Source organism: Phaseolus vulgaris, chromosome 1, assembly GCF_000499845.2.
Source record: "Phaseolus vulgaris cultivar G19833 chromosome 1, P. vulgaris v2.0, whole genome shotgun sequence".
NCBI classification, from domain to species: Eukaryota; Viridiplantae; Streptophyta; class Magnoliopsida; order Fabales; family Fabaceae; genus Phaseolus; species Phaseolus vulgaris.
In genome coordinates, this window is record NC_023759.2 from 47,782,591 (window position 1) to 47,896,967 (window position 114,377).

The 114,377-nt window shown below is 31.8% G+C and overlaps 15 protein-coding genes and 2 non-coding genes across 29 annotated transcripts; 9 read left to right on the forward strand and 8 right to left on the reverse strand.

Annotated features, from left to right (window-relative positions):
- Positions 1 to 5,077: 5,077 nt before the first annotated feature.
- LOC137814885 (probable receptor-like protein kinase At5g18500) lies at positions 5,078 to 9,474 on the forward strand. 2 transcript variants are annotated; one of them, XM_068617812.1, is made up of 8 exons: positions 5,078 to 5,650; positions 5,745 to 6,438; positions 6,548 to 6,652; positions 7,226 to 7,348; positions 7,418 to 7,588; positions 7,694 to 7,823; positions 8,379 to 8,591; positions 8,965 to 9,474. In XM_068617812.1, the coding sequence occupies exons 2-8, from the start codon at positions 5,765 to 5,767 to the stop codon at positions 9,079 to 9,081; spliced, it is 1,533 nt and encodes a 510-aa protein (XP_068473913.1). In that variant the 5' UTR covers positions 5,078 to 5,650; positions 5,745 to 5,764; the 3' UTR covers positions 9,082 to 9,474. The 2 variants fall into 2 exon arrangements, with proteins under 2 accessions (XP_068473913.1, XP_068473912.1); XM_068617811.1 differs by having other exon boundaries at positions 5,173 to 5,650; positions 6,545 to 6,652.
- Positions 9,475 to 16,590: 7,116 nt separating this feature from the next.
- Positions 16,591 to 18,749, reverse strand: LOC137814886 (S-adenosylmethionine synthase 1-like). 6 transcript variants are annotated; one of them, XM_068617817.1, is made up of 2 exons: positions 18,614 to 18,749; positions 16,591 to 18,020 (listed from the first exon to the last, which is right to left on the reverse strand). In XM_068617817.1, exon 2 carries the CDS (start codon positions 18,007 to 18,009, stop codon positions 16,828 to 16,830), a length of 1,182 nt encoding a protein of 393 aa, XP_068473918.1. In that variant the 5' UTR covers positions 18,010 to 18,020; positions 18,614 to 18,749; the 3' UTR covers positions 16,591 to 16,827. The 6 variants fall into 6 exon arrangements, with proteins under 6 accessions (XP_068473918.1, XP_068473917.1, XP_068473920.1 ...); XM_068617816.1 differs by having other exon boundaries at positions 16,591 to 18,025; positions 18,614 to 18,747; XM_068617819.1 differs by having other exon boundaries at positions 18,585 to 18,713.
- Positions 18,750 to 19,149: 400 nt separating this feature from the next.
- On the reverse strand, positions 19,150 to 19,222 carry TRNAF-GAA (transfer RNA phenylalanine (anticodon GAA)). The gene has a single exon. It is a non-coding gene; the product is annotated as a tRNA-Phe (tRNA).
- Positions 19,223 to 20,253: 1,031 nt separating this feature from the next.
- On the forward strand, positions 20,254 to 20,327 carry TRNAI-UAU (transfer RNA isoleucine (anticodon UAU)). Its single transcript has one exon. It is a non-coding gene; the product is annotated as a tRNA-Ile (tRNA).
- A 641-nt stretch (positions 20,328 to 20,968) lies between these two features.
- LOC137814888 (ATP-citrate synthase alpha chain protein 3) lies at positions 20,969 to 25,749 on the reverse strand. Of its 2 annotated transcripts, XM_068617821.1 has the most exons (12): positions 25,261 to 25,749; positions 24,997 to 25,173; positions 24,444 to 24,605; positions 24,226 to 24,306; positions 23,816 to 23,867; positions 23,358 to 23,472; positions 23,161 to 23,242; positions 22,326 to 22,421; positions 22,081 to 22,182; positions 21,830 to 21,946; positions 21,622 to 21,738; positions 20,969 to 21,286 (listed from the first exon to the last, which is right to left on the reverse strand). In XM_068617821.1, the coding sequence occupies exons 1-12, from the start codon at positions 25,357 to 25,359 to the stop codon at positions 21,215 to 21,217; spliced, it is 1,272 nt and encodes a 423-aa protein (XP_068473922.1). In that variant the 5' UTR covers positions 25,360 to 25,749; the 3' UTR covers positions 20,969 to 21,214. The 2 variants fall into 2 exon arrangements, with proteins under 2 accessions (XP_068473922.1, XP_068473921.1); XM_068617820.1 differs by having other exon boundaries at positions 24,997 to 25,488.
- A 1,152-nt stretch (positions 25,750 to 26,901) lies between these two features.
- LOC137814889 (protein transport protein SEC24 A-like) lies at positions 26,902 to 37,000 on the forward strand. Of its 3 annotated transcripts, XR_011081692.1 has the most exons (15): positions 26,902 to 27,126; positions 27,487 to 28,587; positions 28,669 to 28,807; positions 29,295 to 29,485; positions 30,286 to 30,393; positions 30,487 to 30,690; positions 31,666 to 31,897; positions 32,554 to 32,703; positions 32,834 to 32,990; positions 33,885 to 34,012; positions 34,104 to 34,426; positions 34,505 to 34,693; positions 36,027 to 36,264; positions 36,509 to 36,713; positions 36,873 to 37,000. XR_011081692.1 is itself a non-coding variant. In XM_068617822.1 (14 exons), exons 2-13 carry the CDS (start codon positions 27,562 to 27,564, stop codon positions 36,255 to 36,257), a joined length of 3,078 nt encoding a protein of 1,025 aa, XP_068473923.1. In that variant the 5' UTR covers positions 26,902 to 27,126; positions 27,487 to 27,561; the 3' UTR covers positions 36,258 to 36,264; positions 36,509 to 37,000. The 3 variants fall into 3 exon arrangements, 2 of the variants coding, with proteins under 2 accessions (XP_068473923.1, XP_068473924.1); XM_068617822.1 differs by having other exon boundaries at positions 36,509 to 37,000; XM_068617823.1 differs by lacking the exon at positions 36,509 to 36,713 and having other exon boundaries at positions 26,935 to 27,126.
- Positions 37,001 to 40,694: 3,694 nt separating this feature from the next.
- LOC137816249 (mannan endo-1,4-beta-mannosidase 4-like) lies at positions 40,695 to 42,571 on the forward strand. The gene is made up of 5 exons (XM_068619327.1): positions 40,695 to 41,141; positions 41,246 to 41,440; positions 41,525 to 41,644; positions 41,720 to 41,919; positions 42,177 to 42,571. The coding sequence occupies exons 1-5, from the start codon at positions 40,782 to 40,784 to the stop codon at positions 42,529 to 42,531; spliced, it is 1,230 nt and encodes a 409-aa protein (XP_068475428.1). The 5' UTR covers positions 40,695 to 40,781; the 3' UTR covers positions 42,532 to 42,571.
- Positions 42,572 to 51,035: 8,464 nt separating this feature from the next.
- On the reverse strand, positions 51,036 to 54,446 carry LOC137814890 (uncharacterized). 4 transcript variants are annotated; one of them, XM_068617825.1, is made up of 6 exons: positions 54,216 to 54,446; positions 54,069 to 54,129; positions 53,090 to 53,423; positions 52,133 to 52,237; positions 51,982 to 52,029; positions 51,036 to 51,498 (listed from the first exon to the last, which is right to left on the reverse strand). In XM_068617825.1, the coding sequence occupies exons 3-6, from the start codon at positions 53,360 to 53,362 to the stop codon at positions 51,259 to 51,261; spliced, it is 666 nt and encodes a 221-aa protein (XP_068473926.1). In that variant the 5' UTR covers positions 53,363 to 53,423; positions 54,069 to 54,129; positions 54,216 to 54,446; the 3' UTR covers positions 51,036 to 51,258. The 4 variants fall into 4 exon arrangements, with proteins under 4 accessions (XP_068473926.1, XP_068473927.1, XP_068473928.1 ...); XM_068617826.1 differs by having other exon boundaries at positions 54,208 to 54,429; XM_068617827.1 differs by having other exon boundaries at positions 54,227 to 54,427.
- Positions 54,447 to 57,153: 2,707 nt separating this feature from the next.
- LOC137814891 (inactive glucose-6-phosphate 1-dehydrogenase 4, chloroplastic) lies at positions 57,154 to 62,697 on the forward strand. The gene is made up of 12 exons (XM_068617828.1): positions 57,154 to 57,416; positions 57,506 to 57,752; positions 57,848 to 58,026; positions 58,667 to 58,761; positions 59,137 to 59,251; positions 59,381 to 59,586; positions 59,707 to 59,815; positions 59,936 to 59,973; positions 60,113 to 60,233; positions 61,317 to 61,519; positions 61,944 to 62,144; positions 62,247 to 62,697. The coding sequence occupies exons 1-12, from the start codon at positions 57,333 to 57,335 to the stop codon at positions 62,482 to 62,484; spliced, it is 1,836 nt and encodes a 611-aa protein (XP_068473929.1). The 5' UTR covers positions 57,154 to 57,332; the 3' UTR covers positions 62,485 to 62,697.
- Positions 62,698 to 66,652: 3,955 nt separating this feature from the next.
- Positions 66,653 to 67,611, forward strand: LOC137814892 (protein NIM1-INTERACTING 3). Its single transcript, XM_068617829.1, has one exon. The coding sequence runs from the start codon at positions 66,946 to 66,948 to the stop codon at positions 67,342 to 67,344; it is 399 nt and encodes a 132-aa protein (XP_068473930.1). The 5' UTR covers positions 66,653 to 66,945; the 3' UTR covers positions 67,345 to 67,611.
- A 3,214-nt stretch (positions 67,612 to 70,825) lies between these two features.
- LOC137814893 (GDSL esterase/lipase At1g09390) lies at positions 70,826 to 74,472 on the reverse strand. The gene is made up of 5 exons (XM_068617830.1): positions 74,067 to 74,472; positions 73,077 to 73,265; positions 72,457 to 72,617; positions 71,755 to 72,019; positions 70,826 to 71,325 (listed from the first exon to the last, which is right to left on the reverse strand). The coding sequence occupies exons 1-5, from the start codon at positions 74,302 to 74,304 to the stop codon at positions 71,093 to 71,095; spliced, it is 1,086 nt and encodes a 361-aa protein (XP_068473931.1). The 5' UTR covers positions 74,305 to 74,472; the 3' UTR covers positions 70,826 to 71,092.
- Positions 74,473 to 81,611: 7,139 nt separating this feature from the next.
- Positions 81,612 to 84,737, forward strand: LOC137814894 (WAT1-related protein At1g09380). The gene is made up of 7 exons (XM_068617831.1): positions 81,612 to 82,041; positions 83,023 to 83,085; positions 83,245 to 83,361; positions 83,454 to 83,703; positions 83,779 to 83,937; positions 84,060 to 84,211; positions 84,330 to 84,737. Exons 1-7 carry the CDS (start codon positions 81,866 to 81,868, stop codon positions 84,496 to 84,498), a joined length of 1,086 nt encoding a protein of 361 aa, XP_068473932.1. The 5' UTR covers positions 81,612 to 81,865; the 3' UTR covers positions 84,499 to 84,737.
- A 2,588-nt stretch (positions 84,738 to 87,325) lies between these two features.
- Positions 87,326 to 90,112, reverse strand: LOC137814895 (galactinol synthase 2-like). Its single transcript, XM_068617832.1, has 4 exons — positions 89,661 to 90,112; positions 88,117 to 88,437; positions 87,895 to 88,029; positions 87,326 to 87,806 (listed from the first exon to the last, which is right to left on the reverse strand). Exons 1-4 carry the CDS (start codon positions 89,985 to 89,987, stop codon positions 87,606 to 87,608), a joined length of 984 nt encoding a protein of 327 aa, XP_068473933.1. The 5' UTR covers positions 89,988 to 90,112; the 3' UTR covers positions 87,326 to 87,605.
- A 5,725-nt stretch (positions 90,113 to 95,837) lies between these two features.
- On the reverse strand, positions 95,838 to 100,088 carry LOC137814896 (chloroplast stem-loop binding protein of 41 kDa b, chloroplastic). Its single transcript, XM_068617833.1, has 10 exons — positions 99,267 to 100,088; positions 98,787 to 98,921; positions 98,521 to 98,607; positions 98,325 to 98,415; positions 98,139 to 98,193; positions 97,470 to 97,530; positions 96,907 to 97,128; positions 96,485 to 96,601; positions 96,256 to 96,345; positions 95,838 to 96,126 (listed from the first exon to the last, which is right to left on the reverse strand). The coding sequence occupies exons 1-10, from the start codon at positions 99,366 to 99,368 to the stop codon at positions 95,950 to 95,952; spliced, it is 1,137 nt and encodes a 378-aa protein (XP_068473934.1). The 5' UTR covers positions 99,369 to 100,088; the 3' UTR covers positions 95,838 to 95,949.
- Positions 100,089 to 100,533: 445 nt separating this feature from the next.
- LOC137814897 (Golgi apparatus membrane protein-like protein ECHIDNA) lies at positions 100,534 to 106,446 on the forward strand. The gene is made up of 6 exons (XM_068617834.1): positions 100,534 to 100,644; positions 100,965 to 101,021; positions 101,125 to 101,328; positions 101,498 to 101,557; positions 101,822 to 101,948; positions 106,013 to 106,446. The coding sequence occupies exons 1-6, from the start codon at positions 100,630 to 100,632 to the stop codon at positions 106,099 to 106,101; spliced, it is 552 nt and encodes a 183-aa protein (XP_068473935.1). The 5' UTR covers positions 100,534 to 100,629; the 3' UTR covers positions 106,102 to 106,446.
- Positions 106,447 to 107,457: 1,011 nt separating this feature from the next.
- On the forward strand, positions 107,458 to 110,920 carry LOC137814898 (AP-3 complex subunit mu-like). The gene is made up of 8 exons (XM_068617835.1): positions 107,458 to 107,763; positions 107,892 to 107,991; positions 108,071 to 108,181; positions 108,267 to 108,356; positions 108,440 to 108,687; positions 109,750 to 109,959; positions 110,122 to 110,329; positions 110,433 to 110,920. Exons 1-8 carry the CDS (start codon positions 107,729 to 107,731, stop codon positions 110,676 to 110,678), a joined length of 1,248 nt encoding a protein of 415 aa, XP_068473936.1. The 5' UTR covers positions 107,458 to 107,728; the 3' UTR covers positions 110,679 to 110,920.
- Positions 110,921 to 111,469: 549 nt separating this feature from the next.
- LOC137814899 (psbP domain-containing protein 1, chloroplastic) lies at positions 111,470 to 113,751 on the reverse strand. The gene is made up of 3 exons (XM_068617836.1): positions 113,525 to 113,751; positions 112,133 to 112,558; positions 111,470 to 111,880 (listed from the first exon to the last, which is right to left on the reverse strand). The coding sequence occupies exons 1-3, from the start codon at positions 113,651 to 113,653 to the stop codon at positions 111,659 to 111,661; spliced, it is 777 nt and encodes a 258-aa protein (XP_068473937.1). The 5' UTR covers positions 113,654 to 113,751; the 3' UTR covers positions 111,470 to 111,658.
- Positions 113,752 to 114,377: the final 626 nt, after the last annotated feature.

The window sequence follows — 114,377 nt, forward strand, 5'->3', positions numbered from 1 at the left end:
AAGAATTAAAAAAAAAACATTTGTGGTGTTGTGTTCAGTGATTATGATAGTAATGAATGAATAATGCATATGAAACGCAACAATGATGGTAACATCTGTGTCGCTATCACGCCCACCGTCAATAAATAGCGCGTTGAGTAAAGAGTTGCATCATGAATCATGACAAACATGCATAATTTCAGTGTCTCAATTAATTAGATACTATCACCTACCATATATATATTGCAGCTACTTTAAATAAAGTAGCATTAATCCCATAATAATGTGCTTATTTGGAGAGCCTTATGTTAAGCATTCGTGTGTACATTGACACGTTTGGTCTGGTTGTTTACGCAATAAACATTGAATAATTTGACAACACACATGTCAAAATTCCTAAGTGGACCAATTCAGACCACTCAAGACCACTGAAGCGACAACCCACACAACAACAAATGTAAACAAAAATATGTTATCCCAATCTAAATCAGTTGCTAGTGTTGCTCATAACAACCACAACATATGATTTTGGCCAAGACTAATTCAATGCACAATTTGCTTCAGATACAGCATTCATACATTTCAAATCAAATTTGTTAGCCCATCTTTTCAATTCCATTCAAACTACTATCTATACCACCCAACCTACTTTTCTTCATCATCTGGTTTTGCTATCATTATTCTCTTTTTTTCGTAACTTTCTTGCTATAATTTATGACGTAGCTAACACAGGTTTTGCTAATATTGGTATAACATCGTAAATTAGTGTTGATTATCAAGTACAACAATAATTAGTTCCGGGTCAACTCGGAATTATCGATTTAATCAATTGAGTTGTAGTACCAGAAAACTATTTAACAAAAAAACGTTTTAATTTTGCTTTAATTATTCGATATCAATATTTATTAGTAATTATGAATGTGGGAAAAAGATATACCCAAAGTTAAGTACACAGTATTTGGTTGTATGAAATATTAACAGTCTGATATTTTAGAAAAAACTGACGTAACTGATAACACCCAATGTATAATGAGCAAAAAAAATGTAAACGAAGGGATTTAGTTCAAAAGTTCCTTCTATATGTATTACCATTATTATTTAGATCAAAAGAATCTATGAAAAGAACATCTAATTACTATAACAAGAGAATTTGGTTAATTATTATTAATGATTAATATTTATTATTATTATTTGTTATTATATAATATTTTATTATTATTATTAAAGTTAATATTAACATTTTGTTATATGAGAAATTCAAACCGAAATCCACTGAATACATGGAAGAAGTCATAATTCTTTTCAGTTGTGAATCAAGATATTTAGTGATGTTTCTTTTGTTTTTGTTTTTATTTAAGATTTTTTTTTAAATTTATGTGCGGTAGAAATTGTCAATATTATCTTACATGAATTGTATCATTTGTTTGCAACTTATATACACAACTGAAATTTGAAATTTATTAACATTCATAATCATCTCAAATTTAAAAATTACAAAATAGTGAAAGAAAATTTGATAAATAAATTAACAAAAATTGAATATGTATCAAACAATTTCTATAGTTAAACTACTTTAAAAAAGAAAATAACATAGTTTTTTAATTTATTTATTCATATATGATTGATGTTTTTTTTTTTAAATTCTACTTTGGATTACATATTTAATGCATTCTATTTTAACTTCTTTGTTATTCATACTATACATCATAATTAGATTTATAAACACATCCACACGTCCTATAAATTATTTGAAGTTCAAACTAATTATCTTAATTTAAATAAATTAATAAATATGGTGGTTTGTGAACAAACGCAAGGAGCAGAGGTAGGACTATAATTCAACATGAATTAATTGTGAGTATAACATTTTCATCAAAATTAAACATAATTTATCTTTAATTTTTTAATTAATCATATTTAACTCTAACAAACTATTATTTATTTATTAATATTAATATTATCAGTAATATTTTTTAAAAATCCACATCAATAATAATAATAATAATATTAAATAAGTAATTCAATTTGGCATAAAAATTCAGAAAATAAGATCATACTTGAAAATAATATATAATGAAATCCGAGTGAAAAGTTAAGTTTGGTGGCATGACTAAGATGTTTAGGTCCACAATTGTTTGGTCCTTTGACCATACAGAAGTATAAGTGATCCACATTTGGGTGCCAACTTCAAAATTTGAGTACCTTCAATTCCATATATTTTCTTCATTCTCCCTGTAACTACTTTCTTTCTCTACACTCACATAACAAATGTTCCTTCTCTTCTCTTTCATCTGCTCCAATGGAACCATTTTCTACTAATAACATCATTATAATTATAAATATAAATCAAATCAACCCACTGCAAGTCATGGTCTAAGTTTTCTACCGCAAAAAGAATCATGAAGGTTTTTAGGAAAGTACTGTATATATAGGTTTTTTTATTTAAATTTATGAAATTAGACAAATCGTGTTTTAGAACACGATTCACTGTACAAAAATCATGCTTGAAAGTAAGATTCTGGAAGTGCACACTTTCAATAAGATTGAAATTATATTATAATATAAAGCGAAATTATATTACTTTTGTTTCAATCATAAGTTTCTTGAGATAATATCACATTAGTAAAATCAATTACTGTATTTAAAATATTATTCGTTTTAATACTCAAAACTCTGTTATAAAACAAATCTCCCAGACAAGCACTAACAGAATGAATTTTTGATCGTCGCAAAATTAAATAATATATATATATATATATATATATTTAATTAACATTATTTTTAAATTATATAAGATTATTATTAGTTGATAAGAAAAGTTTCTTAGTGTATCATATATGATCTGTGGCCCGTGTGTTTAATAGCAATGACTAGAAAAGTTATCTGATTTGGCTTAATTAATTTGGAACGTATTGATATGATTTAAATCAGAAGTTTAACAAAATGATTATTGAATATTGTTGTATTATTCTTAATAAATTTGAAGGTTAGAATTAGAGAGGTTAACCTCGAAAGGAGTAGCCCAGATTATTTTATCATCTAATAACTATATTGAATATATTACCAGCAGTTAAAACAAAAAGAATTGCATACCTTAAAAAGGAACATATCGAAATACTGCATTTAAATGTCTCACAGAAAAAGAATTGCACAAAAAGCAACCATAAAAACCCTTCTCAGTTCTTCAAATTCAAATTGTCAAATTTTTCATAAAGTTTTGTACCATTCATGAGTAGTTGTCGACAAGAGCTTCTTCTGACATATTTATCATGTTTAACTATGGTAGGGTCGTAGGATGTGCAGAAGTACCACATATAAAGATATTTCCATTTCGATAGCAGAATATTTCAACTAAGTGCTAGAATTTAAGGTAAAATAATGTATGTGTCAACTCAAAGTGAATTTTCTTATTTATAGATTTTGATTACGTGCGAATAAATCTCAATGTCTGGTGACGCGTACAAAAATCTATGTCAGACAATTCAGACCCGAGTCAAGTTAAATAGTGTGTTGGGCTTGGACACCTATGTTTTGGATAAAGGAAAAAATATAATTTAAAAAAAGATTGTTCGATAAAAAAAGAAAAAAATAACTACCAAAAATTAATTTTTTTATTTTATTTTCTCTTTAATTTAAATTAAGAACAAATATGTTTAAAGTAGAATCAATTATTGAATTTATGCTTAGAAACATGGGAATTTGGGTGTTTCCTTTTTTAGCCCATCCTGTGGTTCACAAACATAATCAATCCTTGAGAAGTGATGTGCATTCATTTGGTGTTTGCTTCATTAAGTAGAATTGTACTATTTATAGATATTAATAGAGACATGCATATTTATTTCACAATCTTTTAATTGAATTTAATATCTTTAGTTATATTAAATTAACATTCAAGGTTATTAAAATCATGAATTGAGGGAATGTATTATCTTCTTTTTTTATGACTACCTATTTTTTAAACTGTATATTTTTTTAATCTTCAAGAAAATACTGAAACCCCCGAAGTAAAATAGTTATTTTCTTACATAAAGTAATATATCTATAATTATATTCAATCCGTAATTAATGTAAATAATTGTATTATATGAATAAATTAACATTTTTATCAAATTTCATAGCAGCTGTGGATGTATATTTAATGTTTGTCAATGTTTAATTTATCTAAAAAATATTTAGAGACTTGGACAACATTCTATCTTATAAAACTTTGTTCATACAAACTTACCAACTTTTAAATTTATGCAAATAAGACTTAATTAAAGTATTATTTTTATAATTAAACTCTATACTATATAATATTGATTTTTATAATTACATTTTTCTTTGCAATTGATAGTATAGTATTCTCCAACTTTGAGCGAAAAATAATTTAATCACATGAAAATAATAAAAAAAAATACTAGCATGTAGCTGCTTAGCGTTTAATATAGCCATGTTAAATTTCATTTAATAATTTAATTATTGTTTTCGTTCTTTCTTTTTTTATTCATATTTTTTCCCACATTCCGACTGTTAAATAGCACTTAAAGGTGTTAATAAATACTTATTTTATTGTAATCACAGAAAAGGCATTACTATTATTCTTATAAAAATGGTTCATGATTTTTAATAATAAGGAATAAACTCCATGTTCTCTTAACAAAAACACTAATAGGCATTAATAATTTTGTTCTGTCTGAATAATAACAAAATGTTAGTGTATATTTTTTTATTTTCTTGCTCTGTATTGGTTTGCTCAAAGATGGATTAAAAATATGATCTAGGTTAGGTTTAGTTAAAGGGATTTGATTCCACATAAACTGAAATTTGAATACTTTTTTATGTTTAATGTCTGACAATATAGGAATGTGTAATAAATGGAGTAGGGGGAAAGGGAAAGTAGGAAAAGAAAATGTTGGAGATTTACATTGTGTTGAGAATATATTATGGGTGGTATGATAACGGTCCGATAGCGGGTGACATGATAGGTCTGATAGTAGATTATATGATAAATTCAATAAACACTCCTTAAGATAAGTTTTAAATGACTCTACTATCATATTTATGAATTGTGTGCTACATAGTTAATAAATGGAGTTGGAGTTGGGAAAGGGAAAGTAGGAAAAGAAAAGATAAAAATTGGAGAGATGCAGGTGTTGATGGATAATAGTAAATTTAGAGCATGAATAAGCATGAGATGAAATGAAAGAAAAAGGAATGAAACATAGTTTTGTTTTGTGTTGCCGTAGTTTGATTACATAAGAGAATTTTGATGTTGGAAAAAAAAAAGGATGTTTGTTTATATGTATGCGTTGGAAGGCATCTATTCCAAAACTCATCACCTACCACTGATAACTCCACCCCTTCCTCTTTATCATCACTCACATTTCCCTTCATCTCCCACCTTTCTCTCTGTTCTTCAGATAGCTCCACTACAACTTAGATTCACTCTCACATTTTCCACTTATATATGGGAATAGGATTCTCGCTTACATAGACAAACTTGCTTTTGCTGACACCCCAAGATTCGGAGGCCTCAAAGATCTGCCCTTTTTAGTTTGTTCCATTCTTTCAACCTCTTAATTTGTGTCGGGGCTGTTTCCAAGATCTGGGCTTTGAGCCTTCTCACTTGTTCTTCTTAATGAGTACTGGTTAGAGTGAGACTGTTATATGAATGGTTTATAGGTTGTAGGTGTGTTATCTCATGTTTCTGTTTCTTGGTTCCTTTTCCTTCCAGTTTTTGTTGTGTTGATTGATTGATATTGTCTTTGTGTTGGATATTGTAGGTATCGAGGCTTTCTGAAGGATGGGGTCTAGTCTTAGTGCTGAATTATCCAAGGAAACTCCTATTTTTGGTCTCAAAGTTTGGGAAATAATTGGAATTGTAGTTGGTTTGTCAATAATAGTTATTCTTTCTGTGGTCTCACTTTGCCTCACGTCAAGGAAGAAATCTGGAAAAGAGAAAGACAGGATTCCCCTAAGTCAAATACCAATTGTCTCGAAGGAAATCAAGGAAGTGCGGGTTGAACAAGTGCCAACTAATGCATTTGCTCCTCGTGATGGAATACTTCTCACAATTCGGGACAAGTCCAGTGGCAAGGAATCAGACAATGTCATGGTTCATTTAGGTCTGGGGAAGATGAAGAATGGAAATAGCAACACTCACTCAGATTCATTTCGTTACACAGAGAAAGATGGAAGCGGTTCACACTCACAGTCCGGAGAAGAAGGTAGCTCTGGCACGTTTACAGTGTACAAGCAATCTTCTTCACACCCTATAACAGCTCCCTCACCTCTATCTGGCCTTCCAGAATTCTCTCACTTGGGTTGGGGTCACTGGTTTACCTTGAGGGATCTTGAGCTTGCCACTAACCGTTTTTCCAAAGAAAATGTCCTCGGTGAAGGTGGGTATGGAGTAGTTTATAGGGGGCAGTTGGTCAATGGAACTCCAGTGGCAGTTAAAAAGATACTCAATAACATGTGAGTTTCAGTACAATGTCCAATTGTCCATTGTAGCTACCTTAGTTGCTTTGTATTTATTCCTTCTCTGTTCAGCTGAATTCAACTCCTAAGGTTTTTGGTTTAGCAGTGGCCAAGCAGAGAAAGAATTTAGAGTGGAAGTTGAAGCTATTGGCCATGTCCGACATAAAAACTTGGTTCGCCTTTTGGGGTTCTGCGTTGAGGGAACCCACAGGTATCACAATTATCAACTACAGTATTATCACCTCAATGCACATGATTTCATATAACCTTGTCTCAAGTTAACTCTTAGACTCTTACAATTGTACGATTATAAGTAACCAAAACGAGTTAGCTCCAAGACTCAAATGATTTGAAGAAATCAACTTCTTTTTAAATGTTTTCACTTTGGTATGTATTCATGTATGATTAGGTCATTTATGTAGTTTGTTCTTAATAGTACTAATGTATAATCACACTTCTTTTGGTGGTTTGCTACTTTTCTCTATTATCAAATTGACATGTGGAATTATTGTTGTGTTAAGAGTATTATATTATGCATTTATGTCATTGATAGGTTTTTAATATTGAGTAAAGTCTTACTAGTTTATGGAAACTCTTCAATTTTATGTGAACTTTTGTGAGTTTGACAACCTTGCATATAACATTATAACCTGCTTAGCTAAATTAGATAATTTTTGCCAGAATAATATGAATTGTGTGTTTATTAATCTGCTACTTGGTGATTGGTGTGAGGCTGATCTCATGTTCACTGAAACATAGTTGTCCTGTTATGATATATTCGCAGGATGTTGGTTTATGAGTATGTTAATAATGGAAACTTAGAGCAATGGCTTCATGGAGCTATGCGCCACCATGGATACCTTACCTGGGAAGCACGTATCAAGATTCTGCTTGGCACAGCCAAAGCGTAAGCGTCTGCATCTATGTTACTTCTATCTTTCCTTAGTCCTCAAATAAAGCAATTTACTTGTTTCAGGCTAGCATATTTGCATGAAGCAATTGAGCCGAAGGTGGTACACCGTGATATCAAGTCAAGCAACATATTAATTGATGATGATTTCAATGCCAAGGTTTCAGATTTTGGCCTGGCCAAGTTATTGGGTGCTGGGAAGAGTTATATCACCACAAGAGTTATGGGAACTTTTGGGTCAGTAACTTTGTGCTTTGCTGAAGTTTTTCCATACTCAGTATTGATATTTTTGTAAGAAAAAAAAACTATTCTTATTTCTTTATTGCTATAAATATTTCACAGATACGTGGCTCCTGAATATGCAAATACTGGGCTTCTAAATGAGAAGAGTGATGTCTATAGCTTTGGTGTTTTGCTATTGGAAGGAATTACTGGAAGAGATCCAGTTGACTATGGTCGACCAGCAAATGAAGTGAGTAAACATTTTTTTGATAGTTAAATTAAAACAACGATATGAGTTAAGCTTTGGTTTTGAAACATATAGTGCTAACATTCTCAACAATGCTTTGCATGTTCATTATTTTCACTACTACCTTAGGATAAATTCTTAGTTGTTTCTGTATAAATATTTTTTTTTCATGTTCATTACTTGTTATCTTTGATTATTACTACGAGGGAACCCCCTCCTTCAAAGCAAAATTCTTTATCCTATCCTTTTGAAGTTTAATCCCAAGCTTGCACTAACACCTTACATTGTGGACCTCCCTAAAAGTTGGGATGTACTTTGAAGAGTTCATGATCGATCACATCACATCACATACAATTTAACTACATGTGTGAACTCTGGCTTGACACCTGCAATGATTATCACAGGGTTAGTTTGGGTGAATGGTTATAAATATTCACATCAGGACCTTTTGCTCGATTATTAACAAAAATCCTGTGTTCTTTATAACTTATTTCTACATGACAGGTTCTGATAAAGTGCTTTTAACTTGCCTGTACCAATTATCTGCATTGCTTTCAGGTGAACCTGGTTGATTGGCTGAAGATGATGGTTGGAAATAGGAGATCAGAAGAAGTGGCGGACCCCAACATTGAGGTGAAGCCATCCACTAGAGCCTTAAAACGGGCTCTCTTAACGGCTTTAAGATGTGTAGATCCAGATTCTGAGAAAAGGCCCAAGATGGGCCAAGTCGTTCGTATGCTGGAGTCAGAGGAATATCCTTTACTAAGAGAGGTTTGTTTTTCCCAGTTGCCAAACTCTGTTAATATCTATTAAAAAATAACTTTAAGCCTAACTCAATCTTATAAAACCAGTTTATAAGATGAAGTTTGTACCACTTATTTAAAAAAATTACTAATTGTTTTTTAAGTTCAAGTTTGATGAATGTTTACATGTTTCACCTTGAACATTTGAAACTAGTTCTATAATTGATGAGTTAAAGCAACTATAGGCAGCTTTTATGTTGGATGAAAACTTTTTATACAGGGTATTAACTTGCTTTTAAGAGTGAAAACTTAGAAGCATAAATCACATCATTTGAAAATATTCGATCTCTGAGATGGATTTTAGGCTGACATATGATTTGATTGGTTGTGTGAATGTTCAGGACCGAAGACACCGAAGAAGAAATAGAGGGGGTAGTGGAGAAATGGAGTCTCAGAAGGAGTATTCTGACACAGACAGGAGTGAGATTCAGGATTCCAGAGAAGAAAGAAGAGGGTGACATTGACAACAGAAATGAGCCTAAGATGGATTCTTATTCAGAATTTGGAGGGATGTACAAAGTGGAAGTGGTAGCTTCTTTTTAATTTTGTTCCATAGCTTTTTAGATTCTTCATGTTTGGGCATTGAAGAGGGGCTGGTACAGCTGGAGATATTTTCATTTTTAATCTTTGTTTTGCCATGCATTGCTCAGTTCTTGGATAAGGTGTGGATGCTATTTCTAAGATAATAACCCGTCACATTGGGGTCTGTACAGAGTTTTATATGTTTCTTCCTCTTCTGCAAACTACGTTGCTAGAATGTGTGGTTTAGGGAATGACAACAAAAACATTCTTGTATGTGAATATTTATGGTAAAATTTATGATACATCCAAAACTAGTTCATATTCTTGTACGAGGATGTGTGACACTCTTATATGCTGTCTTTATCCAATTAGTATTTATGTCCATTTTGAGTGATTTGTAGGTAAGTTTACAGTTTGAGACATTTCATGATAATTCTAAATACATTTAACTTTTTATTTGATATTTTTATAAAGTAGTTGGAAAATGTATAAGAGGATTCATTGGAGAATATCATATTACTCTAAATAAATGTCTTTAAATATATAAATTAAATTTTGATTTTACAATGAGTAATTTAAATAATGAAGTTATTTTTATTATTAACAAATTCAATACAAATAAATATAAAAGAATCAAAGTTTGATACGTGAAAGAAAATAATTTCAATTTATTACAGTGCTAAAACATCTAATAGAGAGAATAGAAAGAGAGAGAGAAATAGTTAGCTATTATAAATTGTCACATGAAAATATACATGAAGAACTATGAAGTGAAAAAAAGTGACAATGGTGAATAATGCTCTTCCACTTTATTTGCATCCTTGTATGTAGGAGAAAGTAAGTCAGCTGTCTGCAAAGACAAAAATTCCCTTATTTTTGAACTATGAAAAAAGAGATTCTCAAAATAAATTTATAAAATAATAATAATAAAAGTAATAATACTAAAGTTAAAAAAATAATCAAAACTATAATAATTATAAAATAATAAAGAATAATAACAAAAAAAATATAAAAATAATAGTAATCAAAAATAAATTTATAAAATAATAATAAAATATAAAAAATAATAATAAAATCATAAATAGTAATTATGATAATAGAAAATAATGATAATAATAATAATTATAATAATCAAAATACATTTATAAATTAATGATGGTAATAATTAGAAAATCATAAATAATAATAATAATAAAATCTTAAAATAATAATAATCAAAATAAAATTGTAAAATAATAATAATAATATATAAAAATAAAAATTATAATAATAAAAATTTAAAATAATAATAATAAAATTAAAAAATAATAATAATCAAAATACATAAAAATAATAGTATTAACAAGAATAATTTTTTTTTAATTTTATTTTATGAATGTACTGACAGTGATAAATAAGTCAGTAGTTTTTTTTTTCCATCACGAATTATACCAAAATATCACTTTAATAAAAAGTAACTAGTAGGTATAAATAACTTATCATCATTTATTCTATGTTAATATTTATTTGATACTGAAATTTTATACCATTTATTTTAAGTTTTAAAAAATTTAAAATTTAGTTAAATGTTTTTTATAATTGTTGTTATTCAAATTTAATTTTATCAAAATCATTTTCAATAATTTTACATATATTCATAATGTTAAATAATTTATATATTTTATACTAAATCACAAATGTTAGTAGGAGAAATGTTTAATTCATACGTAAATTTAGTAATCAAATAACTAATTATATTTTATTTTATATTAATTTTAATTACAAAAAAAAATTCTAATTTATAATTTTATTAATTAAAAAAATTAACAATCAAACCTATTACAAGGAAAAAAAATTCTTTCATTTTCTTTTACTTTTCACTCTCTTTTACTTAATTTAAACAATCTCAATCATTTTCTTTTACTTTTTACTTTTTACTTAATTCAAACAATCTCAATTTCAAGTCTTTTCTCTCAAATTCATCGTCACGTAGGAGTAGAGGCCAATGAAAATTTAGGAGCAGGTGATAGGTTCCGGAAACTACTACCTGTAACCTGCCACCTATTACTTGCAACCTGCTACCTACTACCTACTACTTGTTACTTGTTACCTTTTAGCTGCTACTTGCAACCTGCTACCTGTTACCTACAACTTGCTACCTGCTATCTGTTACCTACAACTTGTTACATGCAACCTGCTACATGTTACTTGTAACTTGCTACCTGCAACCTACAACCTACAACATGCTACCTGCTACATGTTACCTACTACTTGCAACATGCTATCTTATAGTTGTTACTTGCAACCTGCTACCTGCTACTTGCAACATGTTATCTGCAACCTACTACCTGCAACCTGCTACCTGCTACTTGCAACATGTTACTTGCAACATGTTACCTGCAACCTACTACCTACAATCTATTACCTGCAACCTGCTACCTGCTACTTGTAACCTGCTTGCAACCTGCTCCCTGCAACCTACTACATGCTACCTACTAAATACAACCTGCTACCTACAACCTGCTACCTGCAACCTACAACCTGCTACCTGCAACCTGCTACCTGCTACCTGCTACCTGCAACCTCCTACCTGCTACCTGCAACCTGCAACCTGCTACCTGTAACCTGCAACCTACTACCTGCAACCTGCTACCTGTAACCTACAACCTGCTACCTACAACCTGCTATTTGCAACCTGCTACCAGCAACCTGCTACCTGCAACCTATTACCTGCAACCTGCTACCTGCAACCTACTACCTGTAACCTACAACCTGTTACCTACAACCTGCTACCTACAACCTGCTATTTGCAACCTGCTACCTGCTACCTGCAACCTGCAACCTGCTACCTCCAACCTGTCACATGCAACCTGCTATTTGCAACCTGCTACCTGCAACCTGCAACTTGCTACCTCCAACCTGTCACATGCAACCTGCTACCTCCAACCTGCAACCTGCAACCTGCAACCTGCTACCTCCAACCTGCTACCTGCTACCTGCTACTTGCAACCTGCTACCTCCAACTTGTTACCTGCAACCTCCAACCTGCTACCTACAACCTGCTACCTGCTACCTGCTACTGCAACTTGCTATCTGTAACCTGCAACCTGTTACATACAACCTGCTACCTGCTACCTGCAACTTGCAACCTGGTACCTACAACTTGCAACCTGCTACCTGCAACCTGCATCCTGCTACCTGCTACCTGCTACCGACAACCTGTTACTTGCAACCTGCTACCTGCTACCGACAACCTGTTACTTGCAACCTGCTACCTCCAACTTGTTACCTGCAACCTGGTACCTGCAACCTGGTACCTGCAACCTGCTACCTGCTACTTGCAACCTGCAACCTGCTACCTGCAACCTGGTACCTGATACCTGCTACCTGCTACCTGCTACCTGCTACCTGTTACCTGCAACCTGCTACCTGCAACCTTCTACCTGCTACCTGCAACCTGCTACCCACTACTTGTTACCTGGTACCTGCAACCTGGTACCTGCAACCTGCTACCTGCAACCTGGTACCTGCAACCTGCTACCTGCTACTTGCAACCTACTACCTGCAACCTGCAACCTACAACCTATAACCTACAACTTGTTATCTACTACCTATAACCTTTTATCTTTAACCTGTTACATGCTACCCTCTAGCTGCTACCTACAACATGCTACCTTCTAGTTGCTACCTGCAACATTCTATCTTCTAACTGCTACATGCTACTGCAACTTGCTATCTGCAACCTGCTACCAGCAACCTGCTATCTGCAACCTGGTACCTGCAATCTGCTACCTGCAACCTGCAACCTGCTACCTGCAACCTGCTACCTGCTACCTGCAACCTGCTACCTGCAACCTGCTACCTGCAACCTGCTACCTTCTACCTGCTACCTGCAACCTGGTACCTGCTACCTGCTACTGCAACCTGGTACCTGCAACCTGCAACCTGCAACCTGCAACCTGCTACCTGCAACCTGCTACATGCTACCTGCTACCTGCTACCTGCTACCTGCAACCTGCTACCTGCAACCTTCTACCTGCTACCTGCTACCTGCTACCTGTTACCTGCTACCTGCAACCTGCTACCTGCTACCTGCTACCTGCAACCTGCTACCTGCAACCTGGTTCCTGCAACCTGCTACTTGCAACCTACTACCTGCAACCTGCAACTTGCAACCTACAACCTATAACCTACAACTTGTTATCTACTACCTATAACCTTTTATCTTTAACCTGTTACTTGCTACCTACAACATGCTACCTTCTAGTTGCTACCTGCAACATTCTATCTTCTAACTGTTACCTGTTATCTGCTACCTGTAGCCTTCTAGCTGCTACCTGCAACTTGTTACCTGCTACCTGTAACCTGTTACATACTACTGTAACCTGGTACCTGCAACATGCAACATGCTACCTGGTACCTGCTATCTTATAGTTGTTACCTTTAACCTGCTATCTGAAACTTGCTACCTACTACCTGCAACTTGCAACATGCAACCTATTACCTACAACTTGCAACCTGTTAACTACAACCTGCTACCTGCTACCTACAACCCTCTACCCTAAACCTGCAACTTGCTTACTGCCACCTGCTACCTTCTAGTTGCTACCTACAACATGTTACCTTCTAGTTGCTACCTACAACATGTTACCTGTTACCTACTACCTGTTACCTTTTAGTTGCTACCTGCAACCTGTTACATGCTACAAGCAACTTCTACTTGCTATCTGTAACCTGTAACCTGCTACCTGCAACCTGCTATTTTCTAATTGCTACCTTCAAGTTGCAACCTGCTACTTACTACCTGCAACATGCAACCTATTACCTGTTACCTGTTACTTGCTACTTACAACTTGCAACCTGTTACCTGCAACTTGCTACCTACTACCTGCAACTTGCTACCTGCAACCTGCTACCTGGTATTTGTTACCTGCTACCTTTTAGCTGCTACCTACAACATGTTATCTTCTAGTTGCAACCTGCAATCTGCTACCTACAATCTGCTACCTGCTAACTGTTACCTGCTAACTGTTATCTATTACCTGCTACTTGTTACCTTCTAGTTGCTACCTGCAACCTGTTACCTGCTACCTTTAACCTGTTACATACTATTGTAACCTGCTACCTGATACCTGCTATCTTCTAGCTGCTACCTTCAACCCGATACCTACTACCTACAACATGTAACATGCAACCTATTACATGCTACCTGTTACTTACTACCTATAACTTGCAACCTGTAACCTGCTGATGAACATATATTGATTCACACTTAATAGTTCTAATCATAAATTATTGGACTATAATAATAAATAAATTCGTTGTTTTAATTAATATTCATATAATTGGATTTATTTGGGCATTAACTATTATTTTTGGTAATTTTGTGTTTTTAGGGTAAATGATATGAAGTTGTCTACCTTTGTGAATTGGTCAAATATGCAAAAGTCCAAGTTGCTTCTTTGAATCAAAACAAAAAAAAAATTCTGAGGAGAAGAAAGAGAAAATAAAAGCTACAAGATCCCAGAAACAGAATTGGAAGCAAAATCTTCTGCAAAATAAAAAGAATTATGGAAAGTGGAAATTGTTTACAAAATCTAAACTGCAATATTTTCCCAAGATCCTTGGAGCAGAAAAGCCTATAAAAGGACACAAGCATCGAGGAGAAAAAGGAGGAGCTTCATAGGGTTTTCTTAGTTTCTTTTCTTATTTGTAATTCTTTTGCCTCCGCATGGAAAACTAAACATTTTAGTTGATTCCTTTGTGATTCCCCGTTGAGTTCTGAGGTTTTGATCAATAAAAGTTTCTATTTTTAATTCTCTATAACAGTTGTTTTTATTGTCTAATCTCCTACAAAACTAGTTTTTGTGAGAGGTTGTACTTGAACGCATGATTGAGAGTCTTCCTTATCTTAAACTTTGGTTTCTTAGTTAGTTCGTATTGTACTAATTAATTTCTTGGACACATGATTCAAGAGAGAGGAGATAAGCATTTCCATGGAGTATAGGCATGGAACAAAGTGGGTATTGATTAAATCGGTAGACGCATGCTTTACTGTGAGCTTCAGTTGAATTAGGTTTGGCGCATGTTCAATCTAGTTTAGCCCTGTTGAGGATTGAGAAAGGAATAATCTTTAAAGAGCCTGTGAAGAATTCATTGGTGGAAGAACTTGGGAGTCAATCTGCATTCTTTACTGATTTAAATCATCATTTATATTTTCCTACTTAACGATCACAATCCTTTTTACTTTACCATTATTGCTAATTTTCATTGTTTGCAGATAGGTTTTGAACTTTATTCAGTAAAATCACTATTGGATTCGTTGGGAAACAACTTGGGGTTATCTGACCACAATTATACTATCATCTCTCTAGTATTAGACAAATTTACGCTAAAATCATATTAATTTGACAGTAAAACGACATCTATCACCTGCTATCTGCTACCTTTTAATTGCAACTTGCTACCTGTTACCTTCTAATTGCTACCTGCAACCAAATGACTCTCCCTCCTAAAGTTGCCGAGTCCTTGGAATGGGTCTCCAATGGAACTTGTTGTAGAGGATGACGGAATTCGTGGCAGCAATGAGAATCATTTCCTTTCATTTATATTTGTTGTTACTGATTATTTTTATATATTTATAAAAAATCAAGTTTACTAATTAATGTATTAGCTAAGTAAAAAAATTGCATAAATGATTTTATTAGTCTATGGAATTAAAAAAATTAAATTTATTAAACTTTTAAAATTTATTGAAGTTTTTCCTAATAAACTTTTAATTATATAAACATATAATTAATGTGTATGTCCTATCTCCGATATATTTTTAATTTATATTATATGAATATATAATTTATGTAAAGGTCCTATCTCAATGTCCTCTGTATTTTTAATTTAGCCGTATTGTGGTATTTAGTTATATTTGTGTTTGTATACGTGTATGCATTTTATTTTATAACAAACTGAGAGAGTATGTGTAGGATCTGACATGAGCAGACACACCTTAACAGAACATCAGATTTGTTGTGGTTGAGCATCAACATCAATCCATAGAAACACAAAATATTTGATGGTCCCTATTTGCTCGAATTGAATTATTCTGCCATGTGTGTGAACATATTATGACATACAAAGTATGATATATATATTCGATTCATTCTTTTCAACTTAATATGTCTCTTAAACTACATGATTGTCTGATTTATTTTGCATGTAAAAAGCTGCTAAACAAAAAATTACAGGGAGGGTAAGAGATTATGTTAAGCTCTGCAAAATATTTTTGAATAAAGATAATCATGCTTCTCCTTAATTTCATTCATATTACAGGGTTTGCATGTCAAAAAACTAAGAATGCTATTTCCTTTTACTTCAGTTACTACTGCTTTGAAGTTTTGTTTTTTAACAATGATTTGTACAAGCAATACTCGAAACAAACATTTTTGTCCTCTTTTTATTGGATTCCATAATTTTGAGGAACGACAGAACAGCAGAGAAGAGTGTTATAATAATAAATAGAAAGTAATTATACAGATAGTTGATTTTCAAACATAATATTTAACAGTCCCTTAAACAAGTAAGGGAGTGAAGACAGAGAAGGCAAAAAAGACCCAAAATGAAAAAGCAGAAACACATAGTAACTCTAGCAAGAAAGTAGCTAAAGAACGGAACCAACACACCATGACCCTTATGGGAAACAAACAAGCTTACTCCTGGGGCTTCTCCCATTTGAGAGACTTCACCACCTCCCAGGTGAAGTCAGTGTCCTCTCTTCCAAAGTGACCATAAGCAGCAGTTTTCAAGAACCTTCCATTTCCACCCCTTTTGAGGTCCAAACTAATGGAAATCATTCCAGGCCTGAAATCAAAATTTTCCTTCACAATCTTCAGAATCTCCTTGTCTGGAATCTTTCCAGTCCCGTAAGTGTCAACAAACACTGATAAGGGGTCAGGAACACCAATTGCATATGAAATTTGCACAACACACCTTCTAGCAAGAGCACTAGCAACAATGCTCTTTGCAGCCTGTCTAGCAATATAGGCTCCACTTCTGTCTACCTTGGTGGGATCCTTCCCAGAGAAGGCACCCCCACCATGAGCTCCCCAACCACCGTATGTGTCAATGATGATTTTGCGCCCTGTGAGACCGGCATCTCCATGAGGACCACCAATGACAAACCGGCCTGATGGATTGAGATGGAAAATGGTCTTCTCATCTAAGTACTTCTCTGGTATAACAGGCTTGATAACATGTTCTTTGAGATCAGCAGCAATCTCATCATTGGTAACAGTTTCATCGTGCTGGGTTGAAATTAGGACAGTGTGGACGCGAACTGGGACCATAACACCATTGTCATTGTAATACTCCACAGTAACTTGGGTTTTTCCATCAGGTCTTAACCATGTGCATGTACCATTCTTGCGCACTTCGGTGAGGCGAGCACCGAGCTTGGTTGCAAGGACATGGCTGAGAGGCATAAGCTCAGGTGTTTCATCTGTGGCATAGCCAAACATGTGGCCCTGATCACCAGCACCTATCTCCTCGGGTTGCTTGGTGAGGTGGCCATGGACTCCCTGAGCAATATCAGGGCTTTGTTGTTCCAGGTAGACCAGCACCTTGCAATTGTCAGCATCAAGACCAACATCATCGGACACAAAGCCTATAGAACGACAAGTGTCGCGTACAATCTTCTCATAGTCTACATTGGCCTTAGTTGTGATCTCTCCGAACACCATGACCAAGTTGGTCTTGGTGCATGTTTCACAGGCAACCTTGCTCTCTGGATCTTGCTCCAGACAGGCATCAAGCACTGCATCAGAAATTTGGTCACAAAGCTTGTCAGGGTGACCCTCGTTCACCGACTCAGAAGTGAACAAGAAGGTATCCATTCTCCCAAGTTCTGAGCTACAAGAAACCAAATAAGGGTTAAATATATAACCACAATTGCCTCTAAGACACAAAGGGATGATTTAAAAACCATGCTAAAATTTACCCTAGTCGAAAAAAAAACAAGACATATAAAACAAAATATTCTCTAAATTGGTAGAGAGCACCAAGTATAGTGGATCACCAATTGGTTTACTTTGCTTAATACAAATCAACTTTACCAATTCACAGAATGCCCAATTATGCATGGAATCAGAAAGATCCCTCAATCCTCAGCTTCAATCGTAGCAATAACTCAGTATAATACACAACTAAAGAAAAATCACGCAAAACCTCAGGAAAAATTGAATCTTTTTCAATTCCTTCCATAATAAAAAAAAACCGCATACTGTAACAAAATTAGGCCACTGCAATTAGAATTTCATAACAAAGAATTCAATCATGCATGAATAGAATAGAATAATATTGTGACATAGATTAAGCAGACATGCAAATAATCAAAGTGCAAAAAATGATACGAGTAAAAGGTAAGGACAAGAAGAAAATACAGAAATCGAAGTGAAAACTTTTCACACACTGTAGAATATAGAGAGTGAAAAAGGGCACCAATTCTCAACTCCTAGCAGGTTTAGTTAAACTTCTTGCCACTCTTATGTCGTGGATTTAGGTTGACATTTATAGAGTGACCGAATGGATCAGGATCCCCGACAAATGTCACACCTTGTATGTTTTTAAGTTTTGCTGTCTTCAACAAGGTATTGACACTTGTCCACAAAGCCCATTTACATTTTCTTATATGACAGTTATAAAATATTCATTTTTAAAAAAAAAAATATAAACTTGTTTTCTTGTAATATAATTTTCCTAATTTCTAGTTTCTTTTATAAAAGATAGAAATAGCCTGAAATCTAATTGTGGTCCTCTAAATTTTCGATTTTAATCCAAAATTTGAAAACCAAAATATATTCGAGCAGCTTCATATATATTAAGAATTGATGGTTTATATCCATTAGTTTGAGTGAAGTAAAGTGCTTAAATCGAATAAATTATTTTTACAGTTAAAAGTATATAAAATAAAACGTTAATTAACCTTTTAAAAGAAAAAGGAAAGAAAACCATATTAAAGGCCAAAAAATAAAAAATGCGGTGAGCGTGGATCGAACACGCGACTTTCAGATCTTCAGTCTGACGCTCTCCCAACTGAACTATCCCCGCAATTTGAAAATAATAGTTTGATTAATTTAGAAATAGTAATTAATTTAACAAGATTTAATAAAATTAAAATGTTTTATGTTAATAGGAACCTTAAAATACGATAAAAAATGAAGGATATTAATAAATATAAAAACAAAATTCATACATTCTTAACAGTGTTAGTGAAGTATATTTATTTATGAAAAATATGTTTACTTAAATTTATATTTATAATCGGATAAAAAATTATTGAAGTAAAGGTGTATAAATATAATTAGGAAGTTGTTGTTATTCGAAATATATTTAAAAGTTTTATTGCTATTAGTCATGTAAAGATGACTCGCGGATTACAAACCTTAAAATTTAAACTTTGTATGTTATATTCATTCTATGTATAATATTTATTCAATACTTTAAAAAAAAAAAAAATTACACCATAAGTGACTCAATCCAACCTATTTTATACTGGATTGTATTTAAATTTTAGACTAGATTTATTAAATGATGAATTAATAAAATAAAATACTGGATTGTATTTAAATTTTAGACTAGATTTATTAAATGATGAATTAATAAAATAAAAGGGATGTGTTTTTTCCAAGATTGATGCAACCCAATTTATAAATTTTATTAGAGCAACTATATCACATACATCTTTTTAACTTGTATTTTATAATTTAATTTGTACTTGAAAAACTACGTTTTATATTTCGTTAATAGGTTAAATATATTAAATAGTTTTAAATTATTTTTTATCAATATAAAATTTAAACATATTTTTAATTTTTTGTTAGAAAGATGAAAATCTATCGTAACTATTTTAACACGTAAAATTTTCCATTTAATAATAATAATAAAGATCTATAAAAATATGTTTAGATTTCTTAAGGATTAAAATAATATATATATTTTTTATCTATTTAGTCTTTTTCTATTATCAAAGAGAAACTGAAAAAGAGAATCAACTAAAAGAATTATATATCTAATAAACTAGGGCTGGTAACGTTATTATATTATGTTGAATAATGAAATCTGAAATATAATAAACAAATGGTTTCATAGCTCAGTTGGTTAGAGCGTTGGTCTTATGAGCCGAAGGTCGCGGGTTCGAGCCCCGCCGGAACCATTGGCAGAATTTGATTTTTTTTATTAAATTTATTTTTCCATTTACTTAAGATCGTACAAGGATGTATTTGATCTTCTTTGTTTGTCAACGTTATTACATGTTTTTTCTTCTTCTGTGGTGGATGGATGTGCAAAGATTAAAATTCAGTTATAAAATTTTTTAACATTTGTTTTATTAACTAAGAGGAGTACCGAATTTTTATCTTTGTACACTAATATGCTCTATCCTTGAAGTTAAAAACACATTGTGCTTTAAGGTAAATTTTTATTTACATGTTTGCCGTTTGAAAAAAAATCAAGATTTAGATATTAAACATTGAATATGATAGAAAATATGAGAAGGAGAGAAAAGAGTGAACACACACCACAACCAGATAACATGAATAAAAAAACAATGAAAACAAAAAAAGACATATTAATCTGTTTTAATAACATATTGAATGTGATATTCCATCTAATCTGATATTTACTATGCATAATGCATATCACGAAAAGAATAAGACTGATAACGCAAAACTGTGAAACTTAAGTTAGATTGAGAAGAGGACGAAAGACACATACTTTTGCATACATGTCACTTCTTATATGTAAAGGAAGTATAGAACACATATAAATAAAACCAATAAAAAAAACGCAGAAAAGGGAAAAAACAACAAAACATTGGTTATAATAATCTCTTTAAAGAGAATGACGTCAACTAAAATTACATTTTGGCGAGGAATTTTATTGACCATTTTTTAGTACAAATTTAACAATAACAAAAGATAAGAACAGCTTCCTTGCAACATCTATCCTCTTCACATCGATCTTATTCCTCCTTGCTTGGTATACACTACGGACTTATCCATCAAAACGCCACCAAATTGGTTACCGAAAAATTGCTCTGCGTTAAGCTTCGGACATGATGCAATCAATAGCTTGTTTGCATATACCCGTCATTGTGGCCTCCGGTCCATAAACCTGGAAACACAGCATCACCACAATCGCACAACAAAATACAGAAAAAGAATTTTGTAATTCAAGACTCCAATGGAGACAGTCCACCTGTTTAGTTTAGGTTTAAAATCCTCTGGCTTACTGCCAAGAGCCTCAAGGTGAAGAACTAAGTTACAAGATTTCAAAATTTAAATAATTTACTATTATAGTTTGATAAATGAAGCATGTAGATTTAGTAACTACTCATTGGTCCCGGATTCTGATAACTAAAAGTAGTTTCTCAGTGATGAGCATGTGAGCAAATTTATGGCACATTTTAAAGCGTGATCCCTACAAAGATTGTCATACTCATTACTTACCTGAATTGGTACTCCCAATTCCTCCCCCAATGAACGCATCTTTGCCAAACCAGTCTGATAGTTTGGACCACCTCTTCTGACATAGATGTGGACTCGCGCTGCTTTAAGCTTTGATTCCTGTTCGAGTGATGGGGAAACCAACTCATAACTTTCAAAGTAACAAGTTGAAGCGAACAAAGGATACAACTTACAACTAACATTAACATACCTTCTCTTTCAGCGCTCGAATAATCCCACTGAATGTGGCAGCAACGTCAGTGAAATTTGCTATGCCACCTCCAATAAGAAGGGCTCTCTTACGGCCATCAGGGTCTGCAGTAGCACACTGCAACACAGTCATGGCTCATGAGCACAATCTTCACAAATGATATAGTCATAAAGCCACTAGCTATGACGAATTAGCAAAGTTTAAGCCACAAGAAAGAAAAAGAACATATCAATTGGATATGTGAGCTTTACATCAATTACGACTCTCGCATACTGCAACACTTCTTCCTCATTTGGTGCTCCACTATACTCAGCATAGTTACCAAGCTCTGATGCATAGCCTAAATCTCCAACCTAGTAAACAAAGTGTATATTATTAACTCACTAGATGACATACTAAAATAGAACTTCCTGAATAATCAATCACTGTTGGAGAGGGTCCTTTATTCACAACTTTTGACAGAATGGAAATTAATCCATAAAACATGGAAGCTTACAGTATCAGCATAAATTACGCTTGCACCACCTCCAGCTACCATTGTCCAGATGCGTCCTTTTGGGTTCAATACAGTAAATTTCAACGACGCACTTGTCTGTAGTATGAAAAAGAAAAAAAAATTAAGAATCCATCACACAGCAAAGTTCCACTTGCAATTATTATAACATGGAAGTATGAGTTTTACAAAACGGAAGTACTGTAAGAACATGATAACTGTAAGGTAAATATATGGGCCACCACTTATTGAGGCGAGATTTATCATGAGATCAGAAACTATTTTCTCAACTTTATCAGAATGACGACAGAAAAATGCTGAGAATTCTGATAACATTTTTCTATTACTTTTATTGATTTTCCTATTTCTTTTATTGATTTCTCACTGTGCAAAAGTGCTCTATGTCATACATAATTATGGAAGTGGTCCAAAATCCTTAAGGCAACTAAACAACACGTAAAAAACTGGAAAAAAAATAAGTTTTATGCTTAGATATATAACTAAGTTTTAATTAGAGCACCTAATACTATTTTTTTTTTAAATTGATACCTTATAAATAATTAAAATTGTTTAAATTTTTGATGTTATATGCTTTTACTGTCACTGTTTTCATTAAATCAGAGTATTAAAAAGTAATCAAAATTTTTAAATATTTCAGTTAAAAGAGATAATATAATAGTATTAACAATAAAATACAAATCTGTTTTTCAGAAACTTATATTAAATTTTTATAATGCATTAAATACTCAATTTAAAAAAATAATCTATTGATTGGTCAAAACAAAAATAAGTAAGCATGGAAGATACGACACTTGTTTAAATCTAAAATAAAAAATACCTTATCATCCAATGAATGGATGAAGCTTTCTGTAGGGCTCAGAACTCTTCCAAAAGGCAATGGAAATTCTATATTGCCCCACCTGAAAACATTAAGGTTATAGATTAGAAACAAATAGTCATATGCACTAGATACTTAATTTTCATGGCTTTAAAAATTCAATGTTTAATTCTTAACAAAATATCAAAGGATTATACTTGTTGAAGTTCTTGAATGCAGCAGTGTCATCCAATTCCCCTCTCATATCCAGCGGATATGGCTTTTCATTCACTATTGTAAATGGATTCATCTCAAGGAAACTGAAGTCCAGATCTATGGACAAGATGGGAGTTAAAAAAAGGTTACACTAGTGCATATATGAATATCCATGACAGTTAGCATTTTTTGAGAGAAGTAATACACAAATGATTCTTGTCTTGAACAAATTGAGTCTTTAGAATTTCCCCGTATTTTATATAAGTGAAATAGAGCAAACAATATTCATTTTTCTCTTTGACTACTCATGCACAAGTTAGCGAGTTAAGATGAAAGAGTTAAAAAGCACACGTTAAAGTTCTAAAGCATTTTCTAATTCTACATTCCGGAGTTCATATTAAGCTTTAGGTTCCAAAACAATAAGATGATCCAGTAGTTTTCAAGCTTGTTCATTGCATACCTTGGAAGACAGCAAACACACCCAGTATGAAATCACCTATTGTCTCCCGAATCTGTAAATTAGAGTTAGAATAAGCATTTGTTAGATGCACAAGGAATAAGAAAAAAGCTACTAGAAATAAAGAAATAGTGAATATAGACAAGCATTAACCTAAAGAAATAGAAGTTCAAACCCTCAAAATCTTAATAAAGACAGTGCGAAGGTTAGAACCAAACGACACTAAACACATCACATCCAAATCATGCAGTCTCGTCTGTATCAGTTTTTCACCAAATGCAAAATCTAAACTATAGTTAGCGAGAGATAAATTCTGGAGACTATACTAGTTCTTTGAATTCTGAACATGATACAAGCTCCCAAGCAAACACACAAGAAACTGATAGACATAAGGGAAGTGCCAAAATACACACCTCCAAAGGAAGTGTAGCAATCAACGGTGCACATGCCTTCGGAGTCAACTGTTTCTCCGTTGGAAGGAATATAGTTTTAACCTGACAATTAGCAGTGAACCTTCCCATCTTATCAGGGTTGCCTTTGCAGAGAAAGGAAGCACAAACACTGAATCATACGAGACACAGCAAATAAAACAGTTACACTAATTCAATTTAATATAACAAGTCAATAACACCTTATCCCAATTCTCTTCAATATCAATGCCCCCGCATTCAGAAAAGCTGATGGTGGAGCCAAGCCTTTCAGAAACAATGGACAAATAATACTCTTGGTCGTGAGGAACAAACGGTTCAACAATGAAAGTAGTTATAGGCGCCTTGCAACCTCCCATCTCAACCTACCAAACGTTCAATACAATAAAAGGTTCAGGAAAAGGAAGATGAAATGTTGAAACTTAATAGCACATTTTTGCTTCCTGTATTCGTCATTTCGCAAATTTCAATTCCTACAAATTCATCTATTAACTTGAAGACCAATATTTAACAGAAATTCAGACTTGCAGAGTATGAGCTTAGCATTTCCATTAAATATGTCAAGCTGATATGATAAGCGAAATTGTACATCTAAAATAGCAGGAGAATGAAAACGGTGAAAAAATGGAGGCAACAAAACCAAATCAGTGAAACGAATGTAACAGGGGAGAAAAGTACAATTAAACGAAACCAACGTTGATATGAAAAAGAAAAAAAAAAAAGCAAGCATGCAGAGTTTTCATTTGGAGGAATGACCTCAACGCCGAGGCGTGCTTTGACAAACTCAGCGACTTCAGCTATGTCCAAATTGAGAGCCACTAAGCCACTCTTTCCGCGCTTCCCGAAGAGCATGTCCGGTTTGACGACCACCTTTGTTGACGACAACCAGGGATGGTGGTCTGTAAATTCAGCGAAGTCCGTTGACTGTGTGACCTGCGAAGAATCGAAGTCCGGAACAGAGCTTTCAAATAAGTGATGGATTGAATTGAAATGAGGAGACAGCATGCAAATTATGGAAACCTGAGCAGAAAGGATGTCGAGGTCGATAGAGGCAAGCCGTTTGAGGTGTTCCTTGAGAAGCCTCTTGGAATGGTACTCCCTGATCTTCTTCCTCGCCATTTTACGATCTCAAACTCAGATGAGAAATACAGAGTACGTGCTCTGTGCTCTGCTCTCTTATCATGCACTGTGAGAACAGGGAAGAAGGACTGCGTAATTGCTTCCTAATGACACCAAAATGATATAATAAAGGATTAAGTTGTTTTTCGTTCTTAACATTAACGTAGTTTTATTACTAATCAAAGTAATGAAATTTGAAAAATATAGTAATAAAATATGTAAAAAGAGTGTGCAAAAAATAAAATATTCCATGAAGTACGAAGGTTTTTTTTTTTTAAAAAGGAATAAAATAATAGAGTTGGAAGTTTGGTATAAGATGAAGATGAGGATGAGCATGAGTTTGAGCATGAGCATGATGGTGGATTCTGTTTTGTCATCTTCGATTATTCCACCTTGGCGCCCATTCAACACATTATTTATCATTTGTGGGTCGGTGGGCGGCGCAATTATTTTCTTAAGTAAAATTAGGTTAAGGTTTAATTTATATTTGTTGTCATATCACTATGATTAAGCGTTTAATTTTTATCATACTTAATACACTTTCTTTTATTCAGGCTACCCACTTTCTAATTCTTTATCTGTTAGTTACCTAAAAACTTATTTGAAATGTGATATTCAAAACTAAGTAAAGTTTTTGTCATTTAAATCATAACCTAAATTTATTTTATTCCCTATATTTTAAAAAAATGATAGTTCATATTATTGTATTTTTAAAACAATACACATAATCCATCTTTAATTCCTACTACCTTATTCTTATTTAGTGATTTAATAACAGCTAACACGTGATATTCATGTGTTAATTAAGCAGATATCACTTGTAAACTCGGGTAATATGATTTACTCGTGACATTACAAACTAATTTTTCACCATATTTTTAAAAGGAAATGACCAAAATTAATATTTTAAAATACATAAATAACCATTTTCGATCAAATATTTAAGGACTCAAACACGTATATCTTTCAAAGCAAGAGTTTGATTTATGTACATTTTTAGTGTACAGTATATTACACAGACGTTTAATAAAGCTTTATTTTATCGTCGTATCATATTAAAATAAATAAGATGATATGGTAAATTATTAAGGCAATATTATGATAAATAATTTATTAATTTTTATTATATGAGTAACTAGTATAAATTGTTTACACACACCACATACACACACACATATATATATATATATATATATATATATATATATAATTAAAAGGAAAAAACATGGCTAAGTTATTTCTTTTATAAGTTGTAAGTTAATTCTTATACAGTCATTACTGAGTTTTTACGGTTTATGAAACAAGTCAAAAAAATTAAGGAGGGTGCGGATATGGTTAGATGATTTTATATTTATTTTATATATGTAATTACAGGGGTATATTGGTCTTTTAAGAACCTCATGGAGGTGCTGGAAGAAGTTATGAGGTGAAAAGAGAAATTTATTGAGTTCCGTCTAGTCCAGTTCCAATCTAGTCCAAAAATGAAATGGGCCTCCAATCTAGTCCAGTTCAAAAGTTGGGTCACGAGCCCAAATGATAGCCACACTTGTTTCGGTACCGAAGAGCGGTGCCGATCAACCAAAAAAAAAAAACAGGGAAAGAACGGTGAAATTCCATCGTAGTCCAGTGCTTGCAGGGAAGGTGGTCTCATCACGCTTCTTCTCGTTGTATGAGAACACAAGAGAGGGTTCTCACCTCAGTTTAGTTCAATTCTTAATCGTGCGGTGCGCATCAGCCTCTGCGTCTCCGATCCGAATCGGCAACTCGGTGAGTCACTCGTTCGATCTTGTTTTCAACTGCTTCTTCTTCTTCCCTCTTTTTCTCGATCTGTCACAATCGAGAAAGCTCCAACACTCAAATTCAAATCACCAAACTATTCCTCTCACAACCCTAACACTTCTATTTGCGTATCCCTCAATTCTTAGTTAAACTAATCGTATGTAATGCTTAATTCTCATCCACGTTACTACTCGTGCTATTTTCAACGTATTCAGCACTGGCTGCCTGTGCCAAAGTCAACCTAACTGCTTCGATTCTCTTATAATTACTGTTGATTTGAACTGTGTTGTATTTGGTCTCTTTTTATGTATTAAACGATGCGTGCATCGCATTGCTTTCTTCTCACAGGCTTGGTGATGGAACAGAGGTTTTGAGTTTTAATTGAATTAGAGCCAAGTGATTTGGATTGTTTTGTAATAACCTATGGGGACTGAAAATCCTGGTCGTCCAACCTTCCCTTCAAGGCCTTCTCCACCGCCTTTTCCTGCTGCACAGACAGTGACACCTTTTTCATCAACCGGTTCCGTGGTTGGATCAGAGCCTCCTTCTTTTCGGTCCGCTCCTCCGGCTCCTCCGCCGCAAGCTGCCACGCCATTTTCCTCAGCCGGACCTGCTGCAGTTAGACCAGGGGCACCCAGTTTTAGGCCTGCACCGCCAGGGAGGTTCAATGATCCGTCAGTGCCTCCTCCTCCTCCTCAATCATCCAATGCCCCGCCGGCTGCTGGACCCTTTCAGCAGTTTCCGGCAGCGCCCTTCGCCCCGACAACGCAGCCACGTGCTCCTCCTTTGTCTATGGGACAACCATCATTTCAATCTCCACCTAGTCTAGCACCGCCATTTGCCACGTCTCTTCCAGCTCAGCCACAGATGCCTTTTGTTCCAATGGGTTCTCCCTCACCTCAAAGTGCTGCTCCTGCGCATATGGGTTCAAATGTTCCTCCACCTACATTTCAGCCAGCTTTTCCTGGGTACCCGAGTAAGCAGACTGGTCCTGAAATGCAAGGTCCACCTTTGCATTCCTCATTCCCTGCTAATCAAGGAAATTTTGGGCCTGTTCCACCTGCTGGAGCTTCTCCTTTTTTGTCTCATCAAGGAGGTTATGTTTCATCTCCCCCAGTGGCTCCTCCGCTTGGTATCCAGCCAATGCAGCAGCAACCTGGATCTCTGCCCCCTATGAGTAATGTTCACGGGTTGGCAGAAGACTTCAATGCCCTCACAATGCAAACTCGTCCTGGAACAATGGATCCATTATTTGACCCCAAGGAACTTCCAAGGCCATTGGAAGGTGATGTTGAGCCAAAGAATTTGCTTGACATGTATCCCATGAACTGCAATCCCCGGTTTCTACGACTCACGACCAGTGCCGTACCAAGCTCCCAGTCCTTGGCTTCTAGGTGGCACCTTCCACTTGGAGCAGTTGTATCTCCGCTTGCTGAACCTCCTGATGGGGTTAGTGCTTCTGTACCCTATTTGACGAGAGAAACATACTGGTCATGTAATTTGCAAGTATTCACTATTTGTTGTTTTCAGGAAGAGGTGCCTATAGTTAATTTTGCTCCAGCTAGTGTTGTTCGCTGCAGAAGATGTCGCACATATGTGAATCCTTATATGACATTTACAGAAGCAGGAAGAAAGTTCCGTTGCAACGTCTGTACCTTGCTTAACGATGGTACTATTTACGTTCATAACCTCATCCTTTACATTTGAAAAATAAAATGTCATAAAATAGTTGGAATTTGGTCTTAACTCAAGTACTTTTGGTCTGCACACTTTTATCCTGAGAAAAGGTTTTCTCGGAGGCTCTGAAAATTCATTAATTTCTGCCAGTATCACTTGTGTTATATTGGATGTGCCCACTGGTGCATTTCATAATAGAATGCACATACTTCACCTGCTTACCTTTGCAAGGTAAGGTTTCAGGGCCATAGGGGGACTAAACTTGCTCTCTGGTTTTTGCTACTCTACATATTCATGTCAGTTGTGCTGTTGTGTGTTTATTACTATCATGATAAATGGACCGTAGTATTTATGCTACATGATTAAAAATTTCTGTGAAGAAAATTACTTGTTTTTGACAAATAAATAATATCATGCATATTGTAATTGGTTGAATAGTATATTTCTTATGATGTTAATAAATTGAGTGTTATGTACAGTTCCTAGTGAATATTATTCACAATTAGATGCCACTGGAAAAAGGGCTGACATAAATCAACGGCCTGAGCTTACAAAGGGGACTGTAGAATTTGTTGCCCCTGCTGAGTATATGGTGCGGCCTCCTATGCCACCAGTGTATTTCTTCCTCATCGATGTTTCCATATCTGCAGTTAGAAGTGGCATGATTGAGGTAAGTACTTTACTTCTGACACAATGTGCAACTTGTACTGCACTTTGATAGAGTTCTTTTTATGGAAAAATAATAAATCATAGTATTGGGTAATATATTGCCTTATTTTTGTGTGTTAAATGAGTCATAGTACTTGATTCATATAATATTGATTCCAGTTACGAAGAAGAAAATAGTTATCCTATAATGTACTTTGCATTAGATTAGTTTATTTAGATGAGAAGGTTATCTGCTCACTAGCAAACTTATGTGGTTTAGGTTTTCATTTTCACTAAAATTTATACGTCATATCTTTTAGATGATTGTTCAATTCTGTTTCCTTTTAGTGACTATTGACTGCTGAAACACACAATAGTTGTTTGAGTTTATTTCTTATGTATATTCGAGGGTTGCATGTTTGCCTTCACATATTATGCTTTATGAGCATGCATGAGTCATTTGGGCATGATTACTTTTTGTGTAGAATGAATTTTCAAAGAATTTCTTTTAGAAGAGTGAGAGCTTTTAGGATATTTACCAAAGTGAGTTTTGTAGAAATGAGTTTCTTTTAGATATTGTGTCCACCAATTGTCATATATTGCACATAAAGTGGAGGTGTTGACAATGAAATTTGTCTAGAAGTAACATTTAGTCATTTACTTATTCACTAACATTTTCCCGTGCAACTTTGGGTTGTAAGATGCATTTTTGCATTTGAGGTTACTTAATAACCAATTCGTCCCAAGTTCCAACTTCTAACTATTTTTCGGGTGCTTTGGTTCACTTTGTTTTGACTGCTGGTGTTACTGTTCTAACTGCAGGTTGTGGCCAATACAATCAAGTCATGCTTGGATGAGCTGCCTGGCTTTCCACGTACACAAATAGGGTTTGCAACTTTTGACAGCACAATACATTTTTATAACATGAAGGTTTGCAATATTGTTTGTATTGCTATAGTTTATAATATATGTCTGCCCCCTTCCCACTTTATACTAATTATTTTGTGTTTCATGCTTTTGCAGTCTTCCCTGACTCAACCACAGATGTTGGTAGTGTCAGATCTGGATGATATATTTATTCCGCTGCCAGATGATCTTCTTGTTAACTTGTCTGAATCAAGAAGTGTGGTAGACACCTTCTTAGATAGTTTGCCAACCATGTTCCAGGACAATGTTAACTTGGAATCAGCTTTTGGTCCTGCTCTTAAGGCTGCATTCATGGTTATGGTATGTTTGTCTGTTTTCAACCTTTGAGGGTGGTTTTCTTACCATAATAGCTTTTGCTAGTTTTTTTAAACAGGTAGTGAACTTAGTACATTGGATAAAAATTTGGTATTAATTGACACCAAGTTACATATAGCTACATGAAGTTTAAGACATCAAATTTTAGTGTAGAAAATGAGAGGATAGGCAACATTGAATGTTTTCAATGTGCAAACCTATTTTTCTTGAAAAAAAAGCTTCAATAGTAACCAGGAGAAGTATTGGCTGTGCTTTAATATTTTTGAACTAATATTAATGTATATATGTGGCTTCTATACTTTAATATCTATGAAGAATTGTGGTATGAATTGGGTAAGACCAGTGCTAGGTATTTCACATTTGTTTGGGCTTCTGTATGGAGTTCTTAATCTAATTTCAGGGACAAAAATACAAAATAGTCATGAATATTTAGAATTAGAATTTGGAAGTTCTAATTTATGGAATTGTGATAATTGTTTGAGTGTTTTTAGTGTCAATTATGAAGTTTGATTTTTTGTATGCATTAAGTTTCTCTGATTCAAGTTAATAATTTATTTATGTTGTATTTAATACACACTTGAGGCTAATGATGCTGTGTGATTCATCTAAAAAAAACTTTCCTAGTCTGATAAAGCGTCTTTTGTTTAATACACACTTTATAATTGATCAGTTATGTTAAAACAACCAAGTGCAGACCACCCAAATGTGGCATATCTCAAGATTTAATTCCCCAAACATTGCTGGGCACACTAAACTATGAGAAGGTTGCTTAATAAATCAAATGAAACATAGAGAAATAATTTACATTCCTTGCAAAATGGCGGCCCTATTGTTAGCTAAATTTAAGAGAACGCAGTCCATTGAGAATTTATTGAATTTTGTGTACATTTTTCCTACGCATTTAACAATGGTTGTCTTATACATTGCTTTGTTGTGCTTTTTTCGCACTTCTCTATGCAGAGTCAACTTGGAGGGAAATTGTTAATATTTCAAAACTCACTCCCATCACTTGGTGTTGGCCGTTTGAAGTTACGGGGAGATGATTCTCGTGTTTACGGGACTGACAAAGAACATGGACTGAGGCTGCCTGAAGATCCATTTTATAAACAAATGGCTGCTGAGTTTTCCAAGTACCAAATCTCAGCAAATGTTTATGCATTCAGTGATAAGTACACAGACGTAGCATCCTTGGGTAATTTTTTACATTTTTTTCTGAATTGTGCAATATTCTAATTCTCTTAGAAAGTGCCTCGCCTTTCTATTTGGATTGGAAGACTTCTGATTGATAAATCTGATGGATGATTCTTTATTGTTAAAAAATTGTTTTATGGTGTCTTGATCCCTTGATTTTATGGGCTTTTACAAAGTATGTTAAAATTTTCTTTGGTCTATAACAATCTTGCCAATAAATATCTTTGATTACCTGTACTGTACATAAATAGTCTGCACTTGATACATGAGATCATGGCTCTGGTATCCAGTTAAGAGTTCTATAGAGTTACTTCATCACTTTATTTTGAACACTGAATAATCTTAAATGAATGACTACCATATTTTCCCTTGATGGTGGTGCTATTGAAGACGCACAGGATTGAATGATTGTCGTATTTTGCCTTGATGTGTTGTGATTATAGATGTGTGGAATATGGAGATGTACTGTCTTCTATGGATGTAGTTTCAAAAAAACACTGACCTGTTAGTGCTTAAAAGAAATTAGCTGTAAATAGTAAACCCCCCACAAAAAAAAAAGTTATAATAGATTTTGTTTAAGCACTTATTTTCTTGGCATGCTAATGATCCTATACTTGAGAAGGTGAATTATATATTTATAATTTGCTGGCTATTTAGGAACTCTGGCAAAATATACTGCTGGTCAAGTGTATTTCTATCCAGCTTTCCAAGCAGCTATTCATGGGGATAAATTGAGACATGAATTACGGAGAGACCTTACCAGAGAAACTGCATGGGAAGCTGTAATGCGTATTAGATGTGCAAAAGGTCTGTGCATCCATTGTGTCTTGAAAATATTTTCCATCATTGCCTCCTTTTGTTTATTTTCTGTTTCACGCAACTTAGATAGAGTATGATATGATGTACATTGCTGATAATTACGTGTGTTTGTTTATAGGTGTTCGCTTCACAACTTATCATGGAAACTTTATGCTAAGGTCCACTGATTTGTTGGCACTTCCTGCTGTAGATTGTGATAAAGCCTTTGCTATGCAGTTATCACTTGAAGAGACATTGTTGACAACTCAGACAATGTATTTCCAAGTTGCATTGCTGTATCCTTTCTTTGATAATTCTTGAGATGAGTTCTAGGGCCAGTTTGTTTAAATATTACAAGAAGTGATTCTATTATAAAATAATCTGGTGATGATTTTTTTAGAGATTTGAAAGAAAAAAAGACAGAATCTAATTTATGCTTGTTTACAATCATAGGAATATATTTTTAGAAGCAGTTGATTTTATGAGAAGCTTCAAACTGCTTCTGATTTTAATCCGATTTTAAATTCTCTTCAGCTTGTTATTTTAAAAACTGGAATAAACACCTGACAAACTAAAAAAGTGATTATATTGAGAAAATAAAAATTGTAACAAATTGATCCCAAATTTGTACACTAGTTTTATTATTAATCATAATTTTTAATCTCATGTTTATGATTCTAGATCACTATATTGTAATGTAAGAATATTTATTATTTGAACAGTATTATAAAGAAGCAGAAATTGAGATTTGAGTTTTATCTTGGCGATTGACTGACTACCTAATGCTATCCTCTTATTCATTCTTTTACGCCGGCCATTTATGTTACTTGTTGGAATTGTTATTTTCGTGGTACATTCAACATTTATCCTTGTTTTGCATTGAAATATTGTTAAGTTATTCTTTCTTTCAAGAAATTACTCTTCATTTGAGATGCTGTCCTTAGACATTCAGTTATATTTTTGAAGAGTTTGTTTCCTTCCGAAGTACAAAGAAACTTATTTGATGTTATTTCTATCCTTTTCACTTTTGGTAGTTCATTCAGCTCATGGTGTCATGCTTTGTTTTACTAGTTCTTCTTCACTGTTTAACATTTTTTGGGATGTCTGTTATGCTTGGTATTCTTTTTTTGTCAGGATGTTTATGATGTGAAATGTTTTCTAAGCAAGTTGCATCCCTAACTACAAAATAGATATACTGCATCTTGTGGTGAAAGGCGAATAAGAGTACACACAATGGCAGTTCCAGTAGTTACAGAGTTGGCAGATCTTTATCGTCTGGCTGATACTGGTGCTATTGTATTGCTGTTAAGCAGGCTAGGTAGATTAATTGGACTTCTGGTCTAGTGACATTGTACATTATGGATGATAGCTGCTTGTTATCTTCTAAAACAGTTCCTTCATAATTGCAGCAATTGAGAAAACATTATCCCAAAAACTGGAAGACGCTCGGACTGCTGTTCAACTAAGAATTGTGAAAGCCCTCAGGGAATATCGGAATCTTTATTCTGTGCAACATCGTTTGTCCAACAGAATGATATATCCTGAGTCTCTAAAGTTCCTAATTTTGTATGGATTAGCGCTGTGTAGATCAACAACTCTACGTGGAGGATTTGGTGATGTTCCACTGGATGAAAGATGTGCGGCAGGACACATAATGATGACTGTATCAATAAAAGGACTGTTGAAACTTCTCTATCCAAGTTTGATTCGACTTGATGAATATCTTCTGAAGGTATAGATTGCTTCCTTGAAAAGTTACAAATAATATGGTTCAACTGTAAAATTCATAAATTATTTCTTCGTGTTCCAGGCATCTGTACAGGCTGATGACTTAAAAAGTGTTGAGAGAAGGTTACCTTTGACAGGGGAGAGCTTAGATTCTAGGGGCCTTTATTTATATGATGATGGTTTCCGTTTCATTATATGGTTTGGTAGGGTGATTTCACCGGATATAGCCAAGAATTTACTTGGGCCAGACTTTGCAGCAGAATTATCGAAGGTATTGTGTATTCCTGCCTTACAAAAATAGGTTCATAGTAGGTATTTTTCAAGGCAAACTAGAGTTTATCATCGGTTGTCACCTTGAGCAGCTAGTTATCACTTCGATCTCTAGTTCAAATTCATGTTGGTTGTCTTTTGGTTCTTATTTAAGTAAAATCATTATATGCTCTTTCTCTTGTCCCACCTGGTGTGTGTACAATGTTGACTCATGTTCATCTTGCATGCATGTAGTAAAAAATGACGTTTATCTTATATGCCAACTTTTTCTTTGATATTTTTGTGTTACAATAGAAAAGACATATTGTACATTAGCCATGAGATTTCAATTAAGTATAAAAGAAGTACGAAATACTATAATACGAGCATCATCTTTGTGATAAAATACTTAATTCCATGGTCAAATTGTGTGAGAAATTCATTGACAGTAGCAACCTAGCTGTCAAGCGGAGCAGTTTTTTATAAGTGTCAGCAGTCGCAATCATGGTGATAATTGCAGTCGTTTGTGGCACTACAGGGAGGCATTTTGAAATCCCATTTTACCCTCAACGTTGTTACATTTTGGGGGTTTCTTGGGGACAACATTTTCAAAACGGAAAAAAATAGATTAAACCTAATTGGAAGTAGTTTGCCGTGCTTCTTTCACCTATCTTACCCTTCTATGGGTTCTGCACTTCAGTCTTATCTGAACAGTACACTGAACCACCTCTGTCTTTTACTCCTTGCAACGGCCATGTCATCATCTCTAGGACTGGTATGAACAAGTCCTTTTTCCTCAACCTCCTCTTGTGCACTGGTGAAACCCACAGATGAAAACATAGACCACATTGGGAAGGAAAGTTTGAAAAATGTTAACGGGTGTTAGAAGTAGTGTGACTTGTGACTTTCTTTTTCCTTTTTTCGTCTCTAGTCTGACATTTGTTTTCTTATTATCATCCCTTGACCAAATCAATTTCTAGTCTATTTTATTACTTTTTACTTGTATGTTTGCTTTGCTTGAGAATGTGATCTATGACTTTTTATTGTTATACATACAAATATGTCATCAGTTGACTTTTTTGCTTTGTATTTTTTTAACATGTACATGGTATGGATTATTTTATTTAATTTGGTTAAAAAAATTTAAAATGGAAGCCATTCTGCCATAACATTTGTGCGGTTGTAATATTACCTTTTTGTTGCATCGATATTGACGGATATTATTCTTAACTTTTTGTATGGCCAATTCATAGCATCAAATCATGGTGAGTTTTACAATTGTATTTTGTCTTCCTCTTCTATTTATCTAATAAAAAACATCTGGTGCCGTGTGTATGCCTTGTTTGTTTTGACAGACTACACTCAGTGAGCATGACAATGAAATGTCAAGGAGATTGATGAAGTTACTTGAGAAGTTGAGAAATGCAGATCGTGCATATTACCAGTTATGCCACCTTGTGAGGCAAGGTGAACAGCCCAAAGAAGGGTTCCTCTTTCTTGCAAACCTTGTTGAGGACCAGATGGGTGGTAACAGTGGGTATGCTGAATGGATGTTACAGATATCCCGGCAAGTGCAGCAATCATAATATATAGGTATGGCTTGTATTCCATTTTAGAAAAAAAATAATTAAATCTTGTGGTTTTTCAAGGTATGTTATGAATGGAGGACACTGAATTTTACAATATGAATATCCAGTATCTTTGACTGACTATTATAGTATTATTCTTGAAAAACTGTTTTAGTGCCTTGAAGGCAGAGCTTATGTTTTAAATTTCTATAGAATGATCTGAATATAATCACTTATCAACTTTATATACTGATTCATTCTTTTGGCAGCTTCCCTGGCTAAATAAGCAGTGTTTGAAGTCGGGTTTTATTATTTGTCTCGCAAGTGAGGAGCATTTCTTTCTACATTGGAAATATATTGAATCTATCCTTTCTGGTGGTGGGACAAGCATCCTTGACCTGGCTAAATTGATCGTGACTTGTGAGTAGGGTGCTTTTGGGAGATTGTTGATTCATCCGGAGATGTATCGATTAGGTTAACTACCACAGATTGAATTTAAACATGTTTTCATGTCTCTGATAGAGGAAAAAGGGGAACTTTTTGTTTTTGTTGTTTTACCTAGTGAGATAAATTGTCATTTTCTGTCTTATATTTCCTTTTGTCGTCATCTTATGGTTGATTCTTTCATTGTAGAAAAAGAAAGTAGATAGAGAACTGAGAAGAGATGGCATGTCAAATCAGTCTTGCGAAATCGTAAATTTTGATTGTTGACAATTGTTATTTATTCTGATATGTAATGCTGAATCATTTTTTCTTTCAAATTTCAATTTTTTTTGGTACATAAAATTTTAGGGAAAGAGATGGTGCCTCTGGGCACCTGCAGACAAATTTCATTAACTACACCCTAAGACGAGTGGACACTTGATTTTGCAATATGTAGGTAAAAGTATTTTATTTTAAATATTTTTAAATTTTCATATTTTTTACACTGTTGTAATTTATGCAAAAATAATTGTATATTTTCACTATCTTTATAATTCATTTTTATATTTCTATTAATATTAATAATCTTTAATATATAAATATTATTTATTTTATGTTAATATTAATAACACATACTCTGATAAAAGTACTGATCATTCTTTCGTCCATTATTGTTTTAACATGATAATAATAATTTGATTGTGGAATGATGATTTTGTGTTGAATAAACTAGAATCAAAATGACTTCATTTTTCCACTTAAAAATAAACTAGAACAACAATTTATTATTTAATTAATATATTTTAATAAAATCCTTATTATTATTATTATTATTAAAAGGAGAGAATAGTATATATATATATATATATATATATATATATATACTATTTTAGTCGTGTGGTCTCCTATGGAAGTTACCTTAATGAAAAACATACAATTGATTAAAAAAAACATAAGATTTTTTATTGATAGGGTCCGTACAACATACTTCCCACAAGCGAGATTAATCAGCAATCAAACATTATATAATGCATTTCTAAGCATAATCAGCAATCAAACATCATATAATGTATTTATAAGTATGATCCAACTTTCTAATTTGATCCAATAACAAAGAGTTCATAAAAATAATATAAATAGTACAAATTTCAATATTTAGGATACCAAGTACCAAATACTAAATTTTGATTTGAGCGTCGTCCTTTTACAAGGACCATCAACTTGGACTAATGGAGACTGAGAGGTAGAACAACGAGAAAGGAGAAAACAACCCGCTTTGAGAGAAAGGAAGAAAGGCTTGACCGACCAACCGATGAGCAATCATTCTCTTAATTTCAACTCCTTTCGAGAATAATTTTAAACTTTAAAAGAATACAAGTCCTCCTAAAAAGCATAAATAATAAGCATATTTATTAGATTATATGTTGTATTGGACTAAATTTGGTACAAAAACCTTGTTAGCTAATTAGATACTAATTTAGAAACTATTTAACAATAATAGAAACTAATTTAGAAACCATTTTTTTTGTCTCAAATGGTTTCTAATTTAGTTACTATAGCAACTAATTATTTTTAGTCTCTAAATTTGGTTTTTATTCAGTGTAAAAATATATATAAAAGTATGAGTTTTTTAAAAAAATTTAAAATTCTTTATTATGGCACATGTGATATTAGGTCTTGTAACGGAATTGAACATGTTTTTAGAGCAAAACCCACTATTTCTAAAAATGATGCATTGAGAATCACAAAAATACTGTGGTATAAAAAAAAATGTAGTCTAAGAAAAGTAAAAAAAAAAAGTTTTACCACAATTTTATCCACAAATTTGAATCCATAAGTAAATTCAACAATATCTACATATATTACTCACAAATTTAAATCTATTGGTAAATTTTACATTATTCACAAAATATTATTCACAGATCTAATTTTGTAGATAAATTCAGCTTTACATACAAAGTATTATTCATATCTATAGGTAAATTTTACATTATACACAAATTTTATTCACGAATCTATATCCAAAAGTAAATTCAATATTATTATTAATTATTAATATAAATATTTTATTAACAATATTAATAGTATTAATAATATAAATAATCTTAATAGTTTTAAAATTTTTAATTATATAAATAATATTAATTATAATAATTATATAAATAATTATATAAATATTATTATAATATGAATAAATATAAAATCATAATTAATATTAAAAAATAATAATTATAAATAATGATCCTATGCATACTATTACTATTATAAAATTAATAATATTAACATAATAATATTAATAATATTTAATAATAATTAATAATATTAATAATATTAATAATATTATTCATATTGATATTATAAATATTATGAATATTAATAATATTAACAATATTATTATTAATAATAATAATAGTATTATGGTTAATATTATTATAACAATTAAAAATAATTTTTTTTATTAATTTAAATAATAATAATAGTAATGAAATTAATTAAAATAAATGATATTAAATATAGAAATAGTATTAATAACTTTTATATTATTGATTGTATTAATATTAACTTAACTTCAAGCCTTTAACATTAATAATATTTATAATAACATTAAAAATATTATTATAATATAAATATCTATGAAATTATACCTAACATTCATAAATAATAATAATAATAATAAATAATAATTATAAATAATAATCATAACTAATAAATATATACTATTACCATTATAAAATTAATAATGTTAATATAATAATATTAATAATAATATTTAATAATATTAATGATATTATTAATGTTAATATTATAAATATTATAAATAATATTAATCATAATATCATTAATAATAATAATAATTAGTATTATGATTAACATTATTATAATAATTAATAATATAAATGATGTTAAATATATGAATAATAATAATAATAAGACTGAGCCACACGCTGACGTGACTCAGTCTCCCTGTCCCTGACCGAGCTGGCCAAAACACACGCGAACAACCTGAACGACCGATACATATAGCCATTAACGATCAAACTAAGTTCAGTGAAGCTAAACTACCATTAAGAATTAGGTAATGCAACCATAAATGTGATTCATTTCATTAATCAAATCCAATGAGGTAAGCCCATTAAAATAATATAAATAGCACACATTCCAATGAGCAAAGTACGTCATTATTACTGTACACTTACTTGAGTTCCGAACACCCTTTACTGACTTGAGCGTCGAAGTGCCTTCTGAAGGTACTTCCCCCGTTTGGCATTCACCCGAGATCGAGAATCGAAGGAGTAGCACGAATGCGAGAAGGATCACAATGAAGCCCTAACAACCTGCCCGAAGGAAGGAGGAAGACGAAGACTTCAATAGTTTTCTAGATCTCATCTTCCTAGTAGGAACAATATATAATAATTGTTAATAATAATTCTAAAAATAGACATAAATACTATTTATAAATAATAATTGAAAATAAAATAAAAATTCAAATAAGAATTAAAAATAAAATATGTTGAGTTACCTATGGATTTATACCCGGATTGAAGTTAGTAAGTAACTACTATTTCCGTTATTCACGGACCCACTATCCTTAGGTAAATTACCTACGCCCCCATTATATACTAATTTTGTTTCGTAGGCAGTGCAGATTTACTTACGGATTTTAAAGGTTACTTACGAAATTCTTTCGATAAATTAATTTTTTCTTGTAGTGAAAATTATTGTAAAATATATTTATTGAAAATATTAAAGTGAATATGTGTTTTTAAAAAATATATGACATTGTGGGGATCACACAAAATAATTCAAGAAGCTCTTTCATAAATATTTATTAAAAAACGTCTGAAGTTAAATTTATTAGAATGCAGAAACAAAAATGAATTAAAGTTTTTTAAAAATTTATTGACATGTCATAATAAAAACAACGTGGGAACCACAAAAATGATTTAAGAAACTTCTGCCTTGTATGAATTTTCACATCTATTTAAACTCCATCCTAATGGTCTAGTTTTATCAAAATCCATTATCTTTTAAAACAATTGCTTTGTTTTCTCTCTATCTCTAATTTTCATTGGTTGTGTAAAAGTTTAACTCTTGGGTTTTGGGGTTTGAGAGTGAGTCATGGGGTTTCAAAACTTGACCCTAACTTGTATGATGATATTGTGCATTAGTGTATATGTGAATTGCATCGATAATGTTGAACCTCATAATGAAACAGTTTCCCAAAGACCTAATGGTTTCATTCAACGAAATGGCAACCGTTTTTTTCTTAATGGGAAGCCACACTACTTCAATGGATTCAATGCCTATTGGCTAATGTCTTTTGCAGCCGATCCATCTACAAGTTCTAAGGTCACCACAGCTTTTCAAGAAGCTTCCAAATATGGTTTAAACTTAGCAAGAGCCTTTGCATTCAACGATGGAGGAGGTTACAAAGCCCTTCAAACTTCACCTGGCATTTATGACGAGAGTGTTTTCAGGGTATACTACATCTTATCTTTCTTGCCCTTATGCTTTTCTCATGCACACATGCTTCTACATTTGACTTGATTATTTAAATTTATGTTTGTGAAATGGTATTGCAGGCATTGGATGCTGTGATATCAGAAGCAGGAAAATATGGGTGTCGATTGATTCTAAGCCTGGTAAATAATTGGAAAGATGCTGGTGGAAAGCATCAGTATGTTGAATGGGCAAATCAACGTGGACAGAAACTAAGGAGTGAAGATGACTTCTTCTCTAACTCCCTCACTAGGCAATTCTACAAAAATCATGTCAAGGTATAAGGATCATAAATATGCTGATCATGCATTCACAATATTTCAGTTACTGTGATTTTTAATTAATTACTGTAACTCATGCAGACTGTGTTGACAAGAAAAAATACAGTGAGTGGAATATTATACAAGGATGACCCAACCATTTTTTCATGGGAGCTCATGAATGAGCCTCGTTCTTTGGACTTATCTGGGAAACTAGTTCAGGTAATTTGATTTTGTGTGTGATTGTGTAAAAATAAAGTGATATGATGTATGAAAAGAAAGTTTATTAACTTGCAGGATTGGGTGAGCGAGATGGCTGCTTATGTGAAGTCCATTGACAACGTTCACTTACTGCAAGTAGGGCTGGAAGGATTTTATGGTAGATCAATGGCAGGAAGACTAGAGTACAATCCTGGATACGAAGGAGGAACTGATTTCATTTCTAACAACCTTGTTCCTGAAATCGATTATGCCACCATTCATATCTACCCTACATGGTATCCTACATCCCTCTTAATTAACATTATACACGTATTCCTAAATTGTCCAATCTTATATATTTGTGTCTCGTGCCTTACATTATTAAGAATACATCTGGAAAGTGTCAGTGTCCATGTCTAGTCTTCGTGTCGGTTTTAATGTGATATTTAATCTTCGTATCTTTGTGTCACTACATAGAATATGTAACATTTCTATCCATATATTTTCATTTTTTCTTCACATGTCTGAATTGATGGTTGCTTTTGGGATGCAGGATGTGGAGGTCTAACCAAACAGCCCAAAATGCGTTCATTGAAAGATGGATTAACATTCATAATGAAGATTCAGATAAGGTTTTACGAAAACCCATTCTTATTACGGAATTTGGGTTGTCTTCAAAAGTTCCAGGATACACAGTTGCGAAAAGGGACAAATTCTATGCAGAAGTATTCAATAGGATATATTTTAGCGCTAGTCACAGGGGAGCATGCGCAGGTGGAGCTTTTTGGCAACTTTTTGTCGAAGGAATGAATAACATGCGTGATGGTTATGAAGTCATCTTTCAAGAGACTCCTTCCACTACCCATCTCATATCTCAACAATCTTTTAGGATGTCACATATTCGATAGTCATATGTCGTAGAACCATTCTGTTAATCAAATAATAGAAACATGGCTCTCTTCAAGTTTTCTAGTATTTGGTTCCCATAAATTACTCTCTACTCTGTCTTAATCTTATTTTCTTATTTTCTATTTCAACAAATCAAAGTTTGGGTAAAATAAACTAAGTGTACACACCAAATTAAGGTAAGCTGAGGGATAATATAACTAAGAAAAAGAGAAGATGAAGGTGAAAATTAAAGTGTGAAAATTTCAGATAATTTTATTTCCATAAAGCAATTGGTTCTTATTGGTGGACCTTCTTTCACTAATGATCTTCTCTACGAGTGATGATATGTTGATCATCTTGTACTATATTACAACTCCAAACATAAATAATTACTATATTACAATTTTCAAAATAACATTTTTCCTTCTTCTGTTGAGTTTATCACTTCTCAATCATAGTGAATGAGTGTAATTAAATACTGATCCAATAATATATGACATCATAGATAGTTATAAAATGAAAATTGTTTCTACAAATTAACCCCATATATCTAGTTATGTGGATCTCCAAGAACAATTTAATAACTAACTAAAATTACATTTATCATCACTAATCACAGTTTAACAAGTAATTCAAATTAGTTTTATCATTACTAATCATGATTTAATAACTAATTAAAATAAAAAGTTATTAAAGCATTAATCACAATTCAATAAGTAATTAAAATTATTTTTATCATTACTAATCATAATTTAATAAGTAATTAAAAATTTATTAAAACATTAATCAAAATTTAATAAGTAATTAAATTATTTTTATCATTCCTAACCATAATTTAAAACTAATTAAAATAAAAAATTATTAAATCATTAATCACAATTTAATAAGTAGTTAAAATTATTTTTATCATTACTAATCATAATTTAATAACTAATTAAAATAAAAATTTGTTAAAGAACTAATCACAATTTAATAAGTAATTAAAGTTATTTTTATCCTTGCTAATCATAATGTAATAACTAATTAAAATAAAAATTTATTAAAGCATTAGTCACAATTCAGTAAGTAATTAAAATTATTTTTATCATTACCAAACATAATGTAATAACTAATTAAAATAAAAATTTATTAAAACATTAATCACAATTCAATAAGTAATTAAAATTATGTTTATCATTACTAATCATAATTTAATAACTAGTTAAAATAAATTTTTATTAAAACAATCGTAATTTTCATCACGTTTCAACGAAATATGTCTTAAGTCTATGCTTATATCTTTTCACTATTCTTTTTATAAAATTTTTCTTATTAGGTATCATTATTCAACTTGACATCTCAGCTAAGCAAACAGTAAACACCTCAAATAACAACAATCATCTATCATCTGTAATTAGATGAAAAATATGGAGGACTAGACCAAAACTCATATACTAACAAAAACGATATGTATATAGACTATACCTATTCATAAAGAATTCTAAGAACAGACTAGATGGAAGTCTATTATACCAATGAAATGGTTCTCTATGAATAAATCCTAAATTAGCTAATTTATCAGCACATGCATTTCCTTCACGAAAAATATGAGTAATCCTAAACCTGATTTTCCCACAGTAAACATAACACAAACCAATGCAGAATCACATTCAAGCCAGACATTAGTAAGCCTCATCTTTTGAGCTTCCTCCATAGCATGTATAACTCCATAAAACTCAGCAACCATAGCAATTTGAACTTCAAAAAACGCAGAGAAAGCACTAATACCTCTACAAGTAGCAAAACCAAGATACCCTTAGCAGCCCCATCAATATTAATTTTAACCTAGTATGGTGAAGGAAACTTTCATCTAACTGGAAGAGGACGAAGAACTTTACCACAACGAGTACTAATACCCAAAAACTTAATCACGTTGAAATCCAACCAATCATTCTTCATTGAACCTTTAGATGAATTTCCCACCAGACAAATTAAGTCTTTAATTACCGAAATAGCCCTAGAAACCTCAATCTTATCCTAAAATATAGCATAATTTTTCATACGCCATATCATCCAAATAGAAAAAATTATCACAACAAGCTTAATCAATTTAACCAAAAGACTACCATCACTCTTAATAAAAGAAATAAGAGCATTCTTATTAGAGAAATGAGAAATAAGAAAAATTTGTCAAACCCAACTCCAAATATGCAAAACATTAGAAAAGTCGTCAATGAAAAACTTTTGAGAGTACTATGAGTTTTGGAAGACAGAATAGATGAATACCAAATGAATCTACCCCAACCACATGTAACTCCGGGTTCCAAGAAAAAATATATATTTTCAGTATTTAACTGAAAAGTTAATTTAAAATAGAATTTTAGTTATAAATAATTATTTCAAAGTTTAACTGAAAATAATTATTTAAAATTTTCAGTTATAATTAATTATTTAAAAATTATTAATAACATCAATAAATAAATCATTAGTTTTGTTTAAAAGTTTCAGTTTTTTCAAAATATAACTGAAGAGTCAATGTATATAATACATAAATAATTTCAATTTTTTTGCAATTAATTTTCTCAAAAAAAATTATTTCTACAAATAGAAAACATTTTCTGTTTTATTATTTAAAGGAAAAAATAAACTTTTATTAGCCAAAACATTCTATTTTGTTTACTTTGATTTCCATGAAAATAGCTACTAAGCATCACACACACAAATATTCTTATTAGATATAAGAATTGAATGGAGGATTTAACTCCCATATTGAGGGTGGCATTCCTATTAGAGCATATAAAAAATTGGTATATGAAAAATGCTATTATGGTCAGAGATTTCACTATAGTTAAGTAATAATTAAAATAGTAGAAATTAATCATCCACAAGTCAAAAGAAACTTTACATTGATAAAATGGTGATAAAAGGACGTATATATAGTGGTTAGGCCGACATCGAGAGGTCATCGACATAATAAAAATTAAAATAAAATAAATTGATAATAGAATAAGAAAACATTATATTAAAATTTCATAAATAGGTCCAAAAATATTTACATTATATTTAATAATGGTAAGGTGCAAAGAGTAAAAGTTCAATTAAGTCAAAAGTCCAATAAATGAGTACTATAAATACAGTGTTTTATATTTTAATAGGTAAGTAAATTGATTTTATCTGATAATTAAACAAACTAATTCTGACTTTATTATCGGAGCCCTTGCAGGGGATACACACACTCACTCCACCCAAGAGTTGATTATGAGCCTAGAAGCAGAGAGTTGAACTTGACCAAACAAGACGAGTGAGAGCTCATATCCCACAATCGATAATCAACCCAAAATACCTTGTAGCCGAAAACCCAAAATACAGTGAAAGTCTAAGATACTGAAAAGAGGATAAACAAGACAAGTGAGAGTCCATATCCCGCAACTGAGAACTAGTCTAAGCCCAACCCAATAGACCTTGTAGCCGAAAATCCAAAATAATAATGAAAGTCCAAAATACTAAGAAAAGAAGAAGAATACTAATTATTTGTAAGAACGACAATTACAATATCTATAATTGTTATACAATACATACTAATTTCTTATTAGAAGTAAAAATAATTTTGAAAATAAATATGTGTGGCTACCTGTGAACCAACCTTTGGATTAATTGGCCAAAGTGTCAACTCTTGTACCAGAACACAAGAGTTTGTCTAACTCTACTAATGCATTTTATAATGCTTCAATTGACCATCTACCTACCATTTTGGACTAATATCGCAAGATAACTTCATTTTGAAGCTGAAAATTAATGTCCTAGATTGTTTTTTCCAGATTATAATGGGAAATGTCGAGAAACATCGCATGATTCTGTTTGTCTCTAAATTTTACGTATTTGTCAAATAATGTTCTTTAAGTGCCCCGGTAATAGGATCTTCTTCTACTTTACCAATGATTTCAAACATTAAATAAAAGATAATATACGTTTATTTATTTATTTATATATACACCAACATTTTCACATACGATATCCAAATTATACGAACAAATTCGAGTACTAAAATGTGTAATATAATATTATACAAAATTTACCCAACATGTTATTCTTAGTTCTTACACCTGTTTACCCATTATGAGCAAAAGTGAAGTCTAAAAGAGTGAGAACAAAATCTTGCCGTAAAAGTTTGTAAAGGGACAATAAAGAAGAGTGAATATAAAAGTTTAGAGAACAGGTGTGAAAAAGAAGAAAAAAAATATAATATCTAAAATATATCTCATTACATAATAAATTGGTTTTATTGTAGTGAGAAATCGAATTTGTACAATTTTTTAAGATGAAAAGAGAGAATCAAGAAAATAAACAAAAATGGGATAAAATAATTAATAAACTGAAAAAGAATAAAAAAATAGTGAATAAACATTGCAAATGAATTGTTATAATTCAGTGTCCTCACATGTTTGTAATCTATCTATTATAATAATAAAAAATGGTAAAACGAGTTAATTTTTTTTCGTATAAACTCTTTTAGCTTACTTTTATAAATAGGTTAAAATTTTCATTCCACCAAACAATTTTAACCTGTCTCACCTGGAAAATAGGTTGTAGTTGAGTTTGAAAGGAAAATTCATCAATTTTTTTTCTTCAACTATAAACTAATAGTATTTTATACTTTTACTATTATATCTATATTTTATTAAAAAATATTTTAGATGATGATGATTTTTGCATGGACGAATGATTTTCTTAAAATAAAAATATTTTGTAGTGGTTTGACCCACTCAGTCACTAACCAACCAGTTTATAAAAATAAATAGCATGTTTAAATATTCAACCAGTTTTAAAAAAGCGATTAACTCATTAACTCATCTTCTTGTTTCGATTTTGGCAAATCGATGTTGGCGAGGTAGGAGGAGTTGGTGGATTTTGATATTTATAATTTTTGGACATTTTTCTTTCTTTAATTGTCTCAATCTGTCTTTGCTTTTCGTTTCATTTCCTATTTTAATGAGAAATTCAATTTACTAAGAATTTTTGTACCACAGACTCTCTTTTTTTCTGTAAAATACAAACTTAACCTTTGAAGAATGTAATACTTTTAATGATTGTACGTACTAAAATTTAAGTAAGTTTATTACACGTTAATACGTAATATTATATTCCACATCATGGTAAATTGTTAACTAAATTGACTTACATAAAATTTCATAGACTAAATAATATACAAAAAAGTATTTAAGTATAGCAAAACTCTTCTAACCAAGTATTGAAGGTTATGGTTAACTATGTTGCATCATGGTGATTAGTTTGCGAACCATGATACATTGAGAATTTTTTTTTCTTTCTAGGACATCAACTACAATTTCTAATTATTACTTTAATTATTTTCTATATTATTTAATTACAAATTTATTTTAATATTATATTTTTCTTTTAAAATTATTACGTTAAAATTGTTTATAACTCTCTCAATTGCCAAAGTATAATTTTTCTTAGTTTGCATAAGCTCAGCACATTGCACATTGCGATGTGTTTTTTTTTTCTTTAACCAATGGAATCGCTTTTAAAAAAATTATAAATTTGGGTAAGTTTACGACTTTTTTTTTCATGTTATAATTTTTTTTTTACTTTTTTAAAATTTTATTATTTTTAAATAAATATATATATTATAATTTTTTAATTATAATTAAAATTGGTGAGTAAGTTATGTAATATTTAAAATTAATTTGATAAAAAAAATTATGGAAAAATACTTGTTGTTGGTTAATTTAGGTTGTTAGTTGAATAAAATAAATAAAGGCATAAATACATAGGTAAAGAAAATGAGAAAATTAATGATCAAAGTTGAAATTGAATTTTATTATCAAGCTTTGCGAACAATTACTTCTATTGTGTGACCTTCTATTCATTACCAATTTTTTTATTATTTTTACTATAACTGTACTTGGTATAATATAATGAATTAATTTTTTAATTGCAATAATTATTCTGAGAGATACTTGCATATTAACTTAGCATGAAGTTGGTGAACATTACTTCATTTTCTTCGTAAATATCTTATGGGAACATAATATTAGATAATTATATATATAATGTAAATTTGGTCAAATTTTTTTTATTGTAATGTATTTGTTATGGCAAAAACTTATTCATTCCTTTTTATTTATAAATAATTTGTATACTACTAATCTATATAGCACAGACACTAACACGGGGACATAGGGACACAAATCTATATATTATATAATTATGAATTATATAAATTGACAGTAAAGATTTATGTGCACAAGTATTAATTTATATCCCAAAATGTGACTTCATAATTTGATATGATTTTCACCTACAATATGTTTATGAAAGAAACACACATTTTTTATTACTTTTACTATAACTGTATTTGGTATAATATAATGAATTAATTTTTTAACTGCAATAAAGATTTTTGCATATTAATGTAGCATGAAGTTGGTGAACAATACTTCATTTTCTTCATAAATATCTTATAGGAACATAATATTAGATAATTATTTATATAATGTAAATTTGTTCAAATTATTTTTTTCTATTGTAATGTATTTGTTATGGGAAAAATTTATTCATTCCTTTTTATTTATAATTAATTTTTGGACTACTAATCTATGTAGCATAAATACTGACACGGGGACACGGGGACACGGGGACACAGATATATATATTATATAATTATGAATTATATAAATCGAAAATAAAAATTTATGTGCACAAATATTAATTTATATGACAAAATGTGACTTCATAATTTAATATGATTTTCGCCTACAATATGTTTCTGAAAGAAACACACATTTTTTATTACTTTTACTATAACTGTAATTGGTATAATATAATGATATTAATTTTTTAATTGCAATAATTATTCTGAGAGATTTTTGCATATTAACTTAGCATGAAGTTGATGAACCGTACTTCATTTTCTTCGTAAATATCTTATGGGAACATAATATTAGATAATTATTTATATAATGTAAATTTGTTCAAATTATTTTTTTCTATTGTAATGTGTTTGTTATGGAAAAAATTTATTCATTCCTTTTTATTTATAATTAATTTGTGGACTACTAATTTATGTAGCATAGACACTAACACGGGGACACATATCTATATATTATATAATTATGAATTATATAAATTGACAATAAAGATTTATGTGCACAAGTATTAATTTATATGACAAAATGTGACTTCATAATTTAATATGATTTTCGCCTACAATATGTTTTTGGAAAAACACACTTTTTTTTATTACTTTTATTATAACTGTACTTGGTATAATATAATGAATTAATTTTTTAATTGCAATAATTATTCTGAGAGATTTTTGCATATTAACTTAGCATGAAGTTGGTGAACAATACTTCATTTTCTTCGTAAATATATTATGGGATCATAATATTATATAATTATTTATATAATGTAAATTTGTTCAAATTATTTATAATTGTTGCTTTTTTTTATCTAGAAACCTGATAATGTATATATGTTTATTATTGTTGTATGGTTTTTAAGATCTTTAGTTATTTATATAATAGTATTTCATTGTATTTATATTTCATTATGTTTTATTTCATTGTATTTATATTTCATTATGTTTTATTTGTATTATATTACATTACATTTTAATTTAATTTATATCATAAAAGGAAAATTCATAATTTAATATGATTTTGCCTACAATCTGTTACTGGAAGAAACATACATTTACTAATCGTTTTTTGTAATAATTGTACTTGGTATAATCTACTGAATTCTATTTTTTAATTGCAAAGATTAAATTACAGTATTAAGATAACATGAGGTTGGTGATGAGGACTTCACCATAAATACGTAATAAATACATAGTATTAGATAATTTTTTTATATAATAATGTATTTGATCAAATTATTTTATTGTAATGTATTTATTATGACAAAAATATATTCATGAATTTTTAATTATTTATGTTATATTATATTAAATTCATTAATATACTAAAAGTATGTAAACTTATACTATTACAATATATTTCATTTCATTTCATCAACTTAATAATTTATATATATCTAAATAAATTTATTATTTTTAATATTAATATTTAAATATAAAGTATTAGAAAAATTCACGTGCGTTGCACGGGTCAACATACTAATTTTAAATATTTCATAACTTACTACTCAATGTATAAACAAGAAAATTTTAAAAAAGAGTTAAAAAATTATGACGTGAACAAAATTGTGTCAAGTTGACGACACAACTTTAGGTTGAGTTCACAAAGTCGTGCCAAATTGATTCGACTTACTCAAATTTATAATTTTTTTAAAAACGATCCATTTTGATAAAAAAGAAAAAAAATAGCCTCACTGTGGTAACAAAAAAACCGCACATTGCACATTGTTGAGGAGATCATGCCCAAGAACTTGCATAGAGGGGAAGATAGATTGAGAAGAATGATAAAAGTAATAGTCAAGCATATGAATAGGTTCAACCTTCAGCAATATAGAAGGGCACGTTATGCAATATTATTTTCAGGTTTGCTGGGGGGAGAAGTAAGAAAATGAAGATTTATTCACAAGGTAAACATTGAAGATGTCAATCAAACTGTCTGCACAAAGTGCAGGAACCTTTAATCCCTTTACTACATATAAGTTTCCATTTAAATACAATATTTTTATCATAAATATCTCATCCATTCAAGATACATTCATCCACTTTCACAGCAGAACAAATATAGGAGCTCCCATTTTTTAGGGTCCCCAATGTAATCATACTTCTAAGATATAGAGGCAAGCACCTCTAACAAGGAAGCAGCGAAATTCATTTGAGTCTCTTCATTTATTGCGAGGAAGAGTGGCACATGCACGAAAAGGGATTTGATTCCATTCTGCTCCGCAAAACGAAGGGAGTGATAGTAAACGTAATTGCACACGAACCTGCCTGCATCATCTGATGGCATTACTTCATACCCCTTTTCTGCCAAGACTTTGGTGATCTCCATTATAGGAAGTGAAGTCTGCAAAAAGTTGGGCAGAATTCTCATTAGTAAGCAGAACCAACTATGTTTTCTGAATTGGTTTTCTTCATGTTGTCTATGAATACTAACTATTTCTTTATGAGGGAAACAATAACATTTAATTATGGCTCGAATCATATAATAATTTCTCCCCATCAAGGAAATGGAACAAACCCACAAAACTAAATTCCTCTATACCTCCTTACTCTTTTTATTTTTGACAAAATGAGGAGCTAAAAACTGTATTTGCTGATGATTTTCAGAACAGTATAAGAAAATTGGCTACCGTCTAAGGAGTAAGCAGCTGCTTCTGTGCCATCAAAACTAATAACACCTTAAAGAGTACTAGAAATGGTACCCAATAAAATGCTCTTCTATGTTAGTGGTAATCAATATTTTACACTGTTAACACTAAACACCGAGCCCAAGAGTGTAACTAGTTTAGGAATTAGGTGTATGTGCAGCATAAGGGGTCCATTTTACCTCCCTTGTTCGTGAAATTCCACCATCCGAAGGAACAATGGGGACATTCTGCAATATAAAATTATGCAAATTTTAGTTAGGATGCTCTTTGGACTTCTAAAGGTTTGTTGATGAAAGAAAATTTGAAATGAATCCACTAATCCAATCTCACCTGAGGCTTCCAACCCATTTCATCAGGACATCGAAAATTAGCCTCATTGACTGCCTGGTTCTCTATGGCAAACCATGATGCTCCACTGTTAACCCCAAAATGCAGCTGAATAAACAAAAATCAGAAACAGCCAGAACTTACAGGGATGGAGAAATGAAAATATATTCAAATTGATAATGATGTATCCGAGTCTAGGAAAAGGCAAACCCCAGTCAACAATTTATTCAGATGCTCAACCTTTATTCATGATCTTTATAGTTCAGCTTTTGAATTAACATGTAGAAGTGCTAAAAATGAAAGTCCATTACAAGTTTCATTCTAGCTTGGTGCTAAAATTTATGAAGACAGGTTCAAATTCCATTGAGATTTAATCGCAAAAAGTCATTAACAATACATCTGAACATGGTTTGAGTCAACTTAAGACACTAATATTTTTGTCAATCAGTTAATATATCATACTCTAGGAATTGCTACTCCACATAATAAAGTATATAATGAGCAAATTTGGCTGAGTACTATAGTAGTGACGAAGAATCTGTCCACGTTACCCTCTGCCAATGTTGCTTATTTTAAGTTATTAGAGCAGTCTTAGGTTGTTCCTCTGCAGTTACTGCAGACTTTTATTGCTGCATACAGATATTCACAAGGAATGTCTTTTATTGCTGCATACAGATATTCACAAGGAATGTCACTGAATATTCTTCGATTGAGCTATCTACCATGTAGGATAATACGATAATCTCCTTTTTGGTCATATTCAATTTCATATGTTACGTTTATTTCTTTATCCAATATAATTAAGCTAGAATAACATAAATTATCCAGGTTCAGTGGGTGAATTAATTGAGACGTACAAATTAGAATTTGATTACATACATGAACACCATTGAAAAGAATGAATGCACAAAACTATGAGAACAAACAATGGAGCTATATGTCAAGTACAGGGGAACTCACCCAAATAGTTCTATTGGAATTTGAAGATTCAGAGTCCTTGGAAATAACGGCGGATTGTAATCTCTGGTACAGTGGGACAAGTGCTCCTTGACCAGCAGTATCAAGAATGCTGCAGCTCCCAATAACTAAACCCTTTGGCAAACCCTTCTTATTCATGTACTCTATCAAATTATTGACAATTGTTTCGGTCGGATTCTCAGCAACTCCATGGAATTTCTTAAATCCTGTCACATGAATTGTTGTTATGGGTGTTGTAGGACCTTCAGAACCCATTTGCCAAATACAGTAAAGTTGGTAATGATTAGAGCCTCAAATCAAACTATTTTCCAAATACCTGCATCAATAGATTTGAACTTTTATGGGACTGAAAAATTGAAATGTGTTCTACATGGTGGATCATATCCAACGAAATATATCACAGTTCTTAATCTCCATCTTCTGAAAATATTAAAACCATCCAAACCTTTGAGGAAAACACCAGCCAAACTTTGATTCAACATAGAGTTCAGATACTAATATTAATGTTGATGGATTGCATAAACTACCAGAAAAGAAGTACACTTTGAAGAAAGTGCAGCCATTTGACCAGAAATGACAAAAAAAACATAGCAGAAGGGAAGCGAGAATCCGAAGAAATGGGTCTTAACATAATCTCAGAATTCACAAATCTAAGATATCAGTAACCAACAACAACACAAAAATCAGTTTCAAGAGTGGTGAAAAGAAGGGTGATAGCATATGGGACCAAAGTTTTTCACTTTCCAGATAAATATCAGTCTCCGAAGAAAGAAAAGCACTTTGTTCATCGCTGAATGGTAGTAGAACCCGAAAATAACCATAAACCCAAGACCCCATGAAACAAAATTAAGGAAAAGATTATTACCAGCACCCAAATGATAAAAAAACCATGGATTACAAAACAAAAACAAAATTAAAGGAGAAAACGCAACAGAACTTTGATTGAGAGAGAGGGTCTTACAGTAATCTTCAATCCAAGAGATGCGGCATCCACCAGTCTTTATCTACTCAAAGTTTATTAACTGGCGAAGATTCGAATTAGATTTAGAAGAAAAATTAACAGATAGGAAAACACACATAACACATATATATACCCACACACGAATACCAAAACAATACAAGTACAGGTGGGCGCGTGTGTCACTGTGTCACCTTCAAACAACAAACAACAAACGTAGCTGTGGCAAATTATTTCTTTATCTGTTTTTGTTACAATTTCTTCACTTGCTGAGTTTTAGCAATTTTTTTGGAGACTGTAAAAAAGATTGGATTCACCCTTTCAACAATTATTTTGGGTACAAGAATGTGAATAAGAATAACATAAAAAAAAAAAGGAAACAGCGAAGCCAACCAAGGTGTCGAACATGTTTTTCATAATTTCTATAGTAAGTTCTTGAAAACTATTTAAAAATGTTAAAATTAAATATGATTTGAGTAAAGTTTTACTTTATTTGTACGGCTAAAAGTTTTATACAAATAAATAAATGCATTGCTTTGCACTGTCATTTATGCAGCATTGATTTGATATTTTTGTCCTGAATGGAACAAACCAATATTAATTTAATATTAATTCAAATTTTTGATTTTGAGTTTTGGCCCATTTGTCTTTGGAGACTACTTCTCTGTTTTAAATTGATTTTTTTCTATATTTTTTAATAAAACATATTTGTAAATTTATTATATATAACTATTATGTTGCACTTAATAATTTAGGTGCGTATATTTATATTTATTAAAATATATTATAAATTTACATTATTAATATAAGTGTATAAATAATAATATTATTTATTTAAATTTTAATATTAAATATAAATATATATAAATAATAAATATAAAAAATAGAGATACATTGAACGTAACGTGATCACACTTGTATTTACGTTAGTATATATAAATAACTTCATCTTAAAGTCTTACACATTTAAAAGTGCATCAATCTAAATTCAAACAAAAATAATAATTCAATTATAAAATAGACTAAATTACAAAAAAAAAATATAAAATAATTTAAAAATAAAATAAAATATCATCAAATTTCGTTATTCAATATTTAATTAAATTATAATTGAATGAGAATTATGAGGATCTTCTATAATTTTTTACCCAAATATCCTAGTCTTATTCATAACTCAGATCACATACACAATATAGTTAATCATTTAGCACACTACAATAAAGAGGCTAATCACATGTTTTATTACTTAAAATCACGTGGTTAATTAAAAGGAAAAAGAACAATTTTTTTAGATAAGCAATATCTTCTATACTCTTATTCCATGTAGTAAATGTAATGTCTGAACATTAAAAAAAAAGGAAAAATTAATTGTGAATTATAAATTCGACATGACTAAGATACATTATTTTAATTGAGTATTTGAATTTTATTAGAGTATATTTTATTTTATTATATTATGTATCTTTAAAAAAAACTATAAAAGCATTTTTAATATATATAAATAAATAATTATCTTACAAATTAATTTATAAAATTAAATTAAACTTAAATTCAACACTTTCCTCGTTATACAGGGATTCCTCACCCATAAATATTTATTACAATGAAGTGTAAAAGGTTGAAACTTATATAAAAATATTTTACCCTAAGTTCACCTAAACATTAATCTTAACTGTGCCGTTAAGGTTTGGTAGGTGGCTAAAGTAATATTTTATTGAAAAAAGTAGTTGACAATGGTGTTCTACGGCAGGGGCTTCCACCTACGCCATCTTTGTGAAAACTCACTCGGATAATTATTGTTTTCACTTTAATGACTAACTATAAAATTAAGTTCAATTATTTTAATTCATAGTAGAATATCATTTTCTGGAAGAAAAAAAAATCCAGAAAATTCTTGCTAAATAAACAATCTCCCTGGACTCTTAAAATTCAGTGTAAACTAAAAAATTTGATAAATTTTATTTATGATGTGTGACTTGGTGTGATCAAAGTTGATCTTACCTACTGAATGAGAGTGTTTTTTTTTTCTCTATTTTTGTATTTTGAAAGTGGTGTGAATTATTTCTTAGCTGAATTAGTGAAATGAGAGTATGAGGTCCAGAAGTCTATGTCTAGATATTAGGTTTGACTTTGAAGTAAATGCTGTATTATTACGTTGTTGCTACATTTATTATCTTTTGATAATGTGTTGTTTAAGTTGCAGTGTTTGCATTATAATTTTATCTTTAAAAATGTTTTGATGGGTTAAGAAAGAATAATATATATATATATATTATCTTTTAATTTTATTTTTAACAAATACAAAACTTTTGAACTTAAAATCCTCTTTTTTTTGTTTTTAGAATAAATATTTGGACTTGTTGAATATAATTGATATTTAAAATATCGTTCTTGAATTGATATCACGGGCTTAGGTCGCGTAAATAATACATATAACAGAAAAAAAAAAATCAAATTTAATTTTTACTATATTAAAGAAACATGTAATTATATCTTATTATATTAAAATAGAAATTTTATTTATAGAAATAATGTTCATTGTATTTTTATAGACTAACTTGTTATTTCATTAGTTTAATTATTTTGCTCACTTTAATTATTTATACTATTTCTAAAACTTTCTTATATTTTGAACTATTCTATAAAATAATTGAACAATATTTCTATCTATATGAATATTTCGAACTTAAATTCTTTTAAAAAAGTATTATACTAAAGTCAATAATCATCATCATATATTTAAAAAATATTTTTCACTTTTGAAGTTTAAAACTATTATTAAAGAATAATCTCAATAAGTTAAAAGTTAAAGAAGAAAAGTGAATATAAACTGGTATTAAACTCGATTTCTAAATAATTTTAAACTATAGTACCCAAATAATAAACTTAAAATATATTAATATTTTTATATATCATTCTTAAAGTTTGTCACTGAATTTCTTCAATATGTTAAATTTTAATTTTTTTTAAATATCATACGTGATTTTCAAGATTTGAATTTATAATTTTTTTTTTGTTTTTTTTATCTAAATTCGTAAAATATCATATAATTTATATATTTATGTAATTTACAATCCAACTAATACATGCTATACGAAAAGTCACAGTGGTTCAAGCAGAGTGTCTCTACTCCACTGCATCCGAAACCAGGAAGACTGATTGCATCCGTTCTCTCTCTTTGATCACTCTCTAACGAAGCATTTCCTCTGACACGTTGATGTGTGTCGGAATACCAGGAAGGAAGCAAGACACAAACTCCCACGAACAATGTCAGTGTCTTTCTCGTCAACCTCGCTTCCGTTCTCCGAATCTTCATTCGCATTCCAAAGACCACCACATCTTTGCTCTAAAGTATGTTTCTTTTTCTCTTTTATCATCTAAACTTGATGCTCCAAATGCACTCACTTATCTGTGAGTGGTTAAATTAAATATTGTTGCAGGTTGCATCAAATAACTTTCCCTCAGTAACCTGTGGTGGTCGTCTTGCACTGAATGTTGGAGGCACAAGCTTGTGTCGAAGGTTTCGTGGCTTCAAACTGTGGGTACTTGAGAGACTCAACTCTCAATTTCAGTCACCAAAGCAACCTAAGAATAGAATTCGCTTCGAAAATAATTTGGAAAATTCCGGTTCATCAAATGAAAAGGGACCACTTTCTGATTCATCCTCGATTCTCCGTGTTCCTGATGGTGTGCTGACTTCTAATTTACCATTATTCACTTCTCTTCTTGTTTTACTATCTTAAAATTTGCAACATGTTTTCTCGTGATATTCGTTCCCACAGATAAGCTCACTTCCATGGAGTCTCCATCTTTGCTGCAGACAGGTTTGTCTGCTACTCCCATGGATGTTAGCAGAAAACCCTCACTTTGCATTTCTGTCATAGGAGCTACCGGTGAGCTGGCAAAGAGTAAGATTTTCCCTGCTTTATTTGCCCTCTACTACAGTGGCTTTCTTCCTGAGGTACAACACCTTTTATTGCCTCCTTTTTAATTTTTAAGATTGTTGTTTCAGCTGTCCATAACCATGACGCACCTGATAATAAGTGGCCTAAACTGTAATCATCAGTACTGTAACACGGTCTTAGATTTTAAGTCTAACTTGTCCTTACAAAACTTTACTAACTCTTACTTATTTCACATTATTTCTGTTCAATCTGAGACTTGAATTTTTTCTTTCCAATAAAAGCCCCAATTCATATCTTGAGATTTGATTCAAATGTACAAAGTTATTGCATTAGACTCATCCACTTAACAAGCAGCAACAGCAACACCCATAGTCTGTCAGGAATGATCCATAGACTTTGACAAGTTTTACATTGGACTTCGGACTAGCTATGAGACCAGGAGCGTAGTCCATCCACCTATGGAGCTTTTTACGTAAACTAATTTGTATCTCTGTTCTTTTTCCACGGCAGAATTCTTTCGTTGTGAATGAATTTCATTGTTAGTAACATAATATATTGGATTTTGGTATGAAATTTTATTCCAAGTTTTTTTTTTCTACAATGAAGAAATTGGAACATATCAAACTACTAATTTCTAGTGAATCTTACCTTCTTTCCAATTGTAAAAATATTAAATTCAAATTGCCATATCTGCAGGATGTAGGCATTTTTGGGTATTCAAGGAAGGATATAACGGATGAAGACCTGCGATCTATTATAGCTTCAACATTAACATGCCGAGTTGATCATCAGTATGGTTTTCTTATCGCTTCCTAAATTGTTACTTTCTATGTCTTGTTTTCTATTCATGGAAATATCCTTAGCACTGAATTTTACACTCGCTAACTTGGGAAACTGCTTACTAAGTCATGATTTACGAAAATTTAATCTCAACTTATAGCAGAAAAATCTCCTGGAATTTTTTTTTCAAGTAAACATTTTGTGTCTAATTATCTAATTCCAAAGATGTAATTAAATTGGTTAATTTCCCTTGAAACTGAAAGTTACACGTCTTTATCTCGCTTCAGAGTTGAGAATAAAAGAATAATGTCCAGTTGCATTTTTTTCCTTTGTCCAAATTGAATGGTATTCTAACTTGTTGACTAATGTGAAATGCAAAAACTCAGAGAGAATTGTGTGGACAAATTAGATGCTTTCCTTAGTAGAACATATCATATTAATGGAGGCTATGACAATAAATATGGGATGTCCATGCTCAATGCCCGAATGGAACAAATTGAGGTAACTTTGGTTAAATTTCACCAGAATATAAGAGAGTTCTTTTCTGTCTGAAATGAGTTCCTGTAAACTCTTTCACAAGTTGTACATCCTTTGTTATCTGATTCTGTTACAGCTTATTATCTACCTCAGGGAGGATCCAAAACCAACAGGATATTCTACCTTTCTGTGCCACAAGAAGCAGTTTTAGATGTTACGGCTTGTCTTTCTAGCAGTGCTCAGACTCAAAAGGGATGGAATCGCATAATATTTGAGAAGCCATTTGGCTTTGATGCACTTTCTTCCTTTAGGATGACACAATATCTACTTTCAAACTTTGAGGAAAAGCAAATATATAGGTATTTATTGTTTTCCTCCCATCTCACCTATCAGCTCGTGCACACAAACAGAGTGGGTGAATCACTTGAGCACACACAAAGTACTTTTACATAAATTAATGATTCATGTTCTCTTGCTAGGATTGATCATCTTCTAGGAAGGAATCTCATTGAAAATCTCACAGTTTTAAGGTTTTCAAATCTAGTTTTTGAGCCACTTTGGAGTCGTACTTACATAGACAATGTACAGGTCAGTGTCCCTCATTTAATCTGATTTAGCATGCCTTAATTTCTGGATTTTTTTGTAAAGTTAAATGTCTTTTATGAAATTTAATGTTTGTCATCAAATTGGTTTATTAAATCACTGTAGGTCATTTTATCAGAGGACCTGACCAAGCATCCAGGAAGGTGATCACAGTGACCATGGTGTCATTTGAGTAAATATAATGCAATGCATCATTCTGTATTAAATATGCATGAACAACTTTTTCCTCCACCAGTAGCTGTTTATTATATAATTTTACTTAGTCCATTATTACCCATGCAGATATTTCAGTGGCTATGGCATTATCCGTGATATTGTTCATAGTCACATTCTCCAAACAATTGCATTGCTTGCCATGGAACCACCAGTAAGCCTTGATGGAGAAGATATTCGAAATGAAAAGGTACTCCACAGATTACGGATTATAAGCTCTATAACATACCTTATGTTTAGGTTCAGCAAGACCAGTGTCAAGAAGATTAATGTCATCAATTCTATTGGCATCAAAATGATAATTTGAAAGCAATTCTTATTTTAAAGAATATGAACAATAAACTCTCAAAATACTCTTTCAAACACGGTTTTTTTTTTTTTATAATAACTACCTTAACAATCAAATCACCGATTTTTTTTAATTAGTTCATACTTGATATTGTAAACATATTTACACTGACAGAGCATATTCATTAAATTCTAAGTCAAAGAGAAGGAATTTGATTTTCAACATTGTTCATGCTTGGATAAACTGAATTTAGATTTCTTTCAAACTCAATTTAAATGATGGTTGGACTACAACTTGTAAGTTAATGACCAATTCCTTAGTATATTATTAATCATCTTTCTGTCAATTTTGATTATTGAATTCCTTAGATTGGTCATAATTTAAGAAGGCTAATAAGTAAGATGTGATTCGGGAATGATTACAGCTTCTTCCCTTAATCTATACCTAGATGTATGCTTGACATGATGATTGACGCCTTGTCATACAATTTCACAATTGTAAGCGTGACCATCCAATTACTTCATGTAGGGCATCTTCAAAAAAGCATTAAGAATAGAACTAATAACTCAATTAGAGAAGAAGCTTGAATTCAATCCTAACCTGAATTACATCTAATTCACAACACAGTTATTATAGTGCTCAGTTGCTAGGTCAACAGACTACTTTCCTGTGAAATTTAGTCCTTCCACTTATCCATACCTTCTGCTTCTTCACTTCATTCATTAACTTCAAGATAAAGAAGCAATGAAGTAAGAAAAATGACCTAATTCACATGCAGAAATGGCTAAATTACAAAGGAGTGAGTCTAAAACATACTTAACTATACTCTAATAAAAATGCACTAATACTTTATTAATATTTGTTTAAGGAGTAAGGACAACTTTTTGTCTAGATATTATGGTTGTTTGTTACAAATGACAACTTGAAAGATGCATTATTTCCTCAATATTGCCTAGGAGTGTTGGTAACAACCTTCTTTTCCAGGTCAAGGTTTTGAGGTCAATTCGCAAATTGGAGCCTAAGGATGTCATTCTTGGGCAATATAAAGCAAGTGGTGGAGCCAAAGTTGATACATGCTTAAATGGTCTGACACCTACTTATTTTGCTGCTGCACTATACATTGACAATGCACGATGGGATGGTGTGCCGTTTTTTATTAAAACAGGCTTGGGACTCATCAAACACCAGTAAAATCATCATCTTTTCTGTCAATTTTCTTTAGATGTCTACTATGCCCTAAAATTACATATTTAGATATATATTTACAAAATTTGTTTTGTTAACCAATTCCAACACTAACTTGTTAGAAAATATTGATCTTGCAACAACTATGAAATTTCCAATTCTTAAAAGTAATAAATAATAAAGGGGAAAAAGGGAAGTTCAAGATCAGTCAGAAATACTGAATAGTACATGATTCCTTCCTCTCCTGGCCCATGTCTTAAACTTGTACTCAAAGGAAATATTGAAGATCTAAGAGTTGCTTATGATTATATTTGAATTTAACTATTCCTTTAAATGTAATCTATGGGCTTACATAGAATAGGTCTGAAAATTACTTCTCGAAAATGTATTATTCGCTGACCCATATTAGAAAATATGTTAATGCAGAATGGAGATACGGATTCAATTTCGAAATGTTCCGGGTAATGTGTACCGTGAGTGCATGGGGCATAACATGGACCGTGCTGTAAATGAGCTCATTCTCCGTGATGTTCCGGATGAGGCTATTCTGGTGAGAGTTAACAACAAGGTTCCAGGACTAGGCTTGCAACTGGACTCTTCAGAACTAAATTTGCTTTACAAGGACAAGTAAGCACTTAAATGTTGGACTGCTTGTGTGCATCGCACTTTAACAAAGTGATGCAAGTTGCTAACCATACCTACATCTTACGTTGATTATTAATGTTTAAGGTACAACATGGAGGTTCCAGATTCGTATGAGCAACTTCTTCTTGATGTCATTGATGGGGACAACCATTTGTTTATGAGAAGTGATGAACTTGAAGCTGCATGGAACATTCTAACTCCAATTCTGAATGAGATCGACAAAGACAATATATCAGTGGAGCTTTATGAGATGGGGGGTCGAGGTCCTGTGGGGGCATACTACCTTTGGGCAAAACATGGTGTCCGTTGGGTAGAGGATTAATATAAGAACTCCCCTCCTTTTTTTCTTTAGATTTAATTGATCTTTTTGGTCTTTGTATTTGTACTAAGTTTTTTGTTTTAGTCTCTCCATACTTGAAAACTCTGTTTTAATCTGTCTATACAAACAAAATTTTAATGTTTTAGTCACTTATGCTGGTTTTTTGACAGTGTAAAACTGTCACAAAATGAAAACATAGAGACTAAACTTACAAAATTATTTGTATATGGATAAAAATAGAGTGTTTAAGGCATGGGAACTAAATCGAAATTTTATATATGGACCAAGAAGTTAAATAATTTATTAGTCTTATGACTGGTGGTACTTCTGTGTCTATTTTATGTTTCCTACCCCACAAGGACTACCTAGGCCGTGTTAAGGATTTTGAAATAAACTAAAACTGCTGAACCTCGTTGTTTTCTTGTTAATTGCATATATTCTTGAAAGAGAAAAATTAAACAAGTCCAAGAAAAACAAATAGATGGAAAGGAGAACAAGTGAACAACCCACATGTTTTTTTATACATTCAGCATTGAGCCACTTTTACCAATTACTTTTTAAAGTAAAACAAAATATTTAATTTTTGGATGAAGTTCGAAGTTGATTATTCACTATTGTTAGGATGAATCCTTTTGTGCCACAAAATGAAATTACAATAAAATTGTGTATCTGTCTTTTTCCTTGTACATATTAATCAATGTTTTCTCATTTGGTCATTTAAGAATGTAGCTCATTTAACCTCTTGAAAGAAATATAAACATAGGGTGTTTCTTCCTGCATCTCAACAACTTTCTTCCTACATCCCATCATTTTTTAAAGACTATTTTTTCGAAATACTTCTAAAACATACTTCTCCAAACACACTTTATGAATTTTTGAATTTACCTGGAAGTCAAAATATATATTCTAAATCTTTTTTTATGAAATGGTTTTTTATCTTAAAAAAATACATTTTACTTATGAAACATCTCTATCTCAAAATGACCCAAAACTAATAAGGATAATTTGGATATTCTGAATAATATAGGTGTCTATGAAAAAACACCCTAAAACATTGAATTTAAACATGGAGAGAATCTCATCTCAAAATGGCGCATGACAGCACATGGGATGATTCTTGCTTCCAATCCACCATGGGGCCACTGCCACCATGAGTATGGCCACTGCCACCATGCATGCATCTTACATGTTTCACAAAATTTATTTGTTCTTCGCCTTACATCTTTCATTACCATGATAAATATAGTATATAATTTATTTGTTTCACTTGTTATTTTAAAATTTTCAATAAACCAATAGTAAAATATATTAAAAATTAATTACTAACACAATTATTAGACTTTTAGTTAAACTATTGAGTCAAGTCGTCTTAGAATAAGCTGATCGTATATCATTTTGATTTGATCCCTTAAAAAAACGTATGGACAAAAGTTCAATTTGCTCTTAAAGAATTGAATTTTTTCCACTCAACAACACAAAAATAAGGAAGATTTTCTCTTTGGCTTTTTCCCATCTAGAATCCACAAATTTAAGTAGCTTCAATCTTTACTTGTCCTCTATATTATATAAATTATCAGATTATATGAATTTTCTAAGGCCAAACCTTAATTTCGATTAGGAATAATGCCAACAATATTCAAGTCATTACATTTAAAATTTTTCTAATAAATATCATTTCTAACGTGCGCATGAGATGTTAAATTATGGAAAATAATTTCAAATCTTATTGTAAGATACCCATATTAAACAAAGAAAACATTTGATGTTGTTTATATTTTTTTTAACATATCTTTTCATGCAATTGCTTTTTTATTAAACATAGTTACAAGGATTAAGTAGTTGGAGGATTTAGCATTATTCTACTACGAATATAAAGAAAGCTGATTTGAAACCTCATTATAAATAATACTGCATCTTTGGGTCCAGACAGGCATCATTAATCCGGGAAAAGTTTCCCATTATATGTTTTTTATGGGGTCCATTTTCATATGTTCACCAACCTAAATTATTCTTCAGGAAAAAACAAAATTATTAAATTTTTATCAATTTTTGTCCAATTTACTTAATGAAAAATTAATTTAATTTGTAATTTCTCACTAATTTAACAAATTTGTGTGCCTAAAAAAAACTTTTCTACTTTTCTACTACATAAATGGTATGGTTAGAGGTCGAACCGAACAGTCCTAGAATACGCCAGTGTCTGGTCTCGACCGATTCCATAGGAGAATGTTAAAATAAGGATATATTAGTATTAAACGGTACGGAAAATCAGGTAATGCGCATCTTAATCATGATATGTATCTTAATCTCGACCAAATCGTAAAAGGATTCAACAAAATCCTATAAATAGGCACAATAACTAAAACAAAAGTTTATCACAATATTTATTGCACTTGAATACCTGACACTTACTTGAATATTGAAAAACCTTTTACATATGCATTCCAGATCAAAAGTCAAAGACGGAACATGAGAAGTGAAAGAAAAAAAAATGATAGTATTACTTATTTTGGGATATTATGAAAAACATATATTTTTCAATTTAAATTTTTTAATTCTTTTATTATTTTAAATATATATATATATATATAATATTTATATTTATATTCTATCTTAATATTGAGTTGATTGATATAACTGTATTTTATTTAAATTTGTGTAAAACACATATAGAATTGACAAATTATACTTGAGAGAGTTGTTGAAACAAAAAAATCGTTACCTCATGACAAGAGATTATTGATGTGATATAAGTTTTTGATCCTATTGGCAAATAAAGGAAACTTTGCAATATAGAATAAGCATAAAAATTATTCATGAAGTATTATATTAACTTAAGACTATGTTCTTATCATCTTAGTGAATACTTTGTTTATCATATGTAAAAAAAATTATAGAGTGTCGTATCATCTGACATATAAAACAAAAACTTTTATCTTATAGACGAAGCGTGACCATATTTTACGTTTAGTTGTTATTATGAGTTATTGAATTTTTCTCGGACACACGAAAAAAATGTTTACTGCACTTAAAGCATCACTTAGACAAATTATTCAAATGATACTAGTAGAAGAGAAAGTTAAAGTATAATGCACGTAAATTATATAATGTCATCATACATTTATTTTAAAATATAACGCATTGGTAAAGATAAAATCACTCGTTTTAAGACAGCCTTTGAACCATGTCATTTCTTTAAAAATTATTTTGAGGTGTTGTAGAAAATTTTGAAGATGTGAAATATATAAAATATACTAAAATTAATTAAAAAATGTTTTTATTTATATATTAATTTGTATGTGTAAAACAAATCATAGGGAACAAAGTCCCCTCACATATAACAAAGCTCAATCACTGATGAAGCTTAATATAAGATTTTTACTAAATTAATGCTGAACATGATTAAACATCTAGATTGTAAAGTTGTGATTTGGATCCTAATCCAGAAGGAAAGTTAAGAAGAAACTAGGTGTTTGTAATTGTGAGATTTTTGGCAAGGTTAGTTATAAATTCTTAGGAGAGTCAGTCTTCCATTGATTATGGTACTGCTGGTGCTGGTGATGATTATATCAATAAGTTGAAAAATTTAGAGTTGACTTTATTTCTTAAATGTGAGTTTTGGAAGGAGAAAACCCGTGTTTCTTAGCATGTTGAGGAACAGTAACACTAAATATTCTCACAAGACTGCTAAGATTAAAAAAGCCACCGAGAATATTTTTTTATGTTGTCAAATACTTTTCCGATATTTTTTTTTTGTTGATAAAGAATACATAAAAAATGACTTGGTTGCTGATGTGATTCCTAATGAGGTCAATGATAATGCCAATTCCTAATGAGACTAATTCATAAAATAAAATTTAGATAATTTATATGTTATAAATATTCTAATTTTTAGTTAATTTAATATATTCGTATTTAATCAAATTTAAATATTTTTATTTTTAGTAGATTAAAGTCTTCAATCATATTTAACTAAATAAAAAAATTTATACTTATTTCATTAGCTAAAGTTAAAGTTTGAGATGATTAGAGGTTGGTTAGTCAATTTTGTGATAAATATATTAATCATGAACAAAAAGGATAGATATTTTACACCATGAAAATAAATATTAAAGGGCATTAATGTCAATCCAATAATGTGGGTATAGTAAATAAAATAACACGCTAGTATTGACCTCTCTTGTGAGTCAATTAACACGGTTTGAGCTCATTGAATTCATTCAGCAATTTCCATGCTTCATTTTCTGAGTAGAGCAAGTTCATATCAGATCTCAACCCTTATTCGTGCTCTTTCTTCTTCTCTGTTACCTCCTCAAATTTCCTTTTTCTTTTCTCCCATGTTTCTTTTTTAGTTGGTGTTTCTCTTTCTCTGCACAGGGAACTATACATAGTCTTCTCCATATTAATTCCTCTTGTTTTCTTTTTCTCTTTAAGATATAGAGCTACGTTGGTTAATTAAGGAGCATGGAGGGAGAAAGAAGGAAGAGAAAAATTGAAAATGAAGAAGAAAATGAGGAGCTGAAGATGGAAAGGTTCTTTGCCTTGGTAAAGAGGACAAAAGATGTTCGCGATCGACTCTATAAGGAGAACAAAGATGATAACAAGAAGATGGATGAAGTGAGGGAAAGGAGTATTTGGAACCCAAAGTTTGAAGTAGAAGACTTTATTGACTGTGGAGACATGGCAAAGAGTAGTCAGGTTTCAGGTCCTCTTCATCACGATCTTGCTGCTCCTTCACGCAAAGAGCTCATAGAGCAGAAAGAAGATTTTCAAGATGCGACACAATTGGTGCCAGCTGAGGAAGATAATGGTGAAGAGAAAGACAAAAGGAGTGAGCATTTAGACTTAAATCTTTCGTTATGAAATTACAGTTATATGCATATGTATCTGATGAACTGGTTATGGCCTATGAGCCAGTGACTGTGACATGCTGACAACCTTAGATAATGATGATGATGATGATGATTTTGACCCTGTAGTTGTTATTCATTGAACTGAAAAGAAGGAAGAAGCTATCATCTTCTATTATAATCTTTTTTTCACAAGAGGTGAACATCTAAAGTTATCATGCTTGGTGAACACAGATTTTGATCATCTATTTAGTCAAAAAGAAAGTTTTGTTCATGTTTATTTCTCTTTTTCAAAGTTGACGGCACATTTACTGTTTTCTTTTTTTATTTGATTCTTAAATATTTATATTTTCATAAATTATAAATAAGTAATAACCACATTATATTAATTTTCAAAAAGTAATAATGAAGATTTATATTCACTTGAAAAGAGAAAGAAGGAATGGTATTTCATACTACTTAAATACATAACTATGTTCAGATGTTAACAAAAACGATACATAATACGTATTTATAAAGAATTCTAAGAACAGACTAGATGGAAGCGTATTAAACCGATGAAATGATTCTCTATGAATAAATCCTAAATTAGCCAATTTATCAGCACACACATTCCCTTCACAAAAAAAAATATGAGTAACCCTAAACCTGATTTTTCTACAGTAATTAAGACAAGTACTCCATCGATTCCAAAGCATTGAAGAAACATTTTTCCAAAAAGTAAACGCAGCACAAACCAAAGCAAAATCACATTCCAACCAGACATTAGTAAGTCTCATCTTTTGAACTTCCTCCATAACATGTATAACCCCATAAAACTCAACAACTAGAGTAGTATGAATCTCAAGGAACGCAGAGAAAATTCCAATAAATTACCCCATACTCCCACCACGAAAAATACATCCACAAGTAGCAAAACCTGGATATCCCCTAGCAGCCCTATCAGTGTTAATTTTATCCAAGCCTAGTGAAGAAAACTCTCATATCACAGGAAGAGGACGAAGAACTTTACCAGTACGAGTATTAATACAAAAAAAAAACTTAATCACGTTGAAATTCAACATATCATTTTTCATAGAAGTTTTAGACGAGTTACCCACCAAACAAGTTAAATCTTTAATAATCGAAATAGTCCAAGAAACCTCAATCTTATCATGAAAACGAGCAAAATTCCCCTTACGTCATATCATCCAAATGAAAAAATTTATCAAAGAAAGCTTAATCAATTTAACCAAATGACCACTCTTAATAAAAGAAAGAAGATCATCCTAATTAGAGAAATGAAAAATATGAATAATCTTCCGAACTCAACTCCAAATACCCAAAGCATTAGAACATTCAAAAAATAAATAATTTTTTTACTTATCATAAAAAAGCGCAGATGAACAAATATGTAAACCTTTATTTTATTTTGATTACGCTCATTTGTAATAATAAAAGAGTTTTTTAGAATGAAAAGTAATGCTCCAAATGTGAGCTACATAGTTCTAAAGCTTCCGAGCTTTGTCCCCACTAACAGGTGCGTGGCATGGCTGCTAACAGATGCCATCACTAATAATCCAAGACTCCTGCACTCAAATATGTGGACCTAACTATCCTCGTTTCCCACTATTATAACTTCTCATAATTATCATTTTACCAAAACACAAAATCGATACAATTAGAAAAAATAATTGATGTGAAATAAATCGAGTATACACATTTTACATAATTTAAAAAATATTTCATATTTTATCAATCAACTTTATTATATTTTGACGTATAATATGGTTTTTATAACATAACTAAATTTTGATTATAAAATTATACGATAAATACTTTTATATTTTGTTTATAAAAAAAATTACATGAAGAATATACAAGATATTATTATATGATTTAACGATTCAAATCTTATGCTTTATAAAAAGTTATGGAGGAGAATAAATGTAAAAAACTTACTTCAAAAGCAACTTGATCCTTATGCTTTTCTTTTTTACTGTCAATTTCTTCAAACTAAGCAGATCCTAAGTGCTACATTTTCTCCTTCTCTTTTATTTATAGCCTCATGATGTTATTTTCAAGGGAAAAAGAAGCATATGCATGTACTAAAATAAAGCTGGAAAGAAAAATAAAATATTTTTTAAAATTAACTTTTTATGTGGTAAATTGTTGTATGCTTTTTACTATTAATTTTATAAATTTAAATAAAAATTATTAAACGAAATTGTAGTCCTCTTCATTAAAATATTTTGTAGCAAAATTTTGATAAGATACTCTTATACATTTACCTATAGAAAAAAAAAATACAAAGCAAAATTTAATTATTTTTAATCAAACCTTCTAACAATCATCGTACTTGAATTTATAATTTTATCTTAATTAAATTGATCGAAACACAGATAAAATTTTAATTTTTCAGTAGTAGAAATAATTTTTTTTATAATTAATGAAATTTTAATTTTTGAAAAAATAAATAAATTCTTATACAGGTCCGCAGACCCGCGAGTTACTCCTAACATAGGACGAACCAACTCAATCCACATTTTACGACGAACCAACCCAATCCACATTTTACGGACAAACACGAGGATGATTCATTGCCACCCCTAGTGTAATAGATTTGGAACAAGATATAAGAATTGATGAATATTTAAGAAGTTATTTTTTACTCAACGCAATTATTGTAATATATGTAGAAATGTCTTCAAAGAATTTATAGCCAATATAACGTCAAAAGTTAAAAAGTCATCAAAATTAGATCTTTTAAGAGTTGAAATCCGTTTCCCACTTTATTATTCCATAAATTATTGTAATCACTCATTATTATTATTTGTTTTAATGTGTCTCCAATTGAGATTCCAAAAAAAAATCTCTTTGAACGCATGAGGTTCAAAGAAGTGAACAGCAAGAAAAAAAAAAACTTCACTGAATTTGTTAGCGTTGACTTATTATTTATGATCGTGTCATGGCAAAAAATACAATAGTCTGTGTTATCAGTTGTTTGCATAATACAACATTATCTCATAATACGTTTAATCTAATCTATTTTTTAATTTAATCTAAAATACGTTTAAGATTAATAAAACTCATATTTAACACGCAATTAAGTATACATTATTTTGTCAGTTACCATTAACTTTATCAAAGAAAACTTTTTATTTAATGATCTACATCTATGTCTTAATTTTATATTATTTTATTAATTATGTTTTTTGTAGGTTAAGACTTTATGGCTTTTGGAAATTAATTCTAAGTTAGTTAACTCTGAGTGGTAACTATTCAGTACAAGGCTTGTAATGGTTTCTAATAACGTAAGACATTAGAAAGATCTTATTTGCAGACAACTTTCTCTCAGTCTATCCTTTTTCATTCTGTTTTGAGTTCCATTATCAGAAAACTTTTACAGTATCTGTTTTCATAACAATTCAAAATATTGTATAATATTAAAATATAAAATTAGTTATTTTGGACAATGATTCTTTAGACTGGTAGCTTTCACTGATTCAATTACATGTCCGATAATACAGGCCAAAAATGCATTCATGTGAGACACCAATTGTTTACATAATAAACATACATCCACATTGTCAAATAAAAACCAAATTCTGAATCATAGGCCAGTTAGAACACAATCCAATTGCATGGCTCTAACTTTTTAGAGCTTCAGCACGTGCATTACTTCATCACAGACTCTGTTATTGGAAATTACATAGATTTGGTAAACCAAAAACCAATGAACTAACCTTTTATTCATTGTTTTGCACACTCAGAGTGCATAATCAGGAGCGGCTAAAGAAATGAAAAGGTGTCCGCGGTGTGGAATAAGCCATGGAAAGTATCTTAGAAGCTATCAACGTATTTGCAGCTTCAGTATGATGAATTCCATCCCAGCTTACATATCGAGCCCCTTCGCCACAAACCTGATAACCAGGTTGTCCGCATGTTACCCTTACGTCAAAGTTGTAAGGAGGCCCTCCAAAGCCGCAACATACCATCAACGGATTTGAGAAACCTGATCAATTATGCATTTACAAACACCATCAAAATTATGATGATAATCATTAATGCAATAATTTGAACCATTACCAAGTTAAGACAACTAAGGAGTGCTAGCAATGCATCAATTAAACACATTCTGTAGTAATTATTAAATTTATTAGAAATTATAAAATTATGAGTGAGATTTGCTATGCAACCAACAAAATCTTGTGGTATTAAACAAAATTTCGTCCAATAGTAAAGAGTGTCTTCAAAGGAGTGTGTAAAATAATATGTTGTTGCCATTCCTCTATCCAAATATATTTAGTTATCTGTGTCATTTATGTCATCATAATATATATGGAGTGAAATCAAAGAAAACTAGATTCAGATTAGTAACAAAAGAGTGAGTCAAATAATTATCAATATACTTAAACGAGAAGAAAGTGTTTGCTTGAATTACCATATTTTGCGGCATTGGTAATGAGGTCATGCTTAATGCCATAAATATCAACATAGACTAAAGTAGAATCCTTCAGTTCAGATCTTAGTTTCTGACTCAAAAGAAGCAGCGCTTCATTAAACAATCTTGCTGCAGAGTTATAGCTAGAAAGACATCCCAATGAATCTAGATCCTTCTTCTGAGCCAGTGCAAGTATTTTAGGAAGACAGCCCAATGGCCCAGTATTGTGAACCCAAAACTTCCTGGCCCCTTCATTATGTAAATTCTGCATGCAGATAAGAAAACATCACACTCTAAGAAGGAGATATAAAAAAAATCAACGAATAAATTGTTATAAAATCAATGTACACCTCCCTGACAAGATCATTGTTGCAGCTTATTTCGATAAAGGGAAAGTTGGCGGTTACAAACAAATTTGTTGGCCCTCTTACCTATAACCTATTGAATTATAAGAATTGCATAGCAAACAATTTACACAGAATCATTTGCCGAAACAGAGAAAGCACTCAATAAAAAGGAAATAAATTAGAAAATAAGGGATAACTTATTTAGTCAGAAAGGATAGGCTAGAAGGTTAGGATCAATTTTATGATTATACTCATCCCCTTCCAGCAACCTAAATCACCAATACTAAACAAAGAAAAGTAGTCAGCTGCATAGATAATAAGTTTACAAAACAATTATAGAGAACACTGAACTGACCTTAACAGCATTCTCAATCTCAGTTATAAATGATGGGATCTTCTTAATGACTTGTGCGTACGACAGATTTTTAGCAAATGAATCAGCTAGGTCGTTTTGCCCAATATCAATCAAGTAGAGTGCATTGCGGAAGCCTTCGTCACTAATGAAATTTCTTGCACCTGCAGTGCAATCAGTTCATTCTTAAATACAAACTCAAATGTATATTGAATATATTTTTCCCCAGTAATTGAATACTACTTTTTAAGTGCAAAAGCGAATTCATTTACATGTAGGCAGATTAACAAGAGTAGTGTTAAAATCTAAACAGCGAAGGTATCAGATCACAGAGAAAAATCTGAACTCCAACGGATCAGACTCCATTCTTTGGAAAAGACTAATTTTGGTACATTAATAGGGGTTAGAACTCAAAAAAGAATCAGAGTACAGAGAAAAATATGACAGCTTAAAGCTACACCAGTGTTGATTGTTAAGCATGCATGCATGCTATTCGGAGAAAAAGAAATATAGCAGTCAAATGTCAACACTTAAAACAAAGGCCACAACACAAAAACAGTGCAAACAATTTAATTTTTTAACTTTTTAAGTTAAGGATATAAGATATTGCAAAGGAAATCTACCTGCCGTAACAAGTTCGAGAGAACGAGCTTTGAAACGCCGGTATTGCATGACCTGTATATTTAAGGAAAAAGGAACATACTTAGGGAGAGTAGAGGACCCCACCACAGCAAAGTTTGCTCCATTTGTGAATGAGGTTCCGGACAAGGCGTCCAAGTATGGTACCAACAAACTTGCATTCAAACTTTGGCCTGCAAATGTTGGAAGGAAAATATTTCAGATTGAAGAACATTTTGATATAAAATATGAAACTAACATCCTAATTCCCCATCCCTCAGCTTTCATTTGACAGTACCATTTTTCAATTGCCACTGCAGTAAAAATTACTTAATTTATAAAAAGAATAAATAATATATACCCTAGTAACATAAATAGATTCTACACTAATGTTTAAATTGCAAAGTGAAATTTCTAAATTTTTATAATAATCATTTTTAAAAAGAACACACCTTGCTTACAGAACCCTATTTTGCTTATGAAACTCTTATTCCAGAAATCATCCAAAATTATCAAGGTTAATTCTGATATTGCAAAGAATGTAGGTGCAGGAAGTAAAACGTAGGGGTGCAGGAAGTAGAACGTAGGGTACAGGAAGAAATACTCTAAATTTAAAGGATGCAGAAACCTAGGCCCGTTATGGCGCGTAATGGGCTCTCTTGAAATCCAAAAGCCAGGCCCAATTATAAAACAATACACAGCGTCGATCAAACGACGTCATATTGACATCACATTCAGCTAACCCCTTAGCTAGATATGGCTCCATTTCCACTACTCCTTACATTAATTACACTGAATAATGAACAGAAGGAGTGTGGGTTTATGAATGTTCATTACGATCTACATTTCTTTTGGAGTATAATATACTACTAATTGGGATTATTAATTATTGAATCTGAAGAATTTGGAGATTGAAATATGAATAATATGTATAACTATGGAAATTGGTAAAAGAAAATGAAAATGCGAAGAAGGAAGGGGGAAAGTTAACTGACAGAGTAGGTCGATGACGAGGCGTCCATCGGACAAGCGACCAGTGGATCTGCGGAAGAAAGTGCGGCCATTGGGAAGATTGATAGGGAAACCGAGTCCGGAAGCGAGTCCACCCGTGTCGGAGTTGGAATCGCCGAAGACAAACACCACCGGAGGCGTATCGCAGCCACCCAATGGAATCGCTATTGCTATTGCAATAGCAGTGAAAATGAGATGCGAGAATGCACCGCCACAAACCATGGTACTGTCACTGTGTTGTGTTGTGTTTTGTCGGTGACCACTTCCTTCTTAGTTTAACCACTTCTTCTACGGTTCCACTTCTTCTACGGTTCTACTTCTTCTCTTGTATTACACTATCACTACTTCTCTTATCATTACTAAATTCACGCTTTTAACTCCCTAACTTTTACACTAATTTACTTTCTTGTTGCTTATGTAAATAAAATTAGTAAACAAATTACTCATACTTTTCACTCTATTATTTTTCCATTTATTCTATTTCTTTTATCTCATATATTGAATTAGACACCTAAAGTATATTATTTTTTCTCTATCCTTATTTTCAAATTTCTATCACTTATTTATATTTATATCACCTAATTAATATATATAGTACTTTTTAGGTGAAAATATCAACCGAAATGTTACACCGAAAAACCAGATCAAAATGTTAAATACAAAAAATATGAATAAATAAAATTGAATTAGTTAGTGTAGCAAAGTCCATAATAAAAATATACATGTTTATGTTTAATAAATATTATGTGCAAAAAGAAAACACACAAGTAGCTTTTAAGTCTAATAAGAAAGTATTATAAATAAATGTTCAACCTAAGAGGTAAGTAAATTGAATGATTTGATAACTTTATAAAACTAATTATGACTTTGGCATAAGAGTGCATTGCATGTACACACATCCATTCGAGGGAGAAGACCCATATCAAAGGCTGAGAGACCCAGTAAATCCAATCCAGATAGGTGAGTTTACGAGTCGTTTAAGTCCAATTCCAAGTCAAAGGAATAGGGCTAATTCTCCCTGCACCAAATCAATGTTGATCTGCACCCATTATTTCTTTTTAAACCCAAATTACCCTTGTCATTTTTTCCAGATTTTCACATCCGGAATGAAACAACCTTTCGGATTTTAGCATCCGGAAGACATTACTGTGTTGCGGATTGTCATATCTGAAAGATACATCTCAGTTCTGGATTTGTATATCCAAAACTGTCTTATTTGTGTTGCAGATATAAATATCCAGAAAAATAAGGGTAAAAGAGATATTTTTTTGTAATATTGGGTGTAGGTCATAATTGGCCGGGTGCAGGAAGAATTAGCCAAAAAATAGTAGACAAAAACTCAACCCGAAAAAGAAGACCAAGAGAATCAGGAAGGCCGAGAAGTCAACACATTTTAAATAAAAGAGTTTTATTTATAATTTTATTTATAATTTATTATCAAATTCACTCTTAAAATTATAATTTCACAAAAAATAATCTCACAAAACTTACTAATACGAAGAATTAAGTAGTAGTCCTGAAATTTATTTTACTATGTTGCTATATATTAATTTCGTTGGTACATTTTCATTTTATTTTTTATATGTTTAAATTTAATATACAAATCCATTTTTCAACTGAATTTTTTTTTATTACACTCTTACATTTTTAATTTGTATAAGGGAAACAATTGAAATTATTTATATATACTCAATTTCAAAAATTAAATAATTTTTAACATTATTTTCATTTCATAAATCAATTTATTTTTAAAATTTTAATTTATATTCATTTCTATTTAAATTCAATCAAGATTCTTTTATAATTGATTATATTATATAGTTAATTTGGTTTTTCTTTTCACCAATCAAATATAATTTAAAAAAAATTATTCATTTGTATTCCCTTTTCTTTCATTCAAATGACCTGACCTCATTCTTTGTTCTCTCTTTTTTTCGTAGACCATACTCACTTCAATTCAAGAAAAACATTCAAGTTTATTTATTTTCGAGAGTGGAAAAATAAGAATAAAAAAATATCATAAATACAAAAAAAAGTCAATATAAGACTTTCTTCATTGCACTAAAAATATTATGTTTTTATATACACTCAATTATATTTTAACATAAACTATTATTTTTCAAATAATAAATTATCATCAGCATTTTATTAATAATAATTATATTTTAAATATAATCAAATAGAAAATATTAAACAGGTAATCAATCTAAATTTTTTTATTTTATTTACTTTAATATATTTGTATTTATAAAAAAAATATTTTTATTTTGAAATATAATTTTTATATGAAAATTGTATTTTAATTATAATTTATATTTTTAAAAATGTTTGTGTATCAAACTATTTTAAATTTTTTTTACAAATTCTATTTTAAATTATTACATCAAACATTATTTACCAACTTTTTACTTTTTTTCATTTTTTACTTTTTTTCTCTAAATCGTGATAACTTTATTTTTTGTTCTCTTTGTTACTGAATGTCACAGATTAATGAGAATAAAAAAATTAAATTTTATTTTGTTATGTTTAAGTATTGACGTCCATTTTAAGTTTTATTATCGTTTATTTTTTATTTATAATTTTCAGATGATTTTTTTATTGAAATTCACTTTCTTCGTAGCAAATCTCTTGTATTTTTCACAATTTCTCAGTAATTAATTACTAATTAGTTATGGATTTTTGTTAAGAACACTTCTTCTATTGTTTTAACTGTATACTAGCAAAGGGAAGCGCATATAAACCTTGAGTGTCATTTGATGATATTTAGTTTTATATTTTTTTGTTAGATGTTTTTAAACTGTGAAAGATAACATGAGTTATTTGAGAAGGGTTTTTATCTAGACCTACTTTAATTTATTGAAATTTAAAATCCTTATGAATATTTTTCTCAGACATTGTAATTCTTCTATTATCTCTATGACAATTTCTAAGCACTGGGTTAGTTATTGATAAATTTTATAGAATAATCAAATCATTTATGAGTAGTCATTCCTTAACTACATTTATAGAATAGTTCATTAATTGAGGTCAGAGTTTATGGAGGTAATTGCCTTCCCAATGTGATTACAAATTTCGAAGTGAGTTTGACTATTTATTATTTATTTTTATTTATGTTCTCATTTTTATATCTTGTTTATATGTATTTATTTTTTTATCATTTTAAATATTAATAAAATATTTTTTTTATAAAAAGTATAGTAAAAAACACTATATTATTAATTAAAAATTAAATATCAAAAGATTTTTTTTTTTAATATCTAATATCATTAAATATTATAATTATATATGTTCTCGAATAGGGTTGGAACCACGAGAACAATTGGACCCTTCAGTCAACTCAACTCAACTCCCACCTTCTCACTCTTTCACTCTTCCTCCTTGCTAGCTTCGGACTCATCTGATGATATCTGTAAAAGGTACTCCAACGCTCAAGTCAGATTTCAACACTCGAAACTCAATATTTAAGATTAGATGAATGTGTACCTTATCCTTTGAAATTTGTGTTAACTTATATGTGGATCCATCGTCGTTAATGAACCTAATAAAATAATATAATATTAACAAACATTGGGTCACTAATAATCTTATTGTTGGTCATGTCAGTCTCTGAACCGGACGTCGAGTTTAATGTTCCATCATATAGATCCTATCAGTACATCATAAATATCAAAATAAATACAAAATAACAATTGAATAAATGTAAAATAATATAAAAATTTATAAAGTATTTACAAGTCTCCAAAATATAAAAAATTAAAGATAAAAAAATATTAGGAAAGCAAAACGTACTATGTTTATAATAATGAATCGTAGTTGAATTTAATTGTAACGGTAAGCTATCATTTGTTTCCGTTTTATACTTTTAATTTTCTATAAGTAGTATATATTTATTCCTAGTTTTTAGTTTAAAACATATTATTTTAACCTAAAAACCAAACGCACACCACGTTGTATTTTCCAAACTCGTCACCCTACCTAAGCACGTCACTCTCCTTGTTGTGCACTAGCTTTCCACATGCCATATTTTTATTATTTTACATTAACGGAAATACATTTTTTTTGTTTAAATATTTTCAAAGCAAGTAAAAACGTAAACTAAATTCAAAATTTATCCAAGTAGGAGGTACAAAATCTTCATTTGTATTTATTTTCATGAAGTTATCCTATGAAAAAATCGCATAAGAGGGTTTGTTTCCCAATTCAATATACTAATATCTCTTTTATTTTTTTATTGGTTAATTTTGTAATAAACATAAGTAATATTTTATTAAAATAATGATTAAATATGTTTTTATAATGTACTTTTATGTTATTTTTTTTTCGTTTTTAGTCTAATGTATAGTATTTTAAAATATTTTATACTAATTTATTGTTACGTTAATATTATAATATTATAATTCATACTTAAAAATTTGTTTGTTTATTACTATATTTTACCTATATTCACTTATTACAATAAAATATTATATTAAAATAATAAAAATAAATGTAAACAAAATAATAATATAGAGTTGAAATTTGGATGTGAGAAAAAAAGTAGTGCCAAATTATCATTACCAATGGTAATAATTCATTTTAATTTTTTTATTACAAATTTAAAGTTTGGATTAGAAACAAACATATTTAAATCCTTAAAATTAATAATATGTAATGTTAAGTTACCGGGAATGTTTTCGCATCAAATAATAAAGGAGTTTGTGATGTATAGTGAGAGTTTATAAATAAAATTTATTTTGGAAACATATGTTTGGGTGATTATTATTTTGTTTTTACAATGAACCCAATAAATTATGCATGATACTCAACATATCCTATCACTAGGTTGATCCCAGCAGGTTTCTATAATTTTCCTTGTTTTGCCTGTTATTATGCTATTCATCACAAATCAAATATCTACATATTATTAGAAACGTTTATTTTAAATGAAAAGTATATCACGTTCCTGCTATTTATTATTCTCTTCCTTCTTTGGCCTCATATTAAGCTATCGGTTACAAATCAACTATCAACTTATTATTAGAAAAATTTATTTTAAATGAATAAAACATAATTATTATCTTATTCATGATTTTTCTAGTCAATCATCAGAAAATTATTAAAAAAAATCAATTTTAAAAACTAAAAATAATTAATTATTATACTAAATAAAATATATATTATTTTAAAAAATATATTAATATTTAAGTTATTTTTTATTATTAATAAATAGTATCTAATTAGTTATTAGAGTTTTAGTTTAACTATAAATTATTTAAATTTTAAAATTGATAACTAAAATTTTAGTGAATGACTAAATACTAATTTAAAAATTATTTATAATAATTACTTATTTGTAGTGTTTAACATTAATTTTATTTAAAAATCTTTATTTAATAACCTTTCTGTAGTGTTATAAATTTTACACATATAAAAAGTAATCATTTAAAAACTTTAATGGATGTACTTCTAATTGTTTCCCAATAATACTATATCTCAATATGTCACGGGTTTAATTAAGAATGTTTTTTTTTTAAAAAAAATAGAAAGAATAATTTAGAGGGATTCTTACTCAAAGGACCAAGGATCATATTTAACTTGGGTCTAAAAAACTGAATAAATTTTTTATTCCAAACTTTTATGGTAAATTAAATATATATTTTAATTCCAAATATTAACTATTTATATTTTATTTTTTTACTTATAGTTTACTTTAAAGTCTTATATATATTTTTATGTAACAAGGGAGAATCAAAGCTATTTACATTAAAATTATTAGTTTCTTTTATAAACTTAAACTTATAAGTATAACTTACAGTTGCAAAATCAGTAAGACAAATTAATTTTAAAAATTAAAATAATTAATTATTATATTAATTAAATTAAAAACCACCTTATAACTTAAAAAAATATTAGTATTTAAAATAATTTATATTATTATTAAAAATTTATAAAATAATTTTTAAATTGTTATTTAACCATACCTATCAAGATTTTAACTATTAATATTTTAGATTCTATAGTATTTCAATAATTTTTTACTTTCTAAATTAATCAATATAATGATTAATTAGGGTTAATTATTAATTATTATTTTTATTTATAAATATAATGATCCATATATATATATATATATTCATATTTAAAAATCCACTATTGCCAGTTTGATGAAGTTTTGAGTAGTTTGCACGAAATTGTCTTCATTTAAAATAAAACATAATTTTTATATCCAATTAAAACTACTATTAAATAAATAAATAAAAGTAGCTCTACATTGCCTACACACAAAAAAAAACTTATATTGGTAATATTTTGTTTTTATCATCTCTCGTACTCTACCTATACTTGTTGATTTTGTTTCTCACTATATTCTTATTCCTTGGCTGCATTACTTTTCCTGAAAATAATAAAGTCCGACACTTGTTTGAAGTTTAAGCCGAAGCTCTTACGTGTGATTTAAGACCCAGATTAATGCCGTAATAAATGAATATATGCAACACATCACATTGATATTGATATGAATGAATATAAGCAACATTAAACTACATATACATTATCATATTAATTAATAACTAAGTGCTACACTTAACACGTTTATTAAAATGCTTTTAGTTATTTAAATATATAGTAATCATCAAATACAATCTGTCGTTTTAAACTGATAGGAGTAGAGATTTTTCATCAGAAAACTTTCTACTATTTTCTTAATCAGTGTTCCAATCACACCACTTAATTATAACATTCTCTTTGATAACACTCTCTTTTCGCCACGTATTGGATGCGACGAGAAAAATTATAGATGATGGATGTCTCTTAACTATATATATAGAAAAGTTTGGCATATAGATGGTTAAAGCAATGTCTATATATATATTTGCATTAAGACATCATTATCAAAAACGTTTATTCAAAATTGGAAACAAACTTCTCGTGAGGGTAAGTGGAGGTGAAGAAGAAGATGATGTAGGGGTGGAGTAAAATGTAGAAAAACCTTGCATTTTGAAAATTTGCCTTGTTTAACTTCAAAGCCATCCCCTGATACGGCCTTGCATCTGGCTCTATGAATAAAAGATACCTGCACAGTCTTAACTGTAAGCAGCAGAAATTTACTCCACATACATTTCCCAAGGCAATGAGAAAGTAAATGTCATCATAAATTGTAACTAATTAGGCCTTGAAAAGGGTATCTGAAAGTGAAACTTCCCTTACTCTCTCTCTATTTTTTATATATGCATATTCTGAAACGCTGCTTAATTCAAGGAAGAGAGAAGCATCAAGTTAGCTGCATGCAATCTGTTGCCAACGTGGAACTAAGTTTTATATTACAACTTTTAATACTATTATTTTAATATCTTTTCATATCATTTAATTACAAAATTTATGTTTAAATATATATATTTATATCTAAATCGAGTTGTATACAACTGTTATGTTTTGGTTTTGAAGTTTTGAAGAGTGAGAATGCCTGCTCCTACGAGGAGAAGTGTGAAGTGTGATGGGTCCCTTTAATTTATTGTTTTTGTTGACATGCGAATATGTGGAACCAACAAGTTATTGTAAGCTACTTCACCAATCTAAATGCATTGATAGCTACCAAACCCGGCGCAAAAGGCCAAAGTGCTGCAAGAAATAGCGATGAAAGCTGTTGTTTTATGTTAAAAGGTGGCACCGTTTCTTTGACTATTACTTCACGCAAGTTGCCTATATATACGTGCTATCTCTCATGCATCTCATTCACAAAAGCATTACCCTTCTCATGTAAAACACTCTCTCCAAACTTCAAAGGCGGAGAGTGACAGAGAGAAACATGGCCAGCGGTCTCGTTCCCCTCATCTTAATGATTGTTGTTCAGCTAATCTATGCGGGCATGAATATCACTTCAAAGCTCGCATTAGAAGCTGGCATGAACCCTCTTATCCTTGTTGCATATCGACAACTCTTTGCAACTCTGTCCATTGCTCCATTTGCGTATTGGCTCGAATGGTAATATTATATATGTGCACCCTTAACTCTCTGGTTTTGTTTTATTTCATGTACACTATGCATGCGTCAAAGGATTTTAAGTACTAACATTTCTGATACAGAGGGTCACCGTTGATCCCTTATGTTTTCGTTGAAATATTGTGCTGTTCATATATCTATTAATGCATGTATCTGTGTTTATGGAGTAGAGGGAGAGTGTGAAAAGAAAAGTGCCAGTTGTTCTTATTCGGTAACGGCTTTTCCATTTATTACACAAAAATAATAATCAAGGAAACAGTTTTCTTAAATGAACAAAATGGATGTTCTACTGATTATCGGCTTCATTTGACTCTATCAAACTCAAACGTTTTCAAACGGTTAATGAAACTGGAAAATATACAAACTTTCATGAATGACGTTTCATGCCTTGCTGGGAACATGCATGAAGAGGAGGAGGGGGGAGATAAGAAAAAATGTTATCAACGATACAGCTACCATTGTGACTCAGTTGATGGGGAAACTCCAAAAGCTTGATTCAAGCACTGGTTTACTCTTTGTCTCCTCCAAATTTGTGTAGAGTACCGTAGATACCACAAAACGATGATGCTAAATGGCATGCATGTAGGACGCGTTATGAGTCTCTCCGCATGTTACGTGCCAGCAAGCAACTTTAATCCTTGAAACAAGTAGTGCTACTACACGTTTCACGGAGTTTCTGAAAACGTAGTGCCATTGAGCTGTAGTAGTAACCCGTGACTTAAATATGACATTCACTTTAAGCTTTTTTTTGGCGAATACTAAAGAGATTCATTAATGTTTGTCTCGTACTTCTACGGGAATTCTTGATCGGTGGGAATTGTCAGGTTCTTCTGGCTGACATTAACTTTATTTACTATTCCAATTTAGCCTCATCAGCAAAGGCATCTTGCATGCATAAATTTGCGACCCTTTATTACGTCTTAATAAGTTAACTTCAATTTTCTCCATCTCTTCTTTCCTCAGGAAGACACTTCCCAGGTTGACAAAGCCACTTATGTTTCGGTTATTAATGTCCTCCTTGACAGGGTAATACATTTTATTTATCTATTTCATTACCGTGCAAGATTTCTTCCTGATATAACATTAACAGAGGTGAACCAAGATGAAAATAAAATTTAAATGTTCTTCGGAGAATGCAGTTCAGATCTTATTTTCATCTTAATCACTCTGAGCTCTTGAATGCAGAGTTACAGGAAATCAGATTCTATTTTTTCTGGGGCTAAAATTTTCAACGGCTACGATTGCATGTGCACTGACCAATTTGCTCCCAGCTTTCACTTTTATCCTGGCAGTTATGTTCAGGTTGGTACCCAATATGTTTTATTCCACACTAGAATCATATGTTGACTTTGTTGTTTTGTTAATTTTTGTTTTTGTTGTTGTTGCATGGAAAGACAAGAGAATCTAGGAATCAAGCAGAGGTCTGGCCTAGCAAAGTTATCTGGGACAATACTGTGTGTGAGTGGAGCATTGCTTTTGTCATTTTACCATGGAAAAGAGATTGGTTTAGGCCAATCTAGTATTCACTGGAGATATGCAGAGAAAATGGAAGGAACTGCCAGTTCTGGCTCAGGAAACATGTTTATAGGCCCTTTCCTCTTAATTGGTAGCACCCTTGTTTGGGCACTGTGGTTCGTGATTCAAGTAAGCATCAATTGTACAACTTAGATAACTCAATAACCACTGTATTATTTTGTACTCATTCTTTTCGTATTTCAGACAGACATAAGCAAGAAGTTCCCAGCTCCTTACACAAGCACAGGCTTAATGTGTTTCTTGGCAAGCTTTCAATGCATCATCATTGCATTGTGTTTCAACCACAGTGCATCGGCTTGGTCACTCCACGATGGCATTAAACTTTCTTCTGCTCTTTATGCGGTAGATACAAATAAATTCATAACCCAAAACCCTCTACATATGTACATTAGTACACTATTTTAAATTAGTTAACCTTATAAAAGAATTATATAATGTTTGTTTTATGTTAATGTTGTTTGCAGGGAGTACTGTCCACTGGGTTAGGGTATTCCCTCATGTCGTGGGCCATTGAGAGAAAAGGTCCTCTTTATGTCTCTGTATTCACCCCTTTGCAGCTTGTCCTCACTGCCATTTTAAGCTGGGCTTTGCTTCGGGAGAAATTATACGTTGGAACGTAAGAAATTGCATGCTCTTTTATTTTTCACCAACTTATTCATAACTAAATAAACTATATATATATATATAAATATATATATATAACAAGTTTTGGCTCACATCTTGATTTGGTTCAGTGCCATAGGGTCTCTCCTGATAGTGTTGGGGCTCTATTCTGTTCTTTGGGGGAAGAGTGAAGAGGTGAAAACGATTGATGATGCAGTTAAAGAAACAGTGAAGGATCCGAAGAATGACACAGAAATGCAATACTATGTGCCATCCAATGGTAATGGTGTCAATGCTTGAAGTTGGGAAGAGTGAAGGATTCAGAAGTTTCTGTTATTTGCTTTTATTTTACTTTTGTTCCCTTAGTTCATTTCAAACCAATGTGTGTGTAATATTTCACCGTCTAGCCCAACCATTCTCTAGCTTGCAGTTAAGAACCTTTTGCAGTTTAAGACTAGTTTTTTAATATATATTTAATTAGCTGGAATCAGTTGTCTCTTTAATACCAAAGAAATATTAAATTATGGTTTTACCCCGAATGTTCAGTCATGTCACTTTCAAATTTTCAATCATACAATTCGTTATAAGAATATAAAACTTGCAGAATCGAAAGTAATTATTATAACAAGACTTGAAGAATTATGCCATAGTTGTATTATATCTTTGCCAATTCGATTACTAGCAGCACAAATGGTGTATATAGAAGTTGATAGTGAATGGGTTATCTTGGGAAATTCCTCCTATGCCATAAGATATAGCTTACCTAAAGGTAAAATAAGAGATCATAATTGTTATATTGTGTATGTGATATGTGTTCACATTCCTTATTTTGTGAATTTTGAGTACTACAAATTTAGGTATATAATCTCATATGCTCTAGATCACTCTAAAAAGGTTTATATAGATTCTCTTCACATTTTCAAAAGGTGGCTCTGACACACGTAATGAAGTTGTTGTGGACCTCATTTAAATTTTCTTTGCATGGTCCAATTAATATCCTCTTGATTTCTTCTTCAATCACAATGGTCATCCACATATCGAGAAACCATCTTGATTTGTTTGATTCTCAAAATATTTTTTTCATTTTGTATTCAAATAAAATTTATTTTAAAAGTGGTCAATTCATCAAACACCTTAAGAACACATGCAAATTTTTGGCATAGAGTGGATGCTAGTCACCGCACCTAATGAGATAGATTCACACCACATCAATGATGAGAGAGTCATATAGGGTCTTCAGTATTATCTTGTCTTATATTAGCTTTTGTATAGTTTTAGATCTTTTAGAGTTGGAGTGCTCCTCCTAATATTTTTATTTATTACATTATTTTATTTCTGATAGTGAACGTTTCTAAGAGCTATAAAAATTCATTCAACTTCAAGAATGGAAATTTAACGGAAAATTTTGAAGTTTAACTGAAAATAGAAACAATAATGAAAAGTTAAAGGAATAAAAGAGAGAAGAGAAACTCCATTAAATCTTCTCCTAAGAGATGTGACGTTTTCTTGGAGAAGAATGAAGATTGTAAAAACGAAAATCTCTTTCTTTTTGTTCTAATCCTCTCAATAGGATGAGATGTTTTAAAAATACAAAAAAATACAAAACACAAGCACATTAGCAAATGATTTTTTCTTTCTTTCTTAATTTTATAAAATACAATATTTTAAAGATTTGAGTGAAATAATTCAATTGAGCGACATAACTTATCTTAAAAATGGACTATTTCAAAATATTTTCTTTCTGGCATATAATTTTTCATTATATTTTTATTTAGGTATACTCGTTCATAGGTTAAACTCAATATCTTCTTTTTGGTTAAAGTAGTAGTTAGTTAAGAAAGAAAGCCTTAAGTGTAGAAAACGCTTCAGCCTAACTTCTAATAGCCCAAAATCAAACAATTTGAGAATACTAATAAGCAACATGGGAAAAAAAGTGCTTTCTTTCACGGATTCAATCATACTATTATTGATTGACTTGTATCTTGGAGGATGAAGATTTTTGATTGGATTTTTTTTTTATATTAGTATTAAAGCACGTTTCAAGTATTTTATATTTATTTAAATAAAATTGATCCACTTCTTTTAGTAGAGTATTTACGTAGAAGACATGTGTACTCTCATTGTAGGTGTATATCGATTATGTCGATTATAAAATATTTTTAATTGGTAGTAATAAAATTAAAAAGAGTAAATTTGACTTTCTGCATTAATGAAAAGAAAATAAAAACTATTTTAACACCTACATGTTCTAGTACATCTATTTAAAAACTATATATAATAGTAAAATATTAATTAAGTTATTTCATTAAAATATAAATTAAATTATTAAATAAAAATCAATAAAAATAATTAATATTAACCTAATATAATAGTAAAATATTAATTAAGTTATTTCATTAAAATATAAATTAAATTATTAAATAAAAATTAATAAAAATAATTAATATTAACTTATTTAGTTTTTCTGTTTTAAATTATTGGATTTTGTGTGTTTTACAATTTTAATTTTTTATTTTTTCTGTTATAAATTTTGTAGTGTCAAATCGGATGTAACAGAGCTTTAAGTTGGGAGCTAATGTCATCTTCACCGTTTGTTTTAACTTTTCATTTACTAATTTTTTTTTACTGTCATGAATACAAAATATATGTGAAATGAAAGGCCTGAATCAACTATTGAATGGGGATAAAAAATTTGAAAGCCAAACTAATATTGCAGTGACTCTGTCCATGCAAAAGACTTAGTTATATTATAAGGACATAATATTGGTTAGAAGCTTTGTTTTCCGGTTTGATTTTGCTCATTTAATTTGTTTAATTTTGTTCTCGTAGTTCAGTTGAATTTTGAGAAGCTTCGTAATTTAATTTCAAAAAGACGAGGGACTTCATCATATTCTCCTACATTAAAGTAGGTAAAAACATAGAATTTATTTTATAAAATAATTATAGTGTAAAATATGAATTGAATTTATTTTCTATTTAAGTACGTTGAATAGTGAAACCGTGACGGAACAATTATTTTCAAAACAAATAATATCTCGAGTGATTAACTCTAATTTTTAATTGAGTGATTAACTCTAAGTTTTAGTTATATCTTAGTGTTTTATGAAAAATGAAAAGTAAACAGAGCTTACAAAATTTTAATTTAATAAAACAAAGATATCGTTCCACAGCTCCTCCTGGTGAATGAGAAGAAAGTAGGACTGGTAATAGTAAAAGGCCCTCTAAACCCTAATAATAAAAAGTTGTATAACATGTAACTTTGTATACGTGAAGGTCATCGTCCAAAGTACTAAAGCCATAGACGTTGTTCCCTTCATAAAACCCAAAACTAAAAAGCAAATAACGCTACATATACTTGTCGTTAGGCTTAGTTTATAGTTGTAAACAGTAACAAGCACAGAAGCACATTATGCAGCAGAAGGTGCTGACACAAGTGGAATGTCAGCCTCCAATAGTGCTGAAGAGAAACGTTCCACATTCACAGAGTTGTTGTTATTGTAGTCTAGTGTCTCATCTTCATATATCTCCCACCACTTCTTCACAAGTATCTTGATATCTTCCCTCTCCATGTTCTCCTCCTTCCCAGTGAATCTCCAAGGTTTAGACCCCTATGGTGTAACCAACAAACATTACCAACTCATAATCAAACAAATTCATGTAACTAACGACTCTACATAGATATATACAAACACTCACAGCAGCACAATAATGAACCACTTGAACTTTGTCGAGTTCAACATTCTCGGGGTGACGCCACAACATGGCCAGCACAAGGTTGTACAAGTTTGGTATAGGCTTGTACTTGTCCTTGAAGTACATGTTCAGAAAGTCCTGCCAACACATGAAAACAAATTCTCAATCACACTTTTAACTTGTTTATTTATCTTAACATGTCCTGCTATGTATAAACTCACATACCTGCTCAGCAAAAGAAGTGGGTTTGGTGATTTGAACGGTTTGAAGAAGATCTCTGTAAGTGACAAGATTAGGCTCATAGACGAACATACCAGCGTTGAAATATAGAGGAGGTTTGGGACCCAAATGAGAGGGCCACTGAACTTTATTAGGGCACTGTTGGCAGTAACCAATCTTGTACTGAGGGCTGTGGCCCCAAGTTTTCTCGCAGAAACAATCCATGACGGCATAGAAATAACTATCAGGAAGATCAAACAAGTGGTCAATGTTTCCAAAAACCTGGATGTCACCGTCTAGGTATATCATCTTGGTGTACTCTACAAACTGCACAAATTTTCAATCACAACAAACGAACCCTTGTAAGAATGAATCTTCCATGTTTAAAGCAAAAACTTCAAACTAATCAAGCCTGATAAGTAAACACGGATTCTGTTATCACTTTTTTTTGGTAAGTTAAAACTAGTTTTCAAAACATTGTTATATGTTCCGGAAATTAAATGAAGAAAACTGAATCCAAGGGTTAATTAATTTGTTGATCCTTTAGGTAAAACTCTCTTAAAGCTTGAATGGAAATAAGATAGAGTTGGAGAAAGTTTGAATGGAAGCATGCTATTGCTAACGTGTTAACGTTAGGAACAAGCTATTGATAACGTGTTGCAAAAGCTTGCACGTGTTGATTTTTGTTTCTCTTTCCGACAATGATAATTTATGGAATATTAAACACTTTTAATATACTTCCCAGGAATTATTTTTCAGAAGTGTTTTCAAACACCATTTTCCAATTTTAATGCTTCCAAGATGCGTTTGGTAAATTCTAGAAATTAAAATTTGAAACATCTATATATTTAACAACATATTTGAAAATTTAGTTTTAAATAACGTTTAAAAAAATATAAACACGTGAAAGAATAGGCAAAAGGATGCAAATAAATCACAAAATAACATTTAAAAAAAAAAAGATGAAAAAGGATGCAAATGAAATCCAAAAATATTTTTTTAAAAAAAACAAAAAAAATGAAAACAGAGGAAAAAGGAAAAACAAATATAATCCCAAAAACTCTTTGGGCCTTTAACTTTTAATTAAGGAAAAAACTAGATGGGCTACAAACAAGTACAAACCCTCTTCTTCTTTTTTTTGTTAAAGAAAAAAATGTAGTTTATTTAAGTACAAAAATGATATTCCATAAAAAAATTGAGAGCCAACAAGGTGTAATATATTATAAAAGGGATGAAGGAGGAGTATCATAGAATGGTTTCCCTGTACCAGACAACACATAATTAACATAAAAGGTGACAACATCCGAAACTCCTCCAAATTAAACGACCAATATGCACTACGTGTAACACATGCAACCATACAAACAAAAAAACCACTTCATAAAATCAGAAACTTGATTTAGGATAAATTTATTTGAAGTGAAACCAATAATAATTTTCAATCAGTAGTTAAAAATATACAAGAAAAAAGAAGCCTTTGATACAGATATGTGCACCAGTTAACTCAAAACAAAAAGTTAATATATCTATATATATACATATATATATACCTCCCATATACGTAGCTTGGAGTAATTGATGACATAATAAGCCATGGCGAACTGTGTCTGATTCTCAGGTGGGTACACAGGTTGAATCTCCCTGACAGTGCAACCTTGGGATTTCAGAATCATACGATGTTCTTCAGGAACATCAGGTAACACAGCAACCACCAAAGGGTACATGCTTTTGGCCTTTCTCAGCCCTTTGGCCAAACCCACCACACCCTTTACGTAATCACCGTTCCCAGCAAGGAAAGTCACAAAGGCACGGCCACTACGACCTTTGGGTTGCTCAGTGGTGCCATTCACAGTAACGGTGGTGATGTTAGGTGTCATGATTTCAATGAAAGGAAAGGGAAAGAGAAAATAGAAGGTTCCAAGAGTTTCGAACAAGCTTGGTTTGGTTTACTGATTAAGCAAAGATAACTGAAGAGGTTGTTTTGAACTGCAGTGTGTGAAATGATGGAGGTGGAGAGAGTCACTTATATAGAAGTTTTGGCCTCTTGAAGGTTGTTTCTGCTAATGTTTCATCCAACGGTTAGAGAGATTGCCCCTGGATCCAACGGTGCCAAATGGTTCTCGTTGAATAATCAAACTTTTACTTGATTAATTTATATAATCACTTTATTCTAGCTCTGTAACCAAATCTCGATACAATTGTCAAAAATACATTATTTGGGGTTCTCATCACATGCACACACTATTTGGGGAATATTTATTTTACTAAAAGGTATTTCATGAATCGAGATTCTTCTCTTCTCTTCATAATCTATAGTATATCATCACCTTAATACTAATTGTTTTTATCAGTCTTTCTATTAATACACATAATTATTTATAAAAACATTAAAATTTATTTTCTCTTAAATTGATGCCAAACAATTTTTCTTCAAACTACATTTAATATTTTTTAATAAAATGATATTAGAAACCAGTAAACTGCTGATGGAGTGTAGTGATGGAAACTTTTTTTCATTTTGGAGTCACTAAATTTTAATGATAAATTTTAAAAATTTGATAATAGTGTAAAATCTGAAAATTTTCATATTTTTTTATGAAACAAATAAACTGTTCTTTCCTATTAAATATTTACTAAAGAAAATTATTAAAAATTTAAAGACAAAAAATAATTATTTATTATATTAATTAAATTAAATATTATTTTAAAAACTAAAAAAATTATTAGTATTTAAATTAATTTTTATTATTAATAATTAATTTTAAATTGATATTAACTAATAATATTTTAACTACCAATTCTAAAATATAAATAATTAATAACTAAGAAATTAATATTTAATTATATACTAATTTATAAATTATTTATTATAAAAAAATATCATATATAATAATTTATTAATTTTTAAAATAGTATCTAATGTAACTAATATAATAATTAATTATTTTTTATTTAAGAAATTTTAGTTGAGTGACTACTTTTAAAATGAAGTGTCATAACCAAGACTTATAAAAGTATTAGATACTTGACTGGAACAACTTTTATAAATTCTTTTGTTTTTCATTTTTCTAAAATTGAAAGTTATTGCTTTTTATTTCTAATATTATGTGATACTCGTAAACATAAAAAGCCAAATGATCATTATAAGCAATACCTATAAAATAGATTTAAATATAGCGACTTCAAATTTCCAAAGGATTAAAATAAAAATGTTTTACAAAAATTAAACTAAAGTTTGTATGTTTTGTATGAACTAAACTTTTGTTTTCAATTTTAAAGTAATAAAAGATAAATAATCTTTTTATAAATAGGAATTAAAAATAGATTTAAACTTATAAATATAAATGATACTGTCACGGTATTTATTTATTTTTTTAAACATATGTAATACTTGTCATAACTCCTATGAAATGTCTTCAAGATAGTAAATACATACACAACACCACCATCATTCTCTCTTTCGTTTTTATGACCCAGTCAAATTTATTGAGGAACATAAGGAATTATTTTTTTATGACAAATTAAGTTTTAGTATAGTGGTCTTAAATCGAAAAGTTTAGAAATTTACCAAAAAAAAACTTTTATATTTGATTATTTATATACAGTAATAAGGGGTTGGTCTAACTGTTTCATTAATGTTAATTAAGTAGAAAAGATAAGTAATAATTATAAACTTTTCTATACTGTTGACGTACAGATATTACTTGACTCTTACGCTATTGATATAAAAGTTCCACAACTTTTGCAAACAAATTAGGATTAAATTTATGCTCAGCAAAGATGTCATATATAAATATATTATTAGCGATATTATTGTTAATTTTTTCAGATTAACTTTTCAGGCAACCAACCAAAAATTGCAGAAATTGATAATTTTGATGTAATTTCTTGAAGAATTAGAATCGATAAATTGTAAAAAAAACTACAAAATTAAGTACAACTTATCTTAAAAAAATGATTTACAAGTATAATTTCAACTTTTTTTTAAAAAAAATTACAAAAATTATGTTTGACATACATTACTTTCGTGTTATATAATTTTGTTTTTTTACTTTAGTCGTAGTACTTTTATTTATATTCTTTTTATAGGAGTCGTGTTTTTGTCAACGCAACTTTTATTTATTTTTATATTGAAATTGTATTTCAGTATAGAAAAAGAAATACAAATCGTAATTATCATATAAACTTAAAAAAAAAAGAGTAAAACTCAAACACAAACTTTAATAAATAAATATCGAATAAAATAGATGACTTCTGTGTTATAAAAAATTAAAATTCTGTTTCTAGAATACTACTATAAAATTGTTGTGTTTTCTGAATAAGACTATTCAATTTTATAATTTTCTTACAATTTGTTCATACTAATATTTTTCTCGAGAAATTACACTAAAAGAAAATGATGTTCTCCCAAAAGGATATAGAATACTTAAACTTTTGACAATTTATAATGACATGTTTGGCTTAATGTTTATATGCGTAATACATTGGTGCAGTTTTGGAGTTTTTTCTTTCCTTATCACACTTCATTGACACGTTTCATGCATAAACAGTTTACTCAACAAATATACGAGACCAATATTGCTGACGAGGGTTTTAGGTATTTTAGTCTCTTATAACATTATAACAGTAACATTTTCTCTTTTCTTTACTGTTTTCTGCATTATGAAGATTTAATTTTACAAGAAAAAAAAAACTGAAATCATGTAAAAAATTCTCAACTTTTGATTATACATAGGTAACATATTTGGTTTTAAACCTATTTGATGCTTTTACATCTCTATTTTGCTAATGTAGTAATATTTCCTTTTTCTTTTTATGATTATTTATATGGCAGGTTTTCTTTTAAGTTATTAGTATATTTGATTTGCATCAAACGAAAACTACTTGTACATTTTGCATTTTTTTATGTTATTGATGATAAATGTCACACAGCTCACATATTTAACGTCAAAATAAACACTAAATAAGCTTGTACCCACAAATATGATATGATGTTAACATTGAGGAGATTATTGCAAATCTTATTATTGTTAACATTCAAAAAAATGAACCAAAATTCCTTGATTATAATATTTTTATATTTTGTTCCACAAACATAATTTACCAATATTTCTGAAACAGCTTAAGTAATGTTTGTTCAAAGTTTTTTCAAAATAGTGGTTTCTTTTCTCTCACATTTTATTTTATTTTATTGTAACTTTTCAAGCAAGATTATTAGGAATCTGTAAAGTGTAAAGACAAATATAGAATATTATTAGTTTTCTGGTTAACTGCCACCGCCCAAGCAATAGGATATCATCACCGACTGGGCCCTACCCCTACGTAATTAACCTATTTTTCTCCCCTCAAAATCACCTCACAGTGAGCCACGTAGACACTTACGATACACGTGGCTCTCTATTAAACGACTGTTCTTAATAAACAACACCGTCTTAGGTGAGGTGGGTTCATATTTACACTGGGCCCAACTCCCGCTGCTGCCACGTCAACGCTTATTCCACGTGGCAACTCGTCTTACCCCACAGTTTTTCTTTTTTAATTAAAAATAATAATTAGGTTTTTTTGTGGGGTCCATAAAATCCATTGCGTGTCTAGCACCCAGGGTGTTTCTCTACGGTGCGATATGTGTCGGCAACGTGTAGAAGGGGTCTCCTGGTAGTGCACGTGGCTATTATGTACCTCGTTGGACCAACAATGGTTCGGCGCATGGACGTTTTTTCTGGTTTAGTTAGTTGGTCTAAAAGCACGACCAACTCAAACATAATTAGCTCATCATCGTACACTTAACCAAGATTTGAGGATAATGAAATGAAATATAAGATTAATTTATTCTATATTTCTTTTGAGGATAATGTTTGTGAACTTTTCGCCCAACCGACCATTGGATATCTGAATGGTTTGATTTTTGTGTTAAAATGAAAAAGTCTACTATATTTGGGTAGTTTAGATTGTATGGTTAATTAGGTTGGACTAACAGAATAACTATAATTGGCTTCAACAAATTCAGTGGTAAGAAAGCAAGAGAATTGGACTAACTGCAAACATTCGTTTGAGAATATTCCCTTGCCTTTATGACTTTTAATTTTAATTACTCTCTTCTTTTTCCTTATTAATTTCTTTATCTTCTCCAATAATAAAGCAGTCAATAATGTCTTTCCAGAAGTTTCGGGGAATTTTCTTCTTTTATTTCCCTTTCTCTGCCAGATTTGTAATCCTACTTATATCTTTTTATGATATAGGAGTGATTTTCGGAAATTAAAGCAAGATTTTATTTGTCTTCTTTAAAACGTGATTACTTTCTTTTGATTATGATCCTCGATGTAATGACTCGTACGTACAAACACTGAAAACCATTTTACACATGATAATTATTTTCTGTACGTAAACATTCATGAAAATCCAATAAACTTAACGAAAATGGTTTATTAACCCTTTCAACCCACTAATATAGACGGGGTATTGAGTGAGGATGTAGTAGTGAAGTTTTTTTGTAATTATGATGAGAGTAATGTGACACTAAGGAAAATTTTGTAAGAGTGAAAAAGTTTAGTGTTTGAGTATGGATGTGGAAGTGAGAGAGTTTTGAAAAAAAGGAAAAATCGAACGAAAGAGATAAAGAAACAACTATCTTGACGAAAGAAGGGAGAAAGAAGCAGTGGAAAACACGAACCAAGTAGTAGAACAAACAAAGTACAAATGATAAACAAATTTCTTATGGAGTCACTACTTCTTTGTTTGTTGTTCAAGTGTTCAATGTCATTGACTTTACTCATCAATCAGAACTTATCTTATATTACACCGATCAACCGATGTAATATATTGGCTTACCAACTGCACATTTAAACCCCTATATTACACCGATTGACTCGAGTAACCAGTGTAATATAGGATAACATGTCTAATTGAACTGTTTATTTTAAAATATCATAAGTATTTCAAATAAAACTAGCAAAAGACACCATTACACTATTTTATTTGTATTTGTATTAATCTTAATTATATATATTTTTAAATAAAATTATTTGTATTTTAAAATTTAAAAGAACACATGATATATTAAAATGATAATGAGTTTCATCTACCACAAAGTTACTCCTACTAATTTTTTCTTGCTTTTTTGGCCACTTGACATATGTGTCAAAATGATACAACTTTATAAATTCCCATTAATAATACTTCACACAGAAAATCCTATAAATTATAATTACGGATATAGAAATGTAATTTATATACACAAAATATGTTTTTTTCATTATATATTGCTCAAATGCTAAAATCACCGAAATATATGTGCCTTTAACTTAAAACTTTACAATCCAATATTGCTTTTAAAGTATTTTCTTTATTAATTCTTTTTCATTCAAAACAATTTTTTCTAAAGAAACATTACTTCATAAGCACTGATAAAAAGAATTCACAAGCAACTGTTATTGTGTAAGGAAGCTCACGAGATTTGTTTTATGATAATTTTTATAAACAATATTGTTTAACTTTAAACAACCAACTACATTTAAAACACTCATAACTAAAGTAATTTTTTTTATGCTTTTCTCAAGTTAGTATGATGGTTGACAGAGTAGCTGAGGATTGTGGAATGCTATCCACACGAGTTTCTTAAGAAACACTTCAAAATTTCAACTCAATTACGTGGTCAATGTGATTGATAAGGTTTCAAGTTAGTTCACCATTTATTTTGTTTTAATCCATTTTACATCAGCATAATAAAATTAAGGAGAAATTAATACTTAGAGGCTCATGAATATTTCACAACTTCATATTGTAGCAAATCCGAACAGATGTTCTAAATATACGTGAAATACTGAAAATTGATGGAAAAGTCTATACACTAACAAGTTTCTTCCCAAGAATAATGTCATCTGTAGAGAAATCAGCCTCTTTCCGGAATGTTCCTCTGCCAAAGTCCAGATTATATGAGTCTGCAAGACCTCCTACAAGGTCAAATTCAGGTTCCCATCCAACTAATCTCTTTGCTTTCTCAATTGATGCAAAGAAATGCTGCACAATAAAGAAAATGAAACAACAAAATATCATTAGACTATATAATGATGTCAATTTTTTCTAATAAACTATACAAGTTACAGACACTTTTTTCCTCATTCTATCTGATTTGTGTTGTTGTTTCACCTGATCACGGAATGGAAATGACTTCTTTTTCCCAAAATCAAAATCTTTAGGGTTGTAGTGAACGAGCTCTGGCTCTGGGAATCCACCAGCCTGAAAAACGGCAAAACAAACAAAGGATATATTAGAAAAATATGTCTCAAATGTGATTCTTGACATTATAAAGGAATTTTTACAGTGCTCTCTGTTGGTCACCTTAAATATGACTATATGCATGGCATGAATAACTTACCTTCGCACATGCTTTTGCTAATCCATCAAATGTCACATATTTCTCTCCCGAGATGTTGAATACTTCCTTGCTGGCCTTGTCATTACCAAGAACCTGAACGAAAGCTCTTGCCAAATCCTGTCACATTTGAACCATATTTCAGCCAAAATCACAAAATGTCATAAACTTACAAACTTGTTAGCTATAGATTAGTCATATCTGTTAGTTCTAAATGCACTTTTTAAGATAGTATTAGAGACCCTCTTTAATTGTTGGTGTTGGAATTCTCCTGCTATTTGAGATATAACTAACAAGTTAGTTTCATTTACTGGGGACCATTTATTATAATCTTCAAAGGCATCCAAAGAAGGCATGCTGATATAAAACTCTTGTGGCAAAATGAATATGATCAGCTAAGAACAGTAACATAACGAATTCCATACCTTAACATGACCAAGTTGAGTTATTTGTATCCCTGAGCTAGGGATGGGAATTGGGCGACCAGCTTTCAATCTATGGAAGAACCACTCTTCAACAGGGTTGTAGTTCAAGGGTCCATATATGTAAACTGGCCTTATAGAAGTCCAATTAACATCCTTTGATTGTAGCAAACTTTCTGTCTCAAGCTTTCCCTTGTGCCTACTCTTAGGATCAACTGCATCAGTCTATCACAGGAAGCAGGGAGTTAAAAGAAAACTGAAATTAATTATACTGGAAAGTGAGAATTTTTTTATAAAGGACATTCGTGTGCTTAAAATAAATTTTAACAATGCACTCTTCCCTGCCCATATATAATTTTAATTAAGATATTGAAACGTAAGAGCTGCACAAGAAAGAAAAATCTTTCCCAAAGCACCATGTTAGTAATTTTGTGAATAAATAAATAAAATGGCAGCATAACTTGGAAAAACTAAATGATATGAATGATTAAAGGCACTAAAAAATTCCATCGTCATTACAAATTTCTGAAATTACAGGAAGATATACATGTTAAAACGTAACTGACCTCTGCATGAGGTAATAGGTCAGATTTGAGATAGACACCAGCGGAAGAACAGTAAATAAACCTGACAATGGTAAAATTATAAACAAAATGGAGATTAGAGGCATAGTACAAAATATTATCAGAGACATTTTCTCAGTATGCTATTTAAATTTTATAATTTAATTATTTGTGTAGCTATGATGTTTAACATCTGAGTATTTCATTTTTAAATGAAATATTTAATATAATCATTTTATTAAAAATCAATTGTTTGACTAATCTTACCCTTGCTACCATTGACTATTATTCCTCTTTGACTTTGGAAAAAAAGCCAATTCAATTTCACATTGATCTCAATCTGTATACCGAAAGTCTAAGCCATATATTCGTGGCAAATTCCTATTTATAGATATCAAAGCAAATGAAGAGCATGACATGACAGTTGATATAGCTTCTTCTAGATTTCAAGAACTATCTTGTGGAGCCAAGAATTGGAGAACTCCATAAATTATCCCTGTTACAAGTGATTTTCTATATTGAATGTGATATAATAAAAGAGAATAGTGTGATGATTCTCTTGAACTGCAATCAAATTTATTATTAAAATTTAATTGAATAGGTAACTCATTAATAAATTGAACAATGACTATCTGCTTTTATGGTATATGAAAGACAGATTAGGCAGCTTACTGTTCCAGATTAGGCAGAGCATCCAGTATGGGCTCAACTTCATCTGCCTCTCGTCCTGAAACATGCCGAAAATTTTATTTGAGTCTCATGAGAGAGATAAGTTATGAACCTAACGAGTAGAAGATATAATGAAACTGCAGGAAAACAATACGAACACAAGGTGTGAACAAGTAGGAATTTAAATACCATTTATGTCATATACAACTTCAAACCCCTCTGCTGAGAGACTGGATTTTACAAATTCAAAGTCCTTCCTGTCTCCTTTCAAATGCAAGATCTGGGAAATTAAAGATGCTACAAAATGTAAATGCTCAGGAATGACACACATTCTCATCATGCCTTACAAGAAGGTGAATTCAATATTTAATTTGCAATTAGATACCTTGGAAGAAAAATCAGCATAATCACTGTCTGATTCACCTGGCAATTGTTGAGTTACAGGCGTTTTACCTCTTGTAAATAAAGTCACCTGCCAAATTCATATGTTCTATCATCAAATATTCCTTGGAATGTAATTCTGAACTATATAAAATTACCAAAAATAGGTACAAAAGCTTTTCAAAGATATGATTCCTTAGAGGAAGGAAAAATCATTCCTCAAAACAAACACAGGCGTAGCAGAGTTAATGCTAAATGGGTAAGTCATACCTGGTGACCCTCTTTGACAAGGAGCCTAGACAAAAACACTCCAATAAACCTGGTGCCTCCCATGATGAGGATTTTCTTGGTGCTTGATGCGGAGACATAGAAAGACCCTTTTGGCTGCCATAATTTTCTCTTCAACTGTACCCAAAATAAACATGCTGGAAGTTAGGGAGGAGTATATGTGCTTTATTTATCACTTGGATGCATAAATTCTTCAAGATATTAACTCAAAAGTTTGTGGAAAACATTAACTAAATTCAACTCAACAGGACAAATACAGGAACTGTGCAACTGAGATCACCTAGTATTAGTAACATATAAACAAACATACAATACAATAATACAATGCTGTTCACCATCTACTGCTAAATGCACACACAGCAATTAGTGTAGAAACACCAAAGGATTGAACATGGAATTAAAGGAGACAGGTATTGGATGAAATGATATTGGTGATGAGATAGAGATTAGAGAGATGAGGACCTGAAGTTGAGTAGGAAGTCTGGTTCCACTGAAGTCAGAAAGAGAGGAGGCCAAGGGAGAGAAAGATAGTTGGTTCTGTTGGAGTGCCACCAGTCTTGCCATGCTTCTCTCCACACAGGGTTGCTATGTGTGTGTGTAGAGAGTGTAGTAGAAAGAGTATGGTAATGATATGGGGCTGAAATTTGAAGTGGTTTTCCTTTCCCTCACCCAACTAACTAACTCCCCACCTCTTCTTTGCTTATGATAAGACAACGACCCTACTCCATCTGCATCCACAGCCCCTCGTTCCCCTCCCTCTTTCACATTCATTCATTTTTTTTCTCTCAAACCATATAAAATCTTAATCCATTTATTCATTACAAGATAAAGTTGCAGCAATTATACCATTGTTCACCGTTTTTTTTCACGAAAGTAGTATAATTTTGGATAATTTTTTTTACGAAAATAGATAAATCGTATATTGTCCGGAGAACTTTAGAGTAGAAGTTGTATCCATATATTTTACTTTAGCCTGAGAAAGATTTTATGTGTAAGTCGTACTTCATCAATTTAACAGATGTTTCACAACTTTGATTAAAAATTTGAAATTTAAGTTTCATTGAGGTCGAATATGATCTATATGAACTGAAATTTTACTGGTTATGTACAAGATGATATATGACTAATTCATTTTTGTAAAATAAGTTTTTTTTAATCCAAAATCGTAATTTAAAAAAAAAATACACTAGTTTCGTGGGAAAAAAAAATTGCTCACCTCTTCAAATGTGACGTGAATGTACCTAGACATATCTGTGTTGTTCCTATGCAAGAAAAATCCTCTTTGAGATTCCAAGCTAAGAAGGACAATATAAATACATGATGAATTACACCAATAGCATTCATGTGCTAGAAAGTGAAAAAAAATGCAATTGCTTCCTGCACCATATCACTGCACCCAATTCCAATAGAAAAGACGAAAATATTTTTAATGCATTATTTTTTGTAGTACAGGATTTTTTATCCGAAATGCGCTTTTGATTTTTTTTCTGGATTTTTATGTCTGGTAAACAAAAAACTTTTCCTAATCTACTTTTTCGGAATGTATTATTTTCAATTCCAGATTTTCATATCTGGAATAAAAGATATTTTCGAAATTTTAAAAATATGTTGGGTGCAGGTTAAAAAAAACTAGATATATGTGGATGGGCCCGACCCATAAGAATTGGGCTAGACATGTGTGGCCCAATACACCCTTTTATAGAATAAGTATATTTAGAAACATGTATACGAATATCATCTGTTAGTTATGGCGCACTCTTTCAGAAGTTCTTAATGCGTTGTTATTGTTCATAAATCTTTCCAAAGCTTGATCTCAGTGACAACTATGGATCTTGGGCAGGTATGTGAAGTTTCAATCAATTCTGTAGTTCTCTGCATTTCATTTTATTAGGATAATTGCATACGATCTGGTTTCTTTGTTTCAATTTCATTTTTCATTTCGCCCCTTCTTTGTTGAGAGACATTTTTAATTTTTCTCTTTTACGTTGAAGAATACCCCTAAATTAGCACATGTCTTAGAATTCTTTATATACATTTCCACATTTTTTGTTTATAAATTCAACTCAAGTTCTTTGTCTGGCCTTTGATTTGGTTGGAATGATTGTATTATCGTTCTCTTTTCTATGATAGTTAATTAATCACATTGTACTCTGCGTGCAGCCTGTGGAGGAAAACTACGCAAATCCAAACACTTGCTTCTTTCATGTTCTCTTCAAGGTTCACTTTCTTTAATGTATTTGCACTGTTTCGACATTTTATTCGCCAATGGCAATTGGTAGTTCTGAAAAGTGTAATGATTTTCACTTTTTGTGTCTGGCAGGCTGCGGCTTTGGCATTTTACATTCTCTCTGCCCTCTTTATTGATAACTTTGTCATCATTTTTGTGGTTACTGTCCTTCTAGCCGCTCTTGATTTTTGGGTAGTCAAGAATGTGAGCGGGAGAATTTTAGTTGGTTTACGGTGGTGGAATGAAATAAATGATCTCGGTGAGAGTGTTTGGAAATTTGAGTGTCTTGATCATGAGGTGCGAATTGCTTGTTTTACTCAGTTGCAACTTGCATGTTGTTATCTTATTTTTTTAAATAATATCTCTCTATGACTCTATCTATCTATAATGTCTCAGCTGAGTTGGATAAGATTTCCATCCGAATGCTATGGAGATATGTTACGTATTTTGTTTGTTTTTTCTCCAGTCATTGGCCCGGATCAACAAGAAAGATTCATGGCTTTTCTGGTGGACACTTTACCTAGCAGTAAGAAAACATCAATTGATTAAAGCTTGTGTGGCATTCCTGTTTTTCATATATCCTTTAGATGGTTCATGTGTTGTTTTGATATCAATACTGAATAAGGATTAGTGTTCTAAATAGAGTGACCGATTCTCTTAAATGTTGGATCTGAATGGAAAATATAATTGACATTTGGGTTTTGCCACTGCTTACATTTTGTTTTTTTATCACCCCTCATTCAACAACTTTGTTAACCAGTACATCATTTTCTTGTGTATTCCTCTACAGGCAGTTGCATGGACTATGATGGCAATATTCTCACTCATAAGGCTGCAAGCTGATTACCTCCTAGTTGTTGGAGTTTGTTTGACCCTCAGTGTTGCAAATATTGTTGGTTTTACCAAATGCCAAAAAGGTATGCTAATTTGTGTATGTTCTTACTATTGTATCTTATATTTCCAATAATATTTATTGGTTTAAGGTGGGATCAATTGCTGGAAATAATGAGATATTTTCAGTTCCAAGCGAATACTTGTTCACTCCAATTTACCTCCATTCTTCCAGCATAAATTAATTCATTATACTATTAACATATAAATAATGTCATCTTCAAGAGTTGAAATCGGGACATATTATCTGATAGCACCTGTTTCTCTTGTGGGGATTCTATGAAAACATGTTTAGAATTCATTGTTTATAGTCAAATGGCAGTTTATGAATTTTCCTATAATTTTCTAGATTGGCGTGACTGGCACTATTTGGCTTCAACGTTATTTCTCTTCTTTTGTCATAATTTCTTGCCGTTGGGTCACATGATAAGTACTTTCTGTATGTAAACATTCACGAAAATCCAATAAAGTTAATTTAGTTTCTAGATTGAAAAAACCGTAGGAAAGTTTAGATTCAATCCTTATCATTGTCAATTTGTCAAGGTAAAAAAATTCAAGATTTTTATGCTAAAAGTATCATTCATGAGCAAATAAGATGAATGCCAGTTCATATTAGTATCCATTAAAATAAATAAGTTCTTGCGGTTGGGTCACGATATTTGGGTCAAAGGTTATAGATGCCACTACTATGTAGGATTTTATGATTGTTAATAACTTTTAAATTGCATTCTTTGTATATTTTGCTTGAAATTACTACCTATTCAGTGGACTGTTTGGATTAACAGGTATTAGATAATTAGGATGCTCTCAGTCTATAAGAAATTCTTGTCTTGTCATCGTTAAGATAGTAGAAATGGTTGTACACTTGTACTGGCAATGGTTAAATAAAAAGGAAAAATTATTTTGGCATGAAAACGGAAAACAAAAGGAATAACACTTTGTAAATTGTAATAATATATCGCATTATTTTTTTGTGGGGATGAACTTTAGGTTCTGTATTTTAACTGTTGCATCAATGTTTTCTGCATTGCATGCCACGAAAATATATTTCATTTTAATTGATGTGGTCCTGTGAATATGCATGATACATATACGCCTTGTGAGTTCCTCTAAGCCTAGTTTCTTCTCACATCGTGAGACTGGTAGTTCTACCTGTGTCTCCCTTTCTTCTCTGAATTTAAATCAACTGTCCAGAATTCATGTCCTCTACCTTGTCCTCCCAATAGAACAATGACACTTAGTTAAATGAAAGAGTACATTCTCTTTCATGTTTGTCTGAGGTATCATTTTTCTATCAAGGGAACAAAAAAGAGGGCAGACAAATGAGACAGATGGTTCTTCCTAAGTGGAAGGATTTCTTTCTACACAATGTTCCTTTTTGTTTGGCAATACTTTATATTAAGGATGAAAAAAAAATCCAAATTACAAAATCCAATCCATAGATACAAATCCATATTAGTTTTAATTCATTTAAATAGATTTATCTCAAATCCAAATCCATATTTTTGGATTTTAAATCCAATCCATTTAATTGGATATGGATTAAATATGGTTGGATACATTTTTGGATTATCCAAATTGCATTTTGGGTTGGATTTTGACTTGGCCCGATCCAGGTTGAGCCAAAACAATTCGGGTCAAGGTTGAGCAAAGTCGGCCCAAGTCCACGTCAAGCCGAGTCGTTCGGGCCCAATTCGAATCGAGTCGGTATGGGCTAAAGTCGACCAAGTCGTTCTGAACCAAAGTCGAGCCGAGTCAACCTTGGGCCAAGTTGAGCTGAGTGGCCGATATTGAGTCGACTTGAGTCGAAGTTGGCCCAGGCCAATGTCTACTCGAGTTGGCCCAGGCCAAGTTGGCCCAGGCCGATATTGAGCCGAGCAAGCTTGGGACGATGTCGAACCGAGAATGCCCGACCAATGTCGAGCAAAGCAGGCCTGAACCGATGTCGAGTCGTCCAGGCCGAGGCTGATTTCGAGCTGAGCAGGCAAATGCTGATAGAGCCGAGCGGGCTCAGGCTGATATCGAGTCGATCGGGCCCTGGTCGAAGTCGAGTCGTATGGGCCCGAGTCGATGTCGAGTCGAGCGGGCCCGGGCTGATATTGAGTCGATCGGGCCCGGGTCGAAGTCGAGTCCTACGGGCCTGGGCCGAAGTCAAGTCCTACGGGCCTGGGCCGATGTCGAGTCGTAATGGCCTGGGCCGATGTTGAGTCGTACGGGCCCGACCCGATGTTGAGTTGTACGGGTTCGAGAAGATCTAGAGTCTTACGGGACCGGGCCAATCTCGAGTCTTACAGGGCCGAGCCGATCTAGAGTCGTACAGGCCCGAACCGATGTCAAGTCATACGGGCCTAGGCCGATGTCGAGTCGTTCGGGCCTGGGCCGATGTCGAGTCGTACGGGCCCGAATCGATATCGAGTCGTACGGGCTTGAGACAATCTCGAGTCGTACGGGGCCGAGTCGATGTCGAGTCGTATGGGCCCAGACCGATCTCGAGTTGTACGGGCTTGAGACAATCTCGAGTCGTACGGGGCCTGGACGGATCTTGAGTCGTACGAGCCCGGGCCGATCTCAAGTTGTACGCGCCCGGGCCGATGTCGAGTCGTACGGGCCCGAATCGATGTCGAGTCAGACAGGCCGATGTTGAGCCGTATGGGCCCGAATCGATATCGAGTCGTACGGGCTCGGGCCAATCTAGAGTCGTACGAGCTCGGGTCGATCTCAAGTCGTACGAGTTCAGGCCGATGTCGAGTCTGACGGGCCTGGGTCGATGTCTAGTCGAATGGGCCCAGGCCGATTTCGAGTTGTATGAGCCCCGACCGATGTCGAGTCGTACGAGCCCGGGCCTGATGTCTTGCTCTCTGGGCTCGGGCCGATGTCAAGCCATACGGGCCTGGGTTGATGTCTAGCCGTCTGAGCTCGGGCCGATGTCGAGTCGTACGAGCTCGGGCCGATATCGAGTCGTACGGGCTCGGGCTGATGTCGAGTCGTACGGGCTTGGGTCGATGTTTAGCTGTCTGGGCTCGGGCCGATGTTAAGTCGTACGAGCCCGGGCCGATAGCGAGTGTACGGGCTCGGGTTGATGTCTAGTCGTATGGGCCCGAGTCGATGTTGAGTCGTACGGGCCCGAGTCGTACGGGCCCTGGCTGATGTCGAGTTGTCTGGTCCCGGGTCATCGTCTGGGCTCGGGTCGATGTCGAGTCCTTTGGGCCTGGGCCGATGTCGAGTCGTATTGGCCTGGGCTGATGTCGAGTTGTACGAGCCTGGGCAAGTGTCAAGTCGTACAAGCCCAGTCCGATATTGAGTCGTACGGGCCCGGGCCGATGTCGAGTCGTACGAGCCCGGGCCGATGTCGAGTCGTACGAGCCTGGGCCGATGTCGAGTCGTACGAGCTCGGGTCGATGTCGAGTCGTACGAGTCCGGGCCGATGTCGAGTCGTACGAGCCCGGGCCGATGTCGAGTCGTACGGGCCTGAGCCTAAACATTGGTACGGGTCCGGGCTGATGTCGAGTTGTCCGTTCCTGGGCCAATGTTGAGTCGAGAGGGCCCGGTCAATGTCGTGTCGTATGGGCCCGGGCCGATGTCGAGTCGTTCGGGCCCGGGCCGATGTCGAGTCGTTCGAGCCCGGGCCGATGTCGAGTCGTCCAGGCCCGGGTCGATGTCGAGTCGTCCAGGCTCGGGCCGATGTCGTGTCGTTCGGGCTCGGGCCGATGTCGTGTTGTTCGAGACCGAGCCGATGTCGAGTCGTCCGGGCTTAGGATGTCGAGTGGTCCGGATCCGGGTCGATGTTGAGCCGAGTTGGTCCGTATCAGTCTGCTTCCAAGTTGAGTCGGAGTAGGCTCAGTTCGAGCCAAGTTAGTCTGTGTCCATATCAAAATGGATTTAATGTATTTCCCAAAATGAATTTAATATAATTAAGAAAGTGGATTTAATCTAGATTTAATCCACTTAAGAAAAATCCAATTAAATTTATAGTTAAAAATGGATATGGATTTTAATTCTAAATAGATTGGATTTTGCATGACCACCCTACTTTATATTTATTAAACGGAGAAACATTTTGCAATGGATAATACTACTTAGTTATTTTCAGATGCTAAGAAGCGGATTCAACAATTTGCCTCCCAAACAATTGCCTCACGGTTCACATCTACATTACAGTCAGCATTCAGTGTTGTCTGAGGAATCTTTTAGCCCTACATCAGCTGCAGAAGAAAACTCTGCAAAGGAAATTCTTATCTCAAAACCGCCTATGATGACTTGAGGATGGCTTTATATAGAATGTAGGGATTTCAACTCCCTCCCTGTTCTCCAAGGAAAAGTATAGACTACTGAAAGTAAAGACTCAAAGAGGAGAGGTTGCCCTCGCCCGGTCCTGCAATCAGCTAGATGACTCAGTGGGTAGACTATTAGGTAAATTGTATTGCGTATGAGCCAGCACATGCAAAATTTTGTACCTTCCAATGTAACGGCTATGACTATTATTCTCAAATCACATGCTAAATAATTACTTTTTTCATGTGTTAATCATATGCTTTTTCTTTATTGTTTTTGCATTCGTGGTTTTAGAATCATGTTTCCTATTACTCTGTTTCTGTATCCATTCTACCATTTTTGTTATAAAAGCTATGATCTGCTAAGCATTATTATGATGACATCTCAATTAAGCCCATACTCGCGTGAACAAGAAATACAAAACAAACCTAAAAACAGTAAATCAGCCCTATATCTAAAAAAGAGCATATTTAATGAAATCCAAACAAACATGTTTACGAACCACCTCATATACAGAGAATCAACTCAAATACTTCTCCATTTTTTTTACGAAATCTCTTATTTGACAACTTAAACGTAACTCGGAATCAACATAAACTATATGGTAAATTCAGGGTGTGCGGAGTTCAAAGCATATAGTTTTCCTTTATGTGCATAACCAATATTTGGAGAGAGTTTCTTAAATCTAATTCGGACAAACTATTAATTTCTTTTTCCGCGCATGATTTGGTTGCCTTATTGCTCCCCAATTGAAAAAATTGTAAGATTACTTCCTGTGGTGTTTAGAGTGTAAGATGTTCCTTTCCACGAACAAACATCAATTCTTAATAAATTTTAATAGAAACAAATACATAAATTAATTCCTATACCTTTTTAATAAAAAAAGTATAAATTGCGGCTAATTTTTGTTGAGATTATTTTGGGCACACATCTTAATTATGCTTAGCGACTTTAATTAGCTAATAACGAGTTAATAACACAGTATTTACAATGTAGTTTACTTAACTTTTTGTGTTTTTATTATGTAATATAATATAAATAAACTGATAAGACAATATAAATATTTTTATATTATTATTGAATTATAAACTGTCATGTAAGTTAAAAAAATACGGATTTTTATTATAATTATTTTTAAATTACATGTACTGTAAATTTTAATTAGCTAATATTGTAATTACTTTTTACACAAGCTGTCTCTGGGAAAATTACTCTTTTTTTTGTTATGTGTCTGTGTATACACGATGGTTGTGTTTATTAATTAATGGACATATTTTTTTTATCACTTGAAATTGAAGAATTGATTTTAGTTGAGAAATGTTAAGGATGGGCAATGATGAGTGGTGTGTCAACTGAAGGACGAGGAAACTAACGTAGCTTGTATTGACCTTTGTGAATTGATGGAAACTCCCTTCATCACAAACTTTCCCTTTCCCAAACCTTATTAACTTTTCGATTCAATTATTGCAATCATCACTATCTCCCTTCCTTCCTTCCTTTCTTTCTCCGCTTTGATTTTGAGCCAGAAAGAGAAATGTTGCAGTGCATATTTCTTCTGTCTGATTCTGGGTAAGATTCACGCATTCCCTTACTCTCTCTACGATTTTCTAAACAAGTTAATTCCAGTTTTCTCAATTTCCGATTTCGAATTTAAATTTGTACTTTAATTTGATGACTCTGATAATTGGATTCCTTAGAGAGGTAATGCTAGAGAAACAGCTTAGTGGGCACCGCGTAGATCGCTCAATATGTGCCTGGTTCTGGGACCAAGCCATTTCTCAACCTGATTCTTTCAAGGTTTTCATTTTCATTCCTAAATATTTCATTTTTCTTTACCTTTTACTTTTATTTACCTTCTCTTATCTTCTCTGTATAGCAACAACCAGTTATTGCTTCCCCCACGCATTATCTATTCCAAGTTTTTCGTGAGGGAATCACTTTTTTGGCCTGCACTCAAGTCGAAATGCCCCCATTGATGGCCACTGAGGTATGTATCTTCCCAGTTATTTGCAACTCATGCGCCAATGCGCCAATGCGGCTGTATTTGTTTTTTTTAACCATCTGATTTTTAGTTCCTTTGTAGGGTGGCTGATGTTCTCAGTGAATATCTTGGGGGATTGAATGAAGACTTGATCAAAGACAACTTTGTCATTGTGTATGAGGTATTAACAGTTGCCAATGTGGTGTTTTGCATTTTACCCCTATCGATTTGTTGTTAAGATGTAAAGTTGTTATGTTATTGTAGCTTTTGGATGAGATGATAGACAATGGCTTCCCGCTAACTACTGAACCTAACATCCTGCGAGAGATGATAGCCCCACCTAATATTGTTAGCAAAGTTTTGAGTGTTGTAACTGGCAGCAGCTCCAATGTGAGTGACACCCTCCCAGGTGCTACTGCATCTCTTGTTCCCTGGAGAACAGCGGACACAAAGTATGCCAACAATGAAATTTATGTAGATCTTGTTGAAGAAATGGATGCAACAATAAACAGGTCCGTCTTCTCGAATTGTTGTCTTTCACTTCCAAACAGAGATAATTTTTATTGGTGTTTTGATATTTTTTTAATTATGGTGTTATTTGTTAGTTATCTTGGCTAAACTTAGAATGTTAAAAATTTCAAATTGAATCTTTTTGGGTAGGTCCCTTTGGACATTGTTTTACATAGGAAACTTTGAATCCGAGACCGGAAGCAGAAGAAACTATGTGTTGTACTTGCTTGCCTTCACAAGAAAAAAATATCACTATAATACATTAACAGTGAAAGCTTATTTGTGGGATATGTTACTGTATAACTTCTGAAACTGTAGTCCTTAATCGAGGCAAATGATGTGTGATCCATATAGTCAATCAATCTCACTTAGTGAGATAAGGCTTTTGTTTTCGTTGTTAGGTCACTGTACAACTTAGTAGTGTAGTTTTCCTTTTCTTCCCTCGTCTGCTTTGACACACTCAATCTTCTTTTAGTGGATTGAAGTTCATTGTTTCACTCCTTATCTTGCAAACTGAATATTCCTTGAAATAGTACAATGACATAATGATTAAGCAATTGGGCAGGTAGCTCTGCAAAGCTTTAAGTCTTGTGTATATACACACCTATGCACATAACATCACATTTCCAATAAACACATTTGAGGCAGAGATGCCAGTTCAATTTCAAATCATTCAAGTATGGGTCATTCATTATGTTTAATAGATAACTAGGAATGTTTAATCATTCAAGTATGGGTCATTCATTATGTTTAATAATCAAAAGATGGTGGCGACAGAAACTCCTACACTTTTTTATATTAACATGGCTTCCGTTTCTGGCAATGAGTTGAAGAACAGTGATCTTTGGATTCTTCTTTCATTTCTTTTATCCCTTTCCATTTTCATCCATAGCCTTTCGCAAGCTTAACAAGATATTTCTGATTATTGGACGCTTTTGTGGAACGTCATATGGCTAGGGCTGAATTTTCAATGATCGTCTTCATACTCCTCCTTAGTAGTTAGTATCTTATGCACTGTTCCTTCAGCTTCTGTTATACTCGTTGCTAAAGTTCTGTTGGTTCAGGGATGGAGGTCTGGTGAAATGTGAGATCAGTGGTGAGGTTCAAGTGAATTCCCATATCACGGGTCTTCCTGATTTGACTCTTTCATTTTCAAATCCTTCAATCCTTGATGATGTGAGATTCCATCCCTGTGTCAGATATCGGCCCTGGGAATCCCATCAATTTCTTTCATTCGTGCCTCCTGATGGGCAGTTTAAGCTCATGAGTTACAGGTATGGTCTCCAGCTTTTTATTGATGTCTGAATTGGGATTTGAAACCTTCATTTGAGAAGTCGGTATGAATAACGATATAATTATGAATGTGAAATTTCATTCAATGGTATCCCCGAATTTCTATTTATCTAAAAGTTTGCACATGTCACCTTTGTTTTCAGAGTTAGAAAATTGAAGAACACCCCAATATATGTAAATCCACAGTTGACTTCAGACGGTGGAACATGCCGTCTTAGTGTATTGGTTGGAATAAGAAATGATCCTGGAAAGACAATTGATTCCGTTACTGTCCAATTTCAGCTTCCTTCTTGTATCTTATCAGCTGATCTGACTTCAAATTATGGAATAGTGAACATACTGTCTGACAAGGTACATACAAGCAACAATCTTTCTTTTGTTATCTATTGTAGAAAAGCAGGAAGTCAAAATAGTCAGATATAACTTCTTCGTCCTTCGTTCTTTGTTTCTACAGACATGCTCTTGGTCCATTGGTCGGATCCCAAAGGATAAAGCCCCTTCAATGTCAGGAACATTGGTGCTGGAGACTGGATTGGAGCGCCTTCACGTCTTTCCCACATTTCAAGTGGGTTTTAGGATTATGGGTGTTGCCCTCTCTGGTCTGCAAATAGATAAACTGGATCTGAAGACTGTACCCTACCGTTTTTATAAAGGTTTTCGAGCTCTTACTCGGGCAGGAGAATTTGATGTGAGGTCATAATTGTGTATTTACCATTGAGTGATCCAAGACTTGTAATGATTCTGGACATGAAATTTTGTTCATTTACTCGGCCGGTTTCATTTTGTAAAGAGTTGGATAGTGTTCTCTTCTGGTTTCAAATTATTTTATTAGTGGATTTATCGCGTAGGTTTATGAGAAAATCTTGCGACTTGTATCACGAATCTATTTCTCGCGTTGAAGATTGGCATCATTGACAATGAATTTTGTCGTTTAAGATCTTAGATGAATGAGTGTTCCCCTCTGTTTTATTTTATCCAGCAATTTACTTTGGATTTTGGATAAATTTTAGATATGAAGCACTATCATTCGAGTATCTTAATACAAAATGGAATTTATGGCATAGAAAAATTTCACTTCCATGTGGGTGAAAGATCAGATGAAGAAGTACTGTTAAACACAATGTAATTGTTTGTTGCATGTAAGAACTTGAGTAATGGAGAAAAGTTGAACAAACATTATCATCGTATGCCAATCTTATGATATGAACTTATCCTAATTACGCTCTAAGCTTGGTCATTAGATTTTCTTATTTTACTTAAACGAAAGCTTAATCTGGTTTTCTTCCGCTTATCCAACTATATATAGATTTTGTATTATTGATATAATAATCAAGTCACTTCATCAACCACAAATAAAGAAAATTAAGTCACTTCCGGCACAACAGTGGTTTAACATTCTTATTTTAGATGTGGCTTAAAATTTGGAGACAATTTTTATTTAGTCTGATGGTTTGAAGAATTGAGATATACCACAATAGCTCATAAGAACAGTTAAAAGTCATCTTCACAGGCAGACTTACATAGATATGATAAGAGTGTAACAAAGCAATCAATAGAGTCAAAATTATGGCAAAAAAATGATAAGAGAAAAATCATCTTTAGAATAGAGAAGAAATATAAAAAAAAATAAGAATATATTTCAAGAACAAACAACATCTTTATGTATCCAACATTCTAGTTCTAACCGGCAATCTTGTTCACTCGAAACGAATCCATGACTCTACGAAGATCACTTTCCTCCTCTGCAAACACATTTTCTGGCACCTGCAATCTCAACTCATACAGTTGGTTGTTTTCAACCCCAAGAACAGATAGGTACCTCCGATTCCATTCCAGACGAGTCACCCGGTCTTGTGGCATAACAGCAAGTTCGTTGTTGTTCGCATATGACTTTATGTTTACCTAGCAACATAAAGACAATAAATTCAATTATGTAATTTTCCAATCAGGAGTGAGAAGGCATGTGATTTATGAACGCCTTCAAGATGCATTACTTACTCCGTGTGATTTTATTACCAATTTCTTATGCACTTCATTTATAATTGTATCAACTAGTTTTATCTGGCAATACATGTTATGATCATCATTGTGAGGTGTGTTGTGACGAAAGAAAAACTCATGCAACTGATTATTTGAATGTAATTGTTAACCAACCTCAACTTCATAGTATAACTTGCCATCATCAGCTACTCTTGAAGAAGTTGAAAGAATATTTGATTCACGTCTAACACCGAGTCTAGTAGACATAAACTCAGTCAGACACTGTTTGAGAACTTTCTTTCCAGCTTCTTGGGGTGGACCCAAGTCTTCAACACTCTTGTATTGGGAGGATGAAGGTGAAGAAATTTCAAGAGAGAGATTTTCATCAAGAACATAAGGGTCCCTGAAGAATATGTCAGCCCCAGCACCACGGACTTGAATCCAACTCCCTGGGTACTGGAATGAATAACCATCAAATGCATCTATGTATTCGCGGAACACAGGAGATTGTTGAGCCAGTGCTACACCGACCTCTGAGAGAATGTAGGTTGATAAGATCAATGACACTGCTTTCCTTCTTGGAACTGCAAAACCTTTAGCCTGATTATATATTAGCAGAGATAAAATCAAAGCCAAGTTGTAGATGGACCATGCCAAGATAGTAAAGAAGAAAACGTTCACCCAGGTTGGACTAAGATTCTAATATCTGGTCTACACCCTTTCTATGGATATAGCAGACAAAATTACCACACAGAGTTACTATTATTAGCGCCTCTCCCATTTGCACTCATTAACTAAATACGAATCTACTCTCCCTCTCTCTACCCCGTTTCCTTTCCATTTCACTGGCAGATTAACAGCATCGTCTGTATTGTTGGCCATTCATTGTTTTGTTGTAAAGACCAGAGATTCAAGAAACTTTGGACCCATTTGGTCTATGAAAATATTTTATGCTTTCACTTTTATTTACAAACATGTCATGTCAGTGTTTTCACTATGTTTCCTATTTATGTGCACTACTTCTACAAACTCTTGCAATCAAAGAACAAAGCAAAAAAGATAGTGTTTTATAATTAAAAACAGAAAACGAAAAACATAAAACAATATTTCGCACTAGACAAGCCCTTTGCTTCTCTTTCCATAACAAACACAATACCAAACACAAATTGATTAGAATATCGCCTGAAACAATAGTGAACTCCACTAACTAGTTAAATTTGTAAACGGGAAATTGCAACAAATGCTGACAAAAGTATCAACTGAAGTAGAAAGCTTAGAAATAAAAATAAGTCATAAACCATCTCTTTCTTTCCTCTGGCATTTGCTACCGCGATACTCAAGTTAGATACCAAGCCACGAAATCAAACAACAAAATACCCGAATTACCCAGGACTTTTTATTTTATCTAGTTTATGTTTAATTTACGTGGTCAAATTCCAAAGCATTCCACTATCAGATGCTACAATGAGTAAGTGATTATCAATTAAGACAAGGAGAGAAAAAACACATAGAGGCGAAGGACATGACCTTAAAGTATGAAACTTTAGTGGAATTGGATAGAATTACCGATTGGGTTGTGGGAGAAAAGGAGGAGCGAGGGGAATGGAAGGAGTGGATGTGAGTGGGCAGTTGAAACGGCGTCGTTTGGGTAAAGGGTCGTGGCAGAAAACTCTGCATTATAATTGCATTAGCCATTGCCAAGACGTGAGAAGAAAAGGAAGAGAAGAAGAGATCACAAACACCAAGTGGACACCAACTGTAACACCACACCACACTTTTATCCTATTGTTAGATTCTCTCACTCATATCTACTTATTCTCATTTTAAACTATTATTCACCATGCTTTATTCATTTTTTATTTATAAGAAAAATTACTATTTCATATTTCATTATTTTATAGCTTAAATTTTGGCATTGTATATTAAATAATATCTTATGTATTTTTCAAAAAATGGAAAACTATTTTCAAATATGATTTATCACTGTTCTTGTAAAATTATTTCATTTAAAAGGAAAAATGCTAAAAGAAGAATAGATGAAAAATTACAAAAATAAAAAACGAAAAAAGAGATCAAATTATAAAAATAAAATAAAAGTATAGTTTTTAAGAGAAATAAAAAAATATAAATAGGTAAATGAAGATGAATTAAAAATAATTAGTGATCCCACACTTTTTCTTTTTTATCCTTTTCTCTTTTCTCCTCAAACAAAATCACTCACATGTGTATTCTCATTTTTTTGTCATCTCTCCCCTATTTTTCTTTCTTAGCTCAACCAGAGACCTTATAAAAAAATATTTATCATATACCAACTTTTTCTTCCCTAACTTTTAACCTATTTTATTTGTTGAGAGAAAAAAAAATGTGCGAAACAGTTTGTAATTAAATAACAATATTGAATTATTTTATATATTTTTAG

Excerpts from the sequence above, each read along its gene's own strand:
- LOC137814885 (XM_068617811.1), top strand. The coding sequence starts at position 5,765 with ATGGGGTCTAGTCTTAGTGCTGAATTATCCAAGGAAACTCCTATTTTT. Across the intron at positions 6,439-6,544 it reads AAAAAGATACTCAATAACAT|CAGTGGCCAAGCAGAGAAAG; the intron begins GTGAGTTTCAGT and ends TTTTTGGTTTAG. Across the intron at positions 6,653-7,225 it reads TGCGTTGAGGGAACCCACAG|GATGTTGGTTTATGAGTATG; the intron begins GTATCACAATTA and ends ATATATTCGCAG.
- LOC137814886 (XM_068617817.1), bottom strand. The coding sequence starts at position 18,009 with ATGGATACCTTCTTGTTCACTTCTGAGTCGGTGAACGAGGGTCACCCT.
- LOC137814888 (XM_068617820.1), bottom strand. The coding sequence starts at position 25,359 with ATGGCGAGGAAGAAGATCAGGGAGTACCATTCCAAGAGGCTTCTCAAG. Across the intron at positions 22,183-22,325 it reads GCGTAATTTATGCTGATACT|GTTGGAGATTTAGGCTATGC; the intron begins GTAAGCTTCCAT and ends TTTGTTTACTAG. Across the intron at positions 21,947-22,080 it reads ATGCGAGAGTCGTAATTGAT|TGTGCTACTGCAGACCCTGA; the intron begins GTAAAGCTCACA and ends ACTGTGTTGCAG.
- LOC137814889 (XM_068617822.1), top strand. The coding sequence starts at position 27,562 with ATGGGGACTGAAAATCCTGGTCGTCCAACCTTCCCTTCAAGGCCTTCT. Across the intron at positions 30,691-31,665 it reads AGGCTGCATTCATGGTTATG|AGTCAACTTGGAGGGAAATT; the intron begins GTATGTTTGTCT and ends TTCTCTATGCAG. Across the intron at positions 32,704-32,833 it reads GCGTATTAGATGTGCAAAAG|GTGTTCGCTTCACAACTTAT; the intron begins GTCTGTGCATCC and ends GTTTGTTTATAG.
- LOC137816249 (XM_068619327.1), top strand. The coding sequence starts at position 40,782 with ATGGGGTTTCAAAACTTGACCCTAACTTGTATGATGATATTGTGCATT. Across the intron at positions 41,142-41,245 it reads ATGACGAGAGTGTTTTCAGG|GCATTGGATGCTGTGATATC; the intron begins GTATACTACATC and ends ATGGTATTGCAG. Across the intron at positions 41,441-41,524 it reads TCTACAAAAATCATGTCAAG|ACTGTGTTGACAAGAAAAAA; the intron begins GTATAAGGATCA and ends TAACTCATGCAG.
- LOC137814890 (XM_068617825.1), bottom strand. The coding sequence starts at position 53,362 with ATGGGTTCTGAAGGTCCTACAACACCCATAACAACAATTCATGTGACA. Across the intron at positions 52,238-53,089 it reads ATTCCAATAGAACTATTTGG|CTGCATTTTGGGGTTAACAG; the intron begins GTGAGTTCCCCT and ends TTGTTTATTCAG. Across the intron at positions 52,030-52,132 it reads AAATGGGTTGGAAGCCTCAG|AATGTCCCCATTGTTCCTTC; the intron begins GTGAGATTGGAT and ends TTTATATTGCAG.
- LOC137814891 (XM_068617828.1), top strand. The coding sequence starts at position 57,333 with ATGTCAGTGTCTTTCTCGTCAACCTCGCTTCCGTTCTCCGAATCTTCA. Across the intron at positions 59,816-59,935 it reads CTTACATAGACAATGTACAG|GTCATTTTATCAGAGGACCT; the intron begins GTCAGTGTCCCT and ends AAATCACTGTAG. Across the intron at positions 61,520-61,943 it reads TTGGGACTCATCAAACACCA|AATGGAGATACGGATTCAAT; the intron begins GTAAAATCATCA and ends ATGTTAATGCAG.
- LOC137814892 (XM_068617829.1), top strand. The coding sequence starts at position 66,946 with ATGGAGGGAGAAAGAAGGAAGAGAAAAATTGAAAATGAAGAAGAAAAT.
- LOC137814893 (XM_068617830.1), bottom strand. The coding sequence starts at position 74,304 with ATGGTTTGTGGCGGTGCATTCTCGCATCTCATTTTCACTGCTATTGCA. Across the intron at positions 72,020-72,456 it reads AGATTGAGAATGCTGTTAAG|AATTTACATAATGAAGGGGC; the intron begins GTCAGTTCAGTG and ends ATCTGCATGCAG. Across the intron at positions 71,326-71,754 it reads TACCAATGCCGCAAAATATG|GTTTCTCAAATCCGTTGATG; the intron begins GTAATTCAAGCA and ends ATAATTGATCAG.
- LOC137814894 (XM_068617831.1), top strand. The coding sequence starts at position 81,866 with ATGGCCAGCGGTCTCGTTCCCCTCATCTTAATGATTGTTGTTCAGCTA. Across the intron at positions 82,042-83,022 it reads TTTGCGTATTGGCTCGAATG|GAAGACACTTCCCAGGTTGA; the intron begins GTAATATTATAT and ends TTCTTTCCTCAG. Across the intron at positions 84,212-84,329 it reads GAGAAATTATACGTTGGAAC|TGCCATAGGGTCTCTCCTGA; the intron begins GTAAGAAATTGC and ends GATTTGGTTCAG.
- LOC137814895 (XM_068617832.1), bottom strand. The coding sequence starts at position 89,987 with ATGACACCTAACATCACCACCGTTACTGTGAATGGCACCACTGAGCAA. Across the intron at positions 88,438-89,660 it reads CCAAGCTACGTATATGGGAG|TTTGTAGAGTACACCAAGAT; the intron begins GTATATATATAT and ends AAATTTGTGCAG. Across the intron at positions 87,807-87,894 it reads TGGTTCATTATTGTGCTGCT|GGGTCTAAACCTTGGAGATT; the intron begins GTGAGTGTTTGT and ends GTTACACCATAG.
- LOC137814896 (XM_068617833.1), bottom strand. The coding sequence starts at position 99,368 with ATGGCAAGACTGGTGGCACTCCAACAGAACCAACTATCTTTCTCTCCC. Across the intron at positions 98,922-99,266 it reads GACTTCCTACTCAACTTCAG|TTGAAGAGAAAATTATGGCA; the intron begins GTCCTCATCTCT and ends TTTTGGGTACAG. Across the intron at positions 96,127-96,255 it reads CATTTCCATTCCGTGATCAG|CATTTCTTTGCATCAATTGA; the intron begins GTGAAACAACAA and ends TTTATTGTGCAG.
- LOC137814897 (XM_068617834.1), top strand. Across the intron at positions 101,329-101,497 it reads TTGAGTGTCTTGATCATGAG|TCATTGGCCCGGATCAACAA; the intron begins GTGCGAATTGCT and ends TTTTTTCTCCAG. Across the intron at positions 101,949-106,012 it reads TTTTACCAAATGCCAAAAAG|ATGCTAAGAAGCGGATTCAA; the intron begins GTATGCTAATTT and ends AGTTATTTTCAG.
- LOC137814898 (XM_068617835.1), top strand. The coding sequence starts at position 107,729 with ATGTTGCAGTGCATATTTCTTCTGTCTGATTCTGG. Across the intron at positions 107,764-107,891 it reads TTTCTTCTGTCTGATTCTGG|AGAGGTAATGCTAGAGAAAC; the intron begins GTAAGATTCACG and ends TGGATTCCTTAG. Across the intron at positions 108,357-108,439 it reads ACTTTGTCATTGTGTATGAG|CTTTTGGATGAGATGATAGA; the intron begins GTATTAACAGTT and ends ATGTTATTGTAG.
- LOC137814899 (XM_068617836.1), bottom strand. The coding sequence starts at position 113,653 with ATGGCTAATGCAATTATAATGCAGAGTTTTCTGCCACGACCCTTTACC. Across the intron at positions 112,559-113,524 it reads TTTCTCCCACAACCCAATCG|GCTAAAGGTTTTGCAGTTCC; the intron begins GTAATTCTATCC and ends ATATATAATCAG. Across the intron at positions 111,881-112,132 it reads AGTTATACTATGAAGTTGAG|GTAAACATAAAGTCATATGC; the intron begins GTTGGTTAACAA and ends TTATGTTGCTAG.